The sequence below is a fragment of the Amblyomma maculatum genome, chromosome 1 (assembly GCF_055883805.1).
Source record: "Amblyomma maculatum isolate TAMU_Amacu chromosome 1, ASM5588380v1, whole genome shotgun sequence".
NCBI lineage: Eukaryota > Metazoa > Arthropoda > Arachnida > Ixodida > Ixodidae > Amblyomma > Amblyomma maculatum.
Window position 1 is genome coordinate 264,782,293 of NC_139344.1, and position 143,496 is coordinate 264,925,788.

At 45.4% G+C, this 143,496-nt stretch overlaps 6 protein-coding genes and 1 non-coding gene across 10 annotated transcripts; 3 read left to right on the plus strand and 4 right to left on the minus strand.

The window, feature by feature from the left end:
• Nucleotides 1-1,327: 1,327 nt before the first annotated feature.
• TRNAS-GCU (transfer RNA serine (anticodon GCU)) lies at nucleotides 1,328-1,409 on the minus strand. Its single transcript has one exon. It is a non-coding gene; the product is annotated as a tRNA-Ser (tRNA).
• Nucleotides 1,410-4,711: 3,302 nt separating this feature from the next.
• Nucleotides 4,712-25,194, minus strand: Hex-A (Hexokinase A). The gene is made up of 9 exons (XM_084591100.1): nucleotides 25,004-25,194; nucleotides 10,689-10,851; nucleotides 10,458-10,597; nucleotides 9,751-9,966; nucleotides 9,223-9,322; nucleotides 8,806-8,998; nucleotides 8,549-8,704; nucleotides 7,108-7,381; nucleotides 4,712-6,544 (listed from the first exon to the last, which is right to left on the minus strand). Exons 1-9 carry the CDS (start codon nucleotides 25,025-25,027, stop codon nucleotides 6,446-6,448), a joined length of 1,365 nt encoding a protein of 454 aa, XP_084447226.1. The 5' UTR covers nucleotides 25,028-25,194; the 3' UTR covers nucleotides 4,712-6,445.
• A 127-nt stretch (nucleotides 25,195-25,321) lies between these two features.
• Nucleotides 25,322-47,411, plus strand: LOC146206439 (BRISC complex subunit Abraxas 2-like). 2 transcript variants are annotated; one of them, XM_084591102.1, is made up of 9 exons: nucleotides 25,322-25,553; nucleotides 25,883-25,976; nucleotides 26,035-26,125; nucleotides 26,211-26,311; nucleotides 27,556-27,755; nucleotides 28,730-28,873; nucleotides 34,116-34,179; nucleotides 36,747-36,849; nucleotides 38,594-38,728. In XM_084591102.1, exons 2-9 carry the CDS (start codon nucleotides 25,896-25,898, stop codon nucleotides 38,659-38,661), a joined length of 852 nt encoding a protein of 283 aa, XP_084447228.1. In that variant the 5' UTR covers nucleotides 25,322-25,553; nucleotides 25,883-25,895; the 3' UTR covers nucleotides 38,662-38,728. The 2 variants fall into 2 exon arrangements, with proteins under 2 accessions (XP_084447228.1, XP_084447229.1); XM_084591103.1 differs by lacking the exon at nucleotides 38,594-38,728 and adding an exon at nucleotides 47,225-47,411 and having other exon boundaries at nucleotides 25,323-25,553.
• Nucleotides 47,412-48,632: 1,221 nt separating this feature from the next.
• On the plus strand, nucleotides 48,633-51,764 carry LOC146206440 (uncharacterized). Its single transcript, XM_084591104.1, has one exon. It carries the CDS (start codon nucleotides 48,774-48,776, stop codon nucleotides 49,923-49,925), a length of 1,152 nt encoding a protein of 383 aa, XP_084447230.1. The 5' UTR covers nucleotides 48,633-48,773; the 3' UTR covers nucleotides 49,926-51,764.
• Nucleotides 51,765-55,428: 3,664 nt separating this feature from the next.
• On the minus strand, nucleotides 55,429-60,066 carry LOC146206441 (uncharacterized). 2 transcript variants are annotated; one of them, XM_084591106.1, is made up of 3 exons: nucleotides 59,895-60,066; nucleotides 58,858-59,075; nucleotides 55,429-56,460 (listed from the first exon to the last, which is right to left on the minus strand). In XM_084591106.1, the coding sequence occupies exons 2-3, from the start codon at nucleotides 59,054-59,056 to the stop codon at nucleotides 56,126-56,128; spliced, it is 534 nt and encodes a 177-aa protein (XP_084447232.1). In that variant the 5' UTR covers nucleotides 59,057-59,075; nucleotides 59,895-60,066; the 3' UTR covers nucleotides 55,429-56,125. The 2 variants fall into 2 exon arrangements, with proteins under 2 accessions (XP_084447232.1, XP_084447233.1); XM_084591107.1 differs by lacking the exon at nucleotides 59,895-60,066 and adding an exon at nucleotides 59,477-59,632.
• A 194-nt stretch (nucleotides 60,067-60,260) lies between these two features.
• LOC146206442 (uncharacterized) lies at nucleotides 60,261-73,294 on the plus strand. Its single transcript, XM_084591105.1, has 4 exons — nucleotides 60,261-60,612; nucleotides 63,150-63,324; nucleotides 65,216-65,397; nucleotides 72,615-73,294. Exons 1-4 carry the CDS (start codon nucleotides 60,460-60,462, stop codon nucleotides 72,807-72,809), a joined length of 705 nt encoding a protein of 234 aa, XP_084447231.1. The 5' UTR covers nucleotides 60,261-60,459; the 3' UTR covers nucleotides 72,810-73,294.
• Nucleotides 73,110-102,637, minus strand: LOC146206443 (adipose-secreted signaling protein). Of its 2 annotated transcripts, XM_084591109.1 has the most exons (7): nucleotides 102,549-102,637; nucleotides 101,951-102,184; nucleotides 101,489-101,522; nucleotides 100,948-101,057; nucleotides 89,238-89,367; nucleotides 83,935-84,063; nucleotides 73,110-82,901 (listed from the first exon to the last, which is right to left on the minus strand). In XM_084591109.1, the coding sequence occupies exons 3-7, from the start codon at nucleotides 101,511-101,513 to the stop codon at nucleotides 82,804-82,806; spliced, it is 492 nt and encodes a 163-aa protein (XP_084447235.1). In that variant the 5' UTR covers nucleotides 101,514-101,522; nucleotides 101,951-102,184; nucleotides 102,549-102,637; the 3' UTR covers nucleotides 73,110-82,803. The 2 variants fall into 2 exon arrangements, with proteins under 2 accessions (XP_084447235.1, XP_084447234.1); XM_084591108.1 differs by lacking the exon at nucleotides 102,549-102,637 and having other exon boundaries at nucleotides 101,951-102,542.
• Nucleotides 102,638-143,496: the final 40,859 nt, after the last annotated feature.

Below are 143,496 nucleotides of genomic sequence, written 5' to 3' on the forward strand. Positions count from 1 at the left end.
GTTTGTGATAATTTATTTTATTGCTCGACATATTATGGTACACTGTGTTCTGTATCGAACCATATTCAGGTCTCTCTCTCTCTCTCTTCTCTCTCTCTCTCTCTTTTTTTTTTTTTTTTTTTGTGCTCGAACAGACCTATATTTGTCAAGGCGCTTATCGTCGTTGCTTGAGTGATAAATGTAGGTATTTTCTATCATTTTCGTTACAACGTGGAAGACGACCCAAGGTCAGGCAGCAGACCACTGCAACCAATTTGGACCGTTCAGCCTCGGTAGAGAGCCTTATCATGAATAATCGGAAGTTGCCGGAGAATTGAACAATATATGGCAGAGCTATAACATTGCTTTCACTATCATCGACGAGGTTTTGGGCATGTCGATGCCGGTCGGAGGTCTCGGCACGATGCGTGCCACGGAATCTCTCAGAGCAAGATTGACACCACAGCGTGCATTCATCAACGGAACTTTTGCACCTCTATTCAAGCGACCCAGAAATTTTGTCTCCCGCCCAATTGTGAGTGGGGATGACACGTGGCTGCATCAATGGGATCCAGAAACAAAACAGCTAGCAGTCTATGCAGTGGGGGCATTCGGGGTCCGCTTTCTCGAAAAAATTGACTTTACGCTCAGGGGGGGAAATGATGGCGATAGGTTTTTGGCACGCAAAGGTGATCCTGCTCATCGAATATCTTGAAAACAGCAGGGTAGTTACATGCTAATACTACGCCGCTAAAGTTTCTCGAAAATTGCATGAAGAAATCGTGGAACAACTCCCAGATTAGTGAGAGGTGTCGTCCCGCTGCAATACAACGCCTCGGTTATCCTACCCCAGTTCACAGGTCTCGTGTTGCCCAGGTTGCCATTCGGGAGTGTGGCTTCGAACACTCACCCTACAGTCCCGGTATAGCTCCGAGTGACCTTCGTTTTTCTATTTCCGAATTTGGAGAATTGCCTCAAGGGATCTTGAACTGGCTTCAAACTGCCGCAGAGAGTGGCTTGGTAACCAGGAAGATTTCGGCCCTTTTTTTTTCTTTTTTTTTTTTTTTTTTGCGAGGCATCAAAAGCTTTTCAGGAAAATGGGTGAAGTGCATTATTGCAAAAGGAGATTATGTTGAAAAATATTTCTTTTTCCAAGGTTCTGGCCGTTTTTCTTATATGTGGCAAGAAAAAGTTCTTATTTATTCTGTCAGCGCCGGGATAAAACCACCCCGAAGAGCAGTTTGCCGCACGTCGTATTATTTATTATTCCTGCTTCTTCCGAAACCTACCGTCTGTTTGCGGCGCTAAAGAAAGATGAAAATGCCAATAAATTAATAAAAAAACACAACGACGAGGATGGGATTCGAACCCACGCGGGCAGAGCCCAATGGATTAGCAGTCCATCGCCTTAACCTCTCGGCCACCTCGTCTTGATACGCCGCGTCGCGTGTACATACAAGGACAGCCTGCGGGCTTTCAGAGAGCTATGTATATTTCTAAATTGTGGCTTTTTTTACTGTTATACCTAGCACCGATTATTTTGTTACAGGTGAATTTAGCGTTCCTCACAATGAAAACCGGTCGCTTAACTGACTGATAATATTCCTCAAACCGGAATAGCATAGTAATATATTTCTACAGTTTCAGAAACAGGTAAAGCTGAGCTACAGTGAGCTCGTAGCACCGGAAAGAGTTGACGATTGCCCATTAACCATGCACCCAGTCAAACCAGTCAAACCGTCGGAGTTTATTGAGAGAGAGAGAGAGAGAGAGAGAGAGAGAGAGAGAGAGAGAGAGAGAGAGAGAGAGAGAGAGAGAGAGAGAGAGAGAGAGAGAGAACTTTTATTCGTCCAACAGAGTGGCCATCCCGCTCTCCGACGGTTTGTTTGACTGGGTGGTGTTCCCATAATTTGTTTTCCGGGGAACTATGTCTGTCCAATTCACGTATCCCGTCTTGCCTCGCGCTGTTACCCCTCCCGGCTATTTCGACATACGATCGACTTAATTGGCTCTTATTAACCCATTAACCCACATGCGTCTCCCGATTTCCCACGCGATATTTTTTGATGCTATATCTGACGCAACAATTCTTTTTCTTATAAACTCATTCGTTCAAACGTAATCGTGCGGACAAGCTCGTGATGACATAAAACCGCAAACATAGCCGTACATACCTAACTAAGCATTAATAATGCTCGTGGGCCTTCACTCCTGCAATGAACAAGCCAGACCCGCTTGGGTTTTCGAGAGTGCATCGATTGGTTTGTCGCGATCCAAAAATCGGCCGCGGGACCTACCGAGTAGCTCTCAAGAGTACCAGTTTTATCTCGCTGTTGTGTTTTGGGACATATATAGAAGAGGCCCTTTGGCTGTTGACGATATGGTATGATAAAAATCGCAGTTTCTTAAAACAAATTTTTGTTTTAGAGGAGAAGGGAAGATTTTTGGAGATCAAGCTAGCTTGATAGTTTACTAGAAATACTGTACATGCATTTGCAAAATTGAATACTACTGAAAAACTTAAATTGGCTTTTTTCTGCATATTTGGTGCAGTATTTATGCTCCAAAATATTTACTTTGACGCAAAATGATAACGGCACTGAAGTGACTAAACTCATTTAATCTATTTATTACCCAAATCATGTACGATGAAGAAAAATATCAGCTATAGCTAATGTGATCAAATTATAGATCAATGGCAAAACTTTATTTGCATTGCAAAAATTTGGAAATAAGCATGTCAAGTTATAAAAAAAAAATGTAGTTCCTTGAACAGAGCAGCCTCCGAACCCTTGTGTGCGCAGAACTGCAGGTGAGGGGCAACATCTGTTGGTTATAGAAAGGGGGGAGAGGCAGTAGGTAGCCACCTGAAAGCATTATTTTCGGTTTAAACTATACTAATAAAAATTTTACATATAATGGTTGGTTGGCTGGCGATTGGTTGGTTTATGGGATTTAACATCCCAAAGCGACTAGGACTATGAGAAACGTCGTAGTGTAGGGCTCCGGAAATTTCGACAATGTGCACTGACAGCACACAGGCGCCTTGCTTTTCGCCTCCATCGAAAAGCAGCCGCAGAGGCTGGGATTCGATCCCACATCCTTGGGAACGGTAGACGAGTGCCGTAAGCACTGCACCACCCCAGCGGGGCTGCAGTCATTTAATAGTAACCAAAATAATAATGGGGTCCCATTGAAATTGCTCGCATAAAGAGGAGACTGGTCTCTCGTGACTTTCAATGCAGTAGAAATTTACCAGATTTTGGAGGGGCAGATTTATAGGTCAAGTTTGGGGGAAGGCAAGAAGGAACAAGATGCGATACCACAGGAAGTGTTACTTTTACCCTACAAAATTAGGCGGTAAAGGTTTTCTACTAAGCATAACTGGCGATTTATATAAAATGTCTTGCGATAAGACTGCACATTATGTCTTTGAATTCAGAATAAGAAAATTTAAAACTTCTTTTGGAATCGTTCTCTGTATTCAATAGCCAGCATAGCCCGCCTTTTAATTGCTGTGCCATGACCATCAAGATTAGTCGTGTATAATGTGTAAAACTGGCCGGCAATCCTGAAAATCTTTTCAAGAGCATATGAAGGACTTAAATAAGCTGAGTAGCTTTCTCCAAGTGCATACAAAAAAAATATGCGAAACTATAGGAGTGCCCCCCCCCCCCCCCCCCCCCCGTTCCCCTGCTTCTTCTGCACTTCCATGTGAAGCGGTATAAAATGTCTAGTTCCCGGCATTTGTTGCACAAGAAGAGACAATAGAGTTGGTGAAATTCTGTCGCGGAGGTAGTAGATATATGAGGATTTGCTTGAGGGTGACCCGAGCTGAACATCTTTCATGGAAGAACACATTCGATGTGCTGTGTATGCCGCAGTTATTCTTTAGCATACTCATGCATGCTTGTTCAGAAATCTGGTTACTCAGTGCACGTATGCCGTATTAAAAATTCAGCATTTGGAGCTGTAAAGTCATAGTATTATTAGTAATGGTTGACATCAACAAAACGCCCAGTATGTTAAATAGCAGTGATCTTTTTCTAACTATTACAGGCACCTGATTGGCAACAAGATCTGTAGCAAGCCATTAGTAAGCAGCCATAGTAGCAGTTAGGTTTTGAGAGTGCAATTACCCTCAGCACTTGGTCACAATAGATGTTGGCCCTTTAGTTAAAAAAAAAAAATGACCACTAACATCAGAAAAAAATCTGACCCTAGTATCAATAGCATGCAGTGGTGGACACTGCAGCATGAGCAAGATGGCTGGTCATCTGGCATGTGTGTCATGGAATAACATGCGCACATCTATGACATCCCTGTCCTCTCCCCGTTGGCATGGGGTTACCTCTCACTAAACACCCTCTCCGCTTACCTCCATGGTCACTCTGGAGGCCCACGTCACACATTTAAAAACTACCATACCGCACCAAATTGTCCACAGACTCATTTAAACCAGTGACTCCAATCATGAATGTGCCTCAGTATTACCTCCCCCTTGTATTTTAGGCACCCATGAAACCTCCAAACAGTTGAAAGTGGCTCATAAATGTGGGGCGCTTTATCCTCGAGATCAAACTCAACCAAGGTTGTCCTTCCTCTTACTCAATTGATTCAAGAGTGATTATTCGACTAACAAGACACTGCAGGACACAAGCAGCTCGATATGCTTGTTGCACGACATATCCAGCATACCAAATGAGCTCACATCAACATTTCAGATCACAAGTTCTTTGTACTCTATTTATTGAAAGATTCTGGTCATACTAACCAATATCTGCACAGTACAAATAAAAGCAAATACAGTTGCAGTTAAACCCCAAATCTCAATAACAATGTTTTTCATTTTAGCACAAGGCTAAAAAAAAAAAAGAGTAGAGTTTTGCAAGAACATTTCATACAAGGATGAGAAACAAGCGTAAGCAGTAGGGATCTTACTACCAATGAAGTATGCTACCACAGTTAACTAATGCTATTTACAGGCCACAACCTACATGCAAATTCAAGGGCGCAGAGCACAATGGAAAGAAGCATATAAAGACCTGTGCCAACATTAGGCCACAGCAATACAAACTTAGAAGGAACAAGAGGAAGTTGCCACTATTAGAACAAACAAATGCTGCAATATTGCGCTTGGAACTCGCTCCAGCACTACAAGCAGTGCAAAACAAATGCAGTACTTAACAGCACCCATAGCACAGCAACAAAGTGGATGCACATAACCGTTAAGTTTGGCACATGTCAAGAAAATGTTTGATAGACTGTATTGATCTCAACGGAAAAAAATAGTGAAAGTGATGCTGAAACAAAATGAAATGACAACAATAAACATCTGAACCAAGATCTTGCGTATATTTAAAAGTACATTTTTTAACTATGTAATACAAATGGCTTACTTGCACTCACAGCTTCTATTTTACTGTGCTACATCTTAAATTGAAGCTTGTTTACTCCACATTACTTTTCCTGGAATGTCCTGCAATAAGCAAATTTCAGCAGCGCTCCTAACCTAAGCCGACTGGCAGCGCTACAACTACACACACACACACACATACCACAGGTACATACATACAATAAAAAAAAAATATCACAAGATTCACATGCAGGACACCACAAGGAGATTACCACATGACAACTGCAGTCTTAAAATCAACTGTACAAGTGACAAGACATCTGGTGGCAAAGTACTTAAAACAACTAAAATCAAGCACTGGAAGAGACAAAAGTGCTTAAAAATGGCATTCCACATTTGATAGCATCTCTTAAACCAATGTGCCACAGTTAAGATAATATTGTGTAAAATGCTCTTCATGACTAGTCATCCCCCCTCGCCAACATAATAATCTGCCAACACTTGAAATGCTCCAGGATGCACAAGTGGACTAACAACTTACATGCAACTAAAACCTGTCCTGCCATGATGGTCTTAACGCAAAAGCTACAGACAGAAAATGCAGCACATGATACTGGAGACAATGAGATTGCACGTGAATGTGATGGCATGAGTGTCAACGTGAGATGTGCCATGGCAATATTCGTTCCCAAGTGCAGGGCAGTAATCATCCAAGAGATCAGTAGCTGCTACCTGACGGGCAGAATTGGACAGGGTCTCTAGGATGCAACCAGCACCAAGGCACCTGTGATTGCTGCAGGTTAAATCCTCCATTTCAATACCACATAAAACATGGCACCAGCCTGCATGTTCTCTGCAACTAATGTCTGCATGCATCACATACAACACAGCATGCTCCTGCTCTTTCTCCCTCACAGTAAACAGCTCCATTGCATAAAAAGACTAAAAGGCTTAAATGAGTACTCTTGGCTGTAATTCCTGCTTAAAGTGGATTGCCATAAAAGCCCAAAGCCCTTCAGCAAATTTTAATGTGGTGTCCAATAAATAGAGTGTCACAACAGACAGACTCCGCAGCACAACAGAGGCTCAGTGTTCTCGAGGCCTTGGTGTCTACTTCTTTGCAGCCTTCTCCTTTACCGTGCGCACAGCAACAGCTGCTACCAGGGCGGCACCACGACCACTGCCATCTTCAGAAAGCATGAGGTCAAACTGTAGCAAAAAAAGAAGTGAATTTCAGCCGACCTTTCTGAGTAATGCACTCTACCCACAGCCACAGTCTCGCCCACCCCCACACACACACCTGGGCCTAATAATGGTTCCAGCTGCTCCTACAAGGAACTAAATAATTATCTACAATTCTGCAGCAAATGTGATAACAGCATATAACAGGACAAAAAAACTTACACAGCTTCAAAAGAAAGAAACTGCAAGGATGATGTGTGTACAAATGATCTTACAATAAGTGCTCTAAGTATGTGAATGCCATTCTGGCAAACATAGCACAATATGTATAGTTATTAGCAAAACTCTGCCTGAATTTAAGAATAAAGCCGGATAGAAATTTAGACTCTGCATTATACTCTGCATTAGAGGTCCCAGTAGTGTCAAACTTTGGGACCTCTTTCTGTAACCTTCTGTATAGTCAAATGATTTATTTATTTCTGAATAAACTTTGAACTAATATTAGTGCATAGGGTACCAACCAAACGTATAATGTTACAAGCATTAAGCATTTCCAGCAGTATGTTGGGATGAAAAGAAAAGCAACTTACTTTGTACTGTGGGTTGGCAAGTTCGGCAATTTTGGCCTCCATTAGTGCATGGAATCGGGGGTGGAATCGGTAGACAGATCCATCAACACCAACAGTAGTATGGGGTCTCTTCATTTTGTTAAGGATTGTGGCCACAGCTGCAGACACTAAGTGGGCAGCACGTGATGACACACGGGAACAGATGAGCTTCAAACATTCACAGTCTTCATCTGTGCCAACCATATCCATCTTCACCATTACGCTGTGGGCTTCGTCGTAAACTCCACGAGGCTCACTGCAGAGACACATTGAGACATGTTCATGTCATTGTTGGCCACGTCGCGAAAGTGGACAGCTAAAGCACCTTACACCAGAACACACCAACATTCATCAGAAGACACAAGTTTAAAAGTTACAGCAGTTAGTCAGCTTCCAACGTAGCCTATTGCTTATCTTCCAAAGGCAGTAGTAAAGAGATCAAATCCTGTAACATTTTAGTCCTGGGTGTGTATTGAAAGTTTGTCATTTTGAATAGTGTTGTTTTTGCCTTACCTTTGTCACTCCCTCAAGCACAATTCCTTTGTTTGCGATTCTTTGTTTTGTTATATCGAAGACCCATACAAGTCTACTGCTTGAATGAAATACATTCAGTAGCAAGTACTGTGCTTTGTATACGAGTCTGTGTCCCTTCTCGTCCTGTCTCACTCGCACAGCTTCGAATTTGCTTAATCTGAACCAACTAGCCCAACTTCATGTCTTACTTTACCATCACCTAACTGGTGGAAATGCCCAAACTTCCCGCCACCGCTTGCGGTTGCAACCAAACTGGCATCCGGTTCCAGCATTTGCACCAATAAGGTGAAGGCAAAAACAACACTACTAGCAATAATGCAAACTTGGAGTACAAGTCTTGGTTATGTTCCTTAATTAGGTTAAACAGGAATGCACTAAAATACCGTGGAAAGCAACTGCACCGGCAAGAATCGCGACAGTTGGATACAACTCAAGAAAAAAAATGAAACCCTGAAAGAGAGCCTTTCATCCAATTGCATGATTAATCAGATTAAGCATTCGTGATCTCCCTATCATCTTCCACATCTTGTGCTTTGTGCTGTCACGATAGCAGGTCTAAACCCCCCCATCCCTCATTTAAGACCCCCATGCAACCAATGCACGGGGGTCTTTTCAGGGGCAAAAGCCATTTCTTTTTTTGTCTTCAAGTTGTATTGGACTATAATATAAACACAGCAGGATGATTGCCTCATGTGATCATTAAGCAATAATGTGTCTCTAGAAACAAACATGGGATCAAAAGAATTAAATAATGAAAGTGGCACACCACTGAGGTAATTAAAGATTGAGTAAGGCCTTTATTATGCAGCTACAACTACTCAAAATTCTTTCTTTGAAAAAATGATTGCCAGTCTTAATTTTTGGCTCTACAAAGAAATAAAGCTCTTACCTCTCTATCTGGGAAATGTACTTTGTCTTGAACAGGTAGGGGGTCTTCATTTTTTCGGACAGTTTAGAGCTGAACATCAAGTTTTCTTCGGCCAAGTGCACCAAGACACGCCGCACAAGCTCACCCATGTACATGCCAGAAATCATCTTTTCAAACCTAGAGAAGAATAAAAACAGAACAGAAGAGGACTGCTTTCAGTAAAGAAGGCCAAGTTATGAAATGATGAGTGAAGTTACACACTGTTAACTATTACTCACAGCTGCTTGCCGGGATTGAGTGATGCCAAATCAATTTCTCTATCATAACGGGTACGCACAAATTCCAAGGAGCCATGGTCTCCAAATGCACCCCACTCTGTGTTGATGATGACCTGTCGAGGTTCGTCGTGATCTCCATCCCAAAGTTCCACGTTTTCCAGTTTCTCCATATAGCATGCATTTGTTCCAGTTCCTAAAAATATGATGAAAAATGTCAGTCATGTGAACCACACGTGACATGAATAACACACACTAGTGGAAAGCAATTTTCCATCACAAAAAGTAATAAGCCAACAACGAATGTAAAGTTTGGCCAATATGTTCAAAATTTTGCACAAATTTAGCCATAAAGCATTCACAATGATTACTTCTTGAAAAAGATAATAAAAACATAAAAGCAATGACAGTAAAACTCACCAACAATGAGCCCCAGCCTGCATTGCTTGTTCTTGTGAGCGCATGACATTAAAGTTCCAGTTGTGTCATTGACAACAGCCATTACATCAATGTTGATGTCCTGAAAGATGAGAACCATATTTGAACTTAATATAAAGATCCAGAAAAGGCTGAATGAGATCTGTGTAAGGAATTTCCAACAAACTATTTTAGCCCAATGTATCGGTTGGGAACAAACAGTGTCCAGATCAATATCATGCAATGAAAACTGCAATGTGTCATACAAAGAAGATTAATTAGCTGAGCGTCGCCAGTCTTCAGACTGTGCCAAATCACTGTAACCATAAATAGTGCAGCAGAAGGCTCCTCATGTATACTGCTTATGTTCAAATGTGTTAATGCCTGGAAACAGGTCAGGCTGCGTACTTCGAACCGAAAACATTAAGCTGTCGCAAGGAACAAAAGCATAATACTTTTATGAGGCTAGGCATCCAAGTGAGCCATGCAACAGACAAGTGTTAAAAAAAAAAAAAAAAAAAAAAAACCTACCTTCCGCTTCTTGATTGCTTCCCTGAGGAGCTGTACTACATCTTGGTTCTCAACGCCACTACATTTGAAGCCTTTGGTCCAGTGAACCAGTCGGGCTACTGTGAGGCCCTCTTGCCGACAGGGAAAGCTAAACGTAAAGCCCAAAGGAAGCTGCTTGTTTTTGACTTTGTATTTGTCCATAAACTTGGACAGGCAGTCAGCTATGTGGTCAAATAACTGAAAGAGTAAGCCAGAGTTAACCACAATTAGAAGTGTAACAAAAGATACTGCATACTGGATAGCATATTTGTCCATTACAGTGAAAAATATACAGCTCCAATTCACTACAAAAGAAGTCCAGTATGATCTCGTCATAATGAACCATCATTTAGAGCATCCAGTGATACATTTGTTTACCAATTAACTAGAGGTGATCAACTAAATCTAAACTCCTGAAAATGTGAAAAGTTTCAAATTAAAGTTTCAAAATACATGCAAAAGACAGCATGGACTTTGGATGCCACAGATCATAGCAACATAATACCACTAAAACAAACAAAAGCCGTCACACACAAACAACAATGTCACAAATAAAGGCTCATGATGAGCAACTGCAGCCAACTCCACAAATGAAGTGCCCTGACATGAACAGGAGAGAAGCAAAAGTGGGTCAGGGAAAAGGTAGTCATGGGAACAAAAGCAGAAGTGAATGAAGCAAGAAAACACACCTCTTCACCAGTTCCAAGCATGACTTCTTGAGGAATGGCATAGATTTCATTCTGCATGCTAAATCGATCACCATCAATGTCAATGAGCAGAACCCTGAAGTTCGTGCCACCCAAGTCCAAAGCCAAGAATGTTCCACTTTCTGGAATGATTCAAAACGTCTATGTCAGTTCTACAATCCTTACATACATAATAACTAGGTCTTCAAACCAGGACAGATCAACTGCACTCACCAGAACCATTGGGGACATCCCTCACATATGTAACAAACATTTTGACTTCCGCTGATTTGTGGGTTTCTTTTCCAAGGCCTTTGTTGAATTCATCAAGAAGCTTGGCGGATACTTTTTGCAATACATCATTAGGGAGCTCGAGGTCACGGGTCATGGCCTCAACCTACAAAAGAAATAGAATGGACAATTGTCACCTAAAACATACAGTGCATAAAACAAGAGTAAATAACCATCAATAGCTTCTTAAAACTACAGAACAAGAACTGGTCTAGCAGGACAAATTGCACTGTTTCACAACAGTACACACATTGAAACAGCACATTTTAAATGTACTAATGACAATATGGGTGCAGCAAAACAAGCATTCCCCCCATATCAAGGTTCTGCCACAAAGCACAGAGTCGTGCCGGAATCGAACTAGCAAGAAATAAACATTTGTGCCATGTAAAAGCTGCGATGAAAGGTGCAGACCTGACCATTCACTGTCAGAGACTTTTGTATAGCAGGGAATAGGAATAACATGGTACTACAGTGCTACAGTTAGGCTCTCAAGATTAGGTCAAGAGTGTTGAGAACAAGAGCAGAAGATACTTTAGTAGCCAGTGCACAAAAAGTGGCGCTGCAGCAAGTTTACTCTAGGCAAAGCGCTCACTATATCACTGGATTATAATCACGAACATATCATAGAGCGTTCAGTAGCATAAAAATGTAAAATATTGAGGAGGCTCAAGATCCGCATTTAAGAGGGTATGACAAAACAGCGTTGATGGCTCCATTCTGCGACCCCCCTTGCGTACCTTCATTTGTGTACAGGACACACGCACGCACACACGCACACACACACACGCTACCACATTATGAGGCGGTTCTTCTGAATGATGCATCTCCAAGACTTTTTCCGTTAACAAAATGTGGTCCATCATGATTTCCCCAATTCTTATGGTCCAAGGGTCTCCGGTACAATTCCCATCTCACATGAGCAATTTCAGTTTCTGGCAATTCGGCTATATCCTGCGGCCCGTGATGCCACACAGCCAGTCAGTGCCCAGCAATCCAGCTTCCAGAGGCACACTCATGATTTTTTGTGGCCAATGCTGTATTTTCTGCAGAACGGGAAGGCCTTTAACATTTTTGTGTTAATAAATTACTAGAAAGCGATGTCTCACTTCAAAAAGAGATGTGACGTTAGAGTAAGCATAGTCTATTCCTGGTGGCAGAGAAGAAAGCGTGCTTCGAAAATGCCTACAAAGTGCTTGGGGGCCAAGTTCGAGGCACACATTGCACAGCACAACAGTATGCTTCCGCAAAGCTAGTTTTGGATAGTAACTCAAATCACCGCATATAAATCAATCTCATCATCAAAACCAAGCCCTGTACACAACGATTTCCTACCCGGAGGCTCCCGTTCAGCGGAAAAGGCGGCATCGTCTTGTTCCAAAAATCCTGGCTGGTCAACAGGGCCATATCATAACCACATGACCTGGCGCGGGAATTTTAAAAAAACATTCAACCCTCGCGTGGCGTCACAGATGAAATGAAAGAATAAGATACAATATATGAAGTCACCGCACATCTCAAATATTTACCTTCATAAAGAAATGAATTCGGCTCAAAGAAAAATGTCAAGAACTTCAGGTTTCAAGCGGGATTCAGACCCACAGGTCTGTCTGTTAGTGAGCATGTGTGTAATTCGAGGGAATCACAGGTCGCTGTCGCGTCATAGTGGTAAGGCGGAGTTGAAGTGTTTTCCTATCTTCTGTTGTTACGAAGACACCACTGATAATATGCAACTGACGCAAAAGGCCGTTACGAGCGCTGCAGCATTTCTTGGGAGAAGCGCAAACGTAAAAACCTGCCATTAGAGTAGCACGCCTCACACACTCGTGACTGGTAACGACACAAGGAGTGGAATTAGCAAAGTTCGAGTGGAAAACCGGATGTCCGCCAACAGCGGCGGCTCAGACCGTCACCACCGCTGTGCGCCTCAGCGGAACAGAGGGAGAAGGGTGGGTGAAAACACCGGCACGTGCCGCAGTGGCGGAAGCAAATCGCCGTGCGGTGAAACGCAACGGCCTCGCTCGGCGTTTGCAACAGCGCCGCCTGAGGCCCCCATCCGACGTAAACATTAGTGGGGCGCGGCTGCAGCAGTGCTTCCTTGGACGCAGCGACGACGCACACAGCTCGGATAGGCGACACACAGGTCAACTGATATTTATTCGCGGGTAGCGTAGAGCGAGCGAAATGACGACACGGCGCCAGAAGCGCGCGCCGGCGCGGCGTCCCCTCCGTTGACGTCACGGTGGGTACGGGCCGCCGACATTGCGATACAACTGCGGCGCATTACAGGCTCGCAAAGCGAATTCACGACCAGCCTCGGCCCTTACATTTTCCTCTTATGATTCCGCTCCCGAATGACGCAAGACGGTGGAACGATCTGTTTCGTCCGCATGCGGATGACAGCCTTTAATGCCTGGCGCCCTGGTGACGACGGCAGAGAATGAACCACTTGCGTAAAACAGTGCAATATGTCGGCGACTCGCGAATCCTGTGGATTGGACTACTATACTGGACCCTAGAGGCGAAGGTGGTGTAGAAATAGGGAGTGAGCGCCCTGATCTCGAGGCTACAGGCGGCGGGCAGCTTGCGGCAGGCATTCGACCTTCGCCAAGCCGCCCAGCTGCGTATAGCAAGAGCGAGCGAGGGCTGAGAGCAATATGCAGTGCGCCGACTTTCTACGCACGGCAGAAAGCAATTGGACACTTCGGCGGATGCTGCAAGCGTACCCTCGGCTACCAACGGGTATGAAAATCCAGTCACGACCAGACAAAACCACGTGGACCTAATAGCCAACTGAGCTACCAAGCAGTTTAAGCGCGCACGGAATTTTTGTATTGGCTGCGTGCGGCTGGCAAGGAAATGCGAAAACAGTAGCGCCTGCCACTCGACGCCGCGGACCTGCAGTGCAATTGAATCCTCGGCAGACGTCGCAATGCAGTCGCTTTACCGCCAACTCCGACCATGGCGGGGCTCGCTGCCAGCGATCGGTGAACCGTGACGTCACCCTGGTAGCTAGCGGCAAAGAGTGCGCTTTCAAGTTATTTCGCTCTTGAATCGCGCAGCTTTGTCCGGTTTCCTCAGAACAGCTTTTCGGGGCGTCCGTGTGGCGCAAGCTCCTTGCAGGAAAGCCTACCCACGTGGAGCACACGGGTGCAGCGCTCCCTCGGGTTGCCAAGCGATCGTCTGGCATTGTTGTTCACGGCGCAGCTGCCAAGTCACGTCGCGCGCTGGGAGGGAAAGAAGACGGACGCAGAGACGCGGTGTCTGCCGCGACATGGCCGCGTGCGTTCTTCACTGGCGCCAATGTCGAACGAAGGTCACAGCGGCAACGAGCCACCTGTGCGTCGCCTAGAAAAAGCGCGCGCGGCCTCGCGAGACGCGCTCATGGAGGTGGAACCGATGGAAAGAATAGTGCGAGGAGGAAGAACGTCAAAATTTGGCGTCGTGGCCTGACCTGCCTGCCCGAGAAAGGTGCGGCGGTCCGCTAGCTGCAGGCGACAAAGATCCGCGAGCCACTTGTTCGTAGGTAATCTGAACGCGATCTTCGAACTGAACAGAGCAGACTTCTCTCCCCGAACTTCTACTCGGCGGGGGCTTCTAAGCAGTGCTCGCAGTGTAGCCTGGGCGCCCTTCTCAGAAGCATGACAGATGGACCGCGCAGAACGTAAGCACGACAAAAACGCCCAACTGCACGGGGCCACCAGCGAAACCTCGAATGGACGCTGTGCAGAGCCACCCGAAACCAGTTTCATACAACATCCACGAGCGAAATCCATTCATCAGTAGTCATGCTTCCAGCAAGGTGCGATTCAGCTCGCAGTGCTACGAGGTGTCACCGATGCAGCAGGACTTCCAACCCGTTTATCAAACACACTAAACCACGTTCAGTGTATCGGTTTTACTGTTTTGCAATCATTCCAAGGGAAGTAAATCGTAACAATCGCTCGTACGAACACGGCACACGGCCCCTCCAGCGAAGAGCAGATTGTCATGCTCTTCGCCATGACAATCCGCCGAAGGAACTTCGTTCGCAGATCAACACACCACGTCGCATTCAGCACGTGTGATGCTACGAAAGCGTACTAACTGCCCTTCAGCTCTTAACTCAAGTGAAAGTGAGTGAAACACGAGCCTGGTGCTGAAGTATGAATGAAGCTTGAGATAACTGAAGAGCGGACAAAAAAAAAATGCAGAAAAGAGAAGTTCGCCTCTTTCACGCCCAAAAATAGCCAGCCTGCCGCAGACCATCTCTGCAGCAACTACGACGATTGGTCAACCCTTGTGGACATACGCGGCATGTGACGACGTTTCGTGTTCTCTTTCATTAGCACTCTGCTGTCGTCAAGGTCGCGCAAGAAATAATCTGAAACCGCATGGTCACAAACGTGGCGCAACAAATTAAAGGAGGGGGAAAAAACCGCACCACCAAATTTCTCAGGTAGGTGGGCAAGCTCTTGAAGATGAATCGGCCGGCCGTAAAAATGCCGCAACTGTTGCGTGCAGGCGCTGTCACAATGCGCAACAAGAAGGCGCGCGTAGATCAACTTCGATGAATGATGGTTTTCGAGAAAAGCAGCCGCAATTCACCGATGCATCCCCAAACGCTTCTCAAGGCCGATGAGGAAACAAAACGTAAGTCGTCGGCCGTCGCCGCACGGTGTTTCACGGAGAGAGGAAACTACGAACAAGTGGAATGGAGGGAGGGGTCTCCTCTTACTCCGTCAGGCATGCTGTTCAGGCATATCTGAAGTTCCGTAAATTTTTGCATGTACCAAGAGGGCTACTCAGACGTTACATGCTTCGTGCAACATCCCCCCCCCCCCCCCCCCTTCACGCGCGAACAGGACAGTGTAAGATACATACATGCCTGTCCATGAAACGTTCATCGCCACGACCAGCTGTAAACAAGACGCGAATAAAACGACCCCGCAGGAGTAGAGATAAACACTAGTCTCGAGGGGCGAACTGTTTTGCACCTCAGTGAGACTGCCAAGGTGTTTCCTCAAACAAATCGCGGGCGGGCCGGAAATGAAGGTGGGATTAACCAGCCCCCGTTCAGGACGCAAAGGACAACTATGAGCTTGGCGCACCCTAGACGGCCCATAATTGCCTGCCCCGCGGCAAATGTGAAAATTGAGTGATCGAGCAGCGCTTAAACCGCGAAGAGCAATGCAATCGATAACGTCGGACTCGCGCGAACCAGGCATGGCTGCTAGAGTGACAAAGAATGTGCAGGGCTCGCTAGGCGACGGTCACGAGATCGGTCGTGAATGCTTTTTTTTTTTTTTTCTTTTTTCGCGGAGGCGAACGACTCGAGCATTTTGAGCGGCGCGTGCTTGCGGCACACGAACGGGTGGCTCGGTTAATGGACCGGCCGTCATTAGCCCACCAAGGCTGGCGAGGCAACGGTGTGAGCCCTGGGGCCGAATGACGCCGCAACTGCCGGCGAGCCGAAAATTGGAACCGGTGAACTTCCCATCACTTTTTTTTTTTTTTTTTTTTTTTTTTTTTTTCTGGGAGCGCTCCGCCCCGGGTTCCGTCCTCCTGTCGGCCAGAAACTGGTTCGCATGCTGCGAGATAAATGACAGCCTCGCGGCGCAGCTGCGTGTCGTTAACCCGCAAGGTCTTCTCTCCGCAGGAGGCTTCACACGACACAGAGAATCGATGGCACCGCGGTTCTTGACCGATTAAGCGCGGCCTTGGCCGCCATATCCGCCTTCTCGAGATCGCCGCTTTCTCCGGCGCGCCCGCGGTCGTCTCGAAGCGGGAGCCGAAACGTCGCGTCTGTCACCCTTGAGCTACATCGTGGTCCAGAGAGAGAGAGAACGGGACTGACGCAATGCCCAGTTGCGCGCCGGCAGCACCCCCCAAGGAAACGCTTATCGCCGTCGGACATCCTTCGGTCTACCGAGACGGCCTCTCTCCCGAAAGAGGCCGCGGCAAAGAAAACCCAGCGGCGTGACGTCAAGAGGCGCGCCTTTTTACTTTCCTGCCGCACGAGGAAACGACGGCTCGCGAAATCGGCTGCTATTGCTCCTCGAACGGCGGGGCGCTCTTCAAATTATGGACGCAGACGGATGCACACACAAACAATGGGAAAGAGGCGCACGAGACCCTCGTGGGACAGACTCGAGCGCGTCATGAAGTCATGTGAAGGTCCCAGCAGAGCTACTCGTTCTGACGGCAGACTGACGAGCAGGAGCTTTTACGTGCGCAGTTCATTCAGGTCTGCGAACACCCCAGACGCACGTTAGAGACCGGGCGGTAAAAACATTCGGGCAATGCAGGCTCGCAGAAAACGCGAGATAGTTCTACCTCCGACGCGCGCGACGGACCCGGCTCTGTCGCCACGGCGCATGTACCATGTGCGAAGGCTGCGTGCTCTAGCCATGTGTCGGCTCCCAGCGGGGAAGGGAATCGAAAAGCGGCGCTGGGACGTGCGCAGCCCAAGGCAGCCGGCGCACTGCACCTCAAGGGCGCCGGGAGCGGCCATGTCGAGTGGTCCGCAGGTGGCCGCTGGAAGCGTGCCCAGTTATGTCCAAGAAAAGAAAACGAGCCCAGAGGGCTGCCGACAGCACGGTTTGCATAGCCTCGCTCGCCGCAGACCGGTTGGGGTCGACTAACCTTCACGCATCCACGCCGCCAGAGTTAAGTGGAGTACACAAGCGGTGACACCTCGAGGAATCTGCTAGGCGGTGTGGTATAAGCGACAGCTAGAATGCTAAAATACCGACAGTGCACAGAACCCGAGTGCACTGAAACCTTGCACCATGTAACGAGGTCGCATACTGAACGCGGCAACGCAGAACGAGCGCGATCGATCGTTTTTGAGTTCCCTCTCCAGTACCCTGCCGTAGTTCGGAAGGTATTCTCAAACGAAATAATACCGGGCCGTAAACCTTCTGTAGTTGTATTGCCGATCATTTTGAAAATGGGGAAAGAAAGGACTTCTGGAACGTTCGAGAAAAAACGAGTACGTGCACATGACGCGACCAGACGACAGAGAGCCGGCGAAGACTAGCCGCCTGTCAACTGAGAAGACACCACCCGATACCGGCAGGACACTGAAACGGAGATAGCGGCGGCACCTCCCGTCCGGTCGACGCCAGCCAATGGGGTGCTGGGTAACGGGAACTCGAGGCCCCTTTCCTGGCGTTACTATGCGCGCTCGGTACAGACTTCGCGCAGTGAAAGGAAGCCAAAGTACATTCACGCCACACATCGACGCCGCGCTCTCTGCGGCGTATCATGGGCACAAATCTGTTCTCGCACAAAGACGCGGCCAGTGGTCATCACTAGTTATAGTCTTAAGAATACAGTTGTAAGATACCGCTTTACGTTAAGACCCCACACGACATACACAAAGCTCCGCTTGTTTCCACTCAAGCCGCACAAGCGTGTCGTCGCCTAGTCGGTAACAGTGCCTGTGGCTCGCCAGATAAAGGTCGTGGGTTCGAATCCCACTGAAAATCTAAACTCGATAATCTCTATAACCGAAATTCTATAATTTTTTCGACGTTTCGCAATGCACTTTTAATTGGCGCTGCATACGTTTTTATTACCTTCGCTCCGCGCGTGACGCAACGTTTTAGGGGAGCGCTGTGGGGCGTTAAAAATTCTCGCGCGAGGTCATGCGGCTGTGACGTCATGGATATCGACCAATAAGGATTTTTCGCGTAAGACAAAGCCGGGCTTTCCACTGAACGAAAACCTCGAAACTGTCACTTTAGAATGGCGCACTTTTCGGTCACATCACAGTCCACAGGCTGGAACATCTCGAAACGCGAGGATGCAGGACAGTAATTCGGGATGCGCACGACAGAACGGAGGCCATCGACAGAAGATCGCATGCCAACAGTGCAAGAAAAGCGCGAGAGAAACGACGGACAAAAACGCTTCGTGGTGCCCGTCTATCGTTTCTACGCCTGTAAACATGCTTGGCGAACAGATAGCCCGTCCTAATTGAAATCAAGACTCAGTCTCTCGCGGCCCAGTGTCTCGCGGACTACAACTGCGACCGATCCCCCAAATATGACATAAAAAGGGAGAAGGCTGGCGACTGAAATACGGGACAGGCCGCCGCACCACTAATTCGACGGCAGGCGTTGGCGTCCGCGGGACGTCTCCCTCCACCTCGTCTGCGGGACGTCGAGAGTCAACGAGCCATCAGCGGAACCTGACAGCGTGATCGCACCCCGCCTGGCAAAGGCACAAGCGCGCCGTCAAGAGAACCAGCGCCGAAGAAAGACTGCGCGCACCACTCCAAGGACGTGGGTTCGATTGCTGGCAATGAAGCGCTTCCGCCACGCTTTTAGAACCTGTCGGCACATTCTTAGCAACAAACGTGAACGCAGAATATGCAAAATGCGCAAAAACGCTCCGCCAGGACTGATTGAATACGCCCTCCAAGACGGCAATTAGGGAACGGCGGCTGGCGCTGCCAGCTCGCTCTAAAGACACAAGTGAGCGCACAGAAGCGTGCCCGAAAAGTCCCGCTGGCCGCAAACAAGGTAGCGACAAATCTTGAAAGGAAACAGCTTCCAGCCCTTTCCACACAAAAGCTGTCAGTGTGCAGGAATTTCATGGACGTGAGTGGGTTCCAAGCAACACACATGCTGAAAATGGGGAACATCAGCTGAAACAGCAAGAGGGGTGGCTCGCATTCCTTGTCCACATTTCAGCTGATGTTCCCCTGCCACGCTGCAGCCGTCAGGGTGCAATAAAAAAAAAAAAAAAGCGAATCGACGCAGCATGCTTCTGGTCTCCGCGAGCACGAACTGTGGTTCTGGGTGCGCACCGATATACGTGAACTTATTCGTGCACGAATATGCTTCCGCACGAAGGGATCTCGGAGTCTCTTCCAAGCCAGCGCACTGACGCATCAAGGTCCTGCATGGCGCGAATCTCGGCGAGCGCACATCAACGAAGGTCTTTTCCCAACGGTGAACCGTAGACGAGGGACGGCTCCGGAAGCCCCCGTGCGGGCACGCTATCTAACAGCGCGGAGTCAGGGGCAGCCAAGCGTCGGCTCAAGTCATCCATGACATTTGAGCGAATGATTCACGTGGCCTACGATGACCCACAGGCGCAATATTAGCCAACTGCCTACTTTTTCCTTTCCAGTGCATGCAAGACTGGTTGCCGGAGGCCCGCAAAAGCCAGTGTCGCCCACATCAGTGGAGTTTGCACGCCAGGCCAAAGCACCATGCCTGAACAGGTGGACAGGAGTGAGTGCGGCCATACCTTCCGCAATGCAAACACGTGCAGCCGCTCCCAACTGCAAGGAGAGATAAGTGAGCAACTGTCAGGTGCACTTCGACCAATGGTGCGCATGAGGTCTCTCGTCTGCAGATGAGTAGGTAGGTGCTCCGTGGCGTTTTGCGTACTCAGTGCGGTCGGAGCCTGTGAGGAGCGACAAAAATCTGACCCTACCGCAAGCATAACGTGTGCACGGATGAGGAAGGAGGGGTGAAAAGGGACCCCTGATTGTATCAGCGCTGGGCGTTGAGGATGGAAAACACGCGGAAGGAGCCATACGACACGCGCTGGAATGAGCTTTCCATGCCGTCCAGCAGCACCCGACTACCTTTGTCTAGCGAACACCGCTGAGCGCAACGATTCTGGCCCCAAACGCTCTACACGGGTGACAAAAAGGGACGAGCCATGACATTTTCTCTGGCGGTTATTTATGCACGCAGAAAAGCTACAAACTAACATGGGCGACACAATAACTTTCGGTGTCAATCCGCTATGTGCCCTGCTTCGGCTGCACATAGTTCATTGCATGACTCAACCCGCTGCTCACATTGCACGAACAGGCAAAGGAAAAAAGCTTGGAACACTCGAGGCGAATAGCAGCAGAATACAGCGCCCCTAAATGAAACAAAAAACAACCCAGCCACGACCGCGGAACACTATACCCCACCGCCTCGACTGCAAGAGGGCACGCTGTCGAGATCAGCTAAGTACTGTTGCGCGTCGTACATCGGCAACACTTTAGCGCCGACTCGCCACGTCGAGAGGATACTTAAAACGCCACGCTGCAGATGCGCGGAACGAAGAAAAATAGCAGCGCTCCTTCTCAGAACTAACAAGACGCCGATCGACGCTCCACATACTCGCGTACGGCGAGACTGTGCTGGAGAAAGGCAACCGGTTTTCCATACTGTTTAAAGCGTACAGACGCAGTTCAGTAGCCTCGCGACAGTTGTGGGTTTTTCCATGGTTATCGGCACGCTAGCGCAGCAGCCAAATGATAGCTGCAGGAAGCCGAAGCTCTCATAGATGTCAGCGGGGAGGACGCTTGTGAAGCAACTGCTAAAATCAAGTACGCACTTCGCTCGAGCGTTCTCCTGAAACTCGGGCAACGAATGGGGAGAGTAGGTCGACGTCACTTACGATTAAAGGAACAGGGATACATTTGTATTTTTTTTTTTTTACTCGAAGGGCTGCGTTTGCTTCTATTTCGACAGTACTGGCAGCACCAATAAAATGTGGAACTAAGTTCGTAAAACATTCCACGGCAGGAAAGCACGAAGTGCGGGCTCTCGCTGGCTTCGGTTTAGTTCGCCTCATTTGGGCCTTTTTGTAATGCCCCCTCACCGTCAGTATTCGGCCAGTCATCTGGTGGCGCTGCCATCTCCGCTGGCTACCGCATCTGCCGACTTTACTTTGTTGCCAATAAACGTCTATCCCTTCCCGCGATGGTCCACTACACTCGTCACGCTCGCTATGGAGGGCTCCGTTATCCCACCCTTTCATTTAAACGGACTTCTGAATTCTGCACTTTGGGCTCCTTTTTATGCATCTTTGATTGACTTGAACCCACTATGACATATCTGTTTGGGAGCGGGTTTCAACTACAAGTTTATTTTTGTCGTTATTTCTATGGAGGCTACGCCCTCTAAAAACCCACATCCAGTGCGCTCGCTTAGCAAGAGTCTAAACTACATTCTGCCAACGAACCAACTCTGACTTGGCCGCGCTGCGAGTGGCCTGAACTATCCGTGTACCGCGCACGGGGTCGGGCCGTCAAGGGCACCTTGCGAGTCTGGCAAGGGTGCTAGAAAATGGCACTTTTCGACGTTACGCGAGACTGAAACGGCAGTTTCGAAAACCACCGCCTTTTCAGCAGCGGCCGCCCTTTATCGCCGGCGGCCGTAAGCTAACGCTGTTGCTGGCGCCCGCTATACATTTCGCTACTGAGCCACAGCAGACAAGCGTAGCGCCCTTTACACTTGGCTGCTGCTGAGAGCGTTGGCCTCGCCTCTGCCGACACTTCGCGAACCATCGGCCAAAAAAGAAGAAACTGCACATTACAGACTGCTAATCAGAAAGACGGGCCGCTGATAAAATAATAAACGCGAAACGGCGACGCATCGTGAACCTGGATGCAGAAGGTAAACATGAAAGCAGAAGTTAGAAGGTTGGTATTTTGTCTCTCCAGGGGAGGCGGACGTAAGAACACGAACTGCAATAAGCGATCCGAAGCGCTGTTTCAACGGGTGATTTGGTTTCAGATCCTGAGCTCTGATTGAATGGACCAACGGTACGCTCCAGGGGGGCTTTCTCCTTCGCGAATTCAGAGAACGCTCCAGATCACCGATTGGAATGGGGAGCAGAAATTCGTGCCGTGCTTTTCTGATGACGAGTTCCCATCCGCGATCGTTCATGAGCGCTCTCCAAAAAAGCAAGATACGTCTAGGATTCGTCCTGTCGTAGTCCAACCAAAACTCAGGACCTGAACAATCGTCCTCGTGAAGCAACATACCTTGCACCAGATCACACCCTCTATGATAGGGCGCGAAGCTGCTTGGGCCACAGTATGCTCGTGCAGCCGCCAACTAGCCCGCCCTCGCTTCGCAGGGCTCCGCTCAAAAAGTTGGCCAGTGCAGGCGCGCCGCGGCGAATTCGTTTCGTCGATTTCAGTCGCCTATATATTGATCAGCATACCGAGGTTTAACTACGAACAGAGCAAACGGACACAAATCCTAACGATTACACCCCCCCTTCATTTTCAATTTTTCAGGCCAAATGAAAACTCCGGGGTCTCCTACACACTACGCCGATTTTTAAGAAATACTGCAAAATCGACATAGGTGCCATGGAATTCTGAGAAGCGTCACTACGGCCACGCTCAAATGCGATCAAGGTAATTTGCACATGCACAGGGTCGGTGAAAAGTTCCCCGGCTACAGGGTTTGCCTTTGATTACAACACATCCGAAATTCAAAATCTGTAAGTAGGAGAGGTATGGCTCACTTCTGAGAGCTCGATAGTCTTAATCGCTTCTGAAGTGCCGGGATACACCGCTAAAAAGCAAACCTCGTGGCGTGGGAACTTGTGACCAACCCTGTACGTGTTCAATCATTATAGTGACACTATACAGTCGTCAGCACGCTTGCCATGAGTGCCCGCGCTTCGCCTCGTCGTAACAGAGAAATATTTAAGTAGTTATCGGCCGCTGAGATAATGCTAACGCTGGAACAAAGGCGCTGATATTTTCCTTGTAAAGTTCACTTTAACAACTGCAGAGTAGCCGAGCCAAATTACCACTTTCCTTGTTTCGCGGCACACCGCTCGAAGACAAGAGTGCCGATGACTGCAAGTAGCGCAACAACCAGTACAACTCCGTGTTTTCTTTCTTACTACTGTACACGCAACCGCAAAACGTTTTCGGAACATCACGCAGTAAAAAAGGAATTCAAAGGTGCCGCGCGGGCTTCCACGCGTACGTAGGCTGCTTCCAGGTTACGGGGGAATATTTTTTCTTTTTTCTAGGCCCCCGTTCTTCGAGAAAAAACAAAACAAACAAAAACAAAGTCCTCTGTACTAATACATCATCGGCGAAACCCGCTACTGAACAACTGCTAGGGGGCCAAAACAACGCACCAAAATCGCGTTCATGTCTTGGAAAGTACTTTTCTAATGGTCGGTTTCAAGCCCAGTCGTCCAAGAACTAAATAAACAGAGCTTTAACCCTTAGGGCTTAATGGTGTGACGAGAAAAACATCACCAACGTAAAAATAGGAAGGTTGCATTCCAGTGAAGAAAAGAAAATGTTTCGCAAACGCGAATGACAGCAAGACTGCAGTTTCAAGGTGGACCGGTTCGCACCCTAATAATCGCCGCATTGGGTGGACATGACTTCGACCTGCCTCTTGGGAACATGTAAGAATTAAAAATGAAGCACTGGATGAGGAGGACTATTAAAGAAGGGGGGGAGGGGGGGGGACAGTACCCATACTGAGCACTAGAAAGCCTATGATCGCATCACTAGAGAGATTGCACCAGACGAGGCACCTTCTCCAGCAAGGAGGTGCGCAGTCGATAGGATGCCGTTTTCCACCGGGGCTAGGTCGTAAAGGCGAGGAACGAGCGCAAGCGTGCCTGTCCAGCGGTCAGTCAGCCGCAACGAATGCGCAGAACGAAGCCGGAGATTTCCAGAAATCGGGAGAGCCATGGCAATAAATATGTATTGCCTCGTCCGTAACGCTGCCTATTAGTTTTCCTCAAAGACGGCTACTGCCGACAAGCGTGGAGGGGCTGATTGATAATCGCCTTAATCTCACACGCATCATATTGCAGCAAAAATGTCAATGCAATAGTGGCACACAGAAAGCAACGAAAAAAAAAAAAATTCCTCTCCAGGCAATTCACACGTAAGCCCGGTCCCCGCAGAGAACTGTCAATGCTCTAGAAAACCAAGACAGATTCCAGTAACGTGAGCAAACAGGCTGTGAAAGTTAATTGTGACATTAATTATTCGGGACTTCACGCCTGAAATAATACGGCGTAAGTCAGGTTTACGCTAAACAGTGACTGCAAACTGCAGTGAACGAGCAAGGGAGGTCAATACCGCACGCGACTACGGAACTCTGAAGGTGACCCTAAGGCAAGTGGATGCTACGGTACTTGACGCCGCACGAGAATACATCATGCGACCCTTTTGAGTAATAAACATAGACACGAGGCACACGCGGGTGTTGCTAATCGAAACGATTTGAGGGACTCGTGCCAACGGTTAAGGTATCAATGAATGACAGAACTTACAAAAAAAGTAAATACGACCATTTACTACAAACAGCATATAGCCGCTCAACACGTAAGCCTCCTTTAGCGCGACAAGAACGAATATGTGCCAGAAAAGACGGACAAAACTAAGGCACACTTATGAAGCATTCCGTGAGAATCTTCGCTTCCTATGAAACGCTCTACGTCCCATCAACGCTGTACCGCAGCTAACTGGAAAGGCTTACCTTCTTTCTCTTTTCGGACATCATATTGTCTGGCTTCGCTGGAGGTGGGTCGCACTTAAAAATCGAGACACTTCAGGCCTTTTCGCTGAATACGCCGAATTTGCTACCGTCCGAGATGGAGTTTTCAATTCCGACTGCGACCTCACGGAGAACGACCGATCCACTAGACCCCCGGCTACGCGAATGATGACGACTGAGGGCGTGCGTCTTTACGTCACGTTAGTGGTTTCCCATTGGACGAAGCTTGCACGCCCTCATGTGACGTTTTTCCGGTTTTCTGAGAAGCGTGCAATGGTTTCGATGCCATATTTTTTCTTTACTATTCTATTGGCGCTACGTTGGCCCTGTTAGCCCTGTGGCCGTGTGGCTGCGGCTTTGACTACCTTGGCTTTGATCGAGTTCGGAGTTACCGCGTTACCGTAGGGCGTAGTGGCGGCTGCGATTGAGTATTGACAAAGTGCCAATCTGACCCCTAATGATTGCACATTTTCAAGACGGTTAGGACGTTCGGAAGGGTGAAATTTTGACGTACTATCGGGCTGATGCGCAGGTATGCAAGCTTTTACCTTGCTTTCAAAATAACGCATGAATTTTGCGCATTCCAATGTATCGTTCTTAGCTCACTGACTACAAAATACTAATTTGAAATACTTTTTGCTATTGAGCAACATAAATATAATGTGACTCGTCTGTGAGAGGCGCCGTACAATTTCGACCACCTGAGGTTTTTCAGCGTGCACAGAACATGGGCGTTTTTGCATTTCGCTACATAGAAATGCAGCCGCCGCAGCGTCTTTGGGTTATTGTAAATGTATGTTTTTCGTTAAGTTTTTGTTGTTCATTTTAAATGCGGATTTATGGGACCTTCGTTTGTTTCAGCTTTACATAACTCATGGCAACGGTTACGGTCACTATTAGTGGTCCTTTGCTGTCTACGTTGATATACGAGCACTGCAACAGCCCTGGTGACCAGGTAAGCCCTGAACTGCCTCACTTGAGATATACGTTTATGGACTATCGTGGTCTCTTAGGAGGGGTTTCTGCTGGGAGAAATCTGTAGTCATATTACGGACACAATCAGTGACGCCCAATTACACGCGGAAAAAGAGGAAACCAACCTAAGTAAGTTGCTTCCTTTGTTTTTCGTCGCTGACACTGCAATTTATATCATGTTGACCGCATAACCTTCGGGAATTCCTGTTTTCAGAAATATGTGCCATTATTTCGTGCGACCTGTTTGAATTCTATGACAAGAAATGTCATCTAGTCGCTGACAAATTATCAGCATTGCTCCGAGACAAGCAAAAGGTAAATTGCACACTTTTCTTGGCAAAGGGTAAAAAACATTCATTGATAGTAATTATGTTAGGAAGTGCCAGTGGTTACGAGTAGATCTGTCTTGAAGTAGATAGGTAAAGGATGCAAGATGACTTCTTTTGCTTAGAGTGTTAACACTTCCGTTTTCATCATTCATACATCCTTGTGCTGTTTTTGTTTGACGAGTCACCAAGCTTTCGTTGCTGCTGACTGGCCGCAACTTGGTATCAGAACCTTTTGAAGTTGATTCTAAAGACTGCACAAGAAAGATGGACAAAGAAGAAACATAAAAAAAAAATAGTACCAGCACCACCACCAACTGAGGTTTAGTCACCCAAACTCGCCCATTTTTAGGATACAACCAAGCCATATCACAAGCCTTTCACCAAAACATTGCAAAACTACCAGCTATCAGAATGCACATTCTTGGCATCGCTGCTGACTGGCTAAAACAAATCTGCACAAGAAGGCACTGATGCACACAAAAAGCAAATCATTGGACTGAGCCCAAAACTGTTACTTAAGAAAGAACCTTCTGTGCACCTTTTTGATGTCGGAACAATTTTCACTAAACAATGGTTCTGTCGTAAGCCAGAAGCATTAACAGTTCATTGTAGAACAAAATGTTGTTAAATGTGAATATATGTAGCACAATCCCCCAAGGAATAACTACATTTACAATTAGCCTGAGCAGGACCATAGTGCTAGAGAGGAAAGCGATATAGCTTTTTCAAATATTAGTACTTGAAAACATTATTTTGTGTGTATGAGCTTAACCGTTTCTTCTGCAAATGTTTATGAAAGCTTTTTTGTTTCTGATTTTCACTGTATGGTTGCATTCAGCAAAATGTTGATAGGATATATTCCTTCTTTCAAACTGTATTTTTCATCATATCTTGACAGGTGGTCAGGCATGTGTAACAACCCTTAATTTTTTTCATGAAGCCACCTTCTAATGCTGTTAATCATTTTTCCCACATGCCACCAAATGTTAGGAAGCTTACACAAACTCTTGTGTGCAGTCCTGTGTAACGAATTTCATTTCCTGCTCGCTGCCAAGTTTTGTGGAAATAATACAAGCTTGTGTGTGCAATTTTGTAGAGTTCCTGCATCAGGAGCATTTGGTCGTTTCATAAATGTAGCATTGGACATATTACAGTAGTAATATGTGACAGGCATTTGCCATGTCTAGCACACTTGTTTCCAATACTCTGATCAGTGGTTTTCTTCTCTAGGACGTGGTTGGGTGGTACCGTTTTAGGCGGAATGCAAGCCTGCAAACTTCCTTACGGGAACAAGTGCTCCACCAGCGGTTGGTCCGAAGGCTGGGCCAAGGTTATGGGAACTACTTCCTTCTGGCACTCTTCAGAGGCTGTACCTCATCTAATGAGGCAACACACTCCATGGAGCATGTCTTTTTACGGTCCACAGACCCGTGCGTATGCTCATGAAAATCAGCAGCACTTCCTCTTAGTGTTACACTCTTGGTCAGGTGAACTTCACCATCAGACATTCTTTCTCTCTCTCTCTCAAAAGTACAAGCACTACATAGTATGAGAACTTTGTGTTTTGCTGATTGATGTGGCACAATTGTCCTTGCCTCTGTTACGCCATGGTCCTGCAGTCCTTGAGAAAGGCACATGTACCAGAATGAACTTGCAAGTCCACTTACTTTGAACTCTTATCTCACTGCTTTCAGTGCTTACCACACAGCACTCATTATCTTACCCAGTACTTCCTGCTGTCATATTCTGTCAGTTACACGGTTTTGGGGAAAGGTAAAGGAGAGAACTTTGCACTCAGTATAATAAAATGTTGCCCCATGCTTAGTTTCTGTGGTATTCTTCAATACTGTGTGTGGAATATCTATATTTAAAACTGAAGAGTAAAAGGACAGACAAGACTAAGCTACAACTAGAAGTATATGAATAAGAAGAGCATGAGGGAATATTGTGAGTAGGCCTTTTTTAATACTAATTTCATTAAAGGTCTTTCAATGGTTTTTTACCGTGTCATAGCTTGTCTGAAACGATTCCCTTTCTTTTTTCACATAGTGAGTTTTTGAATGTGGGACCCTATCAGTTAGGAGAAAAGGGTATTTGCAGGGCGAAAATGCGCACGAGATGAAAGGACGAGGGTTGGGGCTTTCATTCTGAGCATGGCACACGCGCTTGGTGCCTCACTATTTCCCTATCCCCCTAACCGATAGGGTCTCCCTGTACTAAAGCTGTCGAATGTCAAAAGGCAACAACTGTGCATTTGCTGCAGACATACCCCCAGAGTGCATGACTTGTATTATTTTTTATGGTTTGTGTGTGTCCTGCTATGTGCATGAAGATTTAATAGCATGCTAAGTGTATACTGCTCATTTGCTTGCATCCACTCATCATTGCTTGCATTTTTTGACAGTGCCTTCAAGCATTATTCTGCAGTTCCTCTGCGCATAGTCAACCTTGGAGAGCCAGGCCACTCAGATTACCGGATGTATCCTGGTTCAGCTGCTAGCATACACCAGGGTGCTTTCTGCGAAGTGCTGAACTCTCTGTCTGCAGAGTAAGTTTTCCGAGCTGAAAATTTGCATTGTATGAGAGTCCTGTCCACTTTATTATTATGCAGTTACAATAAAATAGTGATAAAAATGAAAAACTGAACTGCACCAAAAGGACGGGACAAGAGAAGAACACAGAACGAACTCAGCGTTCGTCCTGTGTTCTTCTCAGCGTTCGTCCTGTGTTCTTCTCAGCGTTTGTCCTGTGTTCTTCTCTTGTCTTGTCCTTTTGGCGCAGTTCAGTTTTTCAATAATGCCTTACCAACTAGCCCCCCATCGCACTCTATTAGATAAAAATGCTGTTGTCAAAAGGTTACATATAACAGAGAGTACGTGTTTGCTGTCGTGGGGCCACTGTGATAACGGCATGATCAAAGCACATCCCTTAGGAGCAGAAATGTGTTAGTTTAAATTAGCTTACAATGGGAGTATTTTGCCTTAGTCATTATGTTCTGTGGAACTTGAGTAGCTTTAGGTTGGTTTTACTCAGGGTGAAACTAAACTTGAATTTTTGCCTGGAACTGAACCTGAACCGGAACAAATTAGAGGAACTTCTCCAAACCAGTTCACAGTACGGTTCCAACCCACTCTTGCTGCCAACTTACCTTCATTTTTGTAAAGCGCTCTTCTTGCTCATTTCCAAACCACCACTGCACACCGCACACATTATCGTCCCTTGCAAAAAAATGACGAAAACAAAGGAAAATATATTGCCACATGCATAGCACTAACCCCTGGTGTCAAGCTATCGTTTCATCCTGAACACGGGTGGCCGCTGCACCGCACAGTGGTGGTGCCCATGAAGAAAGTTGCCCCATTTGAGAGCCTAGCTTCTTAGGCAGTGAAGTAATAGTTCATAAGTTGATTTACATATTTAGATAAATAAATATGTAACCATGAACAACTCAAAAGCAAAATGATGAATCTTATAAAAAAGTGTCATCCATATCATTTTACTTTCCTATCATTCGACGATGTCGCAATGAATCACATGGAACATTCACAGCAGCCGTATGCGATGCGACACCAGCAGATGCAATTTGATTGACTGAGACTTCAGAATGATAAGCCAGTGCTGATGGTGGGAAGGCCACCTTAGGCAGCAGTTTACTGGTCTGTTCTGAAGTTGTATCTGAACTTAGCACAAAGATGGTTCTGCAAGTCGATATCCCCTTTTTTCTTTTCTTCCTTTTGTACCTAGCGATGTCTCCTTGTTTTGTCTCCCTTGGCAAGTTAAACTATGTCAGGAGTGAAGCTCCGATATTAAAACGTGAAGACTGGGTGGAGCAAGGAACTGGGTGGAATTACTGGTAGGAGTATTAATTCTCAGGCTCTATTTGGCGTGCTATCGCTTTGGCCCGTACAACTACGGTGTCGAAAAAAAGAAGAAAGATTGTGTCCATCACTTTATCCATCACTGATGAGAATACGTAAAACAGTCTAGAAAGGTGACACAGAAAGCTAAAAGTGCGCTTTTGAGTGAAAACGTAACTAATGAGTAATCTGGTCTAGGGTTGCGTATTGACAAGGGAGGTCGAGACAAAAACCTTGAAAATTAGGGAGAAGGACGAGGTCAAGTGGACCAAAGGAACCTGTGACTAGACCATTAGAAAAAAAAATTAGGGAATGGCAGCAATTGTGCAATCGGTGGATTGCTGCATGAGAAACTGAAGCAATCGGTGGATTACTGCTGAAAGAGAAGCTGGTAAGGCAGCGAGAAGAGGCTGGCTTGACAAAGCAATACAGGAAGTAAAAAAAAATTAAAAGGGTAAATGCAGTCCTCATTCCAATGCAACTTGTGTGGACGAGACCGCTTACAAAACACAGGGTCTCTCAAACTGTTTGTTATCGTGAAGTTTTTTTTTTCTGAACTCATTTGAACCGTTCGGGCAGCGTCGAACTGGTTCGGAATGGAATGTGTCTGTCTCCAGAGCCAAAACCGAACCCGAAAGGCGTGAACCCAAACTGAACCTGAAAAGATTCTGGTTCGACAAACTGGTTTCACTGCAACTAGTGTAATTAGGTCTTCTGTAAACATAGCCAAGGAATTCAGCTTTAGTGTGAGAAGTAATCGGAGTGGGCTATGTCTCCATTATCCCTGGACTCCAGCTTCATGTTGCTGAAGCGCTAATGTGCCTTCCGCCTGTTTAAAACACTGACCAGAGATGGAAGTGTTGCTCCATTCGCTCCACTCTGCTCCAAACTGCTTTCTCTGCTCCATAGCACAATATTGCACCAAAACTGCTCTCAACCGGCTGCCTTTTGCCATCAAATTTAGCATAACACTAGTTTTTGCCGCACAGTGGGTCTTTGTATTGCCTACCAAAAACGTTATCTGGTCCAATTGATTAAGCGACTGTGATAGCGCATTAGGTTGCTGGCATGTTGAGTTGCGCGTCCACACTACAATCCGCCACAGTCAAAATGATGGCAGCTCATTGGTGGCAAAGGTATATTCTAGCTCACTGTAGCAGAGGTATAGCACATCTCATGCGTGTCATACGAATAAAATTTGCATAAATTAGAGACGCACAGAAGATAAATGATTTTTTGCAAGTAAATTTCAACTGAGCCACAAGCGATTGGAGAGAATTAGTTGCGGAAAATGTTCTCTGCATGTGACGTAGCACCTTCTCCCAGCCATTTGAATCACCGGTGGTGACAGCAGCAAGCCAAGCAGACACCGCAATCTACTTGAGGCGTTAGAAAATTCATCCAGCTACAAAAAAACTGCTTGAGTTTTTCTAATGGTTCTGTTGTGAGAACAAGCAGGTACTTCACTATCGAGCCTATTTGTCAATAACAAGCTTGTGAAGTCTACAAAAGTATACTTGTAGCATTGTGTGGTTGATGCAACGAAGGTGCCAATCACAAGAAATATTCTCAACAGTGTTAAGAAGCCACACAAGGCCTATTGCCAATGTGTTGAAATTAAAGCTCATGCATCACTCAAGCGAGAACATGAGGAGCCACGGGCAGAAGGCAGCGAAGTAAAAAAGCTGAAGGAGGAAAACAAGAAGATAGCCCTTCAATGCCGTCTATCCTTTCTGAAGGCACTGCTGACCAGTACCCAGGAATTTCTCAGCAAAGGCAGAGGATCAAAGAGGATATGTCAGGGTAGAGAACAGATATGTGCTGTTCATGGATGTGAAATCCAATCTAGTTGTGATGCATGAGTGCATCGGAGTTGTACGCTCTATGTTTAAGATCTATCAAATCAAAATAATCAAAAGCCTTTATGCAAACAATGTTCAGTAATAAAGTGCAGAATCAAGCATTTCAGTTGCTGTCAGTCTGTTCGAAATTGTTGCTCAGGTCAGCTGTTATTGTAGGCATCTGTATATGCTTTGGCTGTTTGTCAGAGATGCTTGCATATTCAGCAAAGTGTTGAATGTTAAATAAAAAGCAATCAAATTAAATATTTTTGTATGTCAGGAATAGAAAATTGCAATTATGAAAAGCATTTGACCCTGGAAACGTGCTCCAAAACATAATTAGAATGCTCAAAAACTTTTTCCTTACTGTTCCAAAGCTGAGTTATTTACTACTCCCTGAGCTGCTCCAAAATGTTTGAGCCTGCAGCCAGCTCTGTCTCACCTATGTTCTCTTTAAACCAGTCACGAGTTTTTGGAAGTGCAGATGTGTTAATTGCACCATAGATGAAAATTACAGAAATCACCAGAGCATTTTATACAGACAGTTCTATAGTAGCTTTCTGTGTATATAGTGGTATAACGACTCAGGCTATCAGAGACATCATATTGGTGGACTCTGGAAATGTCTCTCATAGCCTGAGTCGCTTTGGGACATTTGCGCCCCAAAGAGCAAACCAAGCACCAGGTGTATTAATTGCAACATACATAGTGCTTGCTGTTGGAGCTTCGAACTGCAGTGAATGCATATATATTAACTAGTTTTAGAATGCTTGTTATCAGTTTTTTTTCTGTGTGCATACAGACTGTCTATACTGCAGTCCATCCACTGTTGAAGCAAACATCCCACACCATGGCTGCCACATTCTGCGAAGCACTCCTTTCATAACCTGTGTGAATCCAGCAAATGCATAGTGAATGCAAAGGGTGGAGTCAGCTTCACATAATCTAGTATGGTGCTCTGCCGGTGCTTGGCCTGTGCAGGTAGAAAATCTGACACCTTCGCAGGTTAGACAAAAAATAAAAAATATATTTTCTTCACAGCTACACAAAACCAAGTAATATTTTGCTATATATACTTCTTTCATTTTCAGTTCTCTTAATGGTTTTTTTTTTGTTGTTGTTGTTGTTGTTGTTGTTATACAGAACAGTGCAGGAGAGACATCTCTAGTCAACTTTCTGCTCTGAGCCAGTGACAACCTGCTGTAGTAAGGCAATCATTAGTGTGCAAAGTTTTTGATGGACAAAAAAGCCGTTGAGCTTTTGTGGCAACATTTCCGATTCGGTGCCATCACTTTACCCCTTGGATGGTGAATTCCATGCATCACATCTGGCTTGGTGGCATCATGTGTATGTGATACCACGCTCAGTCATGTGTCATCACGCATAGTACACCTCATCATGCACATACATACTCGTTACTATGCACGATATGGGTTCTATGCACATTAATCTCCAACAATTAGGTGTGATGACTCATGTCATGACATGATCACCAAAGACCATGTTTCATGTGGAATGCATAATCATGCACCTGGATGTCACCACACATGTCTTGATTGCTGCTGAGAACACACCAAGTACTGACCGAGTGTAACAGCGACACCACGCACAAAGCTAGGAGCCTTGACAGGCTCTTTATGCTTTAGCAGAATGATTGCCCTGCTGCAGCTACAGGAGATTTCTTAAGTGCAGAGCAGAAAGTCCAGGAACAAGGGAAGGTATCACAAAAGAAATTAGTTCAGAAGAATCGTAAAGAAATAAATATATATATATTTCGCCAAAATGCTTTCTTACGTAGCTATGAGGAAAATCTGCTTTATATATTTGGTACAGCCCTCATATTCCAGATTTTTTACCTCTGCAAGCCAGTTGCCAGGAGAGCAGCGTAGCAGACTGCATGAAGCTGACTCTGCCCTCAGCACGCATTGCGCACATGCTTGGTTTTGCCGCTCCTCGCTGGTTATCAAAGAGGGCGCATCACGGAATGCAGTGGCTATGCTATGGGATGTTCTCTTTTAACAGTGGACCAGTCTGTAACTTCCTTTTTTCCTTCTTATTGAGTACTTTTCATTTCCTTTTCCTTCCCATACAGCGGATCATTTGTAATGGTTGACCATGTGCACAGGCTGCATAATTTGCTTCACACCAAATTAAGGGTAAGCTTTTGCATGCTTCTGCTCCATGCCCAATGTGTGCAATGTGCAGCTGCAGAATGCTTGATTTTGAGTTGTGTCCACATTGAAAACGTTTTAGAGTGGTAATGTTAAAGATCTCATTCTCCAGAAAAGAGTGTGGCAGAGTGTGGTTTTTGCTTCTACTTTCTTGACATTTTCTCCATGGTTACACCATTCACATTTATCAACACACGCAAAAATTTAAAAATCCCCTAGGCTTTCTTTGGTGCCAGTGGCTGTAGGCTTTCTTTGTGTGCTAAGCAAAAGGGAACATTTGTGGTTAATCCTTTTCGTCAAGGAAATACCTCCCAAAATACTTTTAATTGTATAAGGCTTTCTAGGCAAATGTGTGCATCAAATTTTCCGATGAAAACATGTGCTCTGTTGCCTACCCTAAGAATGAGAAAAGTTTTAAGCTGGAAACAAAGATTCTCTTGTAGACCCAGCCTATAAAGCCTGGCAGGACATACTTGCTTTAGGCATTAAAGCAAATAAGAAATGGTTCTTTATAAAAACATGCAGCCAGGATAATGCTGATAAGCCAAAGCCTTATCCAAAGTGCCTAAATATATATATTGACAAAATTTTAAAGTTTATTATTATTCTTTTTTTTTTTTCAGCCTTGACTAATAGGTATAGACCAAGTAATTATGGTTTTAAATATCTGCTGTTGAACCCCACAATAACGCTATCGCCAAGATTGATAAACTTTTTCATTATTGCAAAAACGGGACTGTACTGATGAATTCAAGTATGAAACTGGCCCTGCAGAAACGAAACTTTACTGGTTTCCTTTACTGGTGGCCAACAAGTCAAAACACACCAAAAGAACTGCAAGAACTCCATTTACTTTCATAATAAACCTTCCCTCCCCCCTTCTTCTGTCAGGTTTTTTTTATTATTATTATTTTTTTTATAGCACATCGCTCAGTTTCACATCATTGTTGTAGCTGTCTGCAGTGCAGACCTCGACGATGATGTGCCAATGTGCTGCACGGTGTCAGTAACATTATGATGTGTTCGACAAGTGCTCCTTTTTGGGAGAGGGAGGTGAACTTGGCAGAGTATCAAGAGGCTGAGCTCACAAGAGAAGCAGAGGCTTGCTTGGTGTGCTGCTGTGCACTCAATTGCACCATTGTATATGCTTGAAAAGCTTGGTGTTCGGCATGTTCGCTTTACCTCGGTGTGATTGTTCAGTGTTGTCTATGGTCACAAAATCATCAGATTGCACCGTGATAACAGCAAACATCTTTTGAAGCGAACAGTGCTATAAACCAGTGACATGATTGTAGCTGACGGCATTCTTTTAGTAGTGATGGATGGACGGACATATGTGAAGTTACGACTCCCGCGAAAAAAATATGTCAATCTTTCTTCTTATTTGTGTAATGAACTCTCCCCTCTAACTGATGTCAATTTTCCTTTGAAATAATGTGGAGTTAAATATGATGTGTTTTAAAACATGTTATTCAGTCATCATCTGCAGCTTTAAAAAAACAAAGCTGGCTGCACCGTAAATGTGCTTGTTGACAGTGTGAAAGCATCTTAAGGTGTGAAATGCATACCGGTGTTCCTTTTAATTATTTTATTGTTATGGCTTACATATGAAGAAAACTTGTGCACTGCTAAGTTAATAACCTTCATTCTTGTGGGACTGAAGTCTGACGGCGTTTCGTTGAGAAAGATCAAATGCATTGAGCCTTGTAAGCATTGCCTGGAGCCTCCGAAATACTTTATTTTGTTGAGAAATTTTGCTTGCAGTTTTCATTATTGTAGAGTTCAGCTGCAGTGCATGACAATGTCATTTAGCATGGCTAGTTTTAGGTTTTCAATCAAAACAGGGCAGAATGCTTATCATGCAGGCTCGTAAACATTGGCGCAAGATTAAGGTGTCAGCATCTCGGACAACCTGCCAGCATTAGTCCATTGTGTGACTCCTGCACTCTGCACTCAAATTTGAGAAGCTGGAAAATGTCATGCTGTGTATGTCTATGGCTTTACATACTACTCATCTGGTCACTAGCTGATTGAAATAAAATTAGGTTGTATTTTTAGCTGTATTCACATTGAGTATTTGCTTGCTCATGGTATTATAGCTATGTTTTTTGTCAATGCTACTTAATGAGGCTAATGTCAAACAGGTCAGCATTTGATGTTTCCCTCAGATGAGTTTTGCACTCAAGTTCAAAGGTGTGTCCATAACTCTTCAGGATAGCAAGTTAAACTTTCTGGCAGCACCTTCCCTCTCCTTTTCCCCTCATTTTTTTTCTGCATGAGCAATTTTGCACCTCTCATTTGGTACCATTTGTACATTCCATGCATACACTTGCGAGCCGATGTGAAGGTGCCCGTGTGCTCTGCAATGTCAGTGCACATTACAGATTCACAGGCAGTTGAAATGTTTCTGGAGCCCTCCACTAATGGCATCTCTTGCGCTCTCCTTCCTCCCTTTTCTAAGGGTCCAGGTTTTGGTGTCCGCTAAGAAATTGGATATTTACTACACCTACACATTAGCGATAAGCTAACACACCTATTTTTCTCTTTCACAGGAAGTGCTCAACAGTGTATCTGAGTCTGAAGAGGATGCAGCTGCATTTGCAGATGATATTCTTCAGTTGAGAGAAAAATATGGATCGTTAAAGAAGGCTGTTGGTGAGACTCCTGACATCTGTTTAAATGCTTTGTTCAAGTGTAACAGTTGGATATAATTTGTTTTTCTGGTATCCTTGAGTGCTGAAGAATTTAAATCCTGCTCATGAACCTGCTTTTCAAGACTGACTTAAAGCAGTGTAAACAAAGTTCGACTTTACTCCACTTCATACATAGCTTGCAGCACTGCCAAAGCTAGCGTGGCTCTTCTGGCTGGCTACATCCATGCTCAAACACTAGTTCTTCACATTTCATAAATACGAAAGGGCATTTTTTCTTGGGGCAAAGCTTGTGTACTGCACCTGATGACATCTTAAACATTATTTTACCACTTATCATGTTTTTGTCTTGCCCTTCGCTGAGACCTGACTGTAGGAAGCAAGAGTGATATATGATGCAATATGGTGAAACTAGCACGCCTAGTTGCTCTCACTCCATTCACCTCCAAAACATAGTTCACCTTTGATGACAATTTTAGGGAAAGGGTTCAGTAACTCATCGCCTGACTGTCTTGTCCATGACCTGCAGTGCCAAGCATTGCTTCATACCACTCCATGTTCTCATTGAAGTCCTCACTGAGGCTTCAGGAAGTATGAGTGATATGTAGCAGGGTGACGTGGTTTTGCTGGCACACCACGTGTGTGGTTTAGTTGCAAGCTAAGTGTGAAATGGAGTATAGTTGTTCTTTTGTGGTTCCTCGAGGCTCAGCAGTGTAAAGAAGGGACAGATGCTGGCTTGTGATATGTAAATAATTTCCTTCAAAGTTTTTACTCTCTCTTCTATAGTTTTTGTAATTTGCTTGTCATAATGAGCCATTTCCTTTATTAGAGTGCATATTACTTGCCTCAGCAAGGCTCGACACCTGTGCTTATTGCATTGTTATGCATAATGGTAGAAATTTGGTCAAGTTGGTGTGGTGGTGGTATAATGTTGTAGCGCCACAATAACAAACAATCAAAAGAAGTGGTCAGGATGTAGTGCTCTGCATTGTCTGTTTATTCTTCTGCTGGTTTTTTCTTGTGGTGCTGCAAAATTATAATTATGCTATGCATGCATACTCTGGGAAAACTTTCTGTGGCTATGCCACAAAATTTACTGCACCGACATGCACCAGTTCCATTCTCAGTAGAATGTAGTCCCTCCAGAAATTTCGCAGATCATGCTCTATAATATATATATCATAATGGAAGTATTCACGTTATTATTACATCGAGATTATACTACAGTACTAACCAGTACAAAGTTAGTATAAAGCATTTTAACATTAATACAATGTGCCATGTGCATGCTGATGTCTGCTATCGGAAATGCTGTGAAGTATGCATGATCAAAGTCTGCTTCATCTTCCTGCCAGTTTCTGTGCATTTTCGCGATGCACTTGTTAACGATGTACGTCGTGTGGGCTATTAATTAGCCACATATTTATGTTTGCATAGGCCTTCAATGGTGCAAAGGTTGGAGCAGGCACAGGAGCTGTAGAAGTCTTATCTTGGAGCAGCAAACGTCCAATTTTGGAGCAATTTATGGGCTATTTCAGAGCACTTCGGAGCTGGCTGAAGGCATTAAATGCTACTAAGCGCATTTTTTCTCTTCACAGCTACAATAAGGACTATTAATTTGGGCTGAAAAGTTTTCATCACAGTAATTTTATCTGATGAACACTTGCCAGCGCTTTGTTTTGCACCCACTGTCGGGAATGTTCGAGGATTGCTCCAAAATGGTAAAATTCTCCATACCCTTCTCGCAGTGCACAAAACGGCCCCATTGCATTTTGAGGATGCTTCATCGCAGTCACATGATGGAGCATCGCAGTAAAGCTTGCAATGCGCTGAAACTGTACGTGACCAGCTGAAAGTAGAATGTGGATGCATGCAAGGGGCATATGTGTATGTGTAAGAATAGCGCAACGCCATTCCCCCCCCCCCCCCCCCCCCCTCCCCAGAAATAAAAGTGACGCCCCAAGCAGCGTCCGATATGCGTGCCCAATATGCAGCCGCGGGATGGCATGAAGTAAAAGCCAATCCAAAGCTGTGACTTTGAGATTTATTTCGGAAATGGCGAACTTCCAATCGTTGTCATACCAGCCACAGCGCGCACAATGTTGCGTGGGCACAACTGTTGCATGCAAATCAGGTTCGGGGAGGTGTGCTTTGATTATCGCTAGCGGAGCGTGTTGTACCTCAACACAGTGTCGGCCAGTCATATGTTTGCAGCACACAGCTTGTCATTGTCATTAACCCTATTGGACTCAGGTGAAGAGCTGCAATCGGACGTTGCGACGCTATTCGCAATTGCACACCTCAGTTAATTGCACTCGCTTTTCACACTTGTCCTTTTTACATGGGCATCACATTCCTAGTTATCTGAAGTTTCAAATTAACGGGGCTCGAAATAGATTTTTGCTCCAGTTCATGAAAGACAAGTAGACAAATGACAGCTGCTGCAAGCAGTAGTGTAATTGATTATCTGCTATTACTTTCAATTCAGAAAGCCTCATGCCACCAGCCTTTCTTGAAAGTCGCGGTAATAACAGCTTTATGACAAACACTATGAGTGTACCAAACTGTCATGGATGTGGATGCGGCTGCGTGCTTTTGTAGCGAGCACCCAGTGTTGCTCAACCGACAGCTAAATATGACGTTGTATAAGCGATTTAGGTGCAGCTTGGCACAAATGGTGAGATTGGCACAAAATAGCACAATTGGTATAGCACTTCCACCCCCTGAGAAAGGCAGAGCTGAAATTGGAACTGGTAACTGAGGCCACAAATACCTGAACTACTCGACGTAACACTGTGACGAGCGCCCCTACCCCCATAGCCTTGGCCGCGTTGTCACAGAAAGCTGTTCCAGAGTATACAGTTATGTGAATAAATATAAGGCAGAGCTTTAAATAGAGCTTGGACTTCTCAGTTTCTGTTCCTAGACTACCCCATGTGCCATAGTTCTGTTATGAACATTGATTTTCTATGCACTGCTGAAAGCAAATTTCCGTGTGTTGGTACACGTAGCCTTTTCCAGGCAGGTAGTACAACTGCGTTTTTGTTTTCCATGCGGTTCACCTTTAATAAGTCGAAAGCCTTTCTAGGCTCATGGAATGAAATCCCGTATGAGAGTGTTGTGTGCGCGATCTGTGTGCTGATGTGTCACTTGTCAATCATCCTGATGGCGTCATCAAAAAATGAAAACCCTGTCTCCACCGGGAGTCGAACCTCTATCCCTCGGATCCCCAGCCGAGCTCTCTAAACAACTGCGCCATGCCCGAGATCGTGAAACAGACAGCATAATTCTCCTTGTCTACCATGAGTAGCAACAACAGTGATGCTGAAATTAGTGATAATGACAATGATGACAGTAGCAATGATAATGGCAGTGCATTTAGTTGATAATGAGAGCAAACATGATGCACTGTGTGCACCAGCAATACTTAGGCTTTCACATTTCTGCAGTGTAGATTCCACAGTGCTCTCGAAATTTTTTTTTTTTTCACTCGGCAGTGTAGAAGTAATAATTACCATGAGGTCAGCAAAAACAAACAAAAATGTTTTCATTAGCATATAATGTAAGCGAGGAAAGCTCACCAAGAGCTTTTGTTTGCACTGCGTTTCGCAGGCACCCACAACACGTACATGCTCAGCTCTTGCGTGTTCAATTCCACCTTGAGATATGCGTCGAATAGTGCCGCGCATTTTCATGCACTAGTGCTGGCTTGCTCCCCATCTCATGCCAATACACTTGATCAGAGAATTTCGTGCACTGTGAGGAGAAGAAATTTTATTTTAAACCAGTAAGCTGCATCCAACTATAGGCCATTTTACGACCCTTGGAGAAACCGGTTTGACTGGGCTGTAAGGGGGAAAGTCGTCAACACTTTAATGTGCTACAAGAGCAGCCCAGCTCCCCAATATGGCAGCACCCTTCACCCCTTTGTAAAATTATGTATAGCACAGGATGGCAGTGCATGAGCTGCCAGCTAGCATGCGTCGTGCTCACACCTGTTCACATCCATCACAGAGTGCATTCTCAGATTCAGGGCTTTTGTGATTGCCGTCTGGTGTATCATCTGCTGAGAGTTCCTTGCTAAAAAAGATATCTATCCATAGTAACTCTTCTTCGGTACCACTAAGCATGTTCAGTATCCTGCGTTTCTTGAAAATGCAACCGACGCACTCCTTAATAATCAGCTATTTAGATGGTCTTTCAAGTACATAGGAATTTTTTATTAACTTTATAGGCCTTATGCAAAATTGCTGCCATCTATCGGCCGCCGCGCGCGTTTCCGCCATGTTCAAGGGTAGCTGCATTGAGGAGCGGCGAAGCGGCATAGGGGTTACGCAGCCGGACGCGTTAATGCTCGTTGTTATGCCCCTTGTTGTACGCAAAATTAAAATAAGGGTGTAGAAGAAAAGAAGCAGCAAGTTACATCCCTTGAGCTTTTTTCTTGAGGCTTGCGGTTGTCGCGCTAGGCGCACTTTCGATCAACGGCTCGCCTGAATTGTAAAGTATCTTATTTAGCGTGCATTGGAAGAATGCAAATCAGTACCCGGTGATAAGGCAGACGAAATATATCGCCCACGGTGTGTTAAATTTTCATGTAGATGGACTGCGCATCGCCTTTTCACATAAAAAATGTGCAAGTGGTTTTTCCTGATATCCTTATTGCGCCAATTCATCTCAGCTTTTAAGGTTTCATGCATACAAGCTGTCAACAGATTTCGCCCGTATGTATACGTCTAGGTATCCAGATAGAACAGGTTTCGGCACTTCAAAGGCGTCAGACTGCTCTCAAATTCCAGCGCGATATTCTAACGTCTTTACGCATTCTATTCATCGATGAATTGAATATAGTCTACTACGTCCAGGCTTCAGTTGCTGAGATGCGTCTTCAGAACACGACTTGCAAAAGAAATGACTCGGAGTATATACGTGGCAGCCCTACATACTGGCATGATGACTTAAGTTGTTTGCACTAAAACTTTTCCTTTTATTACACGGAATACGCTCTTAATTTCACACAAAATTTGGAGCTCTAGATTGCTAAGTGTGTTCCCCACAAGTAATCAAAATCGCCCGAAATTTGAAAACAGCAAATTTGATTCTAGTTATAAAAAAAAACACATCATCTTCTAATTTTATTAGTATTCCTCTCGGGAATCCTCAGTACCTTCGAAATATTAGACTAAAAAAGTGTTGTGTTATATTGTTTAAAGTTATAAAAATAAATATAAAACCTAGCACTTGTTCTGAAAATTGTCAGTATGCAGCCCTACATTTTGTCACAACTCAGTGTTGCCATTGAAATTTTTTGTATGTATTATCCAGGCCTTGTTCTTTATTTCTGGAAACACTTTAAGCTCTAGAGTTGTCCGTTCTTTCTCCATATCATTATTAAATCGGCCAAAATTCAAGAATATAAAAAAAAAAATGGGTAACTTTGATTCGAATTTAAAAATCTACTCCGGCTTCGATATTTATTCCAATCAACGAAAAACAATCCTAAGTACTTTATGAATATCAGGTACTAAAAAGTGTTGATTATGTAAATGAAAATTAGTATTTGCTGAATTTAGTTACATTTTATCTTATGCAATACCCAAAGCCATCTCAATGCTTATAAAGTCGTTTTCTGCTTGTTGACAGGGTTGATGATAGCAGTAAATTCACTTTTTCCAGCAATTTCATGGGAGAATGCAAGTGACGAACTTTTTATCTATCCCATAACTCTTCTGTTGCGCGGTGCAGTGCTATTCAATCCAGTTTTTAATAACACTATTTCATTTCTCAGTTATAAGAGAAAGTAACAATACTACGTTTTTAAAGACTATTTTTGCAATATGCACCTTAGTACAATCATAAACAAAAAGCTTGGCATCGTGGCATTTTTGCTAGAATTAAATATTGATTTATGGAAGCAGCACGAATGAGTTTAGAGGATGAACATTCCTGTCGACAGAGCTATCTATACCACCAGAAAAAAAAAAGCCTTTCAATAAAAAAAATATACAGGATATAGAAAAAGTTCAAGCTTCACTTGCGTTCTTCCATGAAATGGCCAGAAATGGTGAATTTATTCTATTTTAAGCTATCATCAACCCTGTTAACACGCAGAAAACGACTTTATAAGCATTGAGGTAGCTTTGGATATTGCATAAGGTAAAATGTAACTAAATTCAGCAAATTCTAAGTCCAAAGCTTGATGCCTACTCCTTAAGGTGGATTCACACGGCAGAGCAAATCGCGATTCGCGACAAGGCTGTCAGTCCTTTTCACACATTTTTTTTATTTATTTCTCTCGCGGAACGCTTTCCAGCTATGCTTCCGGTGCCCAAGCATGCACAATGTAACATACATTGCACTAAAACGCTGGAGGAAAGCGAGAAGCGGCTTCAAACGACTTCCTTGTACGGTCGCGAAGCAAGCACGAACGGTTGTCATACTGCTCTGTCTCCCGATCATCTTAGCCTGATATATTGCGCGCAGTGATTTCTGTTACCCACAATCATGTAAAAACGTAGCAGGAGCTAATTGGTACCGCGCGGAATTCGTTTCTGTTTTGGAGTCGAACTAGCCTGTAATTTAAAGCCATGTTTTTGCCTTCATTCACAGTGCATGGTGTTCAGAGAAATTACAATGGCAGGTTCTTGCAACTGCACGATACCTAATGCGCGAGTTTTGTGGCTGCACAGAACAGTCACTTGAATGTATGCATCGCTTTCCTCAAGCGTTTTGGCTCGCTTACAGTTACGCTGTATAAGCTTTGGCATTTGGCATGTACTGGGAGCATAGGAGCAGCAGTCCGAATGATCGTCTTCCAAGGGTTGAAGCATGTTCATGCAGCTCCCATAGAGTAAGCGCAATCGCTTGCACTGCAGAGAACTGCCTGCATAGTATACCACATCGAGCGGAACAGTCACCACAACAATACTTTGGCAAAACGGCACAGCAGCAGCAGATGCAGGCTGCCGCACCAGCGCCCCCGCGCATTCGTCGGCTATTCTCTCCCGCTGTGTGCATGCTTGCCGCGGACGGGCGGACCGCGGATCAGAGGTCACGTGTCCGATCGCTTCGCGATTCGGTTTGTCGTGTGAATACATCTTTAAGCCCTGATGATCACTTCTATAAAATAAAAAATTGCGTTCAGTTTTAGATTTATTTTTATATTTTTAGTTTACATAATGCAATACATTTTAGTTCTTGATAAATATCGAAGTAGGGGCGGATTTTTAAATTCGAATCAGATGCCCTTTTTTTTATGTATATTTTTGAATTTTGGCCTATTTAAAAATAATATGGAGAAAGAACAGACTACTCTAGAGCTTAGTGTGTTTCCAGAAATAAAGAACAAAGCCTGGATAATACATAAGAAAAGTTTCAATGGCAACACCTTATTGAGTCGTGACAGAATGTAGGGCTGAATATATTGACAATTTTCAGAACAAGTGCTAGGTTTTATATTTATTTTAATAACATTAAACAATATAACGCAACACCTTTTTAGTCCGTAATATTTCTGAGGTACTTAGGATTCATGAGACGAATTTTAATAAAAACCGAAAATGTTTCTTTAAAAGCTGGAGCATAACCAGTGTAATAAAGGGAAAAGTTTTAGTGCAAACAACTTAAGTCATCATGCCAGTATGTAAGGTTGGAAATGAAGTTTTGTGCAGCGCGTCACTCCTGAAACAAATGTACGATTTTTTTACTAAACCAACTACTGCAACAAAATGGATTTCTAATAGTTTTTGTAAAAGTAAAAGTTGCATAGATTTAGTGAGTAAAAAGTAATAAATGACAAGATCTTAGTGCTGAAGCAGCAAGTCTCCAAACTTGCAATTTTTTGAAATGGCAAAAAATGCATTTTTCACCTATACTCGTAAACATGTTTTTTTCCGATAAAACTATGTCGTATCTTGCAAAAATAAGGTTCGTTTCTTTGTGTTGAGACATTTGCCCGCTAAATATAAAAATTTCATTGCAAACAAAAAATGGTCATGGGACCTCGATTACGGTTCTTATCCGAACACACCCAGCAGCGTGCCTATCTGCAAGTTCTTTTTTTGGTGCTGCTCAAAGGCAGTGATCACCATTCAGCTTCCACAGCAGTTGTCGCATGTCACCAGCACGCTTTATTCCAATTAAACTGACAAAATGCAGTGCAGCCAACTAACCAAGAAACTAATATGTTATGTTCTGAAGCGAAGGCACGCTGTTCTCATAACAGCATTGTTAAAGTGCTAAAAACATTTGTTTTCAGCTCGGTCTGCCTGCTTATCACACAACGTAGTTTTTGCGTTTTCAATCTCCTTGTGGTTGGCATGTTTTGCCGGGAACGGTGGAGCATTGTCTGCCATCAAAAAATCTAGGAGCATTTCTCTGAAATCAGAGTGGTCAAACTCTAATCGATGTGGCTGAAAAAGCTTGACAAGAAATGCTTTCGTTGCATAGTGTCTTGTTCTGCATTGCATCCTTATGGGGAAATGCACACCTATCTCCTGTAGCCTTGCAGTGAGGTGTATGCGAGGCAGAACAGCGCTGACCTCGCATGCATTTATTTCCTGCTTCGTTTTTTTACATGCATATTAACATGAGAACATTAAAGGCCTTGTTACCCAGAAAATCCAGCATTGGCTTTGTGAGTGAAAAGTCACGGGCGTGGCACTGGCCGAGCACTGATTTTCTGTGGTGTTTGCGCACCTTAAGGGAGACCACATAACATCAGATATTTGGGAGGAGCTGCCAACTCTACTCGGGTTGCTCACCTGAGGTGGGAAGGTGGAAGAAGAATCAACTTATCAGTACTCTTGGATGCGGAGTATATATTCACAAACAAGGAAACACCATCATGTCATACCTTTAAAGGTGGAGCTTAAGTGTCCCCCTAGTTCATTGCGGATAGAGAATCTACAACACTTGTGTATACTATTCGCATTACAAACGTCTAAGCTGCATGTTTCAGGCTACTCTTAAGTCTTAAGTTGTAAATTTTAGTTCTCCGAAAATTGTTCGATCAAATTCAACCGGTGGCATCATGTCTGTGTAGGTTAGGAAGCTCAACCTTATCATTGGAGGTCATCTGCTAGCATAGTTAAGTTGCATAATTGAGTATGTTCCTGCTCTGCATGTGAGAACACTGATGCAAAACCATGCATGAGCATCATGAAAAATGTCTTCTGGCTACATTGTTAGGCGGCAGTTCCATTACCGCCATGTTATGCCCCGTCCACTTGCTCAACTCAACCATAGCATGACAACCCACTTTTTTCATGCCCAACTTCTGTATGAATTTTTGTCTGACTTTCATCATTTAACTTCCGTTAATCTTCCAATGGCAAAAGCACTTCTTCCTACAAGCACAACTATAAATGCAACCATTTTGCATTGATTGCATGTAGAGTATTGAGGCTGATAAAAAGGGCAAGATAAACTATAAGGGACTTGTGACTTTTGACTGCAGAAAAATGCTGCATTACATTACCAGAAAAAAAAAAGTAGTGGTTTTTGATCTAGCATATGATAAAGACCACCTCTACGTTTTGCAAACCAATGACACCTCTTTCCCAGAGACTTCACACGTGACTGGGGCATTCAAAAGCAGAAGTTGCTTGGACTGCTGCCGATGGTAGTTGTGAAGCTCGGGAATTGCAGCTTTAAAAGACTGTTTGCAAATGATCAGTTCACTTTTGAGGACTTGTACTTGGCATGCATGCTCAGTGGCATTTGCTCTACACAGTGCAACAATTAAATAGGCACTTTCTGAACTCCCATTTCTGGTCCCACCGTGGTGGTGAAGTTGTTAGGGCGCCCGACTGCTGTGCCCAAGTATGTGGGATCAAATCCTGGCTGCGGTGGCCACTTTTAGATGGAAGCGAAAAGCAAGGCCCCCATGCACTGTGTGATGTCAGTGCACGCTAAAGAACCCCATATGGTTGAAATTTCCAGAGCCCTCCACTACGGCATCTCACATAGCCTGAGTCGCTTTCGACGTTAAACCCCATAAACGAAACCAACCTCCATTTTTGTGTCCCCTTAAAGGCATTGTGAAATTTTTGGTGGTAGATCACAGTGGCAGCTTAGTGGCACAATTCTTTATCTTCCTGTGCATGAAAACCTCTGCACTAACTTGATCCTTCCTTTAATTAGGAAACATGTACAAGAGACATTTTAAGTTTAAACATGTCTAAGCACTCTGAATATAGCGTACCTTTCCTCTCCTCTTCCACATTTACTTTACTCACTTTAGTGTAGGGAATTTTTTTTTTGTTGTTATTCTTGCCCATATCTACATTCAATTGGCATACCTTTCTACTGTAGTTGGTGCCTCTTACATCATGTAGTGACTGCATTGCACTGTTTTATTTTTATTAATTTTTTTTTACAAGGACCAAGCACCTCATCATCTACTTCGGAAAGCATCTCGGCAACCTCAAAGTAGATAACCGTGTGTGGTGTACATTTTGTTGGATGACTAGAGGAAGGAAACGAAGTGATTGTGTGCTGTGTAATAAAACTACAACTGCCTTTTGTGTATGTGTTGTGATTAAATAAAGGTTGTGCTTATTCAATGTACATATTCCCACAGAAGTTTTTGGAACACCAAACAGAATTTCCTCGCTCCCTAGAGGCTCTACCAGGCACTGATAGACTAAATATGCAGGTAACAAGAGAATGGCAGACCACACCAATTGGGTTATGGTTGCATGCTTAGGTTGCCCAGAAATTAAATTTTGTTCCAATTTTTATGCTGTGAAAAATTTGGCTGGCGCCTGTAATCTTGCAAGCAATTTACTCTACAGTGCACTTTGCTAACTGCAGGTATGGTGTACGGACAGAAGTGGAATGTGCATTCTTCATGTTCTATAGTGTTCATTTGTTTCGGAAAAAGATAGCAGTGATGCAGTGTCGTTTCACCAGTGTTGGTGGTGCGGTGGACAGTAGTTTTTGCCAAGCGCTTAGTAAAAGAGGTTTCTGTGGTCATCTAATAGTGAATACGAATTATTGAAACAATGAAGGTAGCAGTAAATTTGTACAACCAATGTTTGCCGGGTCCCGGACCTGTATTTCATATTTAGCCTGTTCATTTGTTCTACAGCACTGAAGAAAAATCATTACATGTTAGGTATCATTTGTGAAATATAGGTAATTCAGTCACGTCAAATGGGGAAAACAGGATTTCAAGAAGTAAAATTCTTGAAGGCTAGGGCTGAGCACGTGAGAATAAGCTGAAGGCCTGTGCTGGACGAGCAGTAGATCTCTTCAACCAACCCCAAAGCGCGGTGTATCCGAAAGCATGTATGTATCAGTAAGTAAACGAAGATGGCAGAGGGGGAGCGAGTGCGATTTATTACACAGAGGAAGGCAACGGCGTAACTGGAGAAAAACATCGGTAACAGTTATTTTTGTGCTACGACGTTGACTTTTTGTCGTTAGAGAAAACCGGCAACGTGGCATCGCATTCGGTGTGAATTTCTGAAACCACGGAGGAAGTTTTTTCCTTCCTCCATGTCTGAAACTTACGCTTCTCAAACGCAGAACGCAGGCAGCCACTAATTATAGTTCGCAAGATTATTTTGGCCAGAAGCAATCGAAGCGAAGAAAATGACTTGGTAGGTGGTGCTCCTTGTATTACACGTACACGCTGTTACGCAAAGTATTTTTGAGGCATTAAATTTCTTCACTAACTTTTAAACGTATTGTTTCTCCAAGAATTTTGTTTGTTTATTTAAAAATTTCTAAATATTACAACCATATTACGAAACTCCTCGTTTTCACGCACACTGGGAAGCGCGCGAAGCGCGAAATATACTCTGATGTCCTTCAGGGAGTTTCATCATCTGATTGCGAGTGTTTACCACAAGTTGTGCGAACCGCATGGAGAAACCAGAGTTCGAATGTTACTGTTGATCTGTTTGCAAAAAGGAAGCAAGTGAAATGCATTTTATTCGTCGTCTTCTTGCGGTGTTCGGCATGTTTCGAGACGGGAAACATGATGACCAAGGCGACCAAGGCTTGCTTGGCTGGAGCATGCTGGATCATGACGACACTGTCGACATCTGCGATTTTGACGAGTATTCCACCCCATCCCTGCATTTATTCGAAAATGTGAATTCTGACGCTGTTACTTCGTCTACTTCTACTAATTCTAGCCTCTCCAAGGGAAGAAAGTGTGAACAATTGTCGCGACACCGATTACCAACGCCCGCGTCCGAGCCTACGACACCAGAAGTGGAACGGCAGAAGAGTAGCGTTGGTAGCGTGCTTAACTTGGCTACAAGTTCGACTCCTACTTCACCACAGACAAGGGTCTCTTTGCGTACAGGATGCAGTACTAGTACTAACGCCTGGATATCGCGTTTTGTGCCTGACGAAACACAAGCTACCGGTATATGTGGACCTTTGCCTCGCAAAAGGCGAAAGACGTGCCACTTTCAACGGGACCAGTGCGCGATTGATGAAAGCAGTGGCGACGATTCCTCGGGAGACATTCATCATACGTCTGCGGGAGCTCGTACGACTATTGACGAAGTGACTGAAGACGAATTAAATAGCCCCGTTGACGCGACATCGCGTTCACCCGGAATGGGTAACTTCGGCTCGCAACCGCCATCTCTGGAAAATGCAAACCAGCAAGTTTTTGAAGCCCATGAGGTCCATGCCGCCAATATGGAAAGCTCCGAGCTTAGGCAGAGTGCGGTCAAAAATGGATTTGAAGAGCGTCTTTTAAGCGCCAGGCAGAAGGAAAGTTCAGATTTGACGCTGTGGAAATTCTACAAGGAAAATGCCAATTTCCCTAAAATGCTTCGTGGAGAGGCTTCAGACACATTAACGGCCAGAGTACTTACCATAGAGAGCATCTATGGCATCGCCTACTGTGCATGCGAGATCGATAATGCATGTAACCTCACGTCGAAAATGTGCCTTATGCTTCCTTTGGAATTATCTGAGCGTGAGAAGCTTGACAGCGGTATCGTGTTGCGCATTTTTCATCCTTGGAAGGAACACACATTAGGTAACGAAAAGGTACTTTCGGCGGTGCAATACTTTGAAGTTGTGGAAAGACCACCGCCAGAGAATGTAGATTAACCTTTGCTGTAGTACATTTAAGCGTGGTTTTACAGGGACGACTTCCATGCCATATCATTTATCTGCATTTTCAAGAGCTTCTGTTATCTGCAGTCTCATAGGAATAAGTTCATTATGTTTATGGAATCTAGAAATTGACTAGTTTTACTGTTTCATGGAACCTTTTATATTCACATGGCAGCCATGAACCTGTCCTGAAATGCAGTGTGTGTGTGTGAAATAAACACAGCACCATCATGCTCCATGGGATGCAAAACTGGACATTTCTTAGTGCAGCACTTCACGCCTTTGTCAGCTACAGAGTACTGAAAATGGAAAGGGGGGGGGGGGGGGTGCACAAATTTAGATGACAGACACACCACATGTACTCAAGCCTTTTTAATCCTCGCTACTAGTGTCAGACGTGTTCATGCAACAAAATGCAGTGTATTTGCAGTCTTTTTTTCTTCTTTTTGCCTCTCCTAACCAGCCCGTTTCTGTATTCCTTTGATAGACTAACTGAAACAACTGTCAACCAGCTAGTCCCAACTGCCACTTTAAGCCAAGCATACTTGCAAACATCACAATCTGTTTAGTATTGAAGATACAATGCATGTGTAGGTATTTGCCATGAACAAAAAGCTTAAACAAGGTCTTGACAATATCACATGCTTCAAAGAGTTTGATAAGAGAGCAAATGATGGTAAATGCTTTATTTCTTTGCATACCACAGGCAACAACCGCTGCCAAAAAGGAACAGTTCAGTGCAAACTGCTCAAGGAAAATTTTTGTATCCAACCCTAAAGCTAATGCGATACACATGAACCAAATTAAATATATGCATTGGCTTAAATGTTAAATGTGACTACCTGTTTATTCATGTAAGTGGGAACATATACCTTAAACAGCTGCATTGCTAAAGCATTCCCAATTTTGCTGTAGGATATAACTAATGAAAATATTCAGTAAGAAGTGGCTGTAAGCCATAAGCACCTGACAGAAGAGGAAATTTGTTTTGGTAGGCATTATTTATGATGTGAATTTCAACATTATTAAAAAAAAATTGTACAATTTCTGCTAGTAAATGTAGCTACACCTGTTTAAACTAGACGCCTGCTTTTGCAGTTTAAAGGCTGACTACAGAAACAAAGTTGCTTGCTTAAGTGTTCATACCTCAAGTTTTGGAAGGTTTTGCTCCTTTTGTGCGTTTCAGCTTGTGGTTAGTTCACATATAAAAATAGACCTCTACTGGAATGCTTACTAGGCAACATTGCACTACATAAATGGCCTAAATGTAATTAAGCAGAATTCCAACAAAAATCGCATGCCTCCATCCACTATGTTGCAGTACAATTGAAGGAAAGTCCTTTTTTTTTTCCTGGAAAACGAATTTAACAGCATACAGAAGCAGATGTTAACATTTAGCACCTGCGTAAAGAAGTGCAGAGTCGACAGTATTAGAAGCAAGTGCTCTCTTACAGAAACTGCTCCACTCAAGACACTGAAAAACAATGGTCTTTCTTTCCTTCATTTCACATTAAGACAGTTTTAATACTAAAACTAGCTTAGTCAGTTTCACTATGTAGCTACAGTTGATGCCAAAAGGTAATTAAATAATAGTCCACACTATAGTGCACAACAGAGGAACCACAGCAGCAAGTTCACTAAACGAGACACACAAATTCCATGAAGATTAAGGCACACTAAGCTCCCAACACAAGTCAATGAATGCTGCTCAGCACTGGTCTCTTCAATCTGAAACTGCCACAGGAGCTCACCTTCCAACAATACTGGAATTCCACTATCGATGCAAGCTTGTTAGTACTAACATGTGTAAATTCATTTTATAAAGTTTTAACATCTCGGAGCGACTCGGGCCATGAGGGATGCCATAGATGTCCACCTGGGGTTCTTCAACGTGAACCGCCTCCATCGAAAAGTAGCTGCTGCAGCAGGGATTGAACCCATATCATTAGCATCACCAATAGAGCACCCTAATGACTGAGCCACCATGGCGAGAATTCATTTTATAATTCAAAGGAATATTTATGCAAAATTCCTAGGTCAAAATATCTGTGCTGCTTGACTAATATTTTCACTAAAACATCAATATCCCATTTGGCTCACAATACATTTAAGCTGGCCTGCTTTAAGTGGCCAGTTTAAGAAATCGGTGCATCAGAAATTTGCAAGCCAAGGTTACTGCCATTGGTTTTTCTGGGTGGATAGCAATTTTATGGCATTTTCAGTAATCATCACAGCTGTAATTGATTATAGGTGGTGACAATATAATTAGCTGTTATGAACCAGAGGAAGTCAAGTGCCATGCCATGAGTTTCCAGAGGACCCCATTTAAAGCAGTCTGCTAGAGTTTTCTGACAAGCTGAAGAGTTTGGAGACTTTTGTTATCTTTCCTATAGTGACTGTGCAAAAGGTATCAAATGTGTTTAACATGGGCCATTCGACCTCTGCACACTGGTTAATAGAAACTTGTAGTACCACATGAGCATACATCAACTGATTGCAGGCAGAGATGTTCTCCCCGACTGAATTGTGAATTGTGAGCGGCTTTGCTTGTAGTGATAAGCAACTCTGCTCTTTAAGCACAGTTTTTTTCAAGAGCAGAAGGTTGCAGATAAGTCTGCAGGCACTATCCCATTGTTATCAGTGGTTTTCATAGAAAGGTAAAACTCCACAAGTAAATGTTGACTGCAAGCAGCGTGCAAATTCCAGAAAATTTTCCTTGTGAACTCATTTGTAGTTGCTGCATTACCAGATTACTAATAGCATCTACACCTAGTGACTCATAATCTGGAGTTACGGGAGCTCTCGATAAAATGCAAAACTTTTATAGGTTGTGTCATTCTCACTGTGATGGAACTTGCCCATATTACATTATGAAGAAGAAAAAAAACATTTGAAAAAATTCCACAACAATGGTAGTTCTATGTTCGACTTGCTTTGCGTTGGTAGCACTAAACTTTCCACATGGCAGCATTACAACATGGCCGAAATGTTTGAAATGCCATGCCCCACTGACTTGACAGCCCTGCAAAATCTTTGCAGATGCATACAGCGAGCAATTTAAAGAGGGCAACAGTGTTAAATGGTGAAGTTTCCTGCAACTGCCCATGTTGGTACATCTAGACTGCACACTGGCTCCAAATTTAAAGGAACATCGAGGACCATTCAATTTTTATGATATGGTATTGAAGTTTAACATCCCAAACCAATGTCAGCTACGAGATATGCCATAGTGGTAGGCTTGGATGACTTTGACCAACTGGGCCTCTTTAAAATGCACTGACCGCTGCACAGTATTCAGGTGTTTTGCCTGCATCGAAATGAGGCCGGAGCACACTGACCACTGAGCCGCTACAGCAGGGCATTTAGTTTTTGTTTACAATAAAGACAGATTTTGTGGCCTATTCTGGCTATGGCAATATTTCTTTGACAGCAAAGAATGTTTGTTGCCGAGAGGAATTGAATTTTAAAATTTTCCCACCACTAGATTGTACCTTCCATTGACTGGAAAGAAGTCTGCAATTACTGCCAAGGGGTGTATGATGGCAGAGACCAACACCAAAAATCAGTACATGAAAAACACCATGCCACTTGTAGAGTACTCATGAAAACGACCAATGATGGCAATGTTTTTTTTTCTGCCCCTTCTAGCAAATAAAAGCTCGGTTTTCAATGAGAACAGTCTGCCTAGGACCAGAATGTGGTAATCCACCAATACAGGACTTCAGTTTGTCCTATGTCCCTTTCAACTTGGGTTTCGCGGCAGTTGCACAAAGATTTGCTAGAAATCAAAGCATGCTTATAGGGCATACTTTGCCTTTCCTTACCCCCGCAGCAGCTTTTGAATATAATCATTAAATTTGTAAGCGGCTATTTCACGCTGAAAACAGCTATTTCTTAATCTGATTTCCTTTACTGCTCTTCTTAACACAGCCATTTACCATGAGGCGGACTCCTCTTGCATAACCAGATAAGCATAGGAAAGAAACTAGCTGGAATATGTACACAGAAGTAATCTGTTCAAAGAAGCAACATATGCAAAGGACACCTCTGTACGTGTTGCCTCAGCGCATTCATTTCTTGTGCTATTGAACAGAACAGAAGCTCTGAAGTTCCATGAAATTGCAATGCTTTAGCATAAAATGCCACCTAGAAAAAGCACATTCAGGCAAGCTGTAAACAGGCATGACTGAAAAGGTAGAAAAAGCTTCCAAAGGGACACCACTAAAAATTTGTTACTTTGCTTCCACAAATTTCAGGCTTCGAGCTAGTCCTATGAACCAGCTCCAAATGTCTAGAAGCAAACAACAATGAAGCCACTACACAGAAATGCTTCAACAAATCAATTTCCTGTACCTTCAATTCATCGACATCACAAGTATAGTAATGGCCAAGTGCTAGCGGACAGTGTTCTGCTAGACAGGCCACATCGTCTACTAAGCATTGCCATGCCAGCTTAAAGGAGGGGCAACACTAAAAGTTTGCAAGAGCTTTTTTTTTCTTTAGAATAGTGCACATGGGGCACAAAATAGAATTCACGTACACCAGCTAAATTTACGACTGCTAGTGCAGTTTCGGTTTTAAACACTGGACAACAGCTGTGATACCATAGTTTGTCATGCAAGTCATGAAAGAAAACTGCCATATAATGGCTGGTCATTTTTTCCATATCCAGCTCTTGGGCAAGCTTGCATAAGGGTTGCTGGCAATTAAAACGAACAAAGCAGTGATCATACCATAGCTTCTCTGTGCCTCACCAGACCTCAACGTACCCGTGACATCACAGTCGCCGTTCAGCATTTGCAACTAAAACCGAAACTGCAAGAAATAAATTCAGTTATAGATTATAGCCTTTTTGCCTAATCCATGCAGACGTAAAAGAACACAAAATTTTGGAGTGCGTATTCTTTGTTACACTGACTGGGCTAGTATGACCAAAATTTCACGGCACTACACCATGCATAGCAATTTAACACAAGCACCAATGGAGCCCATCAGTTTTATCGGTGTTCACATTTCATAAAAAAAGTAAAAATTCTTGAGAAAGCCCTGAAAGACAACTGGCATATTAGCTAAAACGTTTGCAAACAACAACATAAGCTCAGCAATTACATGAAAAATCACTACAAAACTGTTTAAGACAACAGACAAGGGGGAGGGGCAACACATGCACAGGGCTACATTTTCCCACCCTTATTCCTAGCATCAAAGCAGCCCAAGTTAAATGCTCCAAATTACCGGCAAATACAAGACCATTCAGCTCAAACAAGGCCCCAGCAAACGGCAAGCAATAACATGTAGGTGGAACATTCTTGCACCAGCAGGTTTGACTTGAGGACAAGGGAACCCAACTTTTGCGAACTTTCAAAAATGTTGGGAAAAGGAGACCATTCCATTAAAGCATGCATGTCAAATAAACATATCTACAACATGTGGGAATAAACAAGCAGGAACTCAACGTTACGAGTTGCACTGCTTCAATTCAAGCAAAGGAACAAGCTAAGGAAGTGAACAGTTTATTCACCAAACAAAAATGCAGCGACTTTTTTTTAGCAGCATAGTCAAAATCGATACAAGAGAAGCTGTCCAAGTAACTGCAGGTGCCAGGGCGGGGAGACAGGACAGCCAAGTGAACTGTTACTACAGCAAACACAAGGGTCACATTAGAAGCACAGAAGCGAAAGCAAGTAGAGGCAAGGGAAAAAAAGCTTGCAGGGGTGCCCAACAAAGGAGAGTGCAGTGCTGTCACCCACTGCTTGGACCGAGGCGGGCCACATCCTCCAGACAACTGGGTCATAGTACAGGAATGATAAAGCAGCAGTTCACAGACCTCTTAGAATTTCCTGCATACTGGGCCAGCTGCCGGTTACAAGTTTCACTGCATACACTTACACATACAACTGGGATAGCAAAGTAACAAGACAAATTGCACAAACTGTTCTGCTAGACATAAGTGAAAGTAAAAATGCCAAATATTTTAAAACTTCATCAGTTGGATCTGCAGAGTGGGAATATCTGATATGCATTCGGTTTAAAGATAAGCGTTAGCACATGGCTGCCATACCATGACAAACTATTGTTCAGCGATGCGCTTAAGAAATTGGACAATTCTAGCTCTGTGAAGCCGTCTGGGCTGTGACCACTGCTTTTCATTCTTGTACCCCTGGCTGGATTCATACTTTGGCAACCGCGTGCCTTCACCAAGAGGTTGGGCTAACCGCGTTAAGATCGAAATTGGTGACAGCAAAGCGTGTAGGCGGCTTCTTCTTGGGCTTCAGCCGACTGCCGTCCACCATGGGAGCACCCACTGCCGTCAAGTCTGCTTCCACCACTCGCCGTACCAGCGAAGGAGAGCTTTGGGGCGTAACAGAAGGAGTTGTATGGGCAGACTCGCTGCCTGATCCACTGCCGCGTCCCAAGTTCTGCAGGCTGGGTCCATGGTGGTTCAGCACTTGGTGCCGCAAGGCATCCTCCGAGGCCAGTCGAGGCAGCTCACACTTGCTTGCGCCACTCACACGGACGGCTGGTGGTCCTGATGAAAAGCAAAATTGTCCCTGTTCTCTTAATCTAATTCTCTGCAGGCTTGTGAAACAAAAGCTACAAAATAGCTAAGAATTCTCGAAAAAGTACAAAGGAGAAAAAATAGGGGGATAAGGGTACGGACACACTAGTGGGAAAACGCGTGCGACACGCCGCCGCTGGCAAGCAACTTGCCGCGAAACCTGCCACAGCAGCGGGTAGATCTGCCGCTCACCGAATGGGTCGAGCCATTTTCGCCGGCTTGCCACGTGCAACGAATCGTGTAGAGCCAACGAGAGACGTCCGGCTCAGCGACGTGGGCATTAGTGTCGAGTGGCGTCAGTGTGTTAGAAAGGGAATAGATATTAAATATAATATATGTGCCAACGGGTGTGCCTACACATTCTAGACAATGCAAGCATAAACTAGGTGATAAAATTGAACATTCTGTAGCATGTGCACATACTACACGCATTCACATTAACTTTCTATCTACCAGCTCATTGCCCTAGCAATTGCGGGTACGCAGTACCCTGCAGCCGGGTGCCAGCAGCCATCAAAACCAGAAGGTCCAAAGGCCGGCAATGACAGAAGGGTCACATGACAAAAGATGGCAGTGCCCATGCTCTCGCGCTGTAAAGAGTTATCGCCCTAAGGTGCTGTTGTCATCAATGGCTTCATGGGGGAATATCGCACACTCTAGGTACTGAATGGTATATTCTAATGAAATTCATTCTTAGTGGATACACAAGATGTGTATTGAACAAAAGGCAGAGAAAAAAAATGGAAACACGCATAGAAATCAACGCCACTGTAGCCAGAGCAGTCATGCACTGCGGCTGTAGGAGAGCCACATGAAAATGATGAAGGTTGGCGCAGATAGCAAGGCACTGTGCCAGCCATCTGCCGTACATAGAACGTCAGCATGGAGTTGGCGTAGTGCAACAGGGGCGATGCAGAGTATGCTTTTATCAACAGACCTGCTGATAGAATGGCTCAGTGCACTTTTAGTGTAGTGGTCATGCACTATTTTATTTCTATAGTTTTACATTTCGAGAGAATGGTCATTATTCAGCACTTGCTTTAGAAACGAAATGGGGCATGACCACTTTGCTAAAGGCGCACAAGCTGGTCCGTTGGCAGACCCACAGAAAAAAAAGCCTACTTTGCGTCGTCTTTGCCCCTATCGCACTATGGCAACTGCATGCTGATTGTCTATTTACGGCAGTCCATGGCATGTTGCTGAGATCGTAGTAGTCCAACCAGCAAATGGTCTTACAGCACTAAGCCCTTGTAAACAGTGGTGCCTCCAACGGCTGGGATTGACCCTATATGAAACTCTGGCACGATCTTCAAGACCAGAGGCATTGAAAGGTGCTGGTACTACATTGCGGTGTAGGTCAAAGTATAGTCTTTGGTTGCCGTACAGCAGTTGTTTTTGGCACCTGAGTTCCAATACAAGTTTTTTTTTTCGCTGCTGGTCTCTTCCTACTCTACTAATAAAGCGCTAACCGCATGAGGCTACAATGCGCGGCGACACACCGTGCGACGGGCTGAGGGCCACCAAAGCATTGCCGCGCGTCGCTGTCGCTCAGTTTCTGGGTTTTTAGAAAATTTCACGTGTCGCCCGGAAGCAGCTTGCAAGACAGCCAATCACAGAAGGCTTTGGGGTGCTCAACTTCAGTTCTGGCTTTTTTTGCGGGTGAAGATTGGTTTTCCTAGTTCGGTTTGGACGAAGAACCTGGTGCCTGCAGACGCTCACTTCGTCTGATTCGTGTATTATGAGCGCATCGAGACAATTCAGTAAAAGCTTGGAAAGGTAGTAAAAGAAAAAAAGGCTAGTGTGGCTAGATATTGTTGCATCGCAGTGTAGTAGCGCACCGCTGCACTGTGAAATGTGATGCGTTACACGAAATTTCACCAGTTTTTTATCATACTTCATGCTGTTTAGTGTTAGAAATGGGATATAGCATGATTGCACTCCCTTTAACCGAACGACGAGGCGGCGGTAACAGAGCAACGCTGAAAACGCGCCTCTGTCGCCGAGCCCCGTCGCTCCATGCGGTGCGCACCAGCGGCAACGACAGGCGTTGACGGCGTCGCGCGCCGGATCGCTAGGGATCGTCGCCTCATGCGGTTACCACTTAAAACTCTCTCCCACGGAGCATCAATTGCCAACTTTTTCTGCCTTCAACACCAATTTGGCCACCTTTACCCTGGAAACACCAATGAGAAAACAAGTGGCAACAGAGCCTGTTTTAGGAATCGAATAAATCCATAGAAATGCAAGCCTTTGTAGGCATTGTTTTCTGCTTCTCGCTCAAGACACTTGAAGCGCTCCTGCTTACCCCTAAATAGGCGAACATTCCAGAAAAAAGTGCCCCCCACTGAGGCAACGCACAGTACACACCGGAAGGAGCCTGCGAAGTATGCGTAGATGTCAGGCGCGAAAGGGGCATGTCGCGAAGAAAGCCAGACTCAGTCTCGGGCGGAGAGCTGCACAAGTCGTCCAGATTAGCCACAGTGTTGAGCCTGTCCATGTGGCTCTTCATCCAGCCGGGCATCAGAGCCCTGCGGCCCGGAATCTGCTGGCCAGCCTCGGTGCTCATCTTCGTCGTGCCGTTAAAGCTGGGGCCAATAAAAGCCACGGCGCACGCTGGTTAGAACCGACACTTGCGCTAAAAAGAGTAAGTGACCGACAACCGAACAAGAAGCGCGCATGGTCACAAGCGAACGAACTCAACATGCGCACTCGAGCGACGCTAGAGATGCTAAGCATTACAAGCCTGGGGACGCGTAATATGCAGTTCACCAGCGTCGCAGGTGTCAACATGCCCTTGAGCAAGGTTAAGACAACAGCTAAGCAAACTCTCAACAACAAACCTTCGTGTCAGCTTTAAGCGTAGTGCCACACGTTAAATAATTATCGGCTGTCACTAACAGGGTAGCACGCCTAAAAAGCACGGAGGCTAGCTAGTCTGACGCACTTACAATGCGAACAGCCAGCATGCAGACGCTGAACCACGTACTTTGGAATTAACAAGATGAAGGCCAACTTTATCCTCTTCAGAGCACGTCCTCTTCAGCGCGCGCACAGGACTACACTGCCCAACACAGCGTATAAGTAGAATGCCTAGCGTCGGTAACGGGTGTAATATAACCATGTCGGGTCATTTTACTATTTATACGTCTACATCGCCGAGGCTATTGTTCCAATGACGCGTGCCGCTACCTGAAATGCGCACACTTGCCGAAATACCTATACTTTCCTGCACGCTCACGTGCAATGCGATGGATAGCAAACGCGATTTGCTCGGGGAACCCTTTTCCACATCAATGGATGAACGACACGAAGGTTAGGGTTACGGGACGCGAACATCGAACATCGCCTGCAACCATGCAAAACCAAACGACAGAACGAACCGAATATTCATATGTAGTACTTACCGAGATATTATTGAAGAAATGCATGCTTAACTACCGATAAGGTTTCATGATTTGACGAGGACTTCTTACTAATTTTACGAAGAGCATAGCCAGGAAGCTCACTGAGATGTTCTTGATTGTCGAAGGCAATTTATGACCAGCCAGGGTAGCCAGGCCATTGGCCAGGCCAGGGGCGCAACGCAAAGCGCAAGCATTTTATTTAGTTCCGTGTTCACAATAAGAGTTAACGATGGTGTACATTTACTTAGATAAATAAACTGTAATAATTTTCGTAAACAAAACGGTGCAACATTAGTCAGGAAATTAAATAAAATTTTGTCAGCGTGAGCGTTCGACCTGTCGAGAGGGAGAGAGCACCGTGGGAGAGAGCATCATAATACACATGATCACACAGGAGGTATAGTGAGGTAGCAGCAGGCAGCAGTAGCAGTTTGAGCAGTTTGAGCGAGCACTGATGCCAGCGGGAGTCAGCGGCACCGTTCGTGAGGGCTGCTGTGGTACAAACGGCTGAACCGGCGCGTGATTGCACGCAGTTGATAGCGTTAACTGCGCGCGATTTCTTATCATGAGTGTTTTATTCAAACTTGGCAGCACAAGCGTGCCGCGGAAATCTTTTCTCATAGGAAGTTGCGTTATTTTAGGTGTAGCGACCTGTTTTACGTTGCGCTACTACTGGAAACGAAGGTCTCGGAAGTATTACAGCAGCGTGGAAGAGACGGTGAGAAAGGCATGAATCCCTAAAACTGTGCCAATGAATGAAATTTATTGCACTTTTTGTTTTTTTAACGAAGCTTTTAGAAGAGTGTGTGCTGCAAGTTCCAAGACTTCTTTTCTTTTGGCCTGTTTTGCGTCCCAAGTTTCTTTACTTTCTCCGAGGAATGTAGCGGGACGAAAATTTTTTCACCTCGCCACCTCCGGGGAGAAAAAATTCGTCTTATTTCTTAGTAGCGTTCAGATTGCAACTGTTGATTGCAAGGCCTTTGGTTCTGCCATTGAAAAATAATGCAGACATCTAGCTTTTACGCGGAGGTCTAGGCACTACACGCACTCAGTACACATAGTCGGCTTTAAACTTAATCAGCCGTTTTTAATGTCTAGGTTTGTAGTAACATAAGTGACAAAATAGGTGTTCACATATCGTTCCGCAACGACTTAGCTGCGGCTAGAGTTCCTTCCAAATGTAACATTTACTGGCACTGCCCTTACCAGACCCCCAGTTCCTTCAATGATCGACCAACCTCCGGCGCCTTCATACGTTTCGATCAATCAATCATCAGTACATACCAACACACTTGTGATGGTATATATTACTGCGTGGTTTTGTTTTGTACTTGGAAGAGAAGGTACAGTGCTTGCGCTGAAGTGGAGACCACGCAATTTGTTGCGATTGCCGATTTTCTATATTAAAATGCACATCTGTTGCGATTGCTGATTTTCTATATTAAAATGCGCGCCTGGTGAAAGTACCTGGCCAAGCGGGCATGCATATCATGAGGGTTACCATATATAGTGAAAACAGCCACTGCGCCGTCAGGAAACGCTGGCATGCAATTTTGTCAAATTGCGTGGTTTCTCCACTTTCGCACTGCACTGTACATATACTCTCTACAGTCAAACCCACTTATAATTTTGAAGTGCCAAGGAAAGTATCACTGCTGTAACCGGGTTATGCAAAAACAAAAAAACATCAGAGCATTTAATAACAGGGAAGTGTCCTAGGATGTAGATTTTGCCAGAAAAAATCCCTATAAATCACCTTTGATTGGTTCATGGCATATTTCGTTCACATCTTTCTGCAGAGTGCCCAACTGCAGCATATAGCTAAATGGAGGACCTTTTGCAAAAACGGAGTACTGAAGGGACTCTAAGGACTCCTTTGCATAGGTTCCTGTTTGTTGTTGCTATCAGCACAGATGACAGCTAAGAAAATAATTTTTCACGACTGCATCGTCTACATGCAATAGTCAGTCTGAACACGCCGCCGTCATCATATTGGTGGGAGCTTCGCGAGCCTCCGGGTCACTGGCAATCCGAAGAATTCCACTTTCCAGAAAAAATTTTTGATGTTTAATCCTATGAGCTTGCAGAACTGATAGAACAGTGATGACGGAAAATAAAACCATGCTTGCAAGGCTGACTTCAATGACCGACGGAGTAATGTTTGGTGCCCATGACTTATGCTGCGATACATTGGCGCCCTGATGTGTTTTCTGCAAGAGGCACCCCTCAGAAACAATAATGATGGACGGCTTCATAGAAGAAAACTTCAAGCCTTTTTTTCTTCTATCCTGCTGCCATAACAAGCAAGAATCCCTGGCAACGAAGACGTCAGAGTGCATTGTTATGTGCAGTTTTTGCTTTCACAGCACTAGGCTGATCCGTCGGTTGGCTCTGCTAGCTCTTCATGCACATGCTTTCGGACTAAATGGGAGTTTGTCTGGTGTGGATGTAGCATTTTTGTGTTTTGTCCCTTTCAAGGCTGGCTCTCTGTGACTAATTTTAATTGTTGTAGTCAATAATGCACTGTTATAAGCAGTTATTTTACCGTAGAGAACATGGAAAAGCTGACGGCGCCACTTAGTGACATTTGTTATATCTGATATATTGTTCTAACCGGTATTGTTATAAGTGTGCATTTGACTGTATAGTTAAATACATGTTAGTGCTAGTGTTATTTTTGATCCCATACGAGAACAAACTATAAAAAGAGGTGTATGTATCGAGCTTCAAAAATTTATTCAAACAAACGTATGCAGAAACAAAAGAATTTTGCTCACAACTGTAGTGTGTAAGAAACATTTTTTTTTAAGGAAGGCTGCAGCAGAAATGGCATTTATGAGGACAGCCTTGCTCTGGTTTTCCTTTACAAATGCTTGTTTGCATCATGCACTTTGCTGTCAATACATGCTTCATCTTGGCATTTGTGTCTGGAGAAATTAAAGGTAAGCATTTGAGTGTTGCAACATATAAAATTCTTTGGGCTCCATTTCAGTCTTTGCTAGTCTTAGCTGGAGCCTTACTAATTCTAACAGGCTGGGTGAAGCACACCGAGGCTAACCTTTTGGTTTCTTTGTCAGAATGCATTCTCTGTTAAAAAATGAGGGTTGCGCTCAAGCTTTGTCTTAAGAGCAGATGCGAAGTGCCTTTAAAACTGCCTTTGCATTCAAAACACAAACTAGCTGACACCAGCTATCTCAGAGCTGCAAATTTTTGCCTGGTTAAATTGAGGCTAAATTCTTAAATAAACATTCACAGTGTGCAGATGGAGGGAAAAGAATCCTTGTCCTGGGACTTGATGATGCTGGCAAAAGCAGCCTATTGTTGCACCTGTCAAGACCAGATGCTGCATCAACCAACCCTCTTCCCACTGAAGGCTTCAACGTAGTCTGCATCAACTCTGAGAATGGTTCATCGCTGAACTTTTGGGAATGTAAGTTTGCACTCATTACTTGTTTTTGCATTCTCTTTGCACTGCTACAGGCAGTTTGGTGCATATCAAGCAATCCTACCCCACACTATAGAAATTAATGCAGGGTCCTCCACATGGACGGCATTCATAGCGTGTAGTGTTGCATTTGGATGCTAGTGAAAAAGTTTACAGTTTAAAGGGACTGATGATAACTCTATTCAAATTTTGTTTAGTGAAAACCGATTTCAAAGGGAATGTTTGTCTAGCAGCAAGATTCATTTATCATATTTACTTGCGTAAATTGTTATGTAGGCTGGAATAAATACCTCATCCCACGCGACTTTAAAGGTACAGAACATTGCACTTCAACCGTCCAATTTTTTTTCGGCGCAGTGGAAAGCTTGCAGCCTCGAGTTGTCAATTCCGTAGCGATTAGGTCAGAAATGCGATAGAAAAATTTTACTGACCAGAATTTTTCGATCAGTGCATGTGCCTGTTTGTATGTAGTATAATGCTGGAAACCATAAATAGCTACCGCGATAATTGTGTGTTGATGAAAGTGATGTACCAAAAACTAACATAAATGTCACATAAATGTCAGAGTAGCATCCATTTTAGAGTCTACACCTAAGGCTGCTGCAACACAGGAACGTAAGCCTTCACGGCAGAAGTTTTAGTAGGCTATGGTCACCGCTTCATCCAAGGAATGCAAAACACTGTGACGTCATCTAGTGACAAGAGGCTGAAAGCACATATTAGGCAATATGAAAGGAAAGTGGTTTTTGCTGACAGGCGCACCGGATAGAGTGCAAAATATATAAAACAAGGTGAGCACTTTTCAGAGAATAAAGAACACTGTGCAGTTATAAAACCAGTGACATTTTTTCCCAAGATATCGTCACGTGGGTTACTAATAATTAGTGTTTTGCCACAAGAAGCCACTTCAGTCGTTTCTATATGATTTTCAATGCAAAATTGAAATTATAAATCCTCGTTTCTTGGATATTGCAGTGCTCGATCAATATCACGAGGCAAAAGCTTTTCGTTTACACCATAACCCCATTACATATTTTGGTCCGTGCTCTGTCCCTTTAAATAAAGCAAAATATGCTTTTCGGTATAGTCTTCGTGCTTGAGATTGTCAACAAGTTTTAATGGACCACACATGTTTAACTCGCCTAGCAGCCCGTAATTTTGTCTTCTAAGTTGAGTAAACGTGAAGTTTGCTTTAGCACAACTCATATTAAGTATGAAACCAAGGCACAAGTTGCTACAGTCCCTAATATGGCAGACGGAACAGAGAAACCCTTTGTGGTCAGCATTTTTTTTTTTTTTTTTGAGAAGGGGGGGCTCTCGTATTCCTCGCTGAACATTCTTATTGATAAGTTTTTCTGTAGGGTGAGGTATACTAGTAGGCCTGACATTCAACAGATAGGGCTTTGCTGTTACACAGTTGTTTCAGCATTCAAAAAATGGTGTGTGCTAGCTGACTGCATGCCGAAAGAAAGGAATGCGTTCTTTACACGAGCAAATATAGTATTTCTGAGCAAATCGTATTTAAGAATTTGTCTGCTGCCCGTTTTAAATTTTTGACATTGTGATTACTGTTTTGAAGGGAAAGGCAGTGTAATTAAGACTAAGATCCATATCAAAAAATTATTCTTGGCACACTGCAGTTTAAGAAATCAGCTGGCGATTTCAGTGGGATTTGGTTGGGAACAGAAGTATCTTGCCTACGTTTCATATGTTGGCCTTTTCGAGGTTATAGACGCCAGTAAAACAAGTGCCATTGACCTTATAACACCGGTATGACAAAGACCAAATTTATGTTGTCTGTGTATCTTGACGAATGGCATTTTGTTGCAATAACCTTTCAGAAAAAGCACTGCCAATTTGCCTGCTCTCTCCTCAGTGGGTGGCTCCGAAGCTGTGCGACCTTACTGGCCCAACTTTCTTCATGACACCAGTGTTCTTGTGTACATGGTGAATTCTGCCGATATTCAACGGCTTCGTTCTGCTGCTCATGAGTTCCGCAGAATTCTACAAGATGAACGTCTAAAGGATGTGCCAATTCTTGTACTCGCTAATAAGCAGGTAAGTACAGTCTCAATCAATATCGTGATGAAAAGGGATGCGAACAACGGAGCGCATGGCATTCTACACAATCAGTGCAGCTTAGCACCTGCCAGCTGGTTTGAGGGTATGTGTCCAACTACGATGCGCCTTGGCTGCTGCAAGGTAAACTGGTGCTTTCGTTCGGAACTGCTGTTGCACTGCCATCTTGTTCTGGCTAGTGATATTGCACCACGTGCATATTCGGAGCATGAAAACAGACCAGCACATGATAAACACACCAAAACTCTCAGCATGATTTTTCACTGCTGACTAAAAAGAAAAGACTGGATACCGCAAGTGTATAAAATGCACGTTCAGCGCCTTTTCTAATCATCCATTTTTTCTTCGTTTTTCATGCAGACCTACGAACACATGAAGACTGGTTGCACACCTAAAAGAGTCAGGGGTAGAAGTGCTGCTCCATTTGCTCCAATCTGCTTTACCTGCTCCATCCTGCTCCAAAATGCAATATTGCTCCAAAACTGCTCCAACTTGGCTCCCTCAGTGTTTTGCCATCAATTTGCTAGAGTGCGGTTTCGCCGCACAGTGGGCAATTAATGATATTTCTCATAAAAAATGCGATTTGATGCAATGCGATTAAGTGACCATGAGAAGCACAGCAGTGTGGTGACATGCTGTGAGCTCCAGGTACATGCTCGAGGGTCCGCTTTAGCCAAACAACGGGAGCTCACTGGTGGCAGAGTTACTGCACCCCTCGCGCCGAGTTTAATACGTGTAAAATTTTCATAAACTGGAAAATGCATAGAGCAGAATGAATTTGAGAGTAATTTTAAAACAAGCCACAAATAATTGGAGAGAAATAATTGCAAAAAAAAAATTCTTTGTGCACTTTAGGTAGCGCCCTCTCCCAGTTTTTTTAATTGCGGTGATGAGAGCAGCGAGCAAAGTAGTCACTGTTGGCGACTTTGAGCTGCTAGGAAACTGGTCCGACTACAAAGAGCTACTCGACTTCTAATAGTTCAGCTGTGTAAACAAGCACATACTTCACTATCGAGCCTCTGTTGGGAACAAGCGTGTCAAGCAATCGAACAAAAGCATACTTGAAGCATAAGGGGGTAATGCGACAAAGGTGCCAGTCAGTAAAAATGTCCTCAAGAGTTTTGAATAGCCATACAGGGCCTATTGCCAATGTGTTTAAGGAAGTGCTAATATTGCTCAGGTAAACGAGCCACTGGCAGAAGGCTATGAAGCAAAAGAATCTGTAGGAGGAAAAGGCTACCCTTGAGTGCAGTCTATCCTCCCTGACAGCACTACTGACTCATGCCCAGGAATTTATTAGCACAGGCATAAGATTGGAAAGGATATGCACAAGATAGAAAGCAGAAATGTGCTGCTCATTGATGCCAAACTAGTGGTGGTGCTTGAATGCATCAAAGTGACAGACTCCACCTTTGAACCTTATCAAGACAAAATAGTGACTATCTTTTAGTCAAACTCATTGTTCTGGTGTGAAGTGTAGAAGCAAGCGTTCCATTTGCTGCTAGTCTGTTCCACATTAAATAGAAAGGAATCAAACTGGATATTTTTGCATGACAGGAACAGAAAATTGTATTTGTAAAGGCATTTGACTTTAGAAACATGCTCCAAAACATAATTCGCATGCTCCAAAACTCATTTTATTGCTCCAAAGCTGCTCTAAAATGGCTTTATTACTGCTCCCTCAGCTGCTCAAAAATGCTTGCACCTGCTTTCACCCCTGAAGAGTAGACATTGCAAATTTTTTTATGCACATTTTTTTTTTCTTTGGAACAATGCGCAAGACAGTAGTGTCTATGAATCGCGACACTGAATTCATCTACACCAGCTAAAAAGTTTCGTTTTGTTTTTCTTGAATAGTTTCGGTTTCAGCCACCACGCGATGGTTGCGATGCCATCAACACGCTGAGCGCACACAAGATATGCAGCAAAAACTATGATATAATCTCTGCTTTTCATTTTTTTGTTATTTTAACTTTTTGGCAGGCTTGCATAAGAATTGATGCAAATTAAAATGAACAGACCAGCGCCCATACTGCAGTTTGTATACCCCTCACACGACTCCAGAGCGTCGGTGACGTCACAGCCATCGCTCTGCAGTTGAAACTGGAATTGCAGTGGGGAAAAAATTAAATTAGGAAATTATACCACTTTTTCATGCAATCCATGTGGCTATTCGTGTTTAGTAATGTGCTGCATGTCATTCCACAGACATAATACACAACAAAAAATTATGAGTGACACTTAAGCTCCACATTTAAGGGTATGGCGCAGTAAGGTAGGCTACCACCAGACATATAAAGCCACACTTTAACCAAGCCGCATGAACGTGTCTGCGTGGCCTAGGAAAAACGTGTCTGACTCTGAATGCAAGGTTCCTGGCATGCTGTTTCTGATATCACCGTCCCAATGAAGTGAGAGGCCCGAGTTGGCAGCTCCTGCCATACGTAACGTCAGAATACCCTATATCCAATCACTGCATGGCCACGGCAGCTATCACCTGCCAGCACCATGCTTGTTATTTTTCACTCAACTCCAACACCGAATTTTCTGGTGAATGCGGCCTTTAACACTGTCGCGTTAAAATTTGGTGTGTCTACTCTTCTTCTTACGAGCAACTCACTGTGAGGTTTCTGAATGACTAGACGTGCATATCTTGTATGGGATAGAATTGAAATTTGGAACACACACAAGATGTGATAGTGCCAGCCATAGCTAGAGCTCTTAGTAGCCAGGATGAGATTTCAGTGCTACAGCAGCAAAATGACTACTCGCCTAGCGACAGTCAATGCATATCAGGGGTGGACACAGATCCCCAAACTAGTGTCACTGTGCACAGTGGCTATATTGTGTCCAGCAAGATTTCAAGCTGCTTCTGTAGTCTGCAACCCCACAGCGACCATCAAACTCCTGAAGAAGAGTGTAAAGGCTAGACAACCTGTACGTGGCAAGATCACCAAGGACACTGCCCTCCGTATATGCCAAATGTTGATGCGGCGTCATAGCTAGGCCTACTGGGGTTGTGCTGAACCTCACTGCTGATGAGATGTCAAGAATGGGGACTCCACTGGATCTTCAAGTCATTGCTGTAATCCCGTCACGCACGACAAGTACTGGACCAGGAGTTTGCATGATTACTGCGGGGTGCGGTAATGAGCCGATACTTGGTGCGAGCACTTAGTCACAAAGCAGCGTGGACATTACTTCGAATTTGAGTACAGCAAAGCCCAAAGATGCACTGCAGGCTATGGTCGAGCAACAGGAAGTTGTCACCGACATTCAAGTGTGGACCCCCCAGGCGGTCAAACTACTTGGACCACCAGTCAACGCGCCACCGGCGAAGAAGGCAAGGGCCGCCCCTGATAAGCCAGTTTCTGTTTATCCAACACCAGCCTTGCAGCATTGCTTCAGAGTACATGTGAAACCAACAGCGCAGCATGACATGACAAAGATACCCAGCAGGGCTGTACAGAAAGTGATAGATGCCACACTTGATACCACATATTACCAGGGATTTCTAAGCCACAGGACGTCGAACAGTGTCGCAGTGTCTTTAGCCACACTTGAGGATGCACGCAAAACGTGCACAGTCAAGCAAATTCCAGTCACATCTGAGGAGCATCTTCCAGTAGACTTACTTTGCATCGGGTTTAAATACTCAGCTTTGTGTCGTCCGTGATCTAGACCTGTATGATCCCCTGGTGGCGAGACATAGTATTGGGAACACATATTGTGTTGGCCGCACATTATATCGGAAACGAAGGCACTTTTCTGGTCACATTACAGGGACAAGACACTCTTCTAGATAAGTTTTACTACAACAGCTGCATGGTGCGACCAAAAACGTACGAACAGTTTTACTACAACAGTTGCATGGTGCGACCAAAAAACGTACAAACCGAGGCTGGTGATCTGTTGCAGGTGCTACTGAGAAGGCCATTTGCAGAAATCCTGTCCATATGAGGTTAACCCAGATTGCATAACCAAATCGGGCAAGATGAAATTTAAATGCGGACTATGCAAATCTAATGATCGTGATATCATTCGCCCTCACCCCCAATGTTTGACGAAAAAGCGAAAGCTCGAGTTGGCAAGGGCAGGGCAACAGAAACGAAATGCACTGGCAGCTGTGCTGCTCTGTCGCAAGAGCTGTTTGATGATGCGACTGAGGAAGACGAGCCCACCACGACGGATGAACAGAACGGTGCGCCTTTTGCTTCAGTGCCAATGACTGGATGACGCAAAAAACGCAGGATGCAAGCATTCTCTGCTGGTTGTACTCACCGGCAGGATGATATAGACAAGGAAATAGCGATGCTTGCAGCCAAATTTCACAGCTGCGACAGAAGAGAGCGCGTATAGCCGAACAGTGAAAGGAAAGTTCAGAAAAACAGAAAGGGGACGCCTGCAGGCAATACGGCAACAAGGTCAGTAAGCTCTCTGCTAGCGCAATAGCGCGGTACTAGACATTCTTATGCAATGAACATTTCCACAAATTGCAGCGCCGCTCCATCCCCTGGCAGATCCGCGCAAAGCATGATGGGAGAACGGAGCGATTGCGTCCCACATCGGCTGCTGGGTGTTGACGTGCTGCGCCGCTGCTTTCTACCATCATACGTCTTCTCATGCGATTTTTTGGTGCTTGCTTGCAAAATGCAGCAAGCACCGGATTGCTTTGATGGTTAGCAGCTAGTCTTTGTGCAATTTTGTTGTGACTTTTGGAGCGAAAGCATCACTACGCCATGTAAAGCCAAGGTCATCGTGCGTGGCATGTACAAGCCGCTACAGCAGATACGCCGTAACCATGGCAACGAGCTGCACCCTTACACAGGTGCTCCGCCATTGGGCTTGCTACAGAGAGGAGGAGGAGGGTAGCGCATCACAGCAGATGCGCGCGTCGGCACGGAGTGGAGGAGAAGGGTTGTTTCCACACTGCGCATGCCGCCACGGAGAGCTTCAATGGGTGGACGCTGGTCTTTTTGTGTCGGCTGATGATCCATGGAATTAACACGCAACACCTAACTGCGCAACGCGATTCAAAGGAACGGTGGGCACAACATAACAGAAAACAGCGGAACCAGCAGCGAGCAATGACGCCGAGATGGCAGAGAAAGATTCTCCAGAGGACTGGCAGAGTCATAGAGATGGACGGAGAGACGCGAGGCTGAGCGCAGCGGCGCTCCATCTTCCCAGGGAGCTTTTCACGGCCTCTCGGTGCGGTGGAATTACTGGAAAGGTCTATTGAGGCCCAGCGTGGTGGCGTAGTGGTAATGGCGCTTGACTGCTGTGCCCAAGGATGTGGGATTGAATCCCGGCCGTGGCAGCTGCTTTTCGATGGAGGCAAAAAGCAAGGTGTCTGTGTGCTGTGCGATGTCAGTGCATGTTAACGAACCCCAGGTGGTCGAAATTTCCGGAGCCCTCCACTACGGCGTCTCATAGCCAGAGTCGCTTTGGGACATTAAAACCCACAAACCAAACCAAACCATCTTATGCAATTGACACAGCTCATCCAGAGCAGTATACATCATGGATAGAAATAGCCAAAACAATTGGCAAGAGGTTACACAGTGGAATTGCAGAGGACTCTCTAATAATGTTGGGGAAATTAAGACAATATTATTATACGACAAGTTGCATTGATGGGCATACTAGATACAAGAACATGATCAATTGTGTCCAGTGACAGGATATATAAAGTACCATTGCCTTTCCATTTCTGATTAAAAAAAAAAAAGAACACGGAAACGTCAGAAAAAGCTCAAACACCATTCCTCAAATGCCACTTGACTTGAACATGTGGTGCAACACTTAGCAGGAAGTATAGTGGTACCTGCGCGCCCAAACAGAACGCCCCTGATACTAGTGCCTGTGTACGCTCGTCCCAGAAACGGAATTTTGATACTAATAGGTGGAGATTTTTACGCTCTGCACACTGTTTGGGAATATAATTATGACTCCAAAAAGGGGCGATAAGTTCACACTGCCTTCACAAAAGTGGTGTTTACACTGCTAAATCATCCAGGGGTCTCAACGCTGCCTTCAACACACACAAGACCTGATGCGGTGGAAGGGCCCTGGTAGCCTAAAAGAGTGACAAATACACTGTGTAACCTGGGACATCCATCTACCTAATAAGAAAACAGTTATGCCTCCAGATGCACTGAACACATGATGCTGAGCAGAGAAAATGGACAGCCTTACACACAAAGTTCCAAAAACTACGAAAGTGCATGTGCCCTCATACCCCCGTGCACTTTCCCCCTCCCTCTTATTGGAAGAGGTATCCCTTAGGACAAGGGCAGGGGCAGCCCTTACCCAATCAGTCGTATCCTGACGGGGCTCTCAAGACGACATAGCACCATCCACCTGCCCCAAGTGTTCCGGAGCGGCTCAGAGGTGGATGTTCGCCACCTCCTTGGACTTGTGCAAGGGCAAGGGCATCGAGGGCACAGATTCTACAGGAAGTGGGACTGTCGGCGACGAGGGAGGAGAATTTCTCCAAGTGGATGACCGAAAATAAGAGCAAGAGCCTTCTTCAGTTTCGGCAAGAAAATGGTTTACATGGTTTTATATAGTATGCTTGCGAAGAAAGAAACAGTGCACCAATGCCAGACTGCGCTGAATGCAGAAAATCACATGCTCTGCTGTTCTCATTAGTATTCATTGCGATAGTGCACCTGGAATGATGCAAGTTTATGGAAGGTGACTTGGGAAAAATTTTCCTGTTCATCTTATGGACACTGCTTAAAATTGTATGGTGCACCGTGTAATTTGTGCGATGAAAATTAAGCTGCATGTACCGTATTTACATGATTGTAACTTTTTTTTTTTCTTCTTGAAATGACACTGTTGAGAACGCACTTTACATTATTTTTGGAACCAAGGTCCGAATATAATGAGTTTTTTTCTGCTCGCAAGTTACGAGGAGAAGCAAACTTTTTGGCAACCTCTAGGCCATAAAACAAGGCGAGGTATAAAGAAAGTATCGCTGTAAGGAAAGGCCAAAAGGCAGCACTGCGAAGTAATGGACGACGGCTAAAAAAAAAAACCTAGTCTACAGCAGATACCACATGTGTGGCTTCGAGCATTACTGCTGTTCACTTTTAAAAAAGATGTGTTACAGCATCCATATTATGATGTTGATGGCATGCTGGGTGTTAAGTTTTTAATCTGAATCTAAATGTCTGGTGTGTTTTCAGGATCTGCCGGGAGCAAAACCCGTGGAGGACATATCAGCCACGTTTGGTTTGGACGAGTTAAAACAACTCAACTTCAACATTCACATCCTGCCTTTGCAGATGCCTTCAGACGCTAGCTGTCAAAGCACTGTAGCTGAAGCGAAGCGCGGAATTCTTCAACTGTTGCATGGGTGTAGTCCTACTTTATCTCTCTGAAGCTTAACACAATCTGCGTAGCTTAGCGTAATTTATTCTTGCTTATTTTGGTGACAGTGCACACTGCACAATTACACCTGAATGAGTAAACAGCACCTACATTGTTAGTTTTACAAGCTGAAGAAATGCATGACAGGATCGGGCTGCTGGCCAGAATGCAACGCTTTATACTAGAGTACAAATGGAAGAGAATCGTGTTGTGTTCTGCTGGCACAAGCCAAGTACAGCTCGACCTTGCACTTAGATATGGCTATCGATTATGGATGCAGGTAGCCAGTAGTGCAACACAATTAGTCCAGATATTTTTCTACTGTTCCAATTTTTGTGTAGGCTGCTTTTATTTCAACTTAATGCTGATAGGAACAATGGTTGTGCATTGATTGCAGACATTCAAGCATCGCTTCTTGCTACATTGCATTCAAGTTTACTTAACTGCGATGACTACATCATATGTAATAAAACATATACAGCATGGAGCATATTCAGAGATTGTGCTTTGTAGACAGTTTCTGCACTTCAGTTCATTGGCTGCAAGACTTGAGCGTCGTGAATTGCTTGTTGGGAGGCATCTAGGCATATGGCACAAAACTTTGGTATCGTACACCAGTGTAATGCAAGAGACATTAAATCTGTGGTCAAGAGGGACAAGACAGTGTAAAGTACAGATTTTAAAGCACCTAACGTGACGGATTTGCCATGCACCTGCAGTGCAAAATTTATTGCTGTTTGTGCATAAAAACAACATGACCTTTTCTGTGATGTGCTGTACATATCAAGCACAAAAGCACTCTGCTCATGGATGCAACACTTGTTCAATACAACACGCAAAGAGATGTGAGAGATACCTCCGAGGGTTGCTCAGGGCATGCAAAGCATATATTGGCTCAAGTTGAAAAAGTATATTCGCCACAAACAGTTATATGTTTATTTAAGTGGTGCTGCTGTGGTTTATCCTGGTCACGGTGGCTGCATTTTGATGGAGGAAAAATTCAGGAGCAACATGTGCTGTGAGATGTTTGCACGTGTTACCCCTGGCAGGCTAAATATCCGTATTTTCTCTAATTTAAGCACTCACCCTATTCTCTCAAGAAAAAAAAAATTGAAAAAAAAGTTTTTTTTTCAAGGTAGAGCGCATATCCAAGGTCGCTAAGCACGCTTTCTTATTCTGTCATAAAACAAGAGCTGTCAAGATCCCGAGGTGGCGCGGAGTCCGTGGCGTAAATAAAGCCACTTTAGGCATGATCTTCGGCTTGTGTGTTGCTGTGTTCGGTCACTAACATGAGAGATGGTGGCACAGAAACTGAAAACTGGCCAAAAGTGGCCCCATAACTTTATCCGCATGTTGTTACGTGGGCCTGGTACCGGTGGTGATTGGCAGGTTTGACGTACATTGTTCGGTGTCAGTTTGAGAGCCGTAACAGAGGTTGGAACAAGTTAGCAGAGGACTTTACAGCTCGAAGCTTAACTGTAATCGCGTTTGCCGAAAATATTTGCCAAGTTTTTTTAGCCAAATAATTTCTAAAGCTTAAAGCTATCTGGGGTACTTTTATGCATTTCAGTGATTTATAAAAACTTCCAACATTTAGGAAATAAGTAAATGCCAGACTGCCCAGAACATAGGTCAATCCTTGGTCATAAAAGCGGTGATCAGAATAGTCAATACATCGTCATGAAAAGAAGGGGAGAGGGGCTCATTTCAGATTTCTTCGAATTTAAGCACCCCTCTTAACTTTGAGAACTGCGATTGTGAAAAAAAAAGAGGGTGCTTAGAATAGAGTAAATATGGTAATCTGGAGCCTTCCATTACAGCATCTCAGCAGCCCTTATGCCACTTCAGGGTGCTAGAACCACAATCAAACTTTTTCATAGAATGTGGTGCCCTCTGGGGAGTGGTTGAAAATTCATCTGCTACTGGTTGAAAGTGTCCCTGGGAGACTTGACAGCTACCGCCATCTGTTGCATACGACTTTCATGAATATGAACTGCACATGGCCTCCGCAATCAGCTCCATCTGTGCCCATCATGGACGCCAAGAATTGTGCAGCGGAGCTTTTCAACTAGGAGAGGGGCACACATGCACACAGCGGCCTTGTGAGAAAGGCGGATTCTGTACAACAGCCAGTTTCCAAGTCATTACGCCACTGTAAAGGACAATAACCTTGAGCCTGATTCATTCAACTTATGCTTGTTTATATCACTGCCCATGTGAATAAGAGAGGTCAAAATGGCTGCAGACACACCAATGCAGAATGATGCCAAAAGTCTCTTCCAGTCATTAAGCTAGCTGCATTTGGCTTCATAAAGGGACACTACAAAAAGTAGGGAGAGGAGGTGATTTGCCAATATATGCTTTGCATATAAAATGACAAAGTGCCTTCTCACTTCAAGGAATATTTTATGGCACCACCACACAAGCTTGTGAAACTGTCCAAATCTTGATTGCAAAAACCCTAACTACTTCCTGTTGTGCAAAGCAACTAGGTCCTTGCAGCAGCACATGTTCAAGGCATTACATATTAGGCACAAGAGTGAAATCAGGCAAGTCTAGCCTGGAATAGATTGGCCCAGAATCTCAACTCCTTTCAACAAAACATTTTCTGTTACCATTGGCTGTGCACTACTGCGACTAAGTGTTGCACTTAACTCAGTGTACAATGCTAATTGTGCCTGTGAGCTGTGTTGGGGCATCAGTCTTTACACCTCACAGTTATGAGAAGGCTTTAGCCACTTCATGTAGTACCCCATCATGTTCCTATATTGACGCGACAGCATTTAGCTCCCGTTCAGTGAGCAACCTGATAGCACCATTGGTATGCAAAAAAAAAAAAAATCTGGATTGGTCGAAGAGGTTTTGACATACATGGAGCAGCGAGATAGAAAAAAAGTGATAAAAACGCGGCATAAATTGAGATTAAGATCACATGCAACATGACTCAAATGTCATTAGGATACATTAAGTGCTTAAAAATAAATGGAATTGGGGTGAGACTAATCTAACAAGAGACCCTTGGACCCAGAGTCTGACACACAACACCACTAGGCTTCGCAGGTATGTTTGTATGGCTTGGTTAAAGTAGAGTTAGTACCAGTGCCATGTAGTCTTTCACATAATGCAGTAAATAATGAGTATGTGCAAAATTACAGAGGCACTAATGATGGGATTACTGATTAAGGGGACAGCCAAGTGTCTTGCAGTTTTTGTATTTTAGTTTTCTTTATGTACCACTCCTGCAATAGTCCCCTCATGGAGCTGCAGTATGTACAAATAATGTGGTGAGGGAAGTGTACACAAATGAGGATACAAGAGACTAGCCACTGACAGGAGCTGTCAACGCTGTTGCATCATACCCTTAGGTTAAGTGCCCCTCAAATTCTCTACTTCATCCTCCTCTCTTTTGCCTTTAGCATATAATAATAGCAGAGGAAGGTACTGGAGATCATCGCACAGGGGTGCATTTTGCAGTAGTGACAGATAGCGAGCAGAGCTGCATATGACTAACAAAATCCTTTTGCGGCTATTGCAAAACATAATGCATGGCATGGAATATGCCTGCATACTGTAGGTTATATCACGGCCGGTCTCGAGGGAGAGAGCGCTTCTCTTCTCTTACGGCCTCTCCAATGGGGTCCGTTTCTACCGCCCGCCACGCCTCGGTGGGGTCGCCACCGCCCCACTGCTGCTCCTCCGCTACAGCCGTTCAAGCGCAAGGGAAACGAGCGCTCGCTTTTAGCTTCGCCCGCGTCAGTTGCAACCGGCAGGTCCTGACATTTCGCCCCTTATGGTTTATACAAAATCTGTAATCAACATCGAATATTTATCGTGTACGAGGAATAAAATACAGTCAACAATCCGCTCACGCGCGCTCCTTCGTCAGTGCGGCTATGCAATGTGCCTTTGAATGTTTTAAGCAGGTGTAGCGCGACCTGACGTGAGTGCCTGGTGAACTGTTGGGTCGAGATTCTAGCTGCCAACCGCTACCGTTTTCGTTTAGATCAGAAGAGGCACGGACAAAAATTCATGGCGCGTCTCAGATTCAGAGTAAAGAACGAAAATTTACTCATATAGTAAAAATTCCACTTGTCTAGTAAATTTACTCATATAGTAAAAATTCCACTTGTCTAGTGGAGTGGGCTGTTCTAGCTTCGTTCAAAACATATCAGTCAGTTGAAAGACCGAAGATGTATATGTAGTCTCGCGACTACTTTTAATCAAGGAAATCGGCATAAACAGTTAAGCAGAATCGAAAAGAGCGGCAAACAATAAAGAAATTGTCCTTCAAAGTTACACATTGCACTATATGTTCATCTATTCATGAAAACGCCACCTGCGTCTAGAAAATTCAGTCTCAAAATCTTCCTGCACGGCTTGTGCACATAAGGAGTTGGCCTCTCGGTCTTCTCTGTCACTTTCCTGGTATAATTAATTGAGAAGAATAATTCTGAGAAATGTTTCAAATATCAAAGAAGCGGACCTAATAACATAGCTGTTGTCAATTCCTTTCGGGCAACTCAGTGTCGAATTCTGAAATGCTGACTGAATCAGGATCTTAAGTACTTCGAGAACATTTGTATGTATAGTAATACACGGCAGCTTTTTCTAAAAAAAAGAAAAGCTTGTCCAATAGGGCAACAAGCTCTGGTTTCGGATAATGCTACATGGGGCTGCTTCTTTCGCTAGTTTCAAGAAGAATAGAGCAAGCGTCACACCCGAAGTTGATTAACTAAACGATATATCCAGCGGCATAAGGTAAACCAGAATATGTGACAGTGGGAAATGGGATGGTAGGAGATGCCATCACTTCCTTCAGTGCCTTGATTTTGCTCTCAGATGAAACGTCTGTCTTGACAATGTAGTCATGTGCCGCTAGCTGTTGCGGCCCTCGCATCTAGCATATGTCATTCCCTTCCGCACATTAACCTTACTTTCCCAAAGAGAGCCTTAATGGGTTGCTATATAAGGCTTGAAATGAGTCTTCAGTGAGAGTGTCCTTCTTTTACTCTTTAGAAGTTTCTTGCATACTTTCGATATAGCAGGCGAACTCATTTGTAAGTCATTGCATCGAGTATCACCTTCATCATTTATTGGCCTCTTTCTACTACTTCGAGGACAAGTGGTGTCATGAATATCAAGCCATTTTTTAGTGCTTTCATAACAAGTTTAATATCATGTAAAAATTTTATTAAAACAATGTTTATTTGCAAAATTAAAATAATGTGTATAATACCACACATTGGCTAATATATGAATTGTAATAACATTTAAAACTCAACCCTACAATGTTTACTTTGCTTGTTATACTAATCTTTTATATCATGCAAGCATTTTGCAATTTACATTACATTTTTATGAAATTATTTTCATCTTCGGTGTTACGTGAATGGTTTCGCATCTAGCGCTAAAGACGGTTTTGCTGTAGCAGACGAGTTGCTGTCATGTTAGCCTTGAAGAAGCTTCGATGCGACACTTCTCATTCATTTTTTTTTTTTTTTGTTCCTATTCTTGTACAGGCTTGGGAAAAATTCCGACTAAAATGGACAAAAGTAGCTACCATGCCGCAATGTATGCCAGGCTTGTTGAACGTTTGCTAAACGACTGTGTTTTTTATAACCATTCACGTGTGTAGTATGTTGACGACATGCCGCTGCATCATCTACGTTCTGTGTTCTTTAATTTCGGGGCTGCACTAACCACGAAACTCGCGAGCAGCGAAACCAGGCAAAAGCCACCCACGCCGCCACTGAAGCAGACGCGGAGTGAACAGTGAGCAGGTCGCGCCCCTTGCGGTGGCGGAGAGCACAACTCAAGGAGAAACATTCCCATTGTTCCCGCGGCGATTGAGAAGGCCGTAAGAAAGAGCGCGCGCTCTCCCCCGAGACCGGCCGTGGTTATATATTGGACATGGTAGCAGACTTCCACTGTGGCACGAGCAAAATAGAGCAGGCTTCATATTTGACACATTTCAACAATTCCATATTTCTAGCTTATTCCTACTCTGCTTTCACATACAGGTGTTTCGTTGTCTGCTTGGCACAGCAGTGTATTTGGTACTGGTACCGGCCTGTGGCCTGCTATGTAAAGCAGAAATGTAACCCCACCATCACTTGGAACAGTGAACATACTGGTGTTGCCTTCTAGAAAAGGTTGGATATCATCAAGATTAAAGGGAGATTTGCTAATTGTTTTCTTTAAATGTGCGAGCCTCCATATTGTGAAATTCTGTACATATATGTTTGGGGTCTCAATTATATTGCTTTTTGAAGCCGCCTCAAGGTAAAGCAGTTGTAGTGCAGGCCTCAGTTTGAACTTCAAGTAACCTTGACAGGTGCATTGCCTTTCCTTTCTTTAAAATCAATTCACAATTGAAGCAAAAGCTTCACTACGCTGGGTAGAGCCTATCTTTGCATGGCACTAAATTTGACCAAGTAACCTTAACCTAGTCGAGTGTGGGTGTCCATGATTCCATTGTGTCCACCCAAAAGTATACTTTGCCTTCCTTGTTCCCTTCCACAAAACCAAAGGCAGCTCTGTGTTGTGTGATGTCGGCGCACGTTAAAGGCCCCCAGGTGGCCGAAATTACTCTGTAGCCCTCCACTACAGGACCTCTTTCACTCTTTCTGCTTTCACTCCCAGCTTCCTCAAGTCTGACAAGATACTGCGCCTTTCCTTTGTTATAAGCCAATGTACAATTTACAAGAAAAAAATATGCAAACGTGACCTTGCCCTGATTAGGTGTAGGTGTCTACCATTCTGTGGTGTCCACCCAAAAGTATAAGGTGCCTTCCTTTCTCCAAAACCTAACTGCATCACGAAAAAGAAAAATTAAGAAAAAAAAAACTGATAGAAAAGGCAGTGCTACAGAGGCTATTGCGGCAAGGCTCACAGCTTTCGCTCCATCACTAGGTTCAAGCCATGCTTAACACAATTTTTACTCATTCCTGTCATTAGAACTTGTGCAAACATACCAGCATATTTTAAAGCATCTATTTGCACAAAAAAAGAAAATTGAAAGTTTACAATGACATACTATTTCAGAGCTACCATAAGACGTATGCCTGGCTCGAAATGCTTCTGCGGTCGATTTAACATGTTTTAGTACTTCATCGCAGTGCACACATTTTTGTGCATTGCAACTTCTATTTGGAGTTCTGACAACAGTTGGGACATGTGTACAAATGCTTGGCTTCAGTTTGGTTTGTGAGGTTTAATGTCCCAAAGTGACTGAGGCTATGGGACACAATGTACATGAGAGTGCCTGAAGGGGCTCCCTCTCCTCCGATGGGTACCATATCTTATGTGCAGGTCACACATGTACAAATGCATTACTGAACAAAGCAGACCTTCAAGTGCAATCTCCACGCTATATTTTAGTGCAGCGCTGTAGAAATTTTTGAAAGGTGTCAAAATTAATGCACAGGATATTGTACGTGTTCGGGCACAAATGATGGATTGAGAAGGCAATATGAAAAAGTAAGTAAACATTTTTGGGCTTTAAGTATTGGAGAACTAACTCACTGCTTTCTCATGTATGACTTCTCCCATTTGCACATGGCATGGTTTAGGCATTCACTTGAAGCAAGTTGCTGTGCCCTTTTCTTTCCCCAAACCATCACCTCCTTGTCTTCTATATTTACACCCAACAAATTTTCCCTCGTACTGCACAAACCATCATTTCATTTGGCTCGCCATTAACAATGAAGGCTACTTATGCCAGCTGCAGCCTTTCACGTGCTTTAGCACAACAGCATTTTTACAACACTTGGCTGCAAAGCACTGTTGAGGATTTGAGCATGGGCAAGCTGAAAGGTGCAGGAGCTGATGAATTACATCCACTGTAACAGGGAGTTTAGGCTTACTCTTCAACTGGAGCAGCTGGCAAGAACAGGTAGCAGTAAGTCAGCTCAAGCAGGCTCTTGTCCTGAGAAATGTGGTTAGTGAGGAATGCTAATCTTCTGCCTGTGGATAATGCCCACCTTTCCAATCACCTCAAGGAAAAAAGGAGCCATCCTGGCAGCTCATGGGGACAAAGATGCATTGGGTCCTAGTATGGCTTGAGCCGCTGTAGATGTACAGTTTTGCGGGTGCGATGGGAGGGATCAAAGTATGCCATGAGTGGCTATGAGTGAGCTGGGTGAAAAAGCCAGTGAAAATTTATTGTCACTGAGATGATGTTTTTGGCGCCAAACGATGCACAAAGAATAGTTGCATCACAATTTTGATTCAACTTTGATGTGAAATCACATCCATATTTTTTCCAACATGTTTTTCTCAATTCTGAGGAATGGTGGCTTTCAGCCGAACGAGCCCTATACGCTATCGTGTAAAAAGATAAACTAAGGGCATGGTGGTTCGTGACCGCATCAAAAGGACTGCCACTCGGGTAAGGGCGAAACTTTGCGAGGGCTCAGGCATTGGCCAATCACTTCTGCCAAAGAGTAGGTACCCAGAGAGCCAGGCAGCTGGATGGATCTTTTAACAAAGAAAGCCAGCAAAGGGCTGGCCGGCTATGGTCAAAAGGACTGCCATATAGAGGTAAGGTTGAAACTTAGTAGTCACGGAGTAGTTGGCACCTGCTTTCATAATGGTACAGCTGGCACATATATTACATATTTGCTGTACCCAGGTTTATGCTGAGCTTCATCTGTGAGAACTTCAGTCGGGAGGTGCGAATCGAAGTGGCACAGAATGGTGAGGAGACTGCAAGGTATTGCAAGCATCGTTGCATGCTGGTAACCAATTTGAAACATCCATGTCGTTGTCAAGGAGCTCAGATAAAAGGGCAGCAATGGCAACAAAGGAGAAGGTTGGCATTCCTCGCTAGACACACTGCCATCTGTGGACAGCTGCAGGACAAGAGCCTGGCTGGCTACTGTCTGCTGCCTTCAACTGCTCCAGTTAACCTGGTCATCGCTAAGTAAACCTAAAACCGTGTTACACTAGCAACTAGTCAACTCTTATTCTTGTCACTGCCTTGCTTCCTTACTGAAGCCATGGCAGCATGACCAGAAGAAGGCATGTTACAATTATATTCATGGCTACAAAGACCTAAGCAGTAGTGGCAAACTTCAACCGCACAAAACAAGGAAAGGCAGAGGACACTCTATTGCCATTTGCTGAGACATAAAATGCAATAGCATGAAAACCTCATCATAAGCTTCCATGCACAACCACACACGCACATCTTTCAACATAGAACCTCATCCTCCCATAGCAGCCACCTTCTGGGCCTGCCTACCTCTCTCCAAGAAGAGGAAAGACCGACTTCCATTGTCACTTGCCAATCTTGGCACCTGTTTGTGACACCTAGTGGCTTTTTGTCCCAGTGAGGCTCTTACACTATCACATAAAACTTTTTTTTTTTTCTGACATCACTGGTTTTGGGCTCAGAATAAAACACACAAACTGCATATTTGCTGATGTAGTAAGGCAAGACGCAAAATGTTTTACCTACAAAAAAAAGAGACAGCCCTGGAAATCGGCATAGTTTCCGGCTTTTCATCCCAATGGGGCTGTTATTCTATCGCATGAGACGTCCATTTCGTTTTCTGGCATCATTGGCCTTGGGCTAAGAATACAGCATTGGCACAAGTTGCCAATAGTAGTGCAAGAGGTAAAACTTTTTACTAACAAAAAGCGAAAGAACAGGAAGCTTTACTAACAAAAAACGAAAGAAAAGAAAGCCTTTGAAATTGTTGGCTAGGCAGGCATGAGCACAACAGGAAATTTACATAGGGCGAGTGTACAGCATCCAATTCATGCTTCAGCCCAGCATAATTTACAGCCATGCAATTACTTGGAACAAATGGTGGTCATGGCTTGGTAAGCTAATCTGCAAATGCTGCCCAGCCAGGAAAATTTCTTTCAGCCAACACATGCAAATGCCTCATCACCAGACATGTCAGTCATCACCAGACATGCCTTGCTCACTGCAGTCACATCACGTCAGCAGCTCAGTCTTGCAACTGCTTGTGTGCACTGGAGACCTGCAGCACTGGTTTAGTCAAAGCCTTGCCAGTCACTCTCCGATTCTTCCTCCATTTCAATGCCGATGCAGTGGATTCCAGTTTTGAGAAATGGTGTGCCTTTCCCCTTGCCTAGATGGCAATGAAGGCGAAAGGAGAAGCACATCACAGTGCAGTAGAGTCATCGGTAAACAGGTCAGGCTACACAGTTAGTAAAACCATGGTAGCTTGACAGCTCATGAACCCTAAGGGCCTGTAAGTATTTTTCGGTGTTTATCGCTGCAGCTGAACTGTTTAATCAATCTATGCATCTTTGCCATTCTGCCCCAGAATATTCCACCAGTGAGCTAGCCAAAAGTTTATTACTCTCTCAAATTTACTCCCAGCTTACACCTTCAACTTGTAGCAACACAAATAAATAGAACTTGGCAGTTTCTCAACCGCAACAGTGAAATGAGGATTTTAAATCTTAAAATGTTAAAACTGCTCTTTTGTCAAACTTCTGCACATTCCTGTAGTTCTATTCCTGCTCCTAGTCACTTAAGTTAGCCCACCAGTAGAACTGCCGCAAGTAAGGCAATTCAAGGGGGACAGTGTCATGCATAGACTTTGTATAGTGGGCCACATATGTTCTGCCAAGTGCTGGCACTGCGTACTAAACATGACTGCACAGAATAGCTACTGTTTCTTGCACAGAGAATTTTCGTTTCAAGAGAAACTCTTAGAATATTTGTTCCTTCATAAGTACAGCAGCATAAGCTGAAGACAGTTAAGATCCACAGTAAGAAGCGAAAAAAGGCAGCACACATTCTATCATATGCATGCTAAAGCAGCACAGGTGTGACACAGTAAGGCAGTATAGACCACTACAAATATTTCTACATGGCACAGGAATAGCATGACAAGATGCCGAATTTCAACTAGGCATTTATATTAACACACTAAAGGAAAAAACACATTCACAAGCAGACTGTATTCACTGGAAAAGCAATGATTAAGCAAAATGCAACACAGTGCATGCAATGGGACATACAGTACAACACCAGATCTTTAGTCTTTTTTAAGTGCTACAGGTTATTGTATCCCCGCTTTAAACAAGAGCCTGATGACTGAGTATTTTGTCTTTTGTGCTCACGCTTTGTTTTTAAAATACAAAAATACCTACCAAGAACTCTGGCATTGAGCACAAGTGTCAGCGTGAGCAGTGGATTGTTGCAGGACTGGAGAAGAAGCTGTTCCCGAAGTAGTTTTTCTTTATAGGCAAGAAATTCCAGAACGACCTCATACCTCGGCCCTGCAAAAGAAAGAGAAAAAAATTACATACAAGCCCCCCCTTCCCCCCCTCTCGTTTTTTACTACAAAAGCCTCAGGACAAAAAGCTTCAACTCCTCGTGACACAGTAACTGCCACCTACTGAATTCTTTTAAACCTCAAAAATGGCTTGGTTTGGTTTATAGGGTTTAACACATATTGCAGGGTTCTTTAATGTGTAGCTACATCGCACTGTACACAGGCACTTTGCATGTCTTTCCATCGAGATGTGGCCACCACGGCCAGATTGAACACACATGCTCCGGATTAGCTGTTCAGTGCCCTAACCTCTAAGCCACAGCGGCAGGGCTAAACAAGAAAAATGGCACTACTCGTGAAAAGTAACAGTACAATCTAACATGACATGTTATCTATACCCAGTCACAAGGCGTAATACATTGCGTATGACACTCTTCTGGTCACTCTCTGTTAGCACTAAAAAGGAAACTTAGGTTAACAGTAGCTTTACTCATCACCCTACATATATAAAACAACCAAAACCTATAACAAAATTATAAAAGTATACCAGAAGATCAAACAGAAAAAAACTAGCCGTTCATCATATATTTCTTAAATCCACTATTTTTAAATCTGCTTCATTCATAGTCCTTGCAGCAGAGCTAAACAGCAGTAATTCCAAATAAATTATGATGCCTGATAAACAATAAAAAAGTAGGCAGGCAAAGGTGAACCCTTCTACAGCTAACAGTAGGCTTAATGCAGAATGCAAACTTATGGTGTCTTCGGCTGAGGCGCACTGCCCCCGCGCCGGTGTGCAGGAACTGACGTCAAACACTGCACGAGTAACCGTCCTTGTGTGCTCTAGCCGAATGTGTGAAGCACACTGAGAGTGCCGTCGTCGTTTCTGCCGTCTATTCTGCATAGCCTCGGAGACCCTTGACTGTCTCGGAGGCCATCCTACGTATGGTGTGTAGAGCTAGTGCTAATTTGAGACGCCGGCGCATGCTGCGAAATGTTGCGATTGCGGTGGTGTTGGTTTTCAGACACTACAACAGTGCTATTCTTACCGGTTTCTATCTGTACCATCTAATACACAAACTCTAGAGGGAAAGCTGAGCAGGGAAACGTGCTTCCCATTGGTTCGCCGCCATCATCAAATTCATCACTGTGGCCAGCACAGTTTCTGCTCACTGCATCAAAAATGAACAAAGGTTTGAACAAAAGTTTTAAAAACCGCTGCTGACAACACAACTGTAGGAAATTTCTATACATTGTTTTCAAGCATATATGATCTTTCAGGCACCTTCTTGGTCGTAAAGGAATGATGTAAAATGATTGGAAACAATGTTTGCAAGCAGACGTAGCAGCTCAACAGCAAACATACAGGAGTACCCTTTGACATTTACTGTATGCAGCACTAGCCATCCCGGATGGAATTCGTCACTGTTTTTTTTTTTAATATACTGTGGTCGCCGTCTTGCGCCAAAGCAAATTTCTGACGTGTTTTCAGGTGATGGGTGCTTGACGGACAAAATGCATGCAAAGTGTGTAAAATTCGCAAGGATAGCCAGCCTTGCGATAACAACTCAGAAGCAGGATACCTGTGTGATGTTACAGTAGGTACACGACGCAACATACCACCAGAAATGCTCCAGGCGCGACGATTCTGCCAGTGTTTACAGCACCTACTCTACAGTAGCCGTCGGTTAACTGCACGCCGCCATCTTCCCACGATCTATGTTGCCAGCTTCAAATCATCTTCATGTGCCAGATTTAGCAAGTAAAAATCATCTGGCAACCATTAAACAGTATTATGATGGCGGCAATCACGTGGTCACCACTGGAATGCATTGGCTGAACGGGCAGCTTTCCCTCTAGAGTCTGTATTAGCTCTATGATCTGTACGTTGCACAATGCGCACATTGTAGACCTTCAGCTACGCATGGGTCATCGGCCGGTGGCTGCATAATGGCAGTATACATTGCACTTCTAAAACGTCCATCATTTCCCTATTATACGCCCAACTGATATGTTTCCTCTCTTGTTCTCTTCGTCGAAGCTCGCTATCGGCCGCTGTAGAGCAAATACGGATACGATGACAGCGTCGTTTGCTAGCGCGCGCTGCACGATGGCATTGCGCTGCACGATGGCATTGCACTAAGCTCCCATCGTCGGTCCCCACGGTGGCAAAGTGCCGCACCACTCATGTCGTGCTCGCTCCAGCCGAACGTACGGCACTACACGAGTGGCGACCAGCCGAACATGTGGCAGTGCATGAGTGCGCAGAAAACTCCACGAGTGCCGTCAGCTGAAGACACCATTACAAAAAAACAGCTTTCTAATTAACACTACAAAAAATTTTACCATGCAGTACTTTCCCAAATCCTTTACAATGGCAGTGAATGAGCACAAACATTCACCCGCCTAGTCAAAAGTTTGGCTAACATCTTTATCGACAATCAAAGACTGGCTGCATGCAAACAGCTATAAAGAAATACTACTAAGCTTAAAATAAGCCCTCAAGAACAAGAATGTCTATTACTGCTTGCAATTTATTTGACATAGACTAGCCAGGGCCAGATATAAAGGACCCCTCTAAAAGTTGTCTATAAATCTTCCCCTATCTACCCTATCTCTAATGATCTTAAAGCAACACATTTTGTATGAGGCACACCGTAATGGAGGGCTCTCAATGCAGAAAATGTGGGGTTTTTGCCGTGTGCGGACAGCACACCAGCATTTTGTATGGCCAAGAATGAACCTGCAACTTTGCAATCAGCAGGTCAACGTCAAATTCACAGAGTGTCGATGGTGCATATAATCTCTACTTCACTTTCATTGAGGTCTGTATGCACCATGCTAGCAATCAAAAAATAAATTACAGTTGCTTCATATCCCTCTTGTAGTTTCGTGGTCGCACTGATCTCTGCTAACTGCTGCCTGATTGCTGAACAATGGCCCAAATCAAATCTAGAATTGCACCAAAGTAAATCACTGTCGTGAAAATCCTAACTTGAAATGTCACAACATGGATTTGTAACACTGAAAAAAGAAAAGAAAAGAAATACTTAAAAATAAGAAAACAAAAATTTAAGCATGCATCAGACAGAATTTCGAAGCTGCTATTAGCAATACTAGTTTCGCTTTATTGTACACATAGAGAAAAACCATAACTTTATTTAGTGTTATTTTGTGCTGTGGTTAATGCTGGTGTGCTGTGTCCTTCATACAAAATTTGTTCATCACAGGTAGGGGAAGATTTATAGGAAACCCTTAGATGGGCCCCTTATATCTGGTCCTGGTTAGTCCATGTCAAGCAAATTGCAAGCAGTGATAGACGTTCTCATTCTTGAGGGCTTATTTTAGCATAATAATATTTCTTATAAACTATCATCCAGAAAAATCTAACTGATTTAAATTCTTCCTGAGCAATGCAAATATTTGAATTAGACTGATTTTTTAATTCTAAAAAAGAAAAAAAAAAGCGAGCACAAGAGGCTCCTAAACTGTATGCAGCACTTGAAAGCTGCCTCAACTGTATCAGCAAAATTGCAGCTGACATCCAGCGGTTAACATGTCGCAGTCAGAGCTCAGGCAGATTTCTAATGGTTGCCATCATCACTGATCACCAGAAATTGACCACTGGTTTCAATGTCTGCAAAGCATGTTTGTGCATCTCATTCGCCACCGCTGAATGAGTGGCAACACTCGTCATCAATCTCACACTGCAGTCTCGGTGACAGCATGTGCGGCAGTGAAGAGTTTAAAGAAGAAAGTGTAGCTCAAACTTCTTCACTCCGAAACACAGCTTAGCTTCCTAATTAAACACCCTTACAGTTTGCCCCTCAGTGCAAAGCCATATTTTTGTACTTCAGCATTTTTCGTAGCTTAAACATGCACAGCTCTCAAAAGCCTTCATTATGAGACAGAAAAACATGCAAATGAGTGTTTAGACTGTGGACAAAGAACCTAGCAAAACTAGCTTCGTGGAGAAAATTTGAATCCATCTGGAAGTGGCAAATCCACCAGGCATGTAAACACAAGTGAGCAAGGCAAAAACTGAAACACTAGTTCTTAACCCTGCATTAGAAGAGTTGCAGCACAGAACTGGTGCAATATCCTACACAGAGAAACCGTCAATTAATAGTATGGCAAAATCTGAAGGCCAGTTGTTACTTTCAAAAACCTTTGAATTAAGCTGGACTTTGAACAGACAATTATCAATCAAGGCTTTAAAGAGGCACCGAGACCGACAATGACTAATTATTGTTCTCGGCAAAAATGAATTACCTCACTCTTTCTGGCTATTTTGACCCTTGTCCTGCAGCAAACAAAGCATCTATTGCCATAGAAATTTGGTTTAAAAATCTCCCTACAACTTAATTCAAACTCATGACATTCTTACCAAAAAGGATGGATTGCAGTGTAGCCTCTGGAATCCGCATCTAAATATCGCTGTTGACATACACATCTTACTACTAATGAAATCAGCCAGTGGTTGTCACGCCTGAATTCCATCCTTTTTTTTTTTTTTTTCCTTTTATAGGACCCCTGTTTTCGAAGGGAGTGTATATGTGATGACAGCAGGGTACTGTCCTCAGTGTCCCAATGATAAGCACTTTTGCAACTGTGTTAGGGTGGCATGACTGCCATCTATATGGTGTCACACAAGAATTTCAGTTGCTGCTGAATTTCAAGGCAGTACATTCTAAAAATGGATATACACACCACACTTGAACTACCCTCCACCAAATATTAGCAATAAATACCATTTTAGCACAGCAGGCACCACTCAATGTTTTATTCAATCAAGCTGCTTCTGAAGACCCTGGTCGGAAGCAAACTGTCCCAATTTTTCCAAAATCCAATTCAAGTTCACCGTTCAGGCTTATCTGAATAGTTTTCATGCCTGAATCATTGCTTAAATGTTGGCCGAATTCCAAATGATGGTCAACCTGCGTGGCATTAACTTGCACAACCCTTCTTTAGATTATGAAAAATAGAGTGCTCTTTAGCACTGGTGCTGAAAGGTAAGGATGCATAGGAAGTATATGCAATTAGACTTCTGCTTAACACAAGCATTCCTCTCAACTCCTGCTGACAAACGCAAGCAATATTGTGGTGTGCCAAATAAAGATTTACAGGGGACACTAAGTACACAGCTATGCGACTAGATCAACTGCAAAACCATCTCACCTGTAGAAATCACTGGCTTCAGTTCCAACACCCTGAGGTTCAGGTTTGGAGGGTCTTGAGTTCTTACTGAAAGGCTACCTAGATGTGCGGGGCTGTCAAACTGGAAGCGCACCTCATATCTGTGGTTTACCTGAAAAGTTCAAAGACATGATTTTCAATGTTCACGGCTTCAATAATAAAATAATAATAACCTTCACTTGCACTTAGAAATAGAAAAGACAGAAAAAGAATGTAAGAGAAGGGCGTGAAGCAGTGTGCGAGGCTGAAGCGAAAGTTGAAAACCCACATGCAGGGTGCCGGTCGGCCTATTGCTTATGCTGAAGAGGATGGATGGATGGACAGACACACACATGCATGCAAGCACACACACGCACACGCATAAAGTGTCAGTCCAGATATCTGGCCAGTGCATGGCGCAGATTCCATGACTCTGCATGGTCAACAGGCAGAGGCATCCTCTGGGCCTTGGGGATAGATAGTCTGCCATTGTCGCCAGGAGAACAGAACGTGTTGTGTGTTGTGTTGGGTTTAATGGCGCATAAGCAGCTCAGGCTATCATGCGCCAAGCACAAGGTTGTAAATGGCGTACACTATTTATTCTACAGTTTCCGTAAAACATTTGCTTCCTTTAAAAAGCTAAAAACACATGATAGATCGACAAGTCCGCTTTCACCTAAAATCAAAGCTGGATGGAAAGGAATGTGTTCATCATAAAATCGAGTAAAATACTTTTTCCTTAGCATTTCAAATCTTGTGCATGAAAGTAAAACGTGGTTTATGGTGAGTTGCTGTCCGCATTCTTCACACAGAGGTTTGTTTTCTTTTCTCAACAAAAAATTGTGCGTCATATGCGTGTGGCCAATGCGGAGACGGCATAAAATCACCTCTATAAAACGTTCTTGATTGCGACATGATTTCCATTCCCCTAAAGTGGGCTTCACCAACTGCAGTTTATTATTTACCTCCTTACTCCATGATGACTGCCATTCGTCCTTTAGCTTGTTGTGCACCAGCATCATACAGTCTCTGTATGGCATGTCTATGTTCTTTATTCGTTTTCCATGGGCCTGGGCAGCGCAAAAGTCTGCTCTCTCATTGCCTCCAATGCCGACATGACTCGGGACCCAACAAAACGTTATTTTATGTCCTCGAGCAGAGGCTGTTGATATGTTGTGTATGATTTCTCCGAGTAGTGGTACAACTGCATTTTTGTGGTGAAGGGCTGTGAGAACACTTAAGGAGTCTGTGTATATAATACTGTTTGTAATGTTCTCGTTTACTATTTTGCTTACAGCCACTGCCAGAGCATAACATTCAGCTGTAAAAATACTTGCACACTGAGGTAATCTCACAGTTTTTTCCCATTTTCCATGCACTATTGCACTTCCTACGTGTTTTGTTGTCTTGGACCATCCGTGTAAAATTGTGTGCAATTGTCATACTTTCCTTTAAGAGCTAGAAATTCTTGCAGGATGTGTTCAGGTGGTGTTTTATGTTTAGAAAACTGAGTTAGTGTGAAATCGCACACAACAGGAAGGCTGTACCATGGTGGCAGTGAATTTTGCCTTGATGCAATATTGGGGAGGGCGTTTAGTATTCCTAATTTTTTGCATTTATCCTCAAATCGAAGTAACAAGGGTTTGATTGACTGAGGCCTATTTTTGGACAATATTCTGGAGGCACATTTAATGACAATGGGGTAGCATATATGTTTTGGTAGGGAGCGTATTTTCAGGATATATGAAAATGTGAGCATGGTCCTTCTAAGTTCTAGGGATGGTTCGTTGGTGTCTACATAAAGGCTTGCGATAGGTGATGTCCTATAAGCACCAGTAGAAAGACGCAAGCCTGAATTATGTACAGGGTCCAAGCGCTTCAAATATGAAGGTCTTGCTGATCCGTATACAATGCAGCCATAGTCTAGGCAAGAGCGAATGACTGTGCGGTAGATGTGTAAAAGGCACGTCCGGTCAGACCCCCAGTGTTTGCGTGAGAGGACTTTGAGTATATTCAGAGATTTGGAAGCTTTCTTTTTCAGGACGTTTATGTGAGGAAGAAAAGAGAGCTTCCTATCAAATGTTAAACCTAGAAATTTGTGTTCGTGTTTTACTGGTAGTGTGATTTCATTTAGGTAGATGGTGGGGTCAGTGTGCAGTCCTCGTCTAAGAGAAAAGAGAACAGCCACAGACTTTTGCGTGGAAAACTTGAAACCATTTTTATCTGCCCATGATGCCAGCTTATTTACGGTTAGCTGAATCTGCCTCTCACATGTAGTTACGTTTGATGATGTGCACGCAATTTGCAAATCGTCTACGTAAACTGAATACATAATGGATTTCGGTATTACTTTAGCTATAGAGTTCATTTTTACTATGAAAAGCGTGGTACTTAAAATGCACCCTTGGGGCACTCCAGTTTCTTGTGTGAAGTTTTTAGAAAGTACGGAACCAAGACGTACTTGGAAGGATCGATTATGTAGAAAGTCAGCTAGACATTTTAGCATCCTGCCGCGAATTCCAAGCTCTCCCAAATCTCGCAGGATCCCAAACCTCCATGTGGTGTCGTAGGCTTTTTCAAGGTCAAAAAAGACGGCAAGGCAGTGTTGCTTATGTAGAAACGCTTCTCGAACTGTATTTTCGAGGCGGACAAGGTGGTCAGTAGTGGAACATGTTTTCCTGAAGCCACACTGGTGAGTGTCAAGCAGTTTTTGGGATTCGAGGACAAACATCAACCTAATATTTAGAATACTTTCAAAGCACTTTGCAAGACAGCTCGTCAGGGCTATTGGCCTGTAACTACCTGGAGAATTTGGAGACTTTCCAGGCTTCAAAAGTGGCACTACAATGGCCTTCTTCCAGGACTCAGGAATTTTTCCGGATATCCAGATTTTGTTAAACAGTTTTAACAATGCTTCTACAGAGGTTTCTGTTAAATGGGCCAACATTTCGTAGTGCACATCATCAGGTCCTGGTGCAGTGCGTTTGCCAGCCGACAGTACTCTATGTATTTCTTCTAGTGTAATTAAAGCATTAAAAGGTTCATTCATGCTACCAGTCATTGGGAGTTTTTGTTTTTCAACTGTTGATTTATACTTTAAAAAAGATTGTGTATAGTGCGTAGAGCTTGAAACTGCAGCAAAATATTCTCCCAATATGTCTGCTTGTTCTTCTATACTGGTTTGTGCACCAGAGGTTGTGAAAAAAGGAACTGTGAAGGGGGAGTACTTTCCATCTAGTTTATGTACTTTTTCCCACATGTCCTTGGATGTAACTGAGCTGTTGACAGAAGATACATACCTCTGCCATGATTGCTTTTCAGCTGTGCGGCGGATATACCGAGCTTTAGATTTTGCCTTCTTGAAATTTATCAGGTTTTCATGTGTTGGGTAGCGGCGTAAAATTCCCCATGCTTTATTTTGTTCCTTTTTTGCTTTTCTACATTCTTGCGTATACCATGCTTTACGATTTTGTCGCACCACACCGGAAGTCCGTGGAATGGCTAGGTAAGCGGCGGCAATAATACGTGCTGTGAAAGTTTCATTTAATTTATCCACATCAGAACTGTCCGAAAAGATTTCTTCTAGGGCAGCTTCCTCGCGGAAGAGCGCCCAGTCGGCCAAATTTAGCTTCCAGCGCCGTGGTTTTGTTAGGGTGATTGATGGTGATGATGCTAGGCTGATAATGACTGGAAAATGATCGCTTCCATAGGGGTTGTCAAGGACGTTCCATTTAAAATCGGTAAAAACACTTGGTGAACAAAAAGACAAATCTAGGCAGCTGAATTTGCCAGTGCTTGGAGAGCAGTATGTGTGTTTCCCCGTATTTAACAAACAGACATTGTTGCACAGAATAAAACTTTCTAAAACCTGACCTCTGACGTCGGTTTGTCTGCTTCCCCAAAAATAGGAGTGAGCATTAAAATCCCCAACTAAAAGATATGGCTCTGGTAGTTGTATTAAAAGAGTTTCTAAGTCATGAAGTGTAACGGTTAGATGAGGATCAATGTAAATGGAGCATATTGTTATGGCTTTAAAATGGAGCACTGTGACTGCAACTGCTTCGTATGTGGTTTTAAGGTCGATTTTTCGGGTTGGAAAACCACCTTGGACCACAATAGCAGTGCCGCCTGAGAGTCTGCTTGGGTTCTGTCGATCGCAACGAAAGACTTGATGCTTTTTAAGGATGTTTTTATTCTGTGGTCCAAGGTTTGTCTCCTGGAGACACAATGCGACTGGGGAAAAAGAACCTAATATATCTGTTATGTCAGTGTAATTGTTTAAAAGTCCACGACAGTTCCAGTGAACTAAAAATGCCATAGTAAAATATTAGTTGAGGATGGTTTAAAAACCTAGGCAGTTGGGTCCTTTGGACCTGTTATTGGGACTTTGTCCCTTCGTTTTCGCTCGAGAGAGCTTTGCCGCCGCTGACGCGGCGGCGAGGAGGGAGATGTGTCCATCACATCCTCAGATGTGTTGGACGTTCGTGCAGAAGGCACGGGTGCACTTGTTTTAGGCCTTGCCCCTTGGGACAAGGCCTTCGGGCCCGCTGACCTGGGGGTCAGCGCAGCCTGTTTTGGGGGTAGTGGAGCAGCACCAGCTACTTCCACCAGGGGCGCGGATGGCACCACCCCAGACTCATTTTTCGTTGCCTGGGTAGGTGCTGAAGACTCCTGTGGTGCCGCGCCCTGCTGCGCCACAGAGGAATAGGAAGGGTGTTGGATTGAATATCGTTTGCGTGCTTCGGTGAACGTGATGTTTTCTGTTACCTTTAGAGTGATTATGTCCTTTTCAGTCTTCCACACCGGACAGCTACGCGAATAAGCAGGATGGTTGCCCTGACAGTTTGCACAGAGATGGGGTTGAGCTTGACAGTCATCGGTTTGGTGCTCATGTGCAGCACACTTTGCACAAGTGAGTCGGCCTCGGCAGCTCTGAGCACCGTGACCGTACTTCTGGCAGTTAAAGCAACGTCGTGGGTTCGGAATGTATGGTCTCAGGTTGAGTTTTGTGTACCCCACCTCCACAGACTCGGGGAGTACGCTCAGTGCAAAGGTAAGGACAAAGTGTTTAGTCTCGATTTCTTTGTTGTCACGTCTTATTTTTATTCGGTATACATTTGTCACGTGTTGCTCTTTCAGCCCTTCCAGCAACTCCTCCTCTGTCATGTACTTTAAATCTTGGTCAGAAAGAACACCGCGAACAGTATTCAAAGAACGATGTGGGCTAATCACAACAGGAATGTCACCAAAAGCGCTGACTCCTGAGAGTTTCTCATACTGATGATGATATAAAAGTTCCAACAGCAGGTCTCCATTTGCAAGCTTCTTGATTTTGTAACCCTTGCCTATAGCTTCAGTCAGTGTCTTTGCAACAATGAACGGTGAGGCTTGTCTTGCTGTCTTTTCTGAGTGCTCACTATGAACTACATGAAAGTGTGGGAAGGTGCTCTTCGTTTTCAAAAAGAACTGGGCAGTTTGGTCGGTGCGCCCTCGTTTCGAAGGAGGGCGATCAGTTGAAGAAGAAGAGGAAGCCATAAAAGAAGTATATTGTTCGGCTGCGGTGCCAGCCACCCACCATGGAGCCCAACGAGGGGACGGGACAGGAGTTGGCAATCAAGTCCTGCCCACGCCAGCTGTACACCGTAACTATAACCCAATATGGCGTAACTCAGGGTGGTTAGCCACACAAGGTTAACCCTCGCCGCCTGGAAGTAGGAAGAAACGAAGAAAGGTAAGAGAAGACAGGAAAGTTGTAAGAGAGGGGATAGGAAAGTGAAAGATGGAGGGGAGGACAGGAAAAGGCGACTGCCGATTTCCCCCGGGTGGGTCAGCCCGGAGGTGCCGTCTGTGGGAAGCGTGGGCCAAAGTGGTGTGTTGCCTCCGCCGAGGGGCCTTAAAGGTCCAAAACACTCGGCATCGGCTCAACCACCAGGATCCCCTTTTCCCCAGACACGGCGATGCCACGCACGGCTAAGCGTGGGTGCTCGGGGTCCGTGGTGTCGCACAGCACACGCAAACATCTGCTTTAACAGATGCCCCCTGCGGGGAGAACAGAACGTTTATGGCGGACAGTACGGGCATGAATGGGCTTGGGCTGCCCAGTGCACTTATTGCGCCTGATGGCAAAGTGAAGGAAGGTTTCATCGAGCCAGCTGTCAAGAACTGAGCAGAGGACCCCAAGGCGGGCCACTCAGCTGTGGTGCTTGAGGATCCGCCACCCTAGTTGTCGGAGCCTGAATATGTGGCTTGGCCGGAGAGCACGCCATTGGCCAAGCTGAGTGCACAAGGCATTCGTGGCTCCTCTTTACACACTTTCAGGTCGCTCTGTGAGGTTAACTTGATGCGGACTCCATATAGAAGCACAAAACTCCAGTTGATGAAGGACGAGGGCAGAATATAAAGATAGGAAGGCCTCTGGGCAGCAGGGCTTTGTCACTCGTAAGACAAAGCCAAGCATAAGTCTGGCTGTTGCCACAACCTGGGAGATGTGAAGCAATAAGTCCAACTGTGGTGAATATGACGCCGAGGATAACGGACTGGGCAGTACAAATCACAGTTCTCGACACACTGTAGGTAGGCATAAAGGTGTTCTAGCTGGGATGTGTGGCTCATTTTGAGATAATTAACCCTTTGACTGTCGAATAATCTGAACCCCCCCCCCCCTGTCAATTTTTTTTTAATGATATGCGTTTAGCGCAGTATCTATACATCAAAAACGCCGTGGGACGAAATGCGGCCGCAGTACCCGTACGGCAAAAACAGTCAAAGCGTTGAGAGGCCCACAGGGTGATTTCCTGAAGGTAGACCTGGAGCCAGGCAGAGCAACAAGAAGTTGCAAAATGGGAGATAGACGAGCCATCCGCATGCTGTATGAGCATACAGCAGACTTTCCAGAGACTGGGGAATGTCATTGAAGTAGATAGGAAATAAGGTTGGGCCAAGAATGGAAGCCTGTGGGACCCCAGAGAGAGCAGAGTAGCATTAAGGTATCAAAGCAGGATGGAGGATAAGCTGGCTGCAATCCATTACAAAACTAGCAATCCATAATAAAATGACACCACGCAGCTCGTCCAGCGCTGCCTTCTTGATGAGGAGGGAGTGGTTGATGGTCTCAAATCTGTTGGTGAAGTCAAGTTGCACCAGATCGACAGGAGTGCAGCTGTCAGAGTGTTTGGCCAGAGCTGTATAGCAGCTGCGAACGAGACAGAAGTTGTGCTGGGATGGGGAAGGATGTGCAGCCCTCGTCATAAATATACAGCCCACTGCAAAGGGGTGCGGAGCGAGTGCCGGGCCGAGTGGTGGCGTGCCTGTCTCTCGTGCGCGCTTGGTGCGAGGATATAGTGGGCGAGGGGGAGAAAGTCTCTTGCCTCGGCCGAGGAAGGAGATGTAGCTGCGCTGGCTTTGTGATAGTAAGAGCGACGTTCGCATTATTCGTTTCTGGCCTCTATGCGGGGGCGCTTGCATCAATCCAATGCGGCGAGTCATCTTCGTCAGGCTCTCCGAAGCGCTCGCTCGATTCCAGCGGCAGCGCTGTCACAGGCGTTGGAAGATAAAACGTCGCGGCTGGTTACCGCTATCGCTGGCTATGCGCGAAGGAAGTTCAGTGGCTCAAAATGTTTCATGCACGCTCCGCCATGGAAAAGAAACTAGAAAAGTTGTCAAGCCCGCTTAGCTCCTGTCAGCAAGCTCTGGGCTGCACGCTTTTCTTTTTTTTTTCAGGCCACTTTTTATCCCTGATGTCGTTGGAAGGCATTTCATGATCTTTCATGTCAGCGCCGTCCAAAGCCAGAAAACGCGATCCAAAAAAAGAATGGCGTGGCATTACCGCAACGGTAATGTGGCCGCTTGGGTCCATTAAAGAGGTTTATGCGTGGGGTGTGAGAAATTCATCATGTTGAATTACTTCAAGTAAAAGGTGTATCAATTAAAATCAAGGTTGGATTGCATTAAATTAGAAGTGTATTTTGCTGTAAAACATGGATTAAGCGTTGGTTTAGGCTACGGTTCCTTACAAGTGGAACCTGGCTAATCGCGGTGAATTATGTGCTGATTATAATAGATCAAGTTATAATAGGGCAAGATAGGTTATATTAAGTCTATGGAACACAAACCTGTGTGCTAGACTTCGCTTGCTACAGTACAGAGTGCCATGGAAGCCTGCCGATATAGAGATCACAGTATGACAAACCTTTGGCCTATCTTCTGCAGGTCCGTTTTCTTGGCACTGGTTTGCAGTGATTTTTACCTCGTTGCAGAACACGCACGTTTTTTTACCCTACTATTTGATAGGTCAAAATAACGTGTTGAACACTTGACCTTGGATTTATCAAGTTGGCGGCATTAATTGTTGCGCTATTATTTGTAGTCCAGCAAGGAAGACAGCAGAAGAGGTTTTCAAGGATTGTGCATGAATTTAAGGAAAGTAAATTTGGCACTCTTAGAACCACTGACGAACTTTGAAGGTATGAATATTGACCACAGTTAATCCAACAGATCACACCTCCTGTCCACCATAATAAAAGTAATCTACCCCATGAAGACGTAATTCACTCCTTTGCACCACCATCCATAAGAATGCTCCATAACCCGACTCAGCCCCGCCAACAACCACATACGAGTACACTCTTCCTCTAGTATACCCCATAATCCACAGTACCCAAAATAATCCACTCTAATTTAACGTATTTTATTCTTAATTTTCTTACATCTACCCTTAATCTATTGTCATCTGACTTAATGAATGCTAACTGAAAAAACAACCCTTAATCAAAAGGCAACTATCATATTTCAAGCAATCTATTAGATTTCTCACCTATTCCACTATAACTCGATCCGCATTAATCCAATCAAATATACACTTACTCCATTCTATGCAGGCGAAAAGCAAAGAGCACTGTGAGATGTCAGTGCAGGTCAATGAGCCACAAGTGCTCGAAATTTCTGAGTCACATTAGGGCATTAAACTCTGTGAACCAAACGATTTAATCAAAACGCGATCCATCTTTAGTCCAACGTTATTCATCATAACACGCCCTCAATCCTAATCTGTCCACCCCATAAGCTATCGTAATCCAAAGTCTTCGTTTCAATGCATCCTAAACATTTTTTAATATTCTGATGCACTATTGTAACCACCCGATTGCCCCAATGGCATCAGGGTGATATTTCGGGACTAAATTTTGCAAGCCGGATGCTACTTTGCTGCTACTGAGAGATGTGTTTCACCTTAAAATGAAAAGTTCATCCAACGACTTGTTACAGTCGCAAATCACAGAAAAGGAGCCTAAAAAATTGCAGAGAACGCAATGCTTGCGGCCAGGCACTAAACTCTCTTTGCGCCTTTTCTTGTTTCTTTTCTTTATGGCGAAGCATGCTTTAAATGTTCTCGACCTCTTCATGCAGAGTCGACACTGCGGAAAGCAGCTGCCACTCTTTATTTTCCAGTGCCCGTGACAGCTTTGGCACTCGCGCCGCGCGTACCAGCTTTGAAGCGCGTGCCGAAGGCGAGTCAGCACTTTGCATCAATGCAAGCACCTCCGCAAAGGCGACAGGAATGACGCGAACACCTCACTTACTATTGCACAGCCAGAGCGATACCGTCTCCTTCACCCTCCTAATAGCAAAGGAGCTTGTCACCCACCTCACCCTCTTTACCCTCGCAGCAGGTGCACCAAGAAAACAAGGGTGCCACCTCCCGGAACCGCATCCGCTCCGTGTCCCTTCGCAGTGGGCTGTATATTTATGACGGGGGCTGTGTACTTCGCCTTCCAAGGTTGTGATGACACTGTTCAAAATTCTCTCAAAAGTCCTGCAAATAACTGATATGATAGCCACTGGGCAGAAACATGAGGTCTCACCTGCAGGCTTTCCATGGCCCTATGGACGGAGGCAACGTATGATTAACGCCAGGTGTCTGAACGAATGAATGAGCTATAAAAGACGAACATTTGAAGGAGAGAATGAGATGAGAAAAGATCAACTTCAGGAAAGCCAATAGTCAGGTCCTGGGTTCTGGAACGGTTTAACATGACGGACAGTCGCATTGAGTTGCTCAGGGGCGAGTGTGACGGTAGATAGAGATGGGAGGAGGATAAATGGAGGACTTGGAAAACTGGAATAGGGTATCTGGGTCATGAGAGGAGGTGGTCGGACTGTATGAGGACGAGAAATGAGAAACAAATTGACAATGGCTGAAGACTCAGTAACGGTAAGCTGATTGTGCTGGAAGCACAGCTGGTGGGAGCTGGATTGCAGCTTCACACATACAACTAGAAGAGCGTCAGGTTGTCCTTGGCTTTGAGAGCAACTTCTCTGGCATAAGCGGAGTGGGCCACATGTATTGCAGACTTCAGAGAGCACTGGAGTGACTTAGCTTCCCGATAAATGACGAGACACTGTAGTTGCGTTTCATGCTTGAACAAAACAGTTTTGCAGCGAGACATTTTGATGATGTCTCAGGTAATCCATGGTGGCCTGCAGCAATGTGCTGTGTTGGTAGGGCAAGGCACAGTCCTATTGGATGGCGAGAACAAAGTTGCACCACAGATCGCAGTTGAAGGTCACAGTTGATTCTCACTAGTAGTTACGACACCAAGGAGCTAGGTGGGCGAGACTGGCTATATGATCATAATCGGCGTGGCTAAACTTCCATACAGTTCAAGCAAAGTGGCCTTTGAGAGCAGTTGTGAAGGACAGTTCCACTGCAGAGTGGTCTCAAGACTCCAAAAGTTTCAAAGCTGCCAAACTAAGTGAACAACAAGCAACACTTCAGGCCATCTGAAGCCAGTTTTGCATGGAACATGCAGCAGAAAAATAATACACAAGTTTTGCAAGTGATGACATGCAACTACCAACTATTTCTTTGGCATGCACAAAGGAAAATTTCGTACTTTGCTGTTCACGTGTGATCTTATGCTTAAGGGATGGAAGGCTGAATACACACGTTTGCTTGTAAAGCAATGCAAAGTGGAATAATACATAACCAAGTGCTTCTAGAATGCTGACGATTCCCTCATTCCTTTGTGCCCCTAGCACTTGCAAAAGGCTACAGTTGTTTCGATTCATGTTCGGGATGCTTAAGAAATTTTCACCCTAACAGCGTTCAACAATATACAACTGAGGATGTCCGTATGACAGATGTTTAGTTGTGACACACTAAATACACCGAGGCCATCCTGCTTGAAATGAGGACATCTCAAGGATTTTCATGTTGTCTAGGTAAAAGGTAGGATTCTTATGCATATATATGTTTTCACTTAAATAGCTTCTTGCTTTGCTTTGCAATTTATTACCAGTTCACATCTATCCGAGATATAATCCGTTTCCAATTGCTTAATAGTGCACTCCAATGGACATATGCGAGCGCCATGCAATGTCCACACTTTCAACCAATTTCTGCCATAAATACACACGATTGGTAGATAAGTTCCGAAGTGAGAGTAAAATTTTTGTTCAGTTCTGGCTACTCCAGGTTCGTTTATGTGTGGCTCAAAGTGTACACCGGAATGAGAAGAAACTGACAATACTATGGCTGGTCGATTCATTATGCAGCAAGAATGCACTACACGGGTGAGGAACTGCCCCTGCGCTTTGCTCCCTTTCGCACTATCCAGACCACGCTGTTTTCTATTTTTCTGCACGCTAATTATGGGGACAGCCCTCTTATCTACAAAGTGACACAGGCGCGCGTGTGTTGCTGGCCTGATATCCGTACCTGGACAAATCCGAGGTGAACGTTGATGACAACGTCATTTAGTGGTTGGACAACAATGCCAGAGTCATGACCGAACGTGTCCAAGGTCTCCTGGAAGTGCACCTTGTGAACTGAAAGATGTAATGTTTATTTAATATTAGTTGACGTTCACTTACACTTCGTCCAGTGCATATCAATAACATCCGTCAAAAAGAGCGCCTAAAACGGGCAATCCGATACTCATCAGCGAACGTATGCGCGCGCGCGCGCGCACACACACACACACACACACACACACACACACACACACGAAACCCCGCCGGGGTGGCGCAGTGGTCACGGCTCTCGACTACAGTTTCCCAGGGCGCGGGATCGAATACCGGCCTCGGCGGCCGCTTTTCCATGGAGGCGAAAAGCAAGGCGCCCGTGTGCTGTGCAATGTCAGTGCACGTTAAAGAACCTCAGGTGGTCTAAATTTCCGGAGTCCTCCACTACGGCGTCGCTTTGGGACGTATAACCCCAAAAACACACACACAAAATCTTGAAGCAAAAAATATCTTACCCGAGGTGCCGCTATCAACTTCCATTTCGGTTTCCTGAAACGAGACGGCGCATATCAGCGCAGCGATGGAGCCAGCACATTGCGACGGCCTGCGCACTGCAGCATCAAGGTAGCAAAACAATTCCGCGTAATTGCGTTACTGCATGGGAGATTGCTCCGAACTACAGAGCCTATGAGCGTCTTTTCTGTCCGGTTTCCATCCTTGCACGAGCGTAGAACACGAGTGCGGACGATAGGGCTTCGAACACAGTGCATTCCAATAGCACCCAAGTAAGCAAAATAAATACAGCTTCGATGTTACGCCGATTTTACGCCAACTACGCCAACTACGCTGCGGCGCTGGCCTTCTGCGTTAAACGGGAAATATTAATGGTGTTTACAGCTGTGGGCTGTAGCTTGCAGCGCGTGAGCGGAGGCACGTTCCGAACGTTCCAGGTTTTTAAAAACGGTTGGAATACTCACCGGATAGGCAGAGGCTCAACGTAGTAAACAAGTGGCACGGAACGTTCGGGTGTTGATAATCTCAACAATGGTTTCGCATCACTGTCCGTTGTCAGTCTGAGACGACGAGAGAAGCTCCGTGGCAGAAAACCTAGACTGTCCTGTAGCAGAACACCTAAAGCAGTCCCGTCAGCCAGATAACAGCGCAGCGCGAGCCGCTGCCGCGAACTTCTTTCTCCTTTTCATATCGGGCTCCTGCGTTATTAGAAGCACGCATTTGAATTGTGTCCCTTTATACCTACACGCAGCTGTCATTAATAATACATTGTTCCTTTGTAAAAGTCAGATAGACAGACTAACTAAACAAGAGGTCGACAAACAATTCTTCCCTCAGCGGTTTTCTTTTTTTCTTTGCATATAAGGCATGGTTATTCCAGACATCAATACTCCTTGTGTCCAAACCTAAACCGCTGGCTATTAGCGCAGATTTGGGGATTCGGGTGCCTTTTACGTCGCAGTCGGTCCGGTACCGCAAAAGGTTGATCGTTGGTGACACGAAAACAAGCACGAACACGTCACACGATGGTACAACGACGCTTGCTTGTAGGTAAGTAAGTACCTAGAGGAGGCGATGCCTGGCAAGTTGGTATGCTTGTACATACTTCGCGTAAACAGCACTGCCGCCATCTGTTGGGAAAGCCGCACTCCATCGCGCGGTTTTCCACAAAAGCAAGCGATAACCCCCCCCCCCCCCCCCCCCTCCCCCCTCTTTTCTTTTTTACTCAAACCCAAGCTTTCCTTCCTCCATGCTCAAACCGGACAAAAGCCGACAAAGACGCAAAGACGCAAACATGCACAGGGCACAGGCCTACCTCAAAATTTAACTGTTCCGATTATTTAAAAAAAAAAAAAAAAAAGAACGCAGAGATCGTAGTGTATGACCGCGCTCCATTTCGCCTGTCCTAAGGGTGGCACCAATGTAATTTTTATCTGAGCAAAACGTGAGCGTGTCATAAAGTTTACGTAAACTTGAAATATATCAAATTGGATAGCATTTTTTTCCCTTCCTCACTGGCATTGAAGCCCTATAGATACCGACCTAGAGACTTTAGCAACTTTAGCTCAACATTACTAGAACTTCAGCTGGCACGCTGCCACTGATGAGGATCGAGAGATCGTGACCACGTCAGTTTTTTTATTATTATTATTATTATTTTATTGAGAGAGAGAGAGAGAGAGAGAATGAAATGGCTGAAAGGTCATGGCAAGGCCAAGGCCTATCAAGTACAATGCGCGGGAAGGATGAAAGGAAGCGCTGGCAGGCTAGCCGTCGGAGTGCGTTCAAAAGTGACGGCCTGCCTTCAGCCGTCCTGCGACCAAAGCACACAGCAGCACGCACGCATTATTCTTTTTTTTATTTATTTCTCTAGCAGTGCGGAAAGGATAAAAGGAGGGACGGGCAGGCTGTTCAACCCAGACTTCCCTAGCAGTGAGATATATGTTGCGGTGGCCTAAGCAGCGCAGCGGATGGAGCGCTAAAGCAGAGCGTTATTTTTCCGGCCGCTTTTGTACCAATTACGAACTTTATGTCAAACTAGATTGACGAAACATTGTCTGTTCATAACCTAAGCAACATCTTGTATAATTTCACAGCTTAATTATAAACGTCAACGTTTACGCGCCCTTTAGAAAATGCTCTCAGTCTTAGTTATTTCTTTTCTGCCACTACAAAACTGATGCATGTGAGCGCGTGTGTAGCTCATCCGCAGGTTTTCCCAGCTAACGTGGACCAAGGGATAAAAAATTAAATATTTGAGATAGTCCAGGGAAATCACTTGCATGCAGCTACCAGCCGTATTCCGCACCACAGCCCCCCCCCCCCCCCCCCCCCCCCCCCCCCACTTTTTTTTTGTTTCGTAGTTATTTAGGTTATTTTTTCTAATTTACCTAATATTGACATTAGGCAATAAATGTGATTTGAATAGTTGGAGAGCATCTTCAGAAACCCCTTTTCCATTTATTTGCTTAAAGAAAGACTCACGAGTATCTTTTTTTCCGAGCGTCAAAGAAAGCCCGCGAATTACAAAAACAATTACCCATGGACAATTGGCCCTGTCCGATCAACAGGGCTGGACGCTCCAGCAGCATTGTAACCATTGGCGGAGCCTGTGCTGACCCACCCTCCCACCGGAACAGCCGAACTTGCTCGGTACTGTCCTGTTCCGCCCACGCTCCCGGGGCAATCAATCTCAAGCTCACCTAGCGGCAGGGTCATAGACCTTGGCAGGGTTCTCTTCTACACCCGGAGTTGTGGAGGTAAGGGTCAACCCCTTGCGCTATATCATCGCCGTCGACATCACCACCCCGAGACCCGGTCGACCCTCTATAGATGCGGAAAGCCTCAAGTACGCGCCCGGCCTACAGCGGACGGGGGTACATCGTTTGGGTTCATCCACTGACTCCCTGCCGACATGGACTACCCTGACGAGCTCTCCACGGCTCTGGAGGTTCCTGTCCGAGTCATGGCAATCCTGCGGGACCGGGGTTCTGCTATCTGGGTCCGCTTCGGAGCGCCTCAGCCGCACTCCTGAATGGCAATCCGCAAGCTTGGTCTAGCTCCCCGTTTGACCTGCCCTTGCTCGCTCGATCCAGTGATAGAGGTTTGGCCGCTTGGATCACGTGACTGCCTGCTGCCTCAGGGCTCCACGCTGCAGAAGCTGCAACGGCCTCACCCCACCGAGTCCAGCAAGGTTGTGGGGCTGCGCGGCAGCAATTGTGGGGACCTTCACCAGTTGACACCGCCAGGTGTCCTCGCTTGCAGGAGGAAAGACACCTAGAAGCAACTGTAGCCGCGTCCCAGGAACCCATCTCCAGGAGGGTCATCAGGTCCAATCTGAAACCGGGCTGTACCTCCTACGCCCAGATCCCGGTGGAACTTCCGCAACAGTCCCCACCAGGTTCAGTGTGCCCACACCGGTAACCGGCCGCACCATCCTAGCCAGCAGGGTCCCGATGGACATCAACCGGTTGTCCCCTGCGGCCCTCGGCATCCGCCTAGAGTAGCTCTCCACAAACCTGGAAGCGACTCTATGAGCAATGGCGTCCCTCCTCCCAGCGGCCATCCTCCAGCAGTCAGCCAGGTCGAGTCAGGCCCATCTGCAGCATCCACCCCCATCATGGCTGACCGCCGATGAGAGACCCCCGTCCACGAGTTCTCCTGTGGAACTGCAGAGTGCTCCGCTCTGAGCATGCGGAGCTGGTGATAGACCACCTGCAGTTCGGCCGCTACGACGTCTTAGCGCTCCAGGAGGTCCACTGCTGCCCAGGCCGCCTCAGAATCTCAGGCTACCTGAACTACTGGAGCAGAAAGTCTTGTAAAAGGTCCTCCTGCACAGCCGATCTTTGCTTGGATGACCCTCATTCACCCGGCTGGCCATCTGTGTCCGCAACACGTTCCTCCGGTGGAGATTTCGGTGAGTGACGTGGTCGTGGCCCCCATGGTGTCTCTCTGTGTTCAGGTTCGGCTAGGTCGAGTTGACACAGCTGTCGCAAGTGTTTACGTGCGCCTCGCAACCCCGCGGGACGTCAGATCCCTGCCACAGCTCGTCTCATCGGTGGCGACTGTCTGCTCTGCAGGGACTTCAAGGCGGCTCATCCGCATTGGGGATCCCGTAAGGCGTACAGGCGTGGCCGTCGCGTCCCTTCACGGTACAGGGCTTCATGTTTTGAACACCGGGGTTCCCACGTTTTGTAGCAAAAGCTACGCTACGCTATCATCATCATCAGCCTGACTATACCCACTGCAGGGCGAAGGCCTCTCCCATATTTCTCCACTTAACCCGGTTATGTGCTGCTAGCTGCATCCACTTGACCCCCGCGAACTTCTTAACCTCATCCGCCCACCTAACTTTCTGGTGAGTACACGCAAGATGCAACTGTTGTATGCTTTCCTCTTGAGCGATACCGGTAAGCTGCTAGTCATAATCTGCGAGTGCTTGCCAAATGCGCTCCATCCCAATCTTATTCTTCTTGTTATTTCCTTTTCATGGTCCGGATCTGCGGTTACTACCTGTCCTAAGTAGACATATTCGCCTACTACTTCCAGTATTTCGCTACCGAATGTAAACTGCTGTTCCTTCCCGAGGCTGTTGAACATTACCTTAGTCTTCTGCATATTGATTTTCAAGCCTACCTTTCTACTTTTCCTGTCTAGGTCATCAATCATTATTTGCAGTTTACCCCCCGAGTTGCTTGGCAAGGCAATGTCATCAGCAAATTGCAGATTACTGAGGTATTCTCCATCTACCCTTATCCCTAATTGCTCCCATTCCAAGTCTCTGAACACTTCCTCTAAGCAAGCTGTAAATAGTACTGGGGAGATTGTGTCTCTTGCCTAACACCTTTCTTTATGGGAATTTTGTTACTTTCTTTATGCAGAACTACGGTTGCTGTGCAGCCACTATATACCTATATATTCCAGCACTTTCACGTACGGCTCGTCTACCCCCTTGGTTTCGCAATGCCTCCATCACCGCCGATGTTTCAACTGAGTCAAATGCTTTTTCGTAATCAATGAATGCTATGCATAAGGGCTGGCTATACCCTGAGCATTTTTCTATCACCTGATTGATGGTATGGATATGATCGATAGTAGAGTACCGTTTCCGAAAACCTGCTTGATCCTTTGCTTGATCGCAGTCTAATGTTGTCCGGATTCTATTAGCGATTACCTTAGTAAATACCTTATAATATACCTTATAATACAGTAAATACGCTACGCTATGCTGGTGCTTGAAAGAGCGCCAACTCGGGCATCCCTTTCATGTGGGAGGTTGACATTAGAATCAGCCTGCCATGAGATTTAAATTCACGTTACCCCTATGCCACGCAGGCACGTTCATATTGCTTAGTTAGAACGGAGGTTTATATGTGGGCTGGTAGCCTACGCTATCGCGTCATACCCTTAAAGGCGGAGCTTTAATGTGAACCATATTTTGCAGCGAAAGGTACACTACGCTACCCTTGATTATTTCGCCGGTGCCTGAAAGAGCATTCCGTTGCATAGCAACCCATTTCGTTAATTCGGGCCTCTTCTTTGATGTGGGAGGTTGATATTAAAGTCAGCCTGCCATGACATTTGAATACGCGTGGTTATACCCTAGCCATGCAGGCATGTTCATATAGTAGGTATGAAACTGGGTTCAGCACGGAATGCCGGTGAACCTTGTGGGACTGCTTTTCAGATGTGTGCTGCGGTTAGATGGTAAGCGGCCACCTTACCCACACACCACGGGTTCGGGCCAGAGAAGCCGAGGGCACAGACATCATGCACTGTGCGCCTGCGCTTCCGCTCTGAAGGAAGCAAGAGCACAGGTTATAAGCACAAATGTTTAACGCACAGAAAGCTGTATTACAATCCCCCAGACCTCAGTACAAACTCGCAGCCCAGCTGCAGCACCCGAGAGCGGGGCCACGGCGCCGCGCGCACGATGCAAAGGCCACTCACACGTCCGTGGTGGAGCTAAGGGCGCTCGCAGGCTGCACGGCTAACCAGAGGGTCAAAGCGCGTGCAACACACGACGAGGGAGGTCGCACGTCGAGGGCGCGTGCATCGAGCACTCTACATCGATGGCTCAAAGCGCGCCGCCAACGGCACTGGCCGGCGGTGACAGAGAACTGTGCCAAACCAAGCCTCCCCGACTACTCAGAAGCGTCGTTGCTGCACAGGCGAATGCCGGAATCCTTTCGGTCCTGCTGGTCTCAAGTAAGCATAGAAGGTGCGCGCGCGTTCACAAACCGCAGCGCCCCGGCCGAAGCCGAGGAACCCGGAAGGAAAAACGTACGCACCTGCTCCTGCCCGAGTCGATGGCGGTCTCCCCGGTCGCTTCCCTCGCGCGCGGCCTCGCTAGCCTCTCGTCGAGCCCATTACGTCACCAGGAGGTGGCGCAATCGGGACGCGAGACCGACATGGGAAGAACGGAACGAATGTTATGGTCACAGTTCTCGGCAAAGCTCCCTTCGGGAGGGGTTAGCAGGAGGGTTAGCAACCCTCCGTCCCGCAATGACCACACAGGGGATCTTTAGCTAGCAAAACAGCAGCGGCTGCATGTGTCGCGTCGCTCCGCGAACACAATTCCCACAACCTTGATGCGCTCAACGGAACGCTGGCTGTGGTCGATGCAACGCTCGGTCACCCACAGCCAAAGCTTTCACTCCTCATTCAGTTCAACAGCATTGAACCCCTTTAATTTTTCCGGCGGGGCGGAGTCCGTTCAGGCTTCAATTTAACCATCGCATCAACTCTATTTGTTTATGAATGGCACACATTGATGGATGCGCGGGGTTTAGGCCATTTCTCAAGCTGGGTTAGCGCATTGATGAAGTGCACTGTAGTTCACTGGGACCGATTCCGAGATCTATTGAGGAGTTTCAGGAGGACATCTACGCACATGTTGCGCGCTGTGCAGAAGCTGTATCATCTGCGAGGTTCCAGCCAACCAGCCGGTTCCTTACCTCGCCCTCCTCCAAAAGCCAAAAGCCATGATAGAGCTTGGCGCCGCTTCTACTCCCCCTTCTGGACAGCATCCAGAAGACTCCCTACTTGGCCATTGCTGTCGCCCAGGAAACCTCCTACCAGCAGCTGGTGGGCGCCTTCTTCCCCGAGGACCTCTCGACTTCCACACCGCTGGTGGCACCAGGCCATAGCTCTGCAGTGACATGCAGACAATATCAAGGCCCCTTGATCAACACCCCTCAACAGGGAGAAGTTCGCAGCCTCCATACAGAGAGCCGTGGATGCTGCAGCGCCCCGAGTCTGGATGGTATCGGCTACCGCAGATTGTGGGACAACCTTCTCAAGATGGGCAATGGTATTAGGACTTCTGATCTCCCGGAGACTTAGAGAGGGGTCATCATCGTTCCCGTTCTCAAGTCCGGGAAGCCCCCTTCCCGGCTGAAGTATTACCGGTTGGTGGCGCTCACATCTGCTCCAGGAAAGATCATGGAGTACATTGTCCCGGAGCGGATTTCATAGGTAGCAAAGCTCAGAGTTCCTTCCGGCCCAAAAGTCCGGGTTCGTCACAGATGCACAGCGGACGCCATCATGTATGCTGTGACATCCTTGGAGGAGGCCAAAACCCGCAAGCACGTGATTCACCACGCGCCCCTAGACGTTCGTGAAGCACTTGGCAGCGTGCTGCACGCGGCCATCCTGGAGGCTTTAGACTCCTTAGGCCTCTTGCCAGCCTCCAGAAATATATCCAGGGCTTCCTGTGGGACAGGTAATCCCTAGTTTGTGCTGGCAGCACCACCAGTGCACCCAGGTGGCTCATACAGGGTGTCCCCTATGGCAGTGTACTGAACCCCATGCTCTTAAACCTGGTCTTGGCGCAAATCCCAGCTGTCTTCCTGATAGCCTGAGGTACCGCGTCCACATTGTCATCTGGTGCAGCGGGCTACAACCGCAGCGCCCCTAGACTACCAAGATCAGTCAGCGGGCCATCGACAGAGTGAGCTGCTAGCTGGACCGGGTGGGGCTTGGTCTCACCATCCAAGATCGGGGCCATGCTGCACAACACGCGACCAGGGGCCAGGCAAGAGTACCTTTTCTATTTCAGGTACTGAATATCGCTGGAGCAGGCTCGTTCGCTACCTTGACCTCCAGATCGACCGGGACCTTGTGGCCTGCTGTCCATCATGCCGCCAGGCCAAGCGCGTCAAGGGAGCCGTCTGGAAGCTCCTCGCCTGCGGCAGTGGCATCACCCCACGAATGTTGCGCCTCCGATGCGCAGTACCACTATGCGTTCCCCTTGGTTCACCTCACCAACCGGCAGCAACTTGTCATCGAGAGGTGCCAGAGAGCTGCCATGCGGATGTGCCTGGGCCTAGCCGAAGGCTGCCATGTCTCGGCCGCTCTGGCGAAGGCAAGAGCCTGGCCCATGGACCTCCTGGCCAGACGAACAAATCTTCGCCACTTCGAGCGCCTCCATCTGGCCACGGATGGACGCCCCGAGTGGCTCCTGAAGCTATCCCACTCCAAAATGGGGCTGTTGTTTTTATACCAATTTGCAATTCCTTTGCACATGGGGTCTCTCTAGAGAGCCGATCTTAGCTCGGGGTAACATACCTCCCGGCCTACGACGAATCCTCTGGCATAATGGTGCGCTGCCTCGTTTTCAGGGTGTACCCGCGTGTGCGGGAACCCACAAACGTTTGATCGAACGTGCATTTTTAGAGTGGTCAAAAGCCTTCAAAATTTCGGCTGCTAGTTGATGAATTCTACCTTTTGCGAAATTTCAAATGACTGTTTTCGAATCGCTAAAGATGAATTTGGAATTCGTAGTGACAATCGCCAGAGCTACAGCTGCCTCTTCTGCCTCCTCTGGTGTTCCTGTTTCGTTTATTGTTGCTGAATTTTGTAAGTGATACATCGACTAGTGCCAGAGCATATGCTCTCTTAACCCCGTATTCTGCCGCGTCGACGGGATGTGGAGCCCGCGTCATGCGCATTTAAATCCCGCGCTCATTTCCTAGACTTCCCATTGCGGGGATGTATCTCTGATAGTAGCCGGCGACACCTAAGAACGACCAGATATCGGTCTTTGTGCGCGACTAGGGGAAGTTTCGTATCTTGGGCGGCAACTACCCTGTCCAATCACGTGATCGAGGTTGACAACTTCGGCACGTGCCAACTAACACTTGGGAGCTTTGACCGTCAAGCCTGCTTCGCGCAAGCAGGTTAGCACTGCCCGCAAGTGTCATATATGCTCAGACCAGGATGCGGAGAATGCCGGTACATCGTCTAAATAAGGCAGAGCGAATTCCTCGGAACCCCCAAACCCTCTGTCCATGAGGCTTGAAAAGCAATTCGGCCCGTTCTTTAAACCAAAACTCAAAACTTTAGGACGGAAAGTTCCCATTGGTGAAATAAATGCCGCATACCTAGTAGCCTGCTCTGTGAGTGGAACCTGCCAGTAACCCCTGACAAGGTCTAGTGTGGAAATAAACTGAGCGCCACTAACATTCTCGAATCGGTCCTCGATGTTCAGAATTGGATAAATTTGATCCTTAATAATGGAATTTAGCTTTTGATAGTCGACACAAGGACGAGGGTCTTTGTCCGGTACCTCAACTAAAATCAAAGGGGAGGTATAATCCAGCTCTAGCATTTTCTTTACCCCAGGCTCCATAATATCGCGCTGGCGGGGTGGTACACGGTATGCCTTGGACCGTACTGGCTCGGAGGAGGTAAGTTCAATGTCATGAGTAAAGACGGAAGTCTACCAGGCCTATCAGAGAATTGACCTCGAAACTCTCGAAAGAGCTCGTGCAGTTAGGTTTTCTGCTCAGGCGACAGCGGTGCTTTATAGAAGTCACTAATTAGTTGTTCGATGTCTTTCCTGTTAGTCACTGTACCTAGTCCCGGAAGCTCTTCGGGCACGTTCACCATCATGCACACCACTGTTTCCCTTTGCCTGTAGGGTTTAAGCAGATTACAATGATAAACTTGCTGTGCACTTTCAGTTTTCCTGGCAGACTCACCGTGTACAACATCCGACAGTTTTGAACAACCCGTGCCGGGCTCTCCCACTGCAAATCCAGTTTGTTTTTCAGCGATGGACGTAAAATCATTACCTCATTGGCCACCTGAAAGTGACGGGCCCTGGCTGTCCGATCATGATAGATTTTAGCCCTCTGTAGGGTTTTGGTCACTGCTTCCTCTGACAACTCCTGCGCCCTTTTTAAACGTTTGAGTAGCCTATAAGCATGTACTCCGCCACGACTGGGTCATCGCCACAACTGAGTCATCGCCACGACCTTCCCGCGATTCTCGAAGCATGCGAAGTGGATACCGCAGTGTCCGACTGTACACAAGCTCTGTTGGCGAAAACCCTGTAGCCTCATGCGGCGCGGAGCTCCTAGGCAGTTTTCCGCTCAAAACACTGCTCTCAACACCCGCTTCATGATGAAGTGGAGATTCTCAACGAAATACGACTGTGCACGGAGCTATGCAAGAGCTTTATCCCGCATCTTTCCAGAAAGGCTATGGTCAAAGTGCTATAGTAAGCATTGTGCCCTGATCTGATTGGATTTCCGCAGGAAAACCAACTCGCGCAAGTATGGGCCGCAGTGCATTAACTATCGATCCACTGGACTATATATAAGTTCAAGCGGGACTGCCTCAGAGAACTTTGCCGCGGGGAAAAGTCAGAATATGTCTGTACCCGGAGGTTGCTACCGGCAGTGGGCCCCACTGTATCAATTACGAGTCGTCTAAATGGTTCCGTAATGACAGGCACCAAATTCAACGGCGCTCTCGATTTTTCCCCAGGTTTCCCCAATGCTGACAGGTGTCGCATGTCCTTACAAACTCTTCTGTGTCCTGAAAACAGCCTGGCCACTAGTACTCTTCCAATAAGCGGTCCTTAGTCTTTTTAACATATATGTGCCGCGACCACGAACCTCCATGCGACAAGCGCAACAGATCCTGACGATAGCACTGAGGCACAATCAGCTGGTCGAACTGCATTCAACTGCGGTCTAGATACCTCCGGTATAGGACCCCTATTCTTTCTTCAAAACGGACATTTTTCTTGGCGACACCTTCTTTTAGATTGCAGCGGGTGTTTTCAAGGCTGCGATTCTTTTGTTTTGCTCGGCTATCAAAGCAGACCTGCTGACTTTCAGCATTTAGGAGAGCGCAAGGTTGGGCGAGTTGGTGGACATGTATACTGAACAGTTCTCACGTGGACAAAAAGACAAGGAAAACAAGAACGAACGCTATCTCACAACTAAAGTTTATTCAAGACGTAAGCCCAAATAAATAGGAAGGAAGAACAAAACACAAAATATTTCTGACAAGAAGAAAAAAATGCGTGTTACACAGAATATACTGCAGTAAAACTTGTTGCTGGGCTAGTTGGTTCATGATCGTACGGGGAAAAGTAAGCGCAAAAAAAAGAAAGACAGGTCATATAAGTCCTGTCTCCTCTCTTGTGTTTCTCTTTTTTTTTGCGCTTACTTTTCCCCGTACACAGAATATCTTTGGGATTTGGCCAATAATCGAAATTCCTATCAGAAAAGCGGACGACAGTCTGATTTACGCGCCTATCTCACTAATGCGCATATGGAAAGCTTCCATAATCTCACGCACAAGTTGATCCCTGCGCCTAAATATGATTGTTGTTTTATCGAAGAGTGGTTTGCATTTGAGCTTCGCTTTCTTATCATTCGTGCCGCACGTGCGGCAATGCTTAGGAAAGTTATCAAAGGAATCTCCACCGAGTAATCTCCAATGTTCGCCCAATCTTTCGTTGACGCATCGTCCGGTTTGTCCAATGCACGAAGCACCACATGAAAACGGCACCTTGTAAACCACTCCCCTGGCACAAGGAACAAACGGGGTTGTGTGCTTGATACCACACTCATTATTTCGTTTTCTTCTTTTTCCGCCATCATCCTTGCTGCTCTGCACCTGCGAACAGATTGCTGCCAACTTTCGAGGAGCGGAAAACACTACGGGAACGTGGTAGCGCCCCGCTACATTCTTTAGTCCATGTGAAAAACTGTGAACTAGATGTCCTGTAAAAAAAATTGGTCAAAATGACGGAAAATTCTTGGCAGCTCTATTTCCAAGCATTATCCGTCATTTCAACTTAGGTGCTTTTAGTCATTTTGATGTTTACTTGTCAAACTGGAATACATTTAAGCCGTCAATATGACAATTGACCATCATTTCTAAATGACTGTGCATTTCCTTATTTTGATATAATGCACTAAGTTGTAAATATGACAGTTGGTCGTCATTCTCAAATGACGGTTCATTTCATTATGTGGTATAATACACTTATGCCGTCAGTATGATGGCTGGCTGTCATTCCCACATGATGGTGTTGTTAATCATTTTGACGTACTGCTTGTGAACCAGGAATACAACGGAGTCATCAATGTGCCATTGTACAATGTGCCGTCATATTGACGGCTGCTGTGTCAGTTTGAAATACACTTAAAGCGTCAGTATGACAACCTGACATGTTTTCACTTTACGGTCCAATGACATTAAGCACTTTTTTTTACAGTACAGCATCAGTTCAACATTTTTTATCGTTCAACATAAAGCATATTTAAGCCATCAATATAACCCTATAAGAATCCGTCAATATCATTTCAGCTATTTGAATCTGAAACACATTCATTTAGAATTTCCTATAGCCTCGGTTGTAAGAAGCTGAGCAAAATTTAAGTTACACTTTGTGCCTGTTCCTTTTTATTTTTAATCAAGGACTTCCACTGCTGCTGCTGTCAAGCTGCAGACTGACTCGCAGAATATCTTTAAAGTCACAAAAATTAGCACTTTCAAAAAACCTTTATTGTTATAAATGCGCTAAAATGTAATGTAAAAATACACTTTGAACTTGCAGCTTGCTGCTCGCAGATTCTTCCCAAAATCATGCACGGTGTATCTAGAAAACAGAATATGACGTATACTCATATTAGATGCATGATCATATTAGGGCATTTAAATAAAACAATATGGGGCCATAAGAAAGCATCGAACATATGCTGAAACTAACTTCGGATATAAAAAATACAAACATTCAAAACTTGGGCAACTTCTGTTACCATCATTGCATACCAGTAATTTCTATAAAATGAGACAACAGAAATCTGTTCAACTCGTATTTATGAACTTTGAGTCATTTTGTCCAGCCTCTTCCCTGATTCTGCGAGAGATTGTGATTTTGTCAAGCTAGCCCGACATTCCAGTTTCCAAGTCCACTTATCCCAGCTGTTATTTCCCAAAGCCTTAGAAAATAAACAATTTGAACAAAGATGAACCACAAAAGTTGAGATGACAGTCAAATTCTTTATAGTACCGTAGTTCAGGTAAACATTTTACACTGTCGGAAGGAATGGCTTCATTTTCTCACTTCATTACCATTTCATCTCTAAACCATTGAGATTATATTCATGCAATTACTTTTATGTTTCCCATGTGAAGGCAACTATATTGGTCAATTTTCTTCCTTTGCCTGATTCTTTCAGTTAAAGAGCACAAATGCTTAAAATTCCTCAAGGTCAAACTTTCACTTATGGGGCAGTTCATATGCTGCAATTTAGGCACAGTCTTAGTTGAATGCATCAGTACCATCTCACTCAACTGGCCAGCTCCGAGAAACAAATTGTCCCTCCCGCAAGGCACATTTGCAACCGCCACAAGACCGACAACAAACTTTTCAGATTCACTAGGGCTGCAGGAAGGTTAGAAAAATCAAATTTTGTACAATAAAAACATGACTTTACATAAACTTCCAATTTCCAACATGGTGGAGCAAGAGATTCGCAGTTTTGTTTCCGTTCTGATGCTTGACTGTCTCAGCACATTGTTTACATAGACGACAAGCAGTAATCGATGACAATGGCTGTAGTGGTTCTGCAAGACTAAGGCAAACATGGGCTTAGACGAAGTTTAGACTCAAAATAAACCTGCCACTGTGAGTTCACTCAAGGGTAGATGCTTGGGCTTGTTGGTGCATGGTATAAAAGGAAAGAAGCATAGCAGAAAAAGACATGGACACACGGTCAAGACACACAGTGCGAACTTCCAACAAATGTTTATTTTAGTAAAGAAAGGTTTTTATACCTTCATATTACAGTGGACCATCAGGCATGCACTTGCAAAGCATATCTGACAGATACACGAGTTCCCTTGACAAAGTGCGACCAAAGGGCTGCTTGCATAATTTCTTTGAAAAGGGACAATCACTGGGTTTCAATTATTTTACGTGTTAACCTGTTTTTATGCACTTTTAAAACCACAGGCTTTCTGAGGTGGGAAATGCATTCACACACATGGCAGTGAGTCGACAAACTTTTCCCGCAAATGCTCTTCTACGTCCAGCCCATGGTCCCGATGCTTATCATTCAGGCATCTGCCCATTTCTCCTACATATTGTTTGCCACATGGAAGAGGAATTTGGTAGGGAACATTCTCGGAGCAATAAACAAAATTTTCCCCAAGCTTCCTTGTGCAGCAGCCAACCGGCTTATTGAGCTCTGAAAAAGTTTTTGTGCACAGACGACTCAACTTGTTAGGAGCCGAAAAACCCGCTCTGCTGCTATATCACTGCGCTATTTACTTTTGAGCCCAGCAACCCAGTGGCAGAGTTCTATTTTTCGGCTCCTTATAGGTTGAGTCATCTGTGCACGAAAACGTTTTCAAAACTCAATAAGGCAGTTAGCTGCACAATGAGGCTTGAAGAAAAATCCATTTATTGCACTGAAAATGTTGTCTATCCAATTTATCTCTCCTATGGGCTGTGGCAAATAATATGTAGCACAAGTGGGCAGATGCTTGAGTGATAAGCTTTGGGACCATGGGCTGGGCATTAAGAGCATGTGCGGGAAAGGTTTATCGACCCAATTCCATGTGTGTGAATGCTTTCCCCATCTCAGAAAACGTGCGATTTTAAATGTGCATAAAAACAGGTTAGCACGTGAAATAATTGAAGCCCAGTGGATCGTCCCTTTCGAAAGAAAATTATGCAAGCAACCCTTCGGTCGCACTGTTGTCAAGGGAACTTGTGTATGTCAGATACGCTTTGCTAGTGCATGTCTGATGGTCCACTGTGATATGAAGGTATAAAAACATTTCTTTACTAAAATAAACATCTGTTGCACTGCATGTCTCTCCTACTTGCGTTCATGTCTTTTTGCGCTACATATTTTTTCTTTGAACTCACTGAACGACCACATTTTGTGGGACACTTCCCTGCATAGTCTTGTAGTTCATGTGGCTAACCACTTTCAAAACATGGCAGTTATAGCTGTGAAAAGCCACCACTGCTATTGCATTGCACTCACAATTCTGAATCATTTCTTGAACATTTCCAAGAATGTGTGCAAAAGCAGAACACTAGATTAAATGGAAAAAGATCGCCCTTGGCGCATGGTTTTCAATAATATTCAGAGCGTTCATTAGGCAAAAGTACTGTGATGCTGTATGTTCTTGGCAGTTCTTGTCAGTTTCACAGGGTTATTCAAAAATTCTAAGCATTTACCTCATCTCTTAATGATGAATTAATCAAGATTGTTGTATTTGTGAAGAAAGCAAGCACATGTGAGCTCTGAGAACTTTGAGCAGTGCAAGCTTTAGCAGTGGACGATATCTCAGAACAGTAAGAGCTTGCAGCCATTCGTATGTACTGAATGAACCCACTGATGATAATAGACTTGCTTTTATTAGGCTCCTTTCTGGATTAAATTTTCTGTCTGATCACATTTTCGGCCCCCTTGAATTCTGAATTATTGACTTTCCACTCTGCATATTATATAGTGGTTCGGCTCTTTGCAGCAGCACTGCGGCGAATATAAAAGGTGTGAAAAACTTAGAACATTGGTTCTATGACTACTGCTGTGGTTCCATGAAAATGTCGAAATAATCGAGAGTCGGAAAACTCACAGGTCAGAAATTTCGCCTTTGACTGCTACATAGTTGGTCGTTTTGCACATTGCCTGCTTCAAATCTCAGCAACTACAGATATTCAAATTTTTGGAGTTGCAAGACACAGTAAAGGTTTTTTTTCCATTTACTTTAACTACCACAGCAACTACCAGCTGCCGCCGAATATTTCCTCGCCTTATTCTCAGACGAATTTATAATACAAATGAATTCTATCTTAATGCACTACACAACTTGCAACTTAGCCTTTCATGTCGAATGGTGCATCAATCAAGTCACACTGAACAACACTTTCTTTAAAAAAGCCTTTCATGTAGGAATGAGGTTCCTTGAACTAAGAGGAGTGAAGGAAATCCTAATGCATTGTGTAGATGTGCATTAACTCTAGCCACTGCTATAAGCTATCACAGTAGCACAAGCCACATAACAGTGACAGTGATCAATTCAAAGGTCAACTCACCAGTGTAAAAACACCGGTAGCAAGCTCAACGACCTCGGTGAAATACCGCTGGCTGGCCCTTTTCTCGGCCCTTGAAAGGGTTTATTTTTCCAAAGTACCTGTAAAATATGAATAGTAAAATAAATTAAGATTGATTTGGTGAGCGACGCTGCTAACAATGGTTCATTAAAAAGCAGAGAGGTGGGAGAAGCAAGAAAGTAAAGATATGCGTGGAGTAGTTCCAGCATATACTCAATAATTTGTCTAAAAATGGCAAGGCCAGTGATGGTATGAAGGAGCACTGGATGAGGATAAAGAGGGTATGCCTCAGTTCGCAAGTCGAGCCAATGTTTCGATAAGTAGACTTGTCTTCGTCTGGCATGACATGGAAATATGGCATGGGAATGAATTTTGAGTATGCCAAGAATTATTTTTCTTGCCCCCTCCTTTCTAATTACTCTTGCTTCGTTAGTGTTGCAAAAACGAAATAATTGTTAAACCTAGCTTGCCATTATTTTGCAGGTATATCATGGGCACATCTTCCATATATTGTTATAAACTGAAGCAAATTCCCATAATTGTTTTTTTCACCTTTCCCACGACTTTTTAGTAGCCTTTATCTATGCATAATCAAACATTAAACACTATGCTGCTCAACAAAAATATTGATTTATTTATACCACGCATTACTTTTGATTAGGATAGCACATGTTACCTCAAATATCTCCATTACTGGCCTTGGTAGAATGAGAGAAAGAGGGTTTACACGGTATGATGGAGCACTGAACAAAGGTAAAGGGGGTACGCCTCAGTTCGCAGGTCGAGCCAACGTTTCGACAAGTGGACTTGTCTTCATCTAAGAACAAGGGTAAAGGGGGCAGAACTTAGTTCGCAGGTAGAGCCAACGTTTCTAAAAGTGGACTTGTCTTCGTCTGGGCTTAAACGAAGACAAGTCCACTTTTAGAAACGTTGGCTCTACCTGCGAACTAAGTTCTGCCCCCTTTACCCTTGTTCTTAGATGAAGACAAGTCCACTTGTCGAAACGTTGGCTCGACCTGCGAACTGAGGCGTACCCCCTTTACCTTTGTTCAGTGCTCCATCATACCGTGTAAACCCTCTTTCTCTCGTTCTACCAAGGCCAGTAATGGAGATATTTGAGGTAACATGTGCTATCCTAATCAAAAGTAATGCGTGGTATAAATAAATCAATATTTTTGTTGAGCAGCATAGTGTTTAATGTTTGATTATGCATAGATAAAGGCTACTAAAAAGTCGTGGGAAAGGTGAAAAAAACAATTATGGGAATTTGCTTCAGTTTATAACAATATATGGAAGATGTGCTCATGATATACCTGCAAAATAATTGCAAGCTAGGTTTAACAGTTATTTCATTTTTGCAACACTAACGAAGCAAGAGTAATTAGAAAGGAGGGGGCAAGGAAAATCATTCTTGACATACTCAAAATTCATTTCCATGTCATATATAATGTGACTCATATATTTTGGCATATTGTCTAGAATGCCTTGAATGTTTATAGTGCATAATCTTCTTTGAGGCTGAGTATGCTGAAGTGGTGAAGAGAAACATGTTTGGGACATCCTGATGGCAGACATGTTCACACTCTTAATATGCTCAACTATACAGAATCATTTTCTACTATACATGCTTCAAGAGGAAAAGAGGGTAATCTTCAATAGTAGTAGGTTGCAGTTAGGGCAAAAGACTTCACTTACTTCAAGATGCAGCTAAATAAATCGAAGCAGCCTCTACATATGACGATGAGCGACAGCAATGAAACAACATTTTCACATTATTACCGTGAAAGCCTTAAATATCAGCCCAAAACACAGGATGCGAACTCAAAACCTTCAGGTAGTTACGTGGACATCACCTAGAGTTCAGTAAAGGAGGCTGTTAGGTCTCATTAACAAATTGGTTGCTTCCTATTCAACAAAGTAAATAGAATGTACTGCCATGCTCAATACGAGTTGCAACGCATCACGAGTGAATCAATTCTGGCATCCATGCAACAATAAATTAGTGAGCATTTAGGGAGAGCATGCAACTTGTAAAAATAATAAATTAACTCTGTTATCCATTTCTTCAACTGAATGAATAAATTGTGAGCAAGGCTATAGTCAGTGTGTGCCAAGAACATAGCTCCTACTGCATCTTGTGCGTTGTAGTGCATATTAAGTGCGACAGTACATTTTCAGAAATTTTTATGCAAGTCAGAAATGTATTAAGCACATGATGTAAAATGCATTACTAATATGCATGATATTTACTAGTGTAAATTATTTAAGACTGCCATCTTGCCATGCTAAATACCTGCTAAGTAATTTTTTTACGCATGACAGTCAGGCAAAGAATGAACCAGCAGTTGCTCTACAAGTCCCTTCAGCAATTGCCATCAAACAGTTTCATGATGGCATGGTTGATCCAAGTGCAATGTGTTTATTCACCTTTCCCAGTCATCAAAATAAAAAATATTAATTGTGCAAGTTGTTCTATGGAACCCAATATATACAAAGCTTCAGCAATGATTAAATTGCTCAAAAACTAGAGATGAAATTCTATTTATTTCCTAGCAACTAAAGGGCTTTATCCTTATAGTAACACTTATGTCTTAAATATGTAACCAGTACAGAAATTACAACACCTGATGAAAAGATTTTTTTCCATCATTTGAAACTCATTTACCTCTGCAAAAACACCATAGAAAGAGGGCGCCAGGTGGATAGGAGATATTGAACACGAAGAAAACTCCAAGCAGTAGTGCCATTGCTTTCTCCATGCTTGCAATGCTAATGCACTCTTCATCTACTGCCAGCACAACTCGATGGATGTCCCCCATGTCTGAGCCTGCATGTGAAAACCACATTACTTCACATAAAACTTCATCACGGGTACACAAAACAATTATGATTTGCAACATACTTTGCATAAGTACACAGACAAAATGATTCTCGAGAATAATAACATACAGGACTATTGTTTCTATATTAATATAAACTGTCCAGTTGTAAGATGAGCAAAGACTCTCAGCATGGTGCAACCCGCCTTTCTTGATTTAGAAAAAGTTTTTCTAGCAAGAGCACTGCTTCTACAATATGAGGCTATCTATTAACAAGAAAATATAATATATGTACACAAAATAGACTCGATTGAAAATGACTACTGACATTTACACTATCTTCTAATTCTAGAAACAAAATTATTTAAAAGTAATAGCACTGCGAACTCATACTATATTTGACTTTGTTTTGGCTCAAGAGAAGATGCCCCTGCGGCCGAAGAAAGACAAAATCTTGTTATCAAAGAACTTTCTCTGCGCATGCGACTATAGTGGCGGGGCTGCCACGCAGACTGCTCTCTGGGCAAAACGCAGCAGCGGGCAGCTCTACTGTGATGTTGACTGGAGTCGTGTAACGCTTGGCACGCGGTTTTTTCCGCGCGTACGTTCGCCTACTTAAGTACAGAGAAAAGCTGGCTGAGGCTTTCAGCGAACATCGTCCCAGCAAAAAGCAAAACGAGACAGAAGGTATTGTTATCAAACACCTTTCTCTGCGGACTGCAGGTGGTCACGCGGTAGACGAAAGACAAGCTGGGGCACGATGGCCGCACTGTCCCAAGAGCAGCGCCGAAGGACGCAGGTGTTCAGGCGGGCGCTAGGCCCCGCCGCTTGAACAAATCGACTATGAGCGTCAGCAAGACGCCATCTTCCAAATTTGCCGCGCACGCCACATACCCTGCCCAAGGTATATGGTATATGCCCTGCCCTGGCGGCTAGGCATGGCGGAAGTAGAATGGTGGCGAAGGCTGGGCCCAAAAGCGGTTCAGCGGTACTAGAGTCCCTAGAAGTATTTGCTAGTCTGCCGTCCGAGCGGGGTTCCCTACGGAACCGGTTGGCCGCTTCCCGGATGAAAGCGCAGGGGGCGCTGTACGCATTCGGAGCGTGGTCGCGTTGTGTACGTGGTGCTGTGGCGGTTGTGCCGTACTGAGAGTCTGCGCCGCGCTGATCCGTTGGTGCCGTGGAAGGCTCGTGCACCACGTGCACCTTTTTTTCGCTCGCGAGCCGGAATGCGCGCAAATTAGCTAGCATGTGTGCAAGTGTGCCTTTTTTATGGATATGTGATCGCGTCATGTCCAGAAAACGGGGTAAGCGTAATAGCACGTGTTTCTTGCCCGGGTGCAAGGCCGGGTAGCGCTCGTGCAAGGTGAAATGTGGCTCACTCTTCAGGACACCGAAAGACGCAGGGAAGAGGCAAGAGTGGGAGCGCAACATCAAGCGCGGCGGCAAAGGCAATAACATTATTTATTGTCTCAACTAGGGCATAAAGGAATATGTAAAACAAAAATTAAAAGGCGTAATAAATGAAAGAAAATAGGTTGGCTGTGTTCTAATAAAATTCAAGAGAGAACGATGATAAGGGCCTTGCGTGCAAACAATGTACGAAGATGGGTTGCTCGGCGAAAGGCCCACTGCTGTCAGGTGCCGATATTGTCGGCTTCAGTGGCGGGCAAACCCACAATTAAGTGGCGAATATCTTCCTCATTATTTTGTGAGTTGCAGACAGGAAATCCTGAACGTTGATATAAATATCGGTATATATAAATATCGGATGATCCGGATCGGGGTTGCCCTCACATTACTGTAACACGAATAAGCTAGTGTCGACGTTTGTGAGCGACACTTCAAACCCTGCTTTATTGGGCGAAGTTCTAAGACAGGTAAAGGTAATTGAGATTCCACGGGATGTTACGCAACTCACGAAGGATGCCATCTCAACGCTGTTTCCTGACACTCCAAAATACTTGTTGAAACCCCTGCCTCTCAAGAGAAAGGAGCGCAACTTGTACGAGCAAAAACAGCCAGCAGGGAGACCTGCAGAGAAAGAAAAACATTGCACTGATCCTGAAGCATCAGTGGAGTCAGTTGAAGAATACAGCGGTGGTGGATCGTGTGACGTGAGCCTGCTCCAGGAATGCAGAAAGCTGCATGCCACCGCCACTGGGGACAAATGTCGATCTTTCTGATGTTGAGCAATGAAAATTCGCATAGTGCCACTCAAGCGAGGACGAATCTCCGGAGGCAATCGCCATCGACAACGTTCTGTTCCATCGCAGTGGTGAAGCTGCCATGAATGCTGCTGTGTGCATTCGAGGAAACAAAGTCAAGGAGATAGCTGTAAAGTCGACAGAAGAGGTAATTAATCTTATTCAGGACATTGCAAAACTCAGCTTGTGTCCTGGCAGCGGATTGAAGCCTATTACCAAGACCTTTCCCACCTACAATGGACTTAATTTGCGACGAACTGTACCATAATTTCTGATGCAACATGCATATAGCCTGCAAATACTTGCGAAAGTTAACTCAGAACACCCTGTCAAGAAGAAGAAAAAAATTAAGAAACAGACTTCTATGTCTCGAGCAGTTTGACGTACGAAGGACAAGGTGGCAAAGCTGGTAAAAGCTCTAGGTGAAATGAAAATGAACACCTTCAAGGACAGAGTTTGAAAGAAGTGTTAGTGCCCTTCCTCTCAACAGCTGGCTGTTAAAATATGTTTTAGAGGTTGCGAAACGCAAGTCAACAAAAGTGATGGCATATTCTGATGAGTGGCTACTAGGCTTCCTAAGTACCAAAGAATGCCTATCAGCAGTTTGCCTGAAGCGCGGTGCAATTTGAAGGGCTCGGATTCCCATCTTGCGTGCTTTAATTGTGCATGCATCCGAAAGTTTCTAGTTCTACATACGTGCTATAACTTAGCTAAACGTCCGAAGAAGTTAAGATGAAACTATAGCGTGAATGAAAACGCCGGCGACAGCGCTCTGTTGCTCGCACACATGGTCCTTGGAGCCTAGAATGTGCGTCTAGTATAGTCCTCCATGCAAGCGCAATTGTTTGCACAAAATCCTCAGAAGTCTTCATTACAATACGGCGCGGCGGTAGCTTCAGCAGGATAACAGGGTATAAAAAGCAGCTTCGTTTCTACATCGGCTCAGGGGCATACGCGCAAAACTTCGCTCACGGAAGAAAAAAAAAAAAAAAAAAAAAGTCGCATCCGTGGTTATGCAACAACTCGGCTGCGAATTCAATATTACGACTAAACTGAAATCAAAAACTAAAGAGCGGCATCGCATGTACAAGGCACCTGACAATGAGCATGCTGCGAATGCATTTCGAAGCGCACGGGCGCGCGCGTCGTCTGCTCCGTCAGCAGTGGCGCACTCCGATTCACCGCAGCGCCACCGCGGCGATCATTCAGCGGCAGCCCCCGCCAGTCTAGAGGGTGTTGCCCCGCCGCGGCCGGCGGACGTCTAGGGACCCTAGCGGTACCGCAGCATAGCCATAGTACAGTGCCTAGAATATACACGGCCGGTCTCGAGGGAGAGAGCGCGCGCTAGAAACGCGCTCTCCCTCGAGACCGGCCGTGGAATATACACCTGCCTGGCTAGTGTGACGAGCGCCCGCGCTTCCCTATGGGCGAGGATGGCGCTGTTTGCAATGAAAGCCAATCGTTAGCGGCAGAGGGCGCTGCTTGTCGGGAGGGTACCACTTGAGCAGACGACGCAGTTTTCTCGCTTCAGAATACGGCAATCTGTTGGTGTTGTGCGTGCGTGTTAAACCTGCTTCTGTGCGTCTTTTGCTTTCACGAAGGTGCAGCAGTTTATTTACGGTGTAGGTGTTTGCTCATGCGAGTCGTTCCGCACTTTTACCTGCTCGGTGACGATTGCACCGGTTTTTTTTTTTTTTTTTCGCGTTTTGTGCGCGCGTTCTGTGCTCGCCTGTATCCCTTCTTTTTTTACTGTGTCGACAGTGGTGAAGCGCGGTTCCCGATTGTTGTTTCCCCTGTGCCTCTCACTAAACTGCAGAGAAAAAGGCCAAAGAGAAAGCGGTGGTGCACAGAGATGGTTGGTTGGTTCACAGGAAGGGAAAGGCGCAGTATCTGTCACACTTGCTCTGTGGACACCTGAACCGCGCCGGAAGGGAACGCAGGAAGGTGGGAGTGAAAGTGGAAAGAGAGAAAGGGGAGCCGTAGTGGAGGGCTACGGAATGATTTCGACCACCTGGGGATCTTTAACGTGCGCTGACATCGCACAGCACACGGACGCCACTTCGTTTCGCCTCCATCGAAACGCAGCCGCCGAGGTCGGGTTCGAACCCGGGAATTCCGGCACAGTAGTCGGGCGTCTTACCACTGCGCCACCCCGGCGGGGCAGGTGCACAGAGAAGAATTGCTTTTTTGGCAAACGCGGGGCTACCGCTAGAACAAGGAGCGCATGTATTACTGCGCTATCTGATGCTACGTAAGTACGCATTCTGTACAATGGGAACGAAGCATCGATAAAAATGACGGAAGGTAAACGGCAACTGCTTTTGTTGGCGAGAAACATTTTTAGAGCATGCAGTTATATTCACAAGGATGCAAACCTGGGCGAGTCGGTAACGGTGCTCTATAACAGTGTGTAGCACAAAGAGTGTACACAATCAGGCGCTACAGACAGCACCTGTGTTGTGTACCTTTTCTGTGTCCCTCGATTATGCTTTTGCGCTACACATATGCCATATGGATGAGGTTATATATTAGGCGCATGTTTCACCGTAAGCGCGGCATTACCAACGAGCTTCCTCGCGATGAGCCGGCCGCGTCTCGTGCATATTGTGTATCTGGGAAAAAAAAAAACAAAAAAAAAACTTCGTCAGCTTCTTTATTCAAAAGATGGTGACTTCGGCAAAACCTTGTGTGCAATCACAGGCCGCGATGTCCCTTAGCCGCTGTAAGTAATCCTCGTTTGTGTTCTGCGCTATTCATGCAATTCTGCCACATGTGCCTGTGAATTTGTTATTACATATACATAAGAGGAGTGTTGCGTGACTTTGTTTCCGTGTTGTTCGCATATACAATATATAAATAAAACTGCGCGTACGTGGTTACTTGTCTTCAAGTGTACAGTGCGCAGAAACAACCATATGTCAATAAAAATGAAGCATTTCACTTTGTTCCAAAGATTACAAATATATTTTATATCAATAAATGCTTATGCTTTAATTGTTAGAATAGAAATTCTGGGTTTCCCTTTGCGAGCACGGGATGTCCGGGACTAAGATGCTCAAACTTCGCAGAAGCCTTCGCAAGCAAGAAGCGTTAAATACGTGCGCCGCTTCCAGTCCAAGACAAAACACACACCCTGAAACTTGTAGTCAGCGGCTTCAGTTATAGCTGAGGTCTGTTGCGACTTAATGAGAGCTGAAATGCTGTGCAAGCAGCCCTCTTGCCGAAGATGTGAAAGCGCGGTAGGCAGCAGACAGCGCGGCTGGTACCCACCCAGTTTGCAGCGCTCCTGGCGGCGGCCGCCGGCATTCATCGCTCATGGTGCCACCCGGGAGGCCTCGGTCGGCACACTAGCCAATATATTCGGCCAACCACTCAGATTAAGAAATTATACTACTACAAATTAAAAAGTATCAATCAACATAAAAAGAATAGACATTTTGATAACTTCGCTTGTGAATGAGGTAAAGTATTTTATAAATACATTCTTAATTTATTTTTTTTTAATCTTGCAACACTCTTATCGTCCCACTCCCTTGATGTTGCATCGGTCAGGGGGCGCTGCCAGAGGTAACCAAGGCAACGGAGATAACGAAGCTGACCAAGCTTGGTGCGCCCGGGAAAGCGTAATTTAGTTTGCAAGTCTGAAAATTTCCCTTTTGCGAAGATTTCGACGTCCTTGCTGATCGCTGCTCTGTCGCCGTTTAGTGAGACTTAATATCCCCCTGCAGCCGTGTTTTTTTGGTTTCGTCCCCTTCGTCGTGCGGGCAGTGCGAAGTCTTTTTGCAGCATTGTATTGCGCTTAGCGTTTTATCGCAAGATGAGCCCGCACAAAGTGAGGAAGCGATGCTCTGTGGCACGTTGCGACAGCGTGGACTCAACCGTCGGTGTCTTACCGCTTCCCGGCTGACTTTCACCGGTGAGCAGATCAGTGGAAGTTGCACACAGACTCAATGTATGCTCTAATGCTCCTGTGTTAAGCACGTTTGTTGATTCTAAAGCTGTCTGGACTGGTGTGACCTTGAAGTTTCCTTGAAAACTGCTGTATACTTTCTGCCGAAGAATTTAAATGTGAAGAGTGATCCCAGTGCTCTATGCTCCATGTATGTTTTGATGCACCTAGACTAATTCATGACATTTTTATTTCAGTTGCAGCTGTCATAGCTTTGTTTTCTGTACTTGCATGTTTCTTATCTGGTGATGGTTTGTGGCAGGCATTTCAAGCCTTTTTTATGCCTCGGCTGTGATCATTGAGATGATTAGCCCGCGTAAACAGCGCTACTGTTTGTGCTGTTTGCGACATGCATTTTTATTGTTGTGATTTGTTGCTGTATTTTATTGGTTGATGCAATAAACCATGAATATGAAAACCATAATTGTTCACTTAGTACACTCTGTTGCGAACTGGGCACGACTGCCCCGTTGCACCAGTGTTTCTGGACCGCAGCTTACTGTGCTGAGGGACAAAGGAAATGGCCAAAGTACTTGCATGACTTACAGCAGTATTTGTATTATGAATTTGCATGCGTGGTCTCTATTTGGAAGTGTTGCTGCCTTTCTATGCCACCACCTTTGCCAACCACTTTCATTGTGCTAGAGCAACTGCTTATAAACAAGGGCGTAAACAACAGAAACTCGAGTTCTTTTAGATGGCAAAGGTTGGCGCGCGCTGAAAGGCATCATCATCATCATCATCAACCTGATTATACCCACTGCAGGGCGAAGGCCTCTCCCATATTTCTCCACTTAACCCGGTTCTGTGCTAGCTGCATCCACTTGACCCCTGCGAACTTCTTAATCTCATCCGCCCACCTAACTTTCTGCCGCCCCCTGCTACGCTTTCCTTCCCTTGGAATCCATAGGTGAGTACAGGCAAGATGCAACTGTTGTATACTTTCCTCTTGAGCGATACCGGTAAGCTGCTAGTGATAATCTGCGAGTGCTTGCCAAATGCGTTCCATACCAATCTTATTCTTCTTATTTCCTTTTCAAGGTCCGGATCTGCGGTTACTACCTGTCCTAAGTAGACATATTCGCCTACTACTTCTAGTATTTCGCTACCTAATGTAAACTGCTGTTCCTTCCCGAGGCTGTTGAACATTACCTTAGTCTTCTGCATATTGATTTTCAAGCCTACCTTTCTACTTTTTCTGTCTAGGTCATCAATCATTATTTGCAGTTCATCCCCCGAGTTGCTTAGCAAGGCAATGTCATCAGCAAATCGCAGATTACTGAGGTATTCTCCATCTACCCTTATCCCTAACTGCTCCCATTCCAAGTCTCTGAATACTTCCTCTAAACAAGCTGTGAATAGTACTGGGGAGATTGTGTCTCCTTGCCTAACACCTTTCTTTATGGGAATTTTGTTACTTTCTTTATGCAGAACTATGGTTGCTGTGCAGCCACTATATATATCTTCCAGCACTTTCACGTACGGCTCGTCTACCCCCTGATTTCGCAATGCCTGCATCACCGCCGAGGTTTCAACTGAGTCAAATGCTTTTTCGTAGTCAATGAATGCTATGTATAAGGGCTGGTTATATTCCGAGCATTTTTCGATCACCTGATTGATGGTATGGATATGATCGATAGTAGCGTACCGTTTCCGAAACCCTGCTTGATCCTTTGCTTGATTGCAGTCTAAGGTAGTCCTGATTCTATTAGCGATTACCTTAGTAAATACCTTATACGTAACAGACAGTAAGCTGATTGGTCTGTAATTTTTAAGGTCCTTAGAGTCCCCTTTCTTGTGAATGAGGATAATGTTTGCATTCTTCCATGCTTCCGGTACCGTCGATGACACCAGGCACTGCGTATACAGGGTGGCCAGTTTTTCTAGCACGATATCCCCCCCGTCCTTCAGCAAATCTGTAGTTATCTGATCCTCCCCAGCTGATTTCCCCCTTTTCATAGTTTCTAGTGCTTTCTTGACCTCGTCCTTCGTCACTGGTGGAACGTCTGACTGTTTTTCCCTACCGCCAATCTCATTACGGTCCTGACTACTTTGGCTACCGTAGAGATCTGTATAGAACTCCTCGGCTACTTTGACTATCTTGTCCATATTAGTGATGACGTTGCCCGCCTTGTCCCTTATCGCATACATCTGGTTTTTGCCTATGCCCAATTTCTTCTTTATCGCTTTAAAGCTTCCCCCGTTCTTTACAGCATGCTCAATTTTCTCCATGTTATACTTCCTTATATCGGCCACCTTGCGCTTATTGATTAGCTTTGATATCTCGGCCAATTCGATCTGGTATGTTGGATTGGAAGCTTTCATACTCTGGCGTTTCTTAATCAAATCTTTCGTCTCCTTGGACAGCCTACCGGTATCCTCTCTAACTATCCTACCGCCTACTTCTACCGCGCACTCAGTAATGATATCGCTGAAATTATTGTTCCTTGCCTCTAGGGTAATGTCGCCATCCTCAATTAGAGCTGAATACCTATTCTGTAGGGAGATCCTGAACTCTTCTGCCCTCCCCCTCACCGCTAATTCGTTGATGGGTTTCTTTCTTACTAATCTGTTGCGTTCTTTCTTCAGATTAGGCTAATTCGGGACCTCACCATCCTGTGGTCACTGCATCGCACTTTCCCGATTACCTCTACATCTTGCACAATGGCGGGGGTTGAACACATTATGAAGTCGATTTCATTTTTAGTCTCTCCGTTAGGACTTTTCCATGTCAATTTCCGGTTCTTCCGTTTGCTGAAGAAGGTATTCATGATTCGTAAGTTATTGCGCTCTGCCAACTCAACTAGTAACTCCCCCCTGCTATTCCTAGAACCAATGCCATAGTCACCTACTGCCGTGTCTCCTGCCTGTTTTTTCCCTACCTTGGCATTGAAGTCGCCCATTAGTACAGTATACTGCGTCTTTACTTTTCGCATTGCCGATTCTACATCTTCATAGAAGCTTTCAACTGCCTGGTCGTCATAACTACTTGTAGGTGCATAGGCCTGTACAACCTTCAGTTTATCTGTGCACGGACCTAGTCGTGGAACAGCCGGAGTATTCTGGGCTGCCGAATCCCGAGCTGGACATCCCGCTCACGAAAGAAGAAATCAAAGCAGAAATCGCGGCCATGAGAAAAAATGCAGCTCCAGGTCCAGATCAGATAACAGCGAAGCTCTTATTTAACCTCAGCGATGACACCATCACCTCGCTGGTGGAATGCTTCAACGAGCAGCATTGGGCTACAGGAACGTTACCAATATCCTGGAAGACAGCCGAGGTTCGGTTCATTCCGAAGCCGAACAAACCCCTTAAACTGGATAATCTAAGACCGATATCGCTGACCTCGTGTTTGGGGAAACTCATAGAGAGGGTCATCAACACGAGACTGAGTAGATACTTAGAAGATAACAACCTTCTACCTAACACTCAATTCGGCTTTCGCCCACACCTATCAACACAGGACGCCCTGCTGTACTTGTACAAAGACCTCCTTGAGACACCTCCCAAGTCACAGACAAGGGCCATCCTGGCACTTGATTTGAAAGGAGCGTTCGATAACGTTCTACATAAAAATATCCTGCAAAGCCTCGCCGATACCAACTGTGGCGCAAGAACCTACAACTATATCAAAAACTTATCAGCCAGGCAAGCCACTATAAACTTCGGTGGAATAAAATCAGATCTCATCACTCTAGGCCCGAGGGGAACTCCGCAAGGGGCGGTACTGTCACCCCTCTTGTTCAACTTAGCAATGAAAGATCTACCAGGCCTTCTTTCCGAAGTTCCCGGCATCAAACACACATTGTATGCGGATGATATCACTGTCTGGTGCAACTCGGGGAGTGACGCCGAGATCGAGGAGCGTCTTCAAGCAGCAGCGGACACGGTGGCCCGGTACGCCAGGGAGAGAGGCCTCCAGTGTGCGCCGGAAAAGTCCGAGTTGCTAATTCTGAAGAACCCGAGGACACCCCTAGCACAGAACATCTCGGTGTATATAGAGAGCCACCCAGTACAGAAACCCACGGAGATCAAGATCCTAGGGCAGTATATCCCGCAGGGGCGACAGAACACCACCACAATGAAGAAGCTTACAACATCCACCGAGCAAATCCTCCGGATGATACATCGTATCCGAAATAAACACCATGGCATGAAGGAAAGGGACACCATCCGCTTAGTGCAAGCTTTCGTGATCTCGCGGATAATGTACGGGACGGCATTCCTTAACCTCTCCAGGTCGGAAATTGAACAGTTGGAGACACTCATCAGGAAAGCCTACAAGACGGCCCTGGGGCTACCGAACTCCACGCCAACGGCCAAGCTCATGGCTCTAGGAGTACATAATACCCTCGAAGAGATGTGGGAAGCACAATGGCTCTCACAACTCAATAGGCTCGCACTTACAACACCCGGTAGAGAACTGCTCGAGAAGATCCATGTTAATCAGCCCTATACAATTGACCAAAGGGAAGAGGTCCCACGCGATGTGAGAAGACGCATCAACGTGTACCCCATTCCGCGGAATATGCATCCCGCATATAACATCGAGAGGAGGATAGCAAGAGGGGAAGCCCTGCAGAAGAAATGGGACAAGCAGACTAACACCCTTTACGTGGACGCAGCAGGACCACACAATGGAGTCATGACTATCGTAGTCTCAACGCCTGCGGGGTCGATGGTGAACTGCGCCTCGGTGAAAACATCTAACCCCACTCACGCAGAGGAGGCAGCTATTGCATTAGCTGTAGCATCTAACCCCAACGCCGTTGTGCTCACTGATTCCCAAAACGCCTGTCGCAACTTGAATTACGGATTAATTCATAAGTCAGGTAATTCATAAGTCAGGGTTGTCATTGCTAACTAAGCACCCACCCAACCAAGCATCAATCATCTGGTTTCCCGGTCACCTGGAACTACCAGGAGGAAACGAAGCCGCTCACAGGCATGCCCGAGCTCTTCTATACCGGCCGTCTCCCCCTGATGACCATGAAGGGTGCCGTGACCTGATAGGTTTAGCAGTGTATGCCGACAATCTCGCGCCATACAAAACAGCCAGAAAGGAGTACCCAACACCACACAAATCCCTCAATAAGTTAGAAGAGAACATCCTTAGGAGACTACAAACCAACACATACCCAACACCAGCTAAATTACACCTGTGGTACCCTACACTATACTCTCCGCAGTGCCCACACTGTGGAGAGGTAGCTAACCTCTACCATATGGTGTGGGCATGCCAATTTAATCCATTAGTTGACCCCATTCCCAACCCCTCGGAGGAGCAGTGGGAGGCTATTCTGCTCAGCGATGATCCTGACCGTCAGCACTGGCTGGTGGGGAGGGCCAGCGCAGCAGCAGCAGCCAATGGACTACCGGACTAGGCGGCCCACCCACATGTTCTGAGAATACTGAATAAATAAAGATGTTTTCAATCAATACCGTTTATTAAGCCTAATTATCTGCCTGCAACCCTCTCATTAATACTATAGAATTCATCTATATTACCCGCTATATACTTATTGACAAAGAAACCTACTCCTAGTTGTCGCATCTCTGGTAAACCTCGATAACACAGTACATGCCCATCCTTCAGTACAGTATATGCCTCATTCGGCCTCCTAACCTCACTAAGCCCTATGACATCCCATTTCATGCCCTCTAGTTCCTCTAACAGCACTGCTAAACTAGCTTCACTAGCTAGGGTTCTAGCATTAAACGTTGCCATGGTCAGTTTCCAATGGCGGCCTGTCCAGCGGAACCAGGCTTTCTTAGCACCCCCTGCTGCGTCACAGGTCTGACCGCCGCCGTGGTGTTCCGCAGCCGCTGGTGACTGAGGGCCGGGGTTTTATGGAGCTTATCATAGGAGGCAACAACCTTCAAAAGATGCAGGCTCGTCAATGCAACAGGCGGCTTTTTTTTTAAAAAAAAACCTTGTTTATAATTCGCGCCAAAGTAACGCGTGACGTCATTTGACGTCATGGTCCCCCAATTTTCATTGGTCGCTAGAGCCCATGAGCCGCCATGTTTTGTACGTATGGGCGTCTATGGAAGCCTTCGCTACCATAGTACATATACCTTGGGCTAGGCGTAAAATAGAGATAAAACGATCTTCAAACAGACGGCAGCTCGCCAGGCATCGGATGTTAATCCTTTCAATGTCTGCAGTCACCAAATGTAGCAAAACACTCAAAAGTGATCCGTGCATTTTGATATAAAGAAAACAGCACATAAAAAAACAGCCAGCGTTGTCCTGTGCTTTTAATAGGCGGATGCACAGGTTGAAAATATGAGCCTCGTGACATCACTCCGGTCAACACCACAATATTTCAACACGCTGCTGGGTTTCGTGCTTTTGAACACGCGAGAGCCCTCTCTGACTGCTGGTCTTCAATCACCGAGGACAACGTAACATTTACCTTATGCACCTGTATCACGCCCAACGTGCGGTCCATGCGCGCTTTAAAAATTACTTGCACAATGCGCCGTGAGCACCCTGGCCGTGAGCCGCGCCATTATCACATATATTCAGCAACCCCATCTCCACAGCAACTCCTTCCTAATCACCTTTTATACGTAACCTTTCAATTTATGACGTTAAGCCGCACAAACCAAACCATGGACACACTTTGCACAAATACGCATGAAAACGCCTACAACTTTCCCATAACGAATGCTCGCGGACAGCTTTCTGTCGTCATGTGGAGCACAATACGAGCGCACGCCGGCTGCCTTCAGATGCATGTTTCGCATAAGCTCGGCGCACGCGCTTGTATCCTACACCACAAGCGCCACAAAGTCTTCAAGTAAATAAAAAACACGCAGTACACTTACCGTAATCAGGCGGACTTGGTCGGAGACTGCAGCTTCATGTGCGGGGCCGACTCCGAACCACGCCGTCCTTTTGCAAAGTGCAATACAAAATGGCGCAACACACACAAAGGTAGAAGGGACACGAGAAGCCGACGAAAACGGTGCAGGAGACGTCGACTTCGCACGCAGTGAACGCAGCGGCAGGCTGGGTCTCGCCCGACGCCGAACAAAACATTGCGATAGGCCAAGTGCGGATCACGGGTTGTGTGACGTAACCCAAACGGCGGCGAACGATCTGCGCGCATTGTGTTTGTTTTTTAGGACTCCTGGTCTCTTCACTCTCTCCCGCTATTTGACTCCTCGGCGGCAGTTTATTCTGTTGGCGTCAGCTCTCCATCAAAACTGAGTAGAGGGAGGCCGTCAAAGTGACGAATATTTTTTACATACGTAACACGTTTTTTCTTCTTGTCAGCATTGTTTTTGATGTTTTTTTGTTCCTTCCTATTTGTTTGGGCTTACGTCTTGAATAAACTTTAGTTGTGAGTTAGTGCTCATCCTTGTTTTCCACTTGTTTTTGTGTCCACGCGTAAACTGTTCAGTATGACTTTCAGCAACCTGTTAAGTCCCTCTGGCATAGGCGCGACGAACAAGCCTGCAGATAGCTCCTCTAATTTCCCCGTGTCGGGCATTTTCTCTTCTGTATCTGGTGCCTTTAACTTTCCAGGCTCACCTGTATCTACAGCGGGCATGGTTTCAATCTCAGCGTGCTGTACCTCCGACCCTTTCTCATTGCTCGACAACGTCATCTCCGGAACTGCCGCCTTTGCAGCAGGCGGCCGAGCTCTATATCTGGTTAAGGCTAGAACGCTAACCTCTCCAAACGCAAGCCCCCTTTCGCGCAGGAGGTAATCGGACCTGTTTGAAAAGAAGTGCGGGTACTGAGGGGAAATCATAGATGACAGCGCAGCTTCTGCCTCAATTAAGTGCACCGAAAGGTCCTTCAGTAAGCACTTTGGCTATGGGCAAATACGCTATGAGCTTCCACAGCTTGTTTGATCCACGCGCACTCACCCGTGAACATATCTGGTTCTACGTAAGATGTGTGAACCACATCCATGGTAGCCACAGAATCACGACGCACTCGACACTTGTCCCCGTTCACGAGGAGGTATCAAGTGTATGGTTCGAGAAGCTTCATGTTATCATCAGTGCTGCATATATAGCGACAAAAACATACCTTTGTTTTTGTTTCTTGACACTGCGCCGAAAATTGTCCCGGCTTCTGGCACCTATATAGGGGGTATTCACTGACGCGATGTGCGCAGTGCATTGTGGGTAATTGAGGCGCAGTCGGCCATTTTTGTGTCCACGGAACGAATAAGGCGAACGTACGTATCAAGTGCTGTCGTGCGGTTCTACAATCACTGGCATCCGCAGCAATATGTTGTTGATTGAGCTATCGTAGACTGTAAGAGACGCGCGCACAGTGTAAACAAAGGAAGCTGAAGAGCTGCGCGAACGACCTCGGCATTTTAAGGTTCCGGAAGTACACACGAACTCCACCCAAACGAGATACCTCACCGAGATGCGACGTCACGTTTGGCTGGCACGGCTCAACCGCACAAGTATCATGGAATATGAGAAATGTATGTCAAAATGGGCTGGACTGGAATCTTCCGGATGTGCCCCAACAGCCAGCTCTTGTCACTGTTCGTGCACGACTGTTCTTCACGTACTCGGAAGACACATTCCCGGTAAAAGAGCAGCGCGGTATCGCTTCTAGTCATGCGCATGCATGCGGCGCGCCGCCAACACCTCCTCGCCGCGTTTTGCTGCAATAAAATCCTTCAAAGACGGCTCGCTAAACTTTGTGTTTGTCGTGCTTGCCTCATTCGATCAGAAGATGTCGGATGTTCGCATCGTCTGTGTCGTCTGCTAATCAAAGCAGACCGCATGCAGATTCGGCGAAGGAACGTAGGCGGGCAGAGTTGTTTGCAGAAGGTTTGAAGAACTTTGCAAACTTATTTATCTCTAATAACAAATCAAGTTTAGCTTGGCCAAAACTGCGCTGTATTTCAAGAGTTTTGTTGCAAAAAGATATTTCGAGCCCGTTAGGCAACAAGGTGGCGCCACCGGTGTCATCGCTGTGGCCTGTGGCAGCGGTTTCTTTTGCTTCCTTACCGCCACAGACGATGCAAACATCCGACTTCTTCTGATCAGTTGAGGCAAGTACACCAAACAAGCTTTGTATAAAAGATACTGACTACCAAATGTCATTTCTATGCAGAATATCAGCTACAAAAACTCAGCGGTTTAGTTGGTATAAACGTTGGACGGCACGCACGTAATTACACAAAGAGCGAGTTCGTCTGCTTCAACCGCGGTTCTTAACCCAGCCGCTTGTAACGTAGTTGCATTCTTCGAGTGGTCAGTAGGCTTGCGATTGGTTTCTTGTGACGAAGCTCGTCCGTAGGACAAGGAATTCATGAATGTCGCACATATCTATGCGTGGGCACCGGCCGACGCTTACCGTGCAGTTGCGCATATCGACTGCACACGGGTAGGTACCAAAGTTTTGTTTCGTACAGGTCTCTCTCCGCATCGCGCACACTTTGCTTATAAATCAAACTGTCACTCATCATACCGATTGAGTTTTCATAACAACGGTACTGGCATGAGGCAGAGTGGCAGAGCAAACGGACGCGCACGAACAGCTAAGCTAACCGCCGCCCCGTACTAGTACTAGTCCGAACAGGACACAAATATGGCATCGACTGCATACTGACGTCAGCTGTGACGTCACGTGAATACCCCCTATAAGAGATGCGCGATTGCATGCCTCGAACATCTTTTGGCGTTCGGCTTCGGCTACCGTCTCTTTATGTTCAGCTGAACTGCTTTCTCTCGCATCCGCACCACGTTTGTCCTCCTTGGCTCTAATGACCGTAAACTTCGTCCTTTCAAACTTGGAGCCGAATTCCCCCCCCCCCCCCCCCCCCCTTTTGACTGTCCTTAGCTCCGCGAGCCCGACGCGTAAAAAACTCAACTAGCTCGGCTGCTCTATCCAACGTACTAACGTCTGACCTATCCAAGACCCAGTACTACACGTTCTCGGGTAACTTACTATAAAACTGTTCCAGCCCGAAACACTGCAGAACTTTATTGTGGTAACCAAACGCTTTTTCTTCTTTGAGCCACTCATACATGTTTGACACAAGCTTGTAGGCGAACGCTGTATACGACTCACTTTTGCCTTTTTTACATATCCGAAACTTCCGACGAAACGCTTCTGCTGACAGCCTGTACTTTTTTAGCAGACTCGATTTCACTTTGTCGTAATCGTCTGCTTCGTCTTTTTTCAAGCGAACGGTTACGTCTGCCGCCTCACCAGGTAACAAATTTGTGAGCAAGCGCTGCAGTGGTTACGTTTCCCGAGAAAACCCTTGCTTCTCACACGTTCGCTCGAAATTAACCAGGAACAAACCAATGTCCTCTCCAAGCTTAAACGGCCGCATTAGGTCACTCATTTTGAACGATTCCCGTTATCCTGCACCATGAGCCCGACTTCCGATACGAGCACGTTCCATCTCTACCTCGAGATGTTTCATTTCCTAAGTGTGTTGGACGCTCCCACTCCTCTTTCTCTCGTTGTTCCTTACGTTCAAGTTCCTCTTTTTCTCTTTCTTTACGTTCCCGTTGCTCTCTCTTTACGCTCCCTGTCCTCTTTACCCTTGATGTTCCGTTCCTCAATGATCTCAAGGAATCCCTAAAGCTCGTCATCTTCAGCTTCCAACTCAATGATAGCCTTTAGCAGTTCTGGTTTTCTGAGTTTGTCTGAAATATTCAGACCGAACTCCTTCGCAAGCTCTAACTATTTCGGTTTGCGCAACGACTTCAAATCCATGGCTGCTCCCAGTGCTGCCTTCTCTACTGCCCACTATATTGCCTTGCTGCAAATTAGCAGCAACAACAACACAATTACCAGCTCTGTTTTCTACACTAACAAAAGCCTGGCAAAACTCGGTAGAATAAAGTCCTGCACTCATCAAACCTAGCAGCCAAGAATCCAGCGCAGTCGTTCCGCTGCACACAGGGCTCGTTGCACTGCTCCCGGTTTGCCATTGAGCTGCTCGTTGCATAGCTCATGCCTGGGACATCTCAGCGCTGCCTACCAATTGTAAGATGAAGCTCGGAAGCTTCAAGGGTAGCATTAACCTTGCGGCTCAGGGTCCAGAGGAAGGCATCAGTAGTCCCGGCAAAAGACGAAGCGTCGACTAACAAGGACAACGTTTAATACTGTATCACGTAGGAACGGCAAGAAAAGCAGGCCCGAAGAGAAAACTGGCACGCCCACTAAGTAAGTGTCTCGGCTGGCTGTTCTCGTTTAGAATGGTCTTTCGCCCTTATGCGCTTCTGGATCTCTTGTCCATGCTTCGGAGTGGCGGCAGCATGGGCACTCGGGCCCGGAGGCGTCTGCCCATAAGAATTTCAGCTGGACTGAGTCCCAGAATCCCTGGCGTTGATCTGTAGTCTAAAAGAGCCAAGTATGGGTCTTCTGATTTTTGCACGAGGTCCTTAGCTGTCCGTACCATCCTTTCGACTCCGTTGCCTTGAGGATGCCTCGGACTCACAGTGACATGTCAGAAGCCATACATGTTTGCAAAATTCTCAAACTCTGTGCATGCGAACTGTGGGCCATTATCCGTGACAACACGCCAGGGGATACCATGACGCGCAAAAATGCTTAAGTTTCAGCCGTTCAATCACAGCAATTGCTTTTGCTGACGACAGGAATGCTACTTCAGGGTATCGCGACAGGTAATCGGCAACCACCAGATATGGGCGTTTCTCAATCACACACAAGTCAACCCCAACCTTGTCCCACGGAAAACAATTCGTGTTTCAGAAGCGATCATGGTTCTGTAGCACATATTTTGCAATTTTTAACCACCTTGCAACCTGTGCTAAATGAGCACTAAGTCCAGGCCACCACACTGAACTCTTAGCCATTTAACGGCATCGCGAAATGCCTTGATGACTGTCATGCAGTTTCCGCAGCACTTCATCTCTTAGTGAGTGAGGCACGAGAAGCCTAGCTCATTTTATCAACAATTGTAATAAGCGCTCCATCTTGCCAGTACGGTGCAAGAAAGCAAAGAACGTTTTGTTTTCTAGGCCACCCATCTTTACACAGTTTCCGTAGCGCTTTACATTACCTTGCTTGACACTCTGTCACTCTTGCAAGCAGGCCGTCCCCTGTCTCCGAGCCCATTAGGCAAGCTTTAGAATATGACGTGACTTCAGATACAGTGAAGCAATTGCCGTCATATTTTGAGAACACTGGAGCTCGTGACACAATGTTAGCGGTGATTAGCGCTTTCCCCCGGCATGTACGCACACCACATTGTACTGATAGCGCATCAAACGCAGTAAACGCTGCACTCTCGGTGGCATGGCATCGATTGCAACCTTTCCCAGGAACGAAACCAAAGGCTTCTGATCAGTTTCAAAAGTCACTTCAATTCCGCGTATGTATTCATCAAACCTCTCGGCAGCCCACGTTAATGCTAACGCTTCTTTTTCGATCTGGGAGTAGCGCAGCTTGGCTTTGTTGAGCGAACGAGACGCATAGGCATGGTCACCGTTGCCCGCCATTTTGCGTTTGGAAAAGGACAGCTCCCAAGCCGTATGAGGATGCATCCGCCGAAAGAATAATTTTTCTTTTTGTATCATACATTGTCATGCAGTGCGTAGAGCATATTAGCATTTTTAGCTTTTGAAAGGCATTTTCTTGATCACGTCCCCAAAACCATTCATTTTCTTTACACAAAAGAATGCGCAGCGGTGCGGTAGTCTGAGTCAGATTAGGCAAGAAGCGGCCCAAGTGGCTGGCCATGCCCAGCAGACTTCTTATCAGTTCAGCAACGTTTTTCGGCGGCTTTAGACTTTTTACTGCTTCCACCTTCTCCGGCCGGGTCCGGCTGTATGCCCCTTTCGCTCAGAATATATGGCCTAGAAGCCGTACCTCCTTTACTCCAAACATGCATTTGTGTTTGATCAGAGTTACATTTGCGTCCTGTACACGTCTCATTACGGCTGACAGTCTTTTGTCATGGTCTTTTTTTTGCTGTCGCCGAACACGAAGATATCATCCATGAGGTTGATAACACCGGAAAGGTCGCAAATAATTTCCGACATTCTCCTCCGGAAATATTCCGGAGCGGAAGTGATTCCGAATGGAAGCAACAACCAAAAGGCGTTATGAATGTCGTCAACTCTTCCGAGTCTCTACTTAGTCGAACCTGATGAAATCCAAAGTTAGCATCGAGCTTTGAGAAACATTTTGCCCCTGAAAGTGACCCAAGAGCCTGATAAACTGTTGGTAGCGTGAAACGCTCCCGAAGGACACTGCTATTCAATTTCGTGAGGGCCACACATGCTCTCACTTCTTCCGATGGTTTCACAACTGGGACGATTCCTGCGCACCACTCGGTAGTGCCATCTACTTTTCTAATGACGCCCATACGCTCCATTCTATTTCGCGCTTCAGTGGTTCCCTTAGTGGTATGGGGACCTTACGTGGAACACTTATAGAATGAGGAACAGCATCTGTTCGGAGACGAATTTTGTATTCTCCTGGCATTGTTCCTAAGCCCTCAAATGCTTTATGATAAAGTACCTCATAGTGCTCTCTCTCATAGCTAACCGACTCCAAGAACTGAACTACGCCAAGTGCTTCGAGCGCTGGTAAGCCGAGGAGTGCCTCCCTGAGTGGGCTGACTACATAACACATTTGAAGTTCTACCCTTCCAGCTGATTTCTGCGACGAACTTCCCTAGCACATTGAGGCGAGTTCCGCTTGCGCCAGCTAGAACTTCTAGCACTCTATCGAGTTTTGTGGGAATGCCTGGAAACGTTGCTGGCAAAACCGACACTTCAGCACCAGAGTGTATACCTTTGCAAAAACTGGCCCTGAATTTACCTGGGCCTGCACATAACATAACGTTCCTTACTTTCTGTGTCTTCTACAGTGGCCAGGAAAATTTCTCTGGTTTCCTCCCTGACTGCCAACACGCGTACCTTTTTCGGTGAAAACGCAGCCTTCTTACGGCAAACCTTTCCAAAATGTCCCTTGTTGCCACACTTGTTGCACTTTTGTGCTCGCGCTGGACACACAGACCGCGAATGAGGGTCTCCACCAAAGAAGTTTTACTCTCCGCTCGTCTTTGTGCCTGTTGCGGTGGCCGTTCGCCGCCATGCTGCTGTCGCCTGCGTCGGCCGACGGCATCCACGTTGGGACGATTCTGATCGACGGCATCCACATTGGCAGGATTCTGTCCCCTTTGGAAGATAGCTGCACAAGCTTTGCTTTCACAGCGTCTCCATAAATTCGTGCTTGAAGTCTTGCCTTCTATAGTGTGAGCTTTGGACTGCTGCACAATTTGTCCACCAGATTTGTGTCACGAAGATCGACGACGAATTTGTCTCGAACCAGACGTTCTTCTACATCGGCAGAGTCGTAGTTGCACTTTTTCGCGAGCGCGCGTAGCGCAGAAGTCATCAATCGATTCGCCTTTCTCTTGCACGCGCCGGTGGAAACGAATACTTTCGTAGACCGTTGGCCGGGTTGATGAAGTGGTCGGTGAGTTTTTTCTCACCGCTTCCAGTGCGCTCCATTCTTCCGTGGTGAGCGTTAGAGTGTCGAGGACGCGACGGGCTTCCTGGGAACCCAAATTGCGTATAGCAACGTCCTGACTTGAATTTCGCCCGGTGCTTGGTGGAGGCCCGAAGCATAGCAATAGTCTTCGAATTGGAACTCCCATTTTTTACATGCGCTGGTGTTCTCAAAGTCGAACTTTGTTACGGTTGAAGCCCTGCGCCGCTGAACTGCATAGCTTTTTTCTTTGTCCGACATGGCGGCTTTTGCAGGCAACGCCCGTTGAGTCTTTGCTGCCGTTTTCACGTGTCGCTCGGGCGAAAAGCCGCCCGGGTACCACGATCCCACTTCTGACACAATGTGTTCGCGGCGTCACTCAGGCACCTGTCCCGCAAGGCCATACATCCTGTGCTCCGCGGAGCGGCCAGAAGCACGTTTGTTCTCGGCAAACGAGGAAAGAAGACTCCCCCGTTTATTCGTTCCTCTCGTGATACATGAGATGGTCAGTAAACACGCGTGACTCCTGCTCTTGCGGGGGAAGCAGCCGCTGTTTTTATTGTGTAAGCAATACTGCGCCAGGTTTCGTACCGTCGCGTATCCCCAGCGGAGGCCGTGCTTGACCTTGAGCCGTAGCTGCGTCGATACTTGAACCGCGCCGTAAGGGAAGGGAGGAAGGGGGGGAGAGCTCACGCACGTTCACAGATAGTTTTCACAGATTCCGCTCTCCGTGCCGACGCACCGCTCACTTCCGTCCTCACGCACTTCGCACTCCTGGCGTTCCCCGGATCTGAAGAACGAGAGAAAAGGCTTGAAAAAGAACGAGTTCGCGATGCTGCCAGACAGGCAAAACAATGTGAAGAGCGTAAAAGACAACTCCTGGCGTTCCCCGGATCGTCCTCTCTCACCACATGCGATGCGAGCAAGGTCCGATGTTGCATGCGCGCGTCGAAATCCAGGCACGTGCGCCAAAGCGGTGGTCGGGGCGCGCTACTCAGGGTCCAAGGGGCGGACGGCCGCCGCCCAGGGTAAGGAATTGCGTCGTGGCCAGCGGTATGCCCAACCGGGCAGAAAAGGGGTTGATTTTATGCATCGGCGACTACAATAAAGACCCGACGAGAGGAGCTTTCATCCAGGCTGTAAGCACAAACTGTCTCCTGCAGTTGAGCCATTTTTATACACTCGGCAGTTCAGAGGGAAAAAGAGAAGGATTCATGTTCTAGCAAACTTTGCTGACTCAGATGCGGCGTGGAGAAACCTCCTGGTACCGGCCGGCGGTACCTGGCTGCACAAAAGGAGCCAGTGGGCTAGGCTAGTCGCTGAGAGTCACAAGCTCCCGGCCACCCTACGCGATATCGAGCCGACTCATCAGTATAGGATGTAATTCTAAGGCTCAAGAACCAATAAACGTTTTTACCACCACCACCACCACGCGCTCTCTCCCATGAGCGCTGGGCTAGGCTAGTCGCTGAGAGTCACAAGCTCCCGGCCACCCTACGCGATATCGAGCCGACTCATCAGTATAGGATGTAATTCTAAGGCTCAAGAACCAATAAACGTTTTTACCACCACCACCACCACGCGCTCTCTCCCATGAGCGCTGGGCTTGGTCAGCGTTTGTACACACACACGAACATACACACACGCACGCACACAAACACGCACACACACACGCACGCACGCACACACCAGTAAAAAAAAATCAATGGGTCCAATTGGGAAGACCAGTCAGATTGAATTGGTTCTGCCAATCCCAAATGGTTTGTCCAATGGGTACTGTCCAACCCAAATGGTTTCTCCACTCCCAATTGGGAAGCCCAGTTGGTTTCCTCACTCCCAATTGGGACGCCCAGTTGGTTCCATGACTCCCAATTGGGAATGAAGAAACCATTTGGGGGTCCCAATTGGGATTGAATAAACCCATTGAGCTAATGGGAAGCCCAATGGGTTACTTCAATCCCAATTGGGATTCCTTCGCTCCCAATTGGGACGTCCATTTGAAACGAATTGGGCTTCCCATTGGTTCCAACTGGTCCTAAGCAAACATTCCCAATTGGGAAAGTCAAGTCAGTGATATCCTTGACTGAGATGTGCACAGATATACATACCTCTATTAAGAGACAACAGTGAAAAATTTAAGTTCTTATAAAAAGTATATGCCGCTTAATCTTATTAATTGATTATATCATG

Bases quoted from the DNA above. Each gene is read 5' to 3' on its own strand.
- Hex-A (XM_084591100.1), bottom strand. From the start codon at position 25,027: ATGATGTCCGAAAAGAGAAAGAAG. The intron at 9,323-9,750 runs GTAGGTTTTTTT...CTCATCTTTCAG, and splicing joins AAGCAATCAAGAAGCGGAAG to GACATCAACATTGATGTAAT. The intron at 6,545-7,107 runs GTAAGTTGCTTT...TTTTTGCTACAG, and splicing joins TTGCCAACCCACAGTACAAA to TTTGACCTCATGCTTTCTGA.
- LOC146206439 (XM_084591102.1), top strand. From the start codon at position 25,896: ATGGCAACGGTTACGGTCACTATTAGTGGTCCTTTGCTGTCTACGTTG. The intron at 26,126-26,210 runs GTAAGTTGCTTC...TCCTGTTTTCAG, and splicing joins AAAAGAGGAAACCAACCTAA to AAATATGTGCCATTATTTCG. The intron at 36,850-38,593 runs GTGAGACTCCTG...CCCTTCTCGCAG, and splicing joins ATCGTTAAAGAAGGCTGTTG to TGCACAAAACGGCCCCATTG.
- LOC146206442 (XM_084591105.1), top strand. From the start codon at position 60,460: ATGAGTGTTTTATTCAAACTTGGCAGCACAAGCGTGCCGCGGAAATCT. The intron at 63,325-65,215 runs GTAAGTTTGCAC...CTCTCTCCTCAG, and splicing joins ATCGCTGAACTTTTGGGAAT to TGGGTGGCTCCGAAGCTGTG. The intron at 65,398-72,614 runs GTAAGTACAGTC...GTGTGTTTTCAG, and splicing joins TTGTACTCGCTAATAAGCAG to GATCTGCCGGGAGCAAAACC.
- LOC146206441 (XM_084591106.1), bottom strand. From the start codon at position 59,056: ATGAGCACCGAGGCTGGCCAGCAGATTCCGGGCCGCAGGGCTCTGATG. The intron at 56,461-58,857 runs GTGTGTACTGTG...GCTTTTCATCAG, and splicing joins TACTTCGCAGGCTCCTTCCG to GACCACCAGCCGTCCGTGTG.
- LOC146206440 (XM_084591104.1), top strand. From the start codon at position 48,774: ATGCATTTTATTCGTCGTCTTCTTGCGGTGTTCGGCATGTTTCGAGAC.
- LOC146206443 (XM_084591109.1), bottom strand. From the start codon at position 101,513: ATGGAAGTTGATAGCGGCACCTCGG. The intron at 101,058-101,488 runs GTAAGATATTTT...TACATCTTTCAG, and splicing joins AGTTGATAGCGGCACCTCGG to TTCACAAGGTGCACTTCCAG. The intron at 84,064-89,237 runs GTGAGATGGTTT...TTTCTTTTGCAG, and splicing joins GAAGCCAGTGATTTCTACAG to GGCCGAGGTATGAGGTCGTT.